Source organism: Candoia aspera, chromosome 3, assembly GCF_035149785.1.
Source record: "Candoia aspera isolate rCanAsp1 chromosome 3, rCanAsp1.hap2, whole genome shotgun sequence".
NCBI lineage: Eukaryota > Metazoa > Chordata > Lepidosauria > Squamata > Boidae > Candoia > Candoia aspera.
This window is the reverse complement of record NC_086155.1, coordinates 150,926,318-151,070,496: the sequence shown is the minus strand read 5'-3', so window position 1 is coordinate 151,070,496 and position 144,179 is coordinate 150,926,318. Positions and strand designations below refer to the sequence as shown.

At 38.1% G+C, this 144,179-nt stretch overlaps 1 protein-coding gene across 1 annotated transcript; it reads right to left on the bottom strand.

Annotated features, from left to right (window-relative positions):
• Positions 1-24,276: 24,276 nt before the first annotated feature.
• On the bottom strand, positions 24,277-123,650 carry NETO1 (neuropilin and tolloid like 1). Its single transcript, XM_063299044.1, has 11 exons — positions 123,050-123,650; positions 114,483-114,536; positions 109,645-109,782; positions 103,323-103,571; positions 61,254-61,295; positions 61,030-61,157; positions 49,295-49,523; positions 39,735-39,848; positions 29,729-30,287; positions 27,758-27,831; positions 24,277-25,059 (listed from the first exon to the last, which is right to left on the bottom strand). Exons 1-10 carry the CDS (start codon positions 123,075-123,077, stop codon positions 27,771-27,773), a joined length of 1,602 nt encoding a protein of 533 aa, XP_063155114.1. The 5' UTR covers positions 123,078-123,650; the 3' UTR covers positions 24,277-25,059; positions 27,758-27,770.
• Between the last annotated feature and the right edge of the window lie 20,529 nt (positions 123,651-144,179).

The window sequence follows — 144,179 nt, the reverse complement described above, 5'->3', positions numbered from 1 at the left end:
TTAATTCCTCCAATATTTTTCTTTTTGCAGGGCCACTTAATTTTAAAAAGGATTGTTTATACTTTCACTTTTTTCTGTTTTTCTTTTTTAAATATTGATTTTTAATTACCCCTTATGAGATTGATTGAACTGCCAGAAGGAAGGGTAGATGATTTCCTTAGACACATATCTCTGTGGTTCATAGCCAGGAGATGGCACTATTACAACTTTTATCATTTTAGCTTATTTTCTTGCCAGTAAAGGATTCATGTTATGGGGTTGCTATCTCTCTCAGATGCCAGGATTAAGGCATATCCCTGAAGGAAGTTAACTACCAAACAGCTACATTAAGGCAGGAAGAGTTGTATACCCAGGGTTCTGCAAGGGGAGACCCTTTGCCCTATGGGCTCAGTCCAGATGCTACAGTATTATTGACTGGTTCTTCCTTGGCTTCTAAAGATTCTTTGCAAAGCTCCTTATGTCTTCACATCACCACATTTTATACAATTTCACCGGGCTGTGCATAGCCTCAACACTTGAAAGGATGCTGTTGTGTATTTTCTATGGATCAAAGGAAATATTGTACAGTTAGGAAAGCTTTTTTTTTTCTTGCTGTCTACTTTACTGAAAACTCTAGAAGAATTAACTTCAATGAGTCTGCAAGAATTACAACATATACAAGCAGGCATGGTAGCTGACTAAGAATACAAGATATATACATTGGCTTAATCAACCAATAAAAGTGATATATTATAACTCTACCTGTCTGAAGACTGACACAGCTTATAGGCCACCCCAATCAACTGATTTTGATTGCAGACTTATAGCTGCAAGTCTGCAACTCTCTAGTATATAACTGGAATATTTAAATTAAAAAAAAACAAATAAATCAAAATAAAAACAACATAATACAATTACAATCCCATAGAACCATGAGTCATGACTTAAATACTAACAATAACAATAAAAACTGAACCATCAGCAAACCATCACCCCCTGGCTTGGTGAAACAACCACATTTGGAGGGAGATGGGCGGTGAGGAAATCTAATAAATAAATAAATGCTCACCAGTTTTCTAAAAATTAGGAGGGGAGAAGCCAATTGAACAACAGTAAGAATACTATATGGTGAGGAGGGATGGGGATGGGGTTGGGGCCAGTACTGAAAAGGCGAGCTTCCATGCCCCTGAAGGTGGCAACCTCTAACTGAGGGAACACTTAGAGAGCCTGCCCTACTGGAACTTAGTGGGTGGCAGATGTTACCGGGAGAGGTGATCCCGTAGAAATCCAGGCTTTGACCCATGAAGGATATAACAATCAACACCTTCAATTGCACTTTGAAAATTCCTCACAAACCCAATTTGGTGGTCCTCCTGTCTCTCCCTGCTCAGTAGGATCAGGCTCAGTTCAGAGTGGGCTGCTGGACAGCAATCTGTGGATACAATTGTATCTGTGGAAGCAATAAGAGCTGATAAATATTGATGCTTGGTGCTCTCACCCCCACAGTCTGAATATGGGTCAGATATACTACTCATTTTATGCCAGGGGTACTCCAGGCATCTCTTGTTTGTTTTAATCTTCCAGAGGTCCTCAGAAAACCAAGCTCCTTCTACACCTCCCCCACAATTGGTTGGCAAGCCAGGAGAGGCCATTCACCTACAGTTTTATCTAAGGCCTATGCCACCTCTCTATTCCAGCAAACTATATGACTACCTACTATCAAAGTCCCAATGCTCTCTGGAAACTGAGTGGCTCCATTAGTCAACTTTGGCAGATGAATTGAATAAACCCCTCTTCCCTGTGGAGGTTCATGACACCAGACAACTACACAGCAATCAGGGAGTGATCTGTCCATGAAAAGGGACAGATGTTAACATCTCTGAGCCTTACATACAACAATTCTTCTCTGACACAGAAAAACAGGTCTAGTATATGACCCCCAGCATGCATTGGTCCTGTAGGACTAGGGGCAAGTCTATGGCTGTCATGGTCACCATGCACTCCTGAGTCACCTCCAAGACTTCTCACAGGGAAGGCAAGCTGAAGTCCCTAAGGGCAATCAACCTTGGGAACTCCACTGCCCACTGCACAATGAGGTACACAGCAGCTCAGGCAGGGGAGTCATCCTGCAGCAGGAAGGATGGTAGAAAAGCAGCATTCCCACCTTGTCCCTAGAGCCCAGCTTTACCAATACAGCCAGGCCACACACCTGATTATCTGCAGAACAAAGCCCCTTGATGCCAACAAAGTCTCCCAGATCACAACTACTCCTTCCCTTCCCTTCTCCTGAATTTGTGGCTGGTGCAAAATTTAAAACCTAGGGAGGCACATTTCTGAGAGGGAGAGTCTCCCTTTGTCCCTAGCCAGGTTTTGGCAATACTAGCCAGGCTTGGTCTCTCACCTACAGTAAAGTCATGACTGAGGCAAGCTTTATTGCACGGAGACCTGGCATTCAGCAGCAACAGCCAGAAGCCAAAAGTTCCAAGAATTTGGTGACCTTGCAGCCACCCAACTCCAAATTACTCTGGGTGGCTCACACTTTAAAAAAGTAGGCACAATGAAAAATAATCAGATCATAAATATCCAGAAGGCAAACTGTCTATGACAAATAAATAAAACCTATATAGGTTCATTATGAGACATTCAATTTATTGGTGTATTCCCAGGTACCAAACAAAACTACAGGTTAGTCCCTTCATCTCTGGTATTTGGAGAAGCCCAACGTATAGCTGACTCTCAGTCCACAGGTAATACAACCACTGCTCAATCTAAGTTCATCACATGATGTATAACTTCTCCAGGCAAGTTCAGCACTTCCCTATTTGTGCATAATTTTTCCTGGCAGTTCTGAGTGGGCTTACTGCAAAAGCTACGTGCCATCTTTCAAGATGTGTAACATAACCACACCAAAGAGATCAGAAGCCAATTGTACTAGCGACTGAGCGTTATATAATGTGGGAGCACTATGTCTGATGTCATCATAAACTTTGCTTCTCTTCTTTTGTCCACTGCCATGTCTCACCCCTTATAGAAAAGTGTTCAAGAAATATAGCACGGTAGCTAAATTTGGCTGGAATCTGTTATAATAATTAATTAATCTTAGAAGAATGTATTTGTAACATACCTTGTGGTCTTAAGGTATTAAAAACTGCTTGAATTTTCTCTGTACATTCAGAGTGTACAGAGGGCATCAGTGATATGATAGTAATAATTACTACCAGGTTTAAAGAATTCACATTTTCATTGGAGTGGAGAAACTGTAGGCTGAAAGTGAATGGGACCAAAAACTTGAACTAAAATTAGATGGATCCCTTTTTGCTATACAGTTCTTCCTGAAACATCTTCTATTCTCCTCTCTTTCCCATTCAGTGAGTTGCCAAGGGCTGTTAAGAGAGCTCTAAACTAAATATTTATTGATGCCTTTTGAAATTAAGATGAGGATTATGTGCAGGCCAGAAAACTTAGATCTCTTTTCTCAAAGGTTTAAATCATTGTAAAAAAGATTTTCCTGCCTTGTATGATGCGGTCCTTGAATGAAGAAGAATAATTTATTACATATCTATTAGACTTTTATATACACACTTGTCCAACCTTCCCCACAACCCAGGAAATCTGAGCATGTCCACCCAAAGATAGATGAGAAGATGTAGATCTTGTTCTTATGTTAGCTACTTGTTCCCAGTTGTATCCATGCACTTGCAGAGGGTGACCTGGAATCATGTTCTTGATGGAACAATGTTATGGATGGTGACAGTGCTCATTGTGAAATCCTGTTAAATAGCATGATATAGCATTGGCAGCAAATACATAAGGTAGACTTTTTCTATTACTTTGAAATGTCAGGTGAACAACTTAAGTCAGCATAATAACCTCAATCACTTCTAAAATAATCTATGCTCCACTAGAGCAGTTTAAGATTTAGAAAATTTAAGTGAATATGGTACTACATAACAGAGATTATTGATCATGACTAGCAACACTAAAAAGTAACTGTCTTAAGGAAAGATTTTTGTATTCCATGTTTATATAGCCTTGTTCACTATTTGACTTTAATACAAATCAAGAACTTTATAAACCATCTAAGTTTCATAAAGGCTTATGCTTCCTTTATGTCTGCTTCATTAAAAGCAATCACTTGGACTGTGAAGGGAAATAGTTTTAATATGGGACTTAAAGCAGTTGTGCTATAAAATTCAACCATCTGGGTAAAAGAAAACCTGAATGTACATGAACTTTCTGCAGAATTTATCTGTCCAGAAGATGACAAATTATGATGTTTCTCAGAGCACTTCCACACAAGGACTCTGCACCAGCTTGAAAGCAGCTCAGAATTTCTGTGTTCCCACAGTTTTGGCTTTGGGCCTCATCTATTATGGCATCTGTCTAGAATAACCTTCTTCAGGAGACCAGGCTGGCGCCAGTGTTATCATGTTTTTGACACCAGGTAAAGTTCTGGCTTTTTCCTCCTGAGTGACTTGATCATAACTTGATCATACTTTCTTTCCCTTAAGGGCCTCTCTGTCTCTTGCCTATGTGTTCTAAAGTGTATGCTCTTACATACACAATTAGAACATTAGTTCACTGATAGCTTATTTTACTTGGTTTTATTATTGTATCTCATTTTTTATAGATTGTAACATGCCATAAGATTCTCTGGATAGCAGAGGCTATCAATGTCCTGTCCAACTAAGGCTAGAGGCAGGAAGCGATGACTGAAAGACTTCATTAGGCAAAAACATACAAAAGGGAGAGAGTTCCAAAATCAGTCTAGTTCTGGAGTGCACAGCACAGTGCAGCATGAGCAGTGCACAGCCGGGCTTGGTGAGAGTCCCCAGGCAGTCCAGCCCCTGGCAAGGTCTCCAAGTGGCGACAGGGCTTGGTATGAAAGATCAGCCCTTGCGGAGGCATGAGGCAGTCTGATGCAAGAGTCCGAGGTGGCAAAGGGGCTAGGCATGGGTGTGTCATCAACTCGGCCACAAGGCAAGGCTTGGAAGTGGGATCTGGCAAAGCAGTGGGATGAGTCGAGGGCAAGGTCGATCCAGGGGCAAGGCAAGGCTTGGAAGCAAGGCGAGGCTTGAGAGTAAGGTCTGGTACAACAGCAAGGTGGGGCTCAGAAGTGAGGTCCAGCATTGTGGCAAGATGAGGCTTGGGAGCGAGGTTCATGGAAGTGGCAAGGCGAGGCTCTGAAGGAAGGGCCAGATTGGTGGCAAGGCAAGGCTCAGGAGCGAGGTCTGGCTCAGCAGCAAGGCAAGGCTTGGAGTCCAGGTCTGGTGTGGCAGCAGGGCAGGGCTTGGAAACTCAATTCACTCCAGCAGGACGAGGTGTCTGCGGCAAGGTTTGTGAACGGTTGTCTCCAGCAACAAGCTCTCATATCTGGTGCCTTTTATCCTCTCTCTGTTCCCGCCATTTGGGAACAGCGGCCAATCGGGTCTCCCTCTGTTTGGCATGCTTCTCTGCCCTTCATTCGCACGCACTGATTGGCAGCAAAGAATCCGCCCCTGGCTAGCACCAATTGGCAGCTCAGGTTTTTGCCGCCCGAATTCAAATTTCGTGCCCTCAATATCTCGCACTCTTTCTACAGTCAGGTCCTCCTCCTCTTCCACCTCTGACCCAGAGTCAGGCTCCATCCTGACAATCAATATGCTAAATACATAAATCATACATATTTCTGGCCCAGATAAAGTATATTAGTAACCACAGTAAAACTATTTTACTGTGGTTTCCAGTAAAACTGCTTTGTGGAGCTTGTAGGTGGTTCATTATCCCATTTGCAGGAATTCTGAACTCACCATACCTCCTGGTTACCAGTCTTCAGATCTTGCAGAGGGAAAGATGGCTTGATGCATTTTTAGCTCCTTCTCATACGAATTTCTGGGATTTTTTTCTTACAGATGATAAAATAAATGTGCACAACTTCAAATAAGAAGATGGATTAGGAGATGATACATAGATTTATTTTTATTTCCCTTTATCAAGCAATGGGATTCTCTCTTATGAACATCTCCTGATCATTCAAGTGCTGAATTTCTTTGAGTTACACTATTTATTTTGTTTCATTTTCATTTTCATTTTCATCCCCTTTCTCCTTTTCTTCTTCTGGAGCCAATGCCACTAAGCCATTCTAGTGATGTTATGAAGAACTAGTTAGCCTCTTCTAACTATCCCATATCTTTATTTAATACCTTTCAGCTCTACCTCTCACCTTCTCAAAGGTACTTGCCTATATGCAGTTTGACATGGCTTTCTGCTGAAGGATTGTCACAAGTAGCTGATGTTCTTCATGAGAGACAGGATAGTTATAAGGCTGTCCCCTTACAACTGTGGAGCATATAGTGCAAACATGAGGAGAGAAAGGTAAAGTTACTCCCACTTTTGGATTTCAATCTTAATACAGTCATGCCTAGCAGGCTGTCTTGTTAAATTACAAGTGGGATTTGTATATAAGCAAACATGCATAAGATTGGAATCTAGGTCTGTCTTTTGTCAATTTTGTTCTTATTGTTGTTTTCTATTGTTATTGCATTATAATTATTATAAATATTATTAAATGTAAAAGACACATATTACAAGACAATTGCCTCTGAAAGTCATGTAGTGATGGTATCTCTCTCTTGACAATCTCCAGGCTAATGGATGCTAAATCTAAATCTTTGAAAAAGATTTAGAAGTTAATATTTCTTCTTGGAAGGGCAATTACTTTCTAATGTGTTTCTTCCCTTAGGCACATACAAAGGAAGCTAGTTGTATGGCAATAATTTGATAAAAATAGTTTGAGCTAGAAAGCAAATGTATACACACACACACACGCACACACCCCCAGACAGACAGACACTCCGATATATATGTACAGCCTTTGAATCGGTCTTAATTCCTGAAAAAGTTCCTACAGTTTTCTTGGCAACTTCCTAAGACTGAGATGATGACTGGCCCAAAGTCAGTGGGTTTTGTGTCTCTGGTAGGACTAGAATTCAGTCTCCCATTTTCAAGCCCATTGCCTTTAACCACTACACCTAACTGGCTCTCATTCCAGTAGACACAACCCTGTTATTTATTGGGTTCTGCTTCATAGAACAATAAGATTTAAAGTGGTCCATTCTGGTCCACCTAAGAACTCTTACTCCTAAAATACCCAATTTAGTATGCTTTCTTTCTACTTGGGGCATGTCACACTGCTCACCTTCCTTGTTCTAACTGAATATGTCCTTTTAAGGCGAGGATCTCTTCTTTTGGTACTGGTACTATGAGTGATCAAATTTCCTTGTGGCTTTGTTACCCCCAGAACGATTCATAAATTTCTATGCTCTTTCCCAGTATAATGAGAAGATCATCTTCCAGCCTGAAGGATCCCATGATCTGGCCAAGTTATCTAAGTGTTTCAGCCACACTCATATGTTTATCTTGACAACAATACATAAGTGGTTTGCCATTGCCTTTTGGCTTCCTTAATGCTTGCCGAGCTCCTTCCCCTTTCAAAGCCCTAGAAATGTATTCTGATTGGGAGGTATAAAGAAAATCAGATATTGGACAGCACTCTGCAGGGGGGTGGGGGGCGCAAGGCAAGCCTCAAGGCAAACTTCCAGGAGCTCCTTTATATTTTTACTGTAATAAAAACTCACTGATTTCTTGAAATAAAAAGTCAGTTCCTACCTGTAAAATAGACAAGGACCTAAGGCAAAATGAGTTTATGGATTGGTATTTTCTTTCCACCTAAGTTTCTGTAGAAGTATTCTTAAAGAGAAGGGACGTGGTGGCACTGTGGGTTAAACCGCTGAGCTGCTGAGCTTGCTGATTGGAAGGTCGGCGGTTCGAATCCATGTGATGGGGTGAGCTCCCATTGCTAGTCTCAGCTCCTGCCATCCTAGCAGTTCAAAAACATGCCAATGTGAGTAGATTAATAGGTACTGCTTCGTCGGGCAGGTAACGGCATCCCGTTTAGTCATGCCGGCCACATGACCACGGAGGAAGTGTCTACGGACAAACGCCGGCTCTTCAGCTTTGAAACGGAGATGAGCACCGCCCCCTAGAGTCGGACACGACTGGACTTAATGTCAAGGGAAACCTTTACCTTTACCTTTTATTCTTAAAGAGTCAATGAAGAAGAAAGTGAACGTTATTAGCCTGCATCACATTCATTCCAGCATTAAGTGATGCTTTTGTTGATTTAGATTGTCATGTGGGTCTTCCTGATTTTATTTTCTCAGTATTGAGAGTTTGAAACTTAGGGAGAACTTCTATCTCTAACTTAAATAAACCCCATCCAGAAACAACTTTAGCTCCTCAACTATTAGAATTAAAGAGTCCCCTTCACGTCAAGCTTGGCTCCTGGCAGCTTCATGCAATTTTCTTGTCAAAAATACAGACTTTGCCATAGCTTCTCTCCCCATTCCCCACCTCCCCCCCAAAAATGCTTTTTTGTTTCACTGATCCAGCCAAAGCTGCATTTTTATGAACATAGGCTAACCTGAATATTAATGTAGAAGGTCATGGTTTGCATCGTGTTCCAGTTGTGACCGGTAAACATTCCTGTTTGGTAAGCCCCAGCATATATTGCTAATGGATTTCGTTGCAGATACTGTTTGAGAAAGCTGTTACTGCCCTCTAGTGGAAGACTATGTGATTTATGAAAAAAAATCCTTCCTTCCTTCCTTCCTTCCTTCCTTCCTTCCTTCCTTCCTTCCTTCCTTCCTTCCTTCCTTCCTTCCTTCCTTCCTTCCTTCCTTCTCATTCTTTTGGCAGGATCAGTTTGCCTAGTTGGAGACAACTCACAAAAGAGGGAATCAAGGCAGGATGATCTGTAATGTAACCATTTATAGATTGCTGGAAAAAAAGAGGATGAAAAGCAGAGAGTGGTTTGCTTTAAATATGCATTCAATTTACATATGTATATTTATGAATTCTATAATATAATTATGTTTTTATCTTGTTATAGTAGTTTTATTAAAATTACAATAAAAACAAAATAAAAAAAATAAAAGAATAAAAAGAATGAAGGTTCAGAAAAGAAAGGAAAAAGGAAAAAAAGGAAAGAAAAATATAAAAGAAAAAAAGTAAGAATATAGTAAAGAAAAAGAAAAGAAATATATGAAGGAATGACTTCCCCCTTCATCACAACAGGTATAAACTATTTTAGTAACTTATCACCTCCTCATAAAATATCACAAATGATCTGATGATTTAGTAACTTTAGTAGCTTATATTTTAAATAAGTATCCAATGTAATGTCAATTAATATACTGTTAGTTTGGGACTGAAAAGTCTTCAAATACATTTGAAAAAAAAAATCAGAACATGTTAAAAGTATCCCAGAACAAATGAAAGACCAAACTTTTGAAAGCCAGGAAGAATAAAAAGCTTTCCCTGTCATTGTAAATAGTGAAGCTTCTAAAAAGCTAGGAAAGGGACCACTACAATGATCTTTGGATCCTGTCCAAGACAATCAAGTATCCAAAAACACTTTATTAGCATGGCTTCATTAGCATATCTTAAATTTGGAGAGAGGATCAAAATAGAGAAGGTGTTCCCAATAACCAAAACTTAGAATATTTGGAGCTGTAAAATGTCAAAGCAACATCTCTAATTAATTAACTGGAAAAACTAATTAGCATAAAATGACAGTCAGACAGCCACACTCAGAACCAGTTAGGAGTGTCAGGATGGTCATCAAGGACATTTCCATACCTAAAACCAGAACCAGACCTATGTCTTTCTATAGGAGACCCAGTTGGTAAATCATCCAGAATTCCTAAAAAAAACCACTCATTTTATTTGTGGAGGTAAGTAGAAAGAATAAAATACCAAGACATAGTATCTCATTCACTAAGACATGAAGAGAAAAATTAATCCTTCGGTTGCTGGCAAGTTAAGTTATGACAGAACTAGAGATAAACGAAGAGAAGAAAATGTAGCAAAATGCTATCACTTTTCTCAACAAAATAATGTACTGGAATTTTTTATTCTGAATGGATCATATGTATTCTCTTCTTTGCCTTTAGATGTCTCTGTTCTACTTCAGAAAGACAAGCATTCTCCCTCTCCCAAATCTATACTGAGAATTCTTAAATACAGCTTTGATTTAATTTTGGAATGCACTGACAAATAGCTTGTGCTGATGTATGTGTCTGTGTCTGTGTGTCTGTGTATACACACACACACACACACAGTTTGTTTTGTTTTTTCATTCAGTCACTTCCAACTCTTTGTGACTTCATGAACCAGCCCACGCCACAGCTTCCTGTCGGTCGACATCACCCTCAGCTCCCCCAAGGTTGAGTCTGTCACCTCTAGAATATCATCCATCCACCTTGCCCTTGGTCGGCCCCTCTTCCTTTTGCCCTCCACTCTCCCTAGCATCAGCATCTTCTCCAGGGTGTCCTGTCTTCTCATTATGTGGCCAAAGTATTTCAGTTTTGCCTTTAATATCACTCCCTCAGGTGAGCAGTCTGGCTTTATTTCCTAGAGTACGGACTGGTTTGATCTTCTTGCAGTCCAAGGCACTCTCAGAAGTTTCCTCCAAATATATATATTGTATATATACACAAAGGAAGTTTAATCTTTATTTTGGTCATTAGCTTCATTTTCATCTCAACACGACCAGATTAAAGAAACAGTAGGATCAAGGACATAGATTTTAGCTTCCAAATTGGAGCTAACTGAGTAGAATAAAAATGTACTGCCTACATAACTGTTGGGAAAATACATACAGTCCTTGGATAAACTGAGTGAACGATTTCATTTGTTCAAAGTTGCAATTATAATTATACAGGATTTATTTGAGATAATAACCATATCTCATGCCTTGTATATGAATGATCCCCAATTTTTGTTGTTGTTGTTTTTTCTCCCATTGCAACAGTCATGCAAGTTCCAGCCAACTTTGAAACTGCTCCTCATGACAACTCCCCAAGATTCCCTCCATTAATTATAATACCCAAAGCCAAACTGAAATAATTTAGCAATCCTGTGAAACAAAGCAAAACCATCATTTTCAGGAAGCATCTGAAGATTCCTCCATTAGTCATGCAGGCCTGTGAAGATATACACACTTAAGTTTTTAGGAGTCCACATGGTGAAATAATTATGGCTACTTGAGCTCTGTTCCATTTTTAACACATTATAGTTAGATCTGTGGATACTCTGACACATATTGTTTCTTAAAGTTATCTGACAGTCTTTGCAGGGTATGTTCTATTTGTTTTAAAATCTTTAATAGTTGATACTCAATTAAAACTGTTCATTTGAAAAATTGGTTAACTTTTTTCCCTTCGTTTGATGGTGTGAGGTTCATGTAAATACTAAGAACAGCTTCATTAGACACAGAAAATTAGGATTTTTATGAAGAGAATTATTCATGTGTGATGAAGGCCTCTGACCTTTGAAGCTGCTGATATTTCTAGTAATAGTTCCATTCTGTTTTTCACTGCTCAGACCCTTCAAGTATGATGTTCAATTACATTACCTACTAATTGGATTATTTGTATCATTTCGTATGTCATTCTCAATAACTAAAGATGTTCAGAAGAATATGCTGTTCCATGCCAGTAAGCAGGTTTTCTTGCATAAAATACTTGACAAAATCATATTTGCCCTCCAAGCACAGAATATTTAAAATCCTTCACTCTTTATTCACAAATTTTTAGCCAGTGTGTCTAAAATAATTAAGACAAGCTTCAAAAAACTGCTCTTACTATATGGACTTATCCACACTGCCAGAATGACCTAAGAAGCATTTTTGGAGAGCAGGAATCGATGATGTTGCTCTGTGCTTGAATCCCTCCCACTGCAAATATGATTCTTGTTGGAAGTTCTGGCAAATCCAGCATGCCTCATTTGCATGTGAATTTACATGTAAATTTTGTCCCACAATGCAACTCTGAGGAAGCTGTTTGTTGCCACTCCCACTTCCTTTCCCTCTCTTCCTTCTTCTCCACCAGAAGCAAGCATACGGATGTATGCTGCTCTCCTAAATTCTGGGCACCATGTGGTAGGCCTGGAATTCCCCTTTCTCCCACACAGCTCTTGGCAGCTGTAGGGCTGAGAGTTTAGGGCAAAACTAAGAATTTAGAAAGAAAAGAAGAACAAAGGAACTTCATCTTTTCGACCAAGATGGATGTAACAGAACAAGCAACAATAAAGTCAGTAAGACATTCTTTTACGTCTTAACCTAATATGTCTAAGTTGTGATTCTTTATGCTTGGGAGGGCTGAGTGTGTAAGATCCATAACCTGTATTTCTCTGGCATGCTCACTGAAGCTATTTTAAAGATAATCTTTTTCTGTGCCAGCTTCTCAGCTGTGTTACAAGCTCTGCTCCAATTCAGTTGGTCCTAGCAGGCCACTAAATTGGTTTCAATTCTGAGATATTTTCCTGGCGCAGTTTTCAAGCAGTCTTTCCCCCCTTATGTCACCTCAATCCCTCTTGGGGTTCCCATCTTCCCATCTTGGCTGGTGCACTTGACTTCATTACAAGCTAACCCCAGCAGTTTACTGGCAGCTTTGTAGAGGCAGGAACAGGGCCCCATTGCAGATTGGAACTAAGCTACTGGTTCTGAGCTGCAAGAATCCAGATCACTAGAGTTGTGGCTTGCTGCCATCTATGGGGATACCCTAGTCAGTACATACTGAGGCTGCCTGCCACATTCATCCAGAGTCCATTCACCTCTGTCGGCCATTCTACCCCAACCTTGTGCTTCCCTATGCAAACGCCTAGGTTCCTCAGTGGGTGCATACCAGCCATGCAACAAATCACAACTAGGTGCATTTTTGTTTGATGGTTGGTTGGTTGGTTGGTTGATTGGTTGGTTGAAAATTAAAGGCTCAACTGACCAAGACCCCAAAGTGGCCACCATCTCTGCCTTTATTCTATTTATACCATCACTCAAAGGTAAAGGTAAAGGGGAATTGTCCTGGATCAGTTTGATTTAATTTAGTTGTCATGGCAGATGATGATGATGATGATGATGATGACAATGATGATTATTTTATTCCACCTTGATGTACTGGGGATTCAATTTAGCTGAACTTCTCCATTAAGGTTGGATGGCTGTCTGATTATAAGGCATGGGATAGTAACAATCATGCCTGCACAATATATCAGTCCTTGAGACTGGAGATTCTGAACTGAATCCCTTGTTTTTGGACCTAATGGCTCTATCTCGGGCCAGTTCAATATGTCATACCTGTGTTACGTAGGTGAAAAACATATTTTTCGGAGACCTGTGTAATATCTTCTGAAGAAGCAGGTCCAAGTATAGGCCTCAGCCCATTTCCCTTACATTTCCATCCATACCACTGTGATCTTATTTTCCCATACCTTTTAAACTCTTAATGCTGTGAATGTTCCTTTTAATTCAGTGGCAAGCAAGTGGGAACACAATATATGTTAACTTTCTTTTTGAATTTTAAGCATTTCATAATTCTTAATTGTGAAGAGTAACTGAATTCTCAAAATACTTTTGACCTAAACCACATATTCCAATAAACTGGTTCAAACCCCAGAAATGGATGATTAGATTGAGGCACAATACCAAATCTGAAAAGGTACGGTGGCTCCATCCAGGATGGCCAAACATATTGCATTCATACTCCCATGGCATATTTTTCTCTTATTCTCCCCCACCCCTCCTCCAGTCAGGACAGATAGCCAGTTCTGTCTTCATTCATATTGATGGGTAGACTGCAGACTGACTGAAATTGGCAAGAAAGCTTGAAAACAGTCAAATCCCATTGATCATTAACTAAATCTTCATGAGTTAGTGAAGACTGTAAAGCTCCTGGCATGACCTTCATAGTTTGATTCCAAGTCCCCCCATTTTTTTATTAATCTATTAAAAGTCCTGGTCTTAATTGGTAAACATAATGCCAACTGGTATAGACATGTCTTCCCTAACATAGCATACTCAGAACCTACAGTACATATAGACAGTGCCAGTCTGGGCAAGACCAAACTAGAATAATCCAATTTATAACATTACCTTTTGTAGCCATAGTGCTCATCAGCTGCGGTTATTTCTTCTGACTGAAACAAAAGTGAGGATGTGTGTGTGTGTGCTGAGCCCAATCACCATCAGTTCTTGAAGGAAGAAACCACGTATTCATAAAGGATGCTATGAAACATACATGCATACATACATAAATACATACAGGCTGATCCTGGAATAAAGCAACCTAATATCTAGTCCTGGCTGGCATTGGGCAAGACTGGACAACCTGCACTCTATAGGCTAAAGCAATCTGCCTTTGTTTTTGTTGTTACAGTTCCAGGGATTGTAGAAATTGTATTACTGAAATTCAAGGGGAACTTGACACCTTTCCAAAAAAAAAGTTAAGCAAGTCTAACATACCTTTTAAAGTTTTGAAAATCAGCACCCTCCAAAAATAGATGAATAAAACACCTAAAGATCCCAGCTCTACCCATGTACATGATATGACTGCCTTGTGACTCTTGGCCACAGAATATGCCCCTATGCATATTTATATTCCTATAGAAACAGTGTGGCTTCCCTGGCCATCACAGATGACCATCTCCTACATTATGGAGTGATAAAGGAAAAAGTACAAGGAGAATTATTTGAGGTTTATTAAGACGACTTGTAGTATATCTTTTAGCTCCAGGTTCCTGATCTAGAAGTCCATATATTTTTTGTTGGTCATATAATTTTCACAGTAACATCCCTTCCAACCCTAAGTGCATCTGGTGAGCATACTTGTGCATGAAAAGCTCCAATAATTTTTTAGTTAAGTGAAGGAGGTGTATTATCTAGTTAGAAAGCAATCAAGCATTCACTTACCTGTTTTTTCTCTCTAAATTAGGATGACAGTAATTATTTGTTAGATTTATGCCCCACCTTTCCTCCATGTGCTCAAGGCAGCATACTGAGCACACCTCCTCCCTTTTTCCCACAACAGCCCTATGAGGTAGCCTGAAAAAGTTTAGTGAGCTCCCATGGTTGAGAATGAACTGGAGCCTTCTTGATCTTACTGCAACACCATAAGCACTAAGGCCGCACTGGTGTAAAAATAAACCTTAAAGAGAAGCTCTCCATTTCTCTTTCTCTCTCTCTGTTGATACATGTTGTAGACTATTAAGGCTAGCTGTGTATCTATTCTTGCTTATGTTCCAAAAATTTCATTGGTTAGAGTGACTGTGCCATTGGCTTGAAGTTTGCATAAAGTTAGTAGAGAAGTGGGGTTGCAGCACTGGCTGTCCACTGCTACTCTGTCATACTGGGCCACGACATGCATTTCGGCTTTTTTCTTTACCCATCAGCAGATGCATTTAGATAGAGTGAAGCCACTTAGCCATCCTCCTGTCCTGTAGGTTCTCCAGGAAGCATACCTGGCTTGTTTTGATAAAAACAGAACAAAAACTATATCCTGTCCCCACCCCAATTTTGGCACCGATATTTGACATACACGCTCATCGCAACCATCAGATAGCCATATTGGGTGATTTGCAGGGCCTCTCTCCCTGAATCTGCCCTTCCTACCAGATCAGAAAGAGCCATATGTTGCCTCCAAAGCCACTCCCTCAATTGCTTCCAATTCTATTCTTAATGTGGTAAAAAGGGAAATACCTGGAAACAAAGCCTGTGTCAATTTAATTAGATCCTATTTTAAGAATGTTTAAATGTAAAATGACTTAAATGCAGCTTCTGTTCTGCGGCTGCCCTTTTTTCTGATCTTTTAGAGATCAGTTCATAGCCTACCTCTCAAAACCCAAGTGGAGCTCTCAGTCTGAGAACATTTGTGCAGAGACTGGTTTAGAGAATGGAATCTAATTGAATTCATATGTGTGCATTTTTTTGCTAGCAATCTCTCCTTTGAAATGACAAAACAGGCATAACTGATGACAATAGGGTGTTTTTCTGATTTTACACAGCAAGATTTGTCAAAGAGCTTGGGGCACAAAGAGTAACTATTTAAAATGAAATTGTTTTGTTCATAGAGAAAATAGGCAGTACATAGCAGGAATCCATTTCATTTTCATGTACAGTGATGACTCATGCAGACTTTGTCTTTCAATTGTCTTTTCATTGGTGCGTAGAACCTATGAGATTTTGCTTTACATAAAGAACCCTTTGCCTTGAACTTGATTTCCTATGCCATCCTTTTGTATGCTTGATTATATGTTTGATTGGCTCCCAAGGAATCTTCAGTGATAACTCTCTCACTCCTATTCAGTCACCATGTCTTGGTGCTTTCTGGTCTCAGCTTACTCCAATACAGACAGGATTGAATTTTTAACATACAAAAGCTGTTATTATGAGCCTTACACTAGACCAGTTAATTAGATATTTAGATGGATTCATCAGGAGAATAGCCATTCCACACATTTCAGGCACCACATCGGCATTGCCACTCCCTCCAGCTGCAACACATAAAATGATTTGAATTTTAATGTTTCCCTCTGCTGTTCTAAACCTGAATTATCCCAAATGCTTTATTGCTATGTCTTCCAAAGGTAATCAGATTGTATGAGTGCCAAACTGTAGTACAACACAATAGTGGTAAAGTCACCTCAGATTACAAAACAATAGAAATATTGATGTGTCCTAAAATTGTTTGTAGGCAGATGTCATTGTCAGGAACGGCATCACTTTCTCCTTTGCACCTCATACCTTGTAAGGATATAATTTATATATTAATGTATGTAAAGCTGAAGTACCTTTCTTAGTGTGAAACCTACAGTAGCATGATGTGCTCCATGCTATAGGGCACAGATAAGCAGCACAGATCATATTTTGGAATTTTCCTGTGGATTATTTGCCTAGTTGATCAGCTGGGAAGAAATAGAGAATATGAGTCTGCAAGTGGGCACACATCCTGATCTTATTTACTAACCATTCCACTTAATAATTCCCCTTTAAATTTTTCCATGATCACCAGTGCAGAATAAGGAGTGTCTCTAATTCAAAAGTCTGTAACTTCTTGTTTTGGAATTTCTAAAGCCTAATTCATCATTCTCATCTGCATCTTTGAACAATATGTATTGAATGCCTTTCTTTTGACTTTCCCCCAACCTATTTACCTTATAAAGCTTGTGTGGTAGAGTTGTTGAAGCTTTGAACTATGACTGGGAAGATCCAAGTTCAAGTCTTCCTTAAACCATGAAAACTCATAATGCAATTTTGGGCAAGTCACTATCCCAATCACAGGGTTGTTGGATGAAAATGGATAAACATGCTACATATACTGCTATAAAGCATTTTATTTTAGATTGCCTTCTTTCACAGCATTATATTAGGTATAAATCTAACTAATGAAGAGTAATATTCTTAATCATCAATAAAAATAGATAACTTTCTAAGTGGTTAGCATGGTGATGGACCTCTTCAGTATGAAATACGGAACCATCAAGATTTTCAAAGCTGTCCTGAGACTCCTTGAAATTTTCTGTCTTACCCAAAATCTCTGAATTTTCATTTTTTGTGGAAATTTATCAATATTCTGGATTCTATCAAAGTACATATAGTGAAAATTATAAATTATATTCCAGAATTTAGCTTAGCTCATTAGAGGTTTTCCCTGGAACTGATCTCCTAAGAAATGTCAACAAGTTGGTTTTAATTGTATCCTTTATGCTGGGATCTAATCTTGGCATTCAATCTCCTTTCATTACGTCTTCTTAAAATACCATTTTGTCCAAGTCTTCCACTGATTTCCCTTCCTGATCATTTTTCATTTGAGAACACTGACAAGGATTCCTAGTTGGAAAAAAAAATCCCTGTTTGGAAACTATATCTATTATCTAGAAAAAAATGTATGAAGAAAAAGTTGCTTTCTTGTCAGAACCATTTTACAATTGGTTGGTAACTCTGTGTCTTCTTTCTTGCATAGAAGTCCTTTGACTCCTACTTTTCAGCACAGATCAAAGGATTTCACCTTTGAGAATTCATTAGCTCTATAGAAATTATCTGGTGGGAAGAGGAAAGGAAAAAGACCCATTAAGGAATCCAGGTGGCTCTACTAAGACACCTCCCTAATGCTATTGATCAATATTGATACTCAGCCTCCTCCTCGCTATTCATATTGCATGCATCCTTGAGCCTATTCTAGGCAGGTCTTAGGGTCACTCAGAAGGAAAGGAGAGACAAATAGACATCAAGTGTGGAAAAATTAGACTTGAAGTGAATGTAATTAATGTGCCATTTTTGCTACATCCTTGGGACTGGAAGAGGAAGTTGATCAACTTTCTTGCCCTCTGTCTCTCCTTCCCTAAAAAAATCCCAGCCAAAAAAAAAATCTTTTTGATGCTAGCATTTGCATTTCAAGGGAATTTCCTATTGATAAGAAAGCAGCTTTGTAAAAGGGAGCATGGAATCCAATTTCCCAGTTCAGCTTCCCAAGGCTTCTCATGGCATTAGTTTGTATAACAAACCAACATACGTTAATTGAGAGTATGCATACAACACTACTTCTAGTTTTGACCTAGGTTTATTTCTTTGCGATTTTCAAATATCAGAAGGCATGAATACATTTCATGTGAAACAGTATACACCCTGATATAATGTATCAGCTCTTTTTAAATTACATTCTGGCACCAAGAAAATAACAATACTCTGAACAATATAACTGAAATTAAAAAGAGGGAGCAACTTGATCCCTTTGTTCTTTATTTTTAAAAAATACAGCTTTCTTGCTTCTTTTAGATGCTATGACATTTAAAAAAGAAAACCTCTCTAATTGTGTTAGGTATATATAAGAGCTATTTAAATGGAAATAAGAATGAAGCTATTTGTCATTAGTTGAAAGCAACTATCTTCCTATTTAGAAACCATCTGGCTCCATGGGAGAATATTGCATTTCCCAGGTATCCAGAAGCAAAGGGAATGTCTTGTATCTGTTGAAATAAGACAGACACCTAGAACCATATGCTAGGGTATATGCAATTAATATGCTAAGTTAGTTGGATCTTGTCACATTTCAGCTAGGCTTTGCAAGGCAATGCAGTGTTAATTATGAAAAACACAGTAAATACTCAAAAGAAGCAGTAAAAGCCTTGTAAATATCAGAGTGTTATATCTTGTTTTCAAAGCCCTTGGTCCCATTAGGGATCTCTCATAAATGTGAATTTACACCTGCTTTCAAATGTTGAGTGCAGGGCCAGATTAAGGCCAATTTTGCCCTTCCACTGCTTAACTGACATTAAATTCTGAAAGTGAAATAAGAGATTAAAAATTCAGTTTTCTTCCAGGCCACCCCCAGGCCAGACCCCGATATTAAACTTTTATTTTTAAACAATATTTAAAATATCCATCAAGACAGAAGGGAAGATAGGGAAATATTTATCTCCCTTAATACTTACTTTTTCTTTTTATTCTAATTATCAGTAGGGATTATAGTGGCCAAGTGTCAGTGTCAGGATAGATAAAAATTCAAATCATCAGACCTTTGTTGTTGGGCCAGATACAAGGCACACTAAAAGAACAACTCATAAGGCATCTTGGTTTGATCAGCCAGAGCTGTCACTAGGGAGGAGAATGGGGTGAGGTGTATTGTTGATCCCTGGACCTTGCAGTGGATCTAATTTTTCCTCCAATTTCAAGATTTCCAAGCATGGAAAGAACTTGGACACGAAGTCACTCTCTCCATTCCTTTAAGGGTTTATGAGGTCAGGATTGTTCAATGGAATGTGGCAATAAGGTGGGAAGAACAAAATTGATGCCATATTCTGTTGTACAAATTTTGACCTCCCTTCCTGTGGAGGAAGGGGAATCAGGGCAGTCCTATCACCATTTAAATATTCACATCAATTTTTCTGTTTGGGTTTGTAATACTTCTGAAAGAAACTTTACACCATTACCATTTTGCAGTTTTATTTTGAAAGAGGGTAACACAATTCTATGCTATCCCCTATTTGGTTTTTGTGTTATCCTTGTTTTTTGTTTTGCTTTGATTGCTGCCTTGGTACCATTCTTAGAGAAGACTGAAAGCACATTAAAAAACACTCTAAGTTTCCATACTGTGCACTAATATGGATAAATGATTTTTAGAACAATAATAGAGTTAAAAGACTCTTAAATGCATTATTATGTGCTAATGGGTATGCTAATGTACATTTTTAAAAAATAAGTCTTTTCTGAAGTGCTATTGCTGAACATTGTTGTGCCTAATTGCTGTGTTAAAAAATAAAAAATAAAGCCAGAATTCTATTCCCAATCACTGCCCACCCCAAAAATACTTTTCCAAAAGGTGTGATTATATCCAGTTCAGCTCACCATTCAATAATACTTAAACTGAATTTAAGAACAAGAGTTTTTTTAAAAAAAAGGAGAATTAGATTATATTATCTACAATCAAGAAGAAAAAGACAATCACAACAAAGAAAGTTCTGTATAAATATATTTACTTCTTAAAATGAGAAATTAGGAAAATAAACAGGTTGTCTGAAGAATCAGAATTAGAAGGGAGAGGGGATACAAGAAAAGAGGGCACCATTTTAAAAACTGCTGAGTTTCAAGTTCAACAACTAATCAGAATTGAAAAATATATCAACATGAACAATAAAATGAACAATCAGTAATGAAAGATATACAGAAAAGGGCAATTTTCATGAACAAAACATATACATGGTGTTTCCATAGTATAAATGGTGGATCTGAGGTTAAGTCACTTGACAGAATGTCATTCTGTGGTGTCCCCTCTGAAGTTTATGGATCACCAAGAAAACTTACCTTGATAGCAGGTAATGACAAATATATTATTGCCCCAATTTCTGTTATCAACAAACCTTGAACAGTGACTATCCCAGAGTATTTAGAATATAACAGCAGTCATCATAAAAGCATATAGCAACCAGCTGGATGGTCTTATATATAAAGTTGAAAAATCAATCTACGAGGGACATGTCTATCCAGCCCATGAAAAATGTTTTACTTCCATACGAAGGCAAATTTGCAGTGTCACAGAACACAGGAGTAAAGGATTTTCTCATCTCTTTTGAATAACCCCTCTCCTGAAAAGACCCGTTCATAGCTATAAAGCTGTTCAGATTGTGTGGTGTTCAAATAGGGAGATTCATAGCCCAACAAGGAGGCACCTCAAGCCGACACCCATGGTGTAGTGGTGGGCAGATTTTCTACCATGTCACAGGACTTACGCAGACTGCTGCATTGCACTGGTGTCTGAGGGCTGATTTGTTCCTTTACTGTACTCTTTTCTGATCAATTTTAGTCTGTCTCCATTCCAAATGTGTAAGACCCTGCAGGAAGATTCCTTTCCTACCATCCAGTAATTTCAGGGGATTACAGTGCAGCAATCCATACCATCTTATTCCTGAAAAAGGAAATGCAATCATGGAAGGAGTAGGCCTTCCATATGACAACATACTTCCTTTGAATATTATTGAACAGAAACAGCAAGGAACTGTATTGCAGCAGTATCATACTGGTCACTCAGGACCATGATGTCTTCTCTTACTCAACAGTCAAGAACTATGACTTAATTGTTATGTTTACAGTTCATTTTTCTTCCAGGAGCTCAAGGTGGGATCTCCATTTTATGTCCACAAAGCCCTATAGAGTATGTTTGGCTTATAGTGTGTTAGATCCAAAATTAACCATAGAGAATTGAACAAACTTGTGGCATGGCACATTCTGTTCTCTGGCAGACACATAGCTCATCTGCTGATCACCAATATCTGATGCTGGAATATCATTTGAAAAGATTCAAGAACAATTATTCCTTGCTGAAGACATGAGATCAAGGAGCTACTGTTGTAATTTCATTTCAGGAGTACTTGTGATAATGCATGGGGTATAAAAAAGTAATGGATACATGAACCCAACACAGAATAGCCCTGAGTTTTGCTGGTGGCAAAAAAGTCTTCTGGAAAGCTTGTCATATTTATGGTTCATAGCCTTGATGTTCAATTCTTCCTTGCACTCTTCTGGTACTCTGTGAAAGTATGTGGACCCAGCCAATAAATGAGTTCATAATCAGTGAGAATTGGGGTATGTAGCACTAGCACTGAGGATAAAGCATTGTACTTAACAGGTTGTGGAAAGTTTGGCAATGTAGAGTATGCATCTAATTCTCTATGTCTTCATGGGTTGCAATGCCACATTTATGCCAGATTCTTTTGGGCTGCTATAACAACATACATTACAGGAGGTATAAGTAGGCTAATGCCAAGTGAAAATATGTTATCTTCTATTGTAAAATAAAAGCAACCAATTAAAAGTAATGGGCAAAATTTCTTTGGTTTTCATTTTAATATGACCAAACCTAACTGCACAAACTAATACACAACCTGGAATTTAATTATCCTTTACTTTCTACACTTTTTCAACTGCTGTGATGTACACCGAGGGAAACAGAATACAAGATGACCTTCTTCTATATAGAAGAATGTATTTATAAAAAGTGTAAATATTCAGAGAAATTATGTGCAGTAATATATACAATTTTTGTGTGGACTTTAAAAAATGCACACTGAGAAATGAGATAGAACATAACACACAAATATGGTGAGAAAGTCTAGTTTATCCTTCCCTTGAAACAGAGATGAATATGGAATGCATGAGAAAATAACCAAGAACCATTTCTGTGCAAGCCTAAAGGGGGATAAAGTTGTAACAGGAATATACTCACAGTCCTCCATTCCGGTCAGTATGGTCCTACTTCCAGCCAAGACTGGAAGCCAAGTGCCAAACCAGGGCAATTCTAATCAAACCAGAAGGTATGGTAACAGAATTTTCAGTTGCCTCCAGGAATCACAGAAAGTTCCATGGAAATGTGAAACAGAAAACTCAGGAAAAAGCTGGCCTACTTGAGGTACTATCCCACAGGATGACATGGCTGCTTTAATAGTATCCTGACTGTTAAGGTGGAAGATTATGCTGGAGGTCCTTCTTATATTTTACAGATAGCTCATCTATTTTATGCAGTTTAAGCAATGTCCAGTAGCTAGTTAATTATAGCAAGGCTTTTGTTTATACTTGGGTTTTTGAAATCTGACATTCTGTTGGCAATGTAAATGCATCATAATGAAAACATGTTTTCTCCAGACAGTTACATGAGATGATTTTTATGAAGATCCTCAAATGAAGTCAAAGTTTCTGTAAACAATTCAGGTACCATGGGGTTCAAGCATTCAATGTCAAGTTAGCACTCTCCACAAAAAGTGCAAAAAAATGCATGAGCATGGATGAAACTATTTACCATACTTAACCATCTTCACCTAAATTCTTTACTAGGCTATCCTGCAGTCCAGGAGATAAAGACTTTCTCTTTCTTTAATTAATTAAAGGATAACCCATCTGGCTTTTTTTCAAAATCTTCTTGTTGTTGTGCCTTTGCAATGTTTTGAATGAATGAAGAGTTTCTTTGGCTTTTGAGAAGCCAGAATGAATTAGAAGAGCATTGATGAAATGAGTCTGGTATTTGTTCTTGTTACATTGAGAGCTTGGCTTATAAAATCAAACTCAAGGAAACTTCTCTTCACATTGTAGCCATCTTTCATGACATGACATGACATCAAAAAGTTAGACACTGTAGTAAGTGTGGCTATACATTTTAAGCACTGAATAGATATCAACACTCCTATGACACAAGTCATCAGATATATAAAGGGTGCTTCAGTATTATTCCAAAATTTCTAGTAGCTCTGTAACTCCCCAGTTCATTGATCTATGCAAAATTCAGTCTAAATGCAGGTGAACTGACTATTTAAAACAGGGGTTTCTTTTCAATAGAAACTCCAAAACTTAATTCAATATTACTGCTAATAAAATGCACATAAATACACACAGATGTAAAACAATCAATTCTTCATCTAGCAGAACTCCTACTCCATACAGGAACTAGGATCGTATGTCATAGACTCTGAGACTAGTGCCAATGAATACCATGAGATTTGCTTCTGAATATGCATTTTTAGAGTGATGTTGAATGCCTTCCGTTCTTTGAGGCCAATGAGGGAAACACTTTTTATTCAGCTGCTTCGTTTATAAAAGTAGTTACTCCAAAGTACACATTAAAAGTATGCTGTTAGAGGCCATATAAATTTACTTTTAAAAAATTTACAAATATTAAGTAACTACAATTAATCTGTAATAACTTTCAACACTGGACTACATTTAGCAATTTACAATATTTGATAGCTTACCTTCAATGTTAATTAGAATCTTACATCTATCACCCATGAGTGTGCACCTTTCAAAACCACAATGATTCTGAGATTTCAACAACTTTAAACTTAAGTTATTGAGTTTTCAATATTTCAGATAAAAGGTCTCATTGATAAAGTGAATTACTGTAACTTATCAGACGGTACTGTGTGCATCATTCCTTAAAACAAACAAACAAACGTAGAAATCTCACCTTATTTGGTGTTTGGGAGAAATTAAAGATAAGTTCAGTATTTTACTCAAACTTGTTTCATTCCCTTCTAGATGACTGTCAGAATTTCAGCTACTAAAAATGATTCATTAATGTACACTTAGATGTGACCCCATGCATGTGCTGTAAATCCATTATGAATCCTTACTTAACTGCTAGAGTAAATAAAATACTACAAAACTCAGTGTAAGAAATTATTATACATTGTTTTATGTATCATTATATAAAAACTTACAATTAGCAAGCATATGACACAAAGAAATGGACTGTAATAGCAGTAAGTATGAAGGCATGCTTTTTACAATGAATCTCAAACATTTTTTTTGCCAGTTCAAATCTTCAGCAACATACATGCAGATCAATTTCTCAGTGTGAAATTCTGCCACATCCTTAGATATGTATTCAACTGATACTTTTGTTGAAGTGGTTATGAATTCATAAATACCTGATTTAATCATTTGTTCCTGAAAGTGGTAACTTTTCTTTGTAACAAAATAACAAAATAAATACAAGTAGAAAAGAAAAATTATGATTACAATAAGAAATGATAGTAATAAGGGTCTTATTGCCATTCATTAATTTTACTTATTATTGACTGATGTTTTTTTTTCTTTTTTAAAATGGAACTGGAGTAGTTCATCAGAGTCCAGAACATCTCTAGCTTGTAGTTCCAGAGCCGATACTTTCGTAAGTCACTGTTGTATATTCAAAATCACCCCGGAACACACTATTCTCAAGCAGTCTACATAATGAAAATGTACATATAACAAGTTCAATGGAAAGAATCTTGCTTGACACAACATGTAAAATATCATAACATAAGAAGGATATTATATAGATAGATGCCTTGAATTCAAACATGAAAAGAAATGTAGTTTATTTGGAAGCTAGTTCTCTGGAAAAGGATAGAAATTGCTCATATGGGCCTGCTTTTGTACCTCAGGCCCAAAAACTGAGGGGAAGCAGTTTAAAAGAATATCTGTCTATCATCCATCCATCCATCCATCTCTCTATCCCCCATCCATCCATCCATCCATCCACAGATAGGGACTTAGATACCTGGACAAGATGGAGCAAAAAGTTTTGTCCATTGGAAGGATTAGGATTTTTAAGGATTTCAAGAGCAAAACTGCTAGAGACTGGTGGCACAACTTCCTCCCAGGTGTTGGCAACTTGAGGGCAAAAAGAGATGTGTCCTTCCTTAGGCACATTTAGTCCCCCCTTAGGCCTGAAAGCCAGCTGGGTGACCTTGGGCCAGTCACTCTCTCTCAGCCCAACTCACCTCAAAGGGTTGCTGTTGTGAGGAAAATAGGAGGAGGAAGGAGTATTAGGTATGCTCACCACCTTGAGTTATTTATAAAAATAATAAAGGCAGGATAGAAAATAAATAAATAAATACAATACAATACAGTACCATTTCTGGTTATTGGAATTTGGACGCAAGAACACTTATAGACACAGTAATTTAGAGGAATGGATGAACAACAGAACATTGGACAGCCTCATTGGCCAAGGGCAAGAAGAATTTTTCAATGTGTGTGTGTGTCTGTGTATCTGTGTGTGGTTACACAAACACATACACATGGATGTTTAAAAATTAGAGCGTATACAGGCCCACAAACAAACATAAATATATAAAAGAAAGCTATAGCTTTAGCTACCATTATTAATCAGTTTCTAAGTAAAATATATTCAAATAAAAATAAATCACACACACACACACACACACACACACAAATTCATCTGAGCCAAGCTTTAAAAAAATAATGGAAATATGGAACTATCTTCTTCAGGAAAGATCTTTTCACTATGAACAGAAGCACTGAAATTAAATATTTTTCATTTTGGCATGTGTGAAACAATGGCTTTTTCCCGAAAATATACCCCCTGGTATATCTTACAGTGATAAGCATGTTAAACTTCACTTGATATACATAATTTGAAAATACCCACAAATTCTGTGACTTGGATGTTTACTCTGAAGTGTATGTTGATCTCCTATATTTATTTTCAGTAATAGGGAAAACTCAGTGTTGTTCAATAGGATAGAGTTCCCCTAAAAACGGAAAGTTATTGATTTTGTGGAGCTGGTTTTGAACAGAAAGTCAATATGCTAATTGAGGAAAGATTAAAGGAAAAAATGTACAGCTGTTTAAACCCTTCAGAAAAAATTGTGTTTCTTGCCAGCAAAATGAAAATGCAAGATTGTATAAATGGAACAAGCAAGTTGTATTTTCACCTGCCAACTGCTTCCTAAGCCATTTCCTGATATCCTAAGTATTAACTGAAAACACAGTAAGATGTCTTCATATCATAATTTGATAATACATTTAAATGGTATCAACTAAACAGCCTGATTCACACCTGTGTACAGCATAACGAGAAGTGGAATCAGTTCTGCTTTCGCAGCAGGAAGAAGACACTGGATGTTTTTCCTGCTGGGAATCAGAAATTAATTTTCTGTACTTCCTTTGTAGTTCATTACCCAAGTCAGACATTTGGTTACAGAACCTTGTTTCCTATATCTTTTCTGGGTCACTGGATCATGCGTATGGAACAAAGATGTGAAACCTGAGCCCCTGGGCAACCTGCACCCTCCAAAACCTTGGGTGTGGGCCAAAAAATGCCACCAACTTGTGATTTGCAATGTGACAAAGGGCAAAATTATTACATTTATAGGGACAAGGAATTTATTAACTCTATTCTATTAATTTATTTTAATTAGATTAAATGAAATAAACTTTGTTTTTGCCAAAGATCTTGGACTATGGCCAAATCTGGCTGGTTATTGTTGAGTGACTACATTCACTAGAGTGCATTAGCACTACTCATAACACTCAAAATAAATACCTAAAAAGGATAGTGTGGAGAATGGAAAAACGCGTAAGAGTTCTAGGATTTAAATGAGGGAGAAGTCCAAATCCTTACTTCATGATGGCGGCCAACTGGCCTTAAGTGAAACCAGCTTCAGCTAACTCACCGAATTGTGAGAATAAATGGGAAATCCTCTGCATATTAATTCAGCTTCCCTAAATTAAGTGTGGGGTCAAGCTCTAAAAGTTGGGTTCTCTATTTTCATATAGTGTGTATCAGGCTGGAAGTTATTACTTTCTGAAACACTTTACATACTGGATTTTAAAAGAATAAAAGTGAATGGTCATGCCAAGCATCTCCTTAAAAATCAAGCTTAAAATGAAGAATTGTATTTTGCAAGATGTTATAATGGAACTAAGGAAAGTGACTGAATAAGTTGTATGCATTATTGAAATTACAGCAAACCTTTTAAATTCTTTGTATGTTCAAAGCATAACAAAAATTTTCAAACAAACCAAAACACACAACCACACAAAACAAATTATAAAAAGATCTCAGACTTATTTCAAAGAAAATAAATGGAATGCAGGGATGGTGAATTGGGAACAATATATTAGTTCACTTACCTTCAGTTGTCTTTTACACCCTAGTTGTGTTGTACTCAGATTCATGTTTGTTTAGAGACCCAATGAGGCAGAACCTGGAATGTTATGGCTATTTCATTCAACATAATAATGTTTGCATAGGAAAAAAAAAGAAACATATGCATATACATTCTTTATTGAAGAATATCTAAAGAATCAGGTCAAACTGATTTAAGATACTTTAAACTGGCAGCCTGGTAGGCAAAAATAATGCCCTTATTGACATTATAATCCCTCTAAAATTAGTCCACCAACATGGCCTTGGTGTGACTAATTGAGAAAGTGCTTTGAGAGTCTGGGATAGGGCTGTCTGCAGTGGGGAGGGGGGATGTCAAGCAATGCATGTAAAAAAAGGATGGGGCTCCAATCACATGGTTGTATCCACCAATTTAACTTTTTTATCCCCCCTGCAGACATGCCAGGTTTGGGTAGCTTTTGTGTAGATTATGGAAAAGGTTGAACACATGAACACAGAGTAATAAAACACATGTGTGAAACCTGAACCTATCAAAATGTTTCTGGCAGTTTCCAAATATTTTGCTTGTAAATATTTTTCACTTCATGTTTACTTACAATCTTTTAAACATTCTTATTAACAAGCATACAGGATGCATTTCACAGCAAAAGATTCCCCATAATTTTCTTTGAAACAGAAATCCTGCCAGACTTGATTTAAAAAGGTTCTGCTCTGCTACATATTTTTCTTAAACAAATCTAAAAGAATTAAAGCATAAAATGTATTCCCTAGTCTAAATGGCAAATAAATAAGACAAGTAATGACAGATCAACCTCAGAAATCACCATATAATATTTCAAAATACTGTATTTTGCTGTATAGAAAATCATGATCAATGGGAAAAAGGGGAAGGGGTTTTCTCATTGATTTATCCCTCATAAAGCTCAGGTTTTCTACGATTTGGAAGGACAAATTATTACATTCAAGTTGTATTAGAACTATATGCGTGCTGATTTTTCAAAAAAAAAGCTGCCCTTAATTTAATCAAGTGTCTTTGGTAGGTAAAGTGTATCTGCCCTTTCTTACATTTTTCTATTTAATGAAATTAAAATAATAAGACACCACACCACCACCCCTGAAAATAGAATAAAGAGGCAACTTTTGATGATGGAACAGTGTCGGAAAGATTAAAAACAAAAAACAAGCCAGACAGGATGCAAGGTATTTGCAATTAGAATCTTCCACTAAATAAGTATATATACATATAAAACCCCACTTAATAATTCAACAATCTTCTTTAGTTGCTTTAAAAATTAGAGAAGCCTCTCTAGGAATCACTGTTGAACCCTTTCCTTCTTTGACTTTTCCCTGCTATAAATCTCTCAACAGTTAGCTCTGAATGTGTGCATGTGTGGGGAAAGGATGAGGACCCCATTCCAGAAGTAAAAATTACTTTAGAGTCTAGATTAGCAAACAGTCAAAAAAGGGAAAGTTTAAGCTTCACTATTTCTTGATCTTCAAAGCCAGAGAATAAGTCTGGGACCGTAATGGATCCCACAGATCCTGTCTAATTTATGCCAAATAGGAGGAGACTATAAATAGAAAGAACCTATTTTCATCTGGTTTTGACAGCTCTGCAAAAAAATTGCCAGGGAAATGTGTCATGGATTGGATGAGATAAGAATTTCCAGTAAATGCCCAGAAATATAAAAAAGGTTTTCCAGAACAATTTTGGATTCTTGGCAAGCAGTATCACTGCCTTGGCTATTTTCATGGGACGGTACCAAAAGGATCTTCTCCTCCACCCCCTTCCTCCCAAAAAACCCTTTAGAATGAGTATCGTGCATAAATGCATCCTGGAAAAAGAAGAAAGAGAGTTCATAAACAATAGTTGGGCTGTAAATGGATATGTGTATTAGAAAAAACAAATAAACAGGAAATAGAGTTGAACCCAGTCTTCATGCAAAAGTCTTCATCAAAAATCTATTGATACTGACCGCTGAACAGCTTTATCATGTCTGGACAGCCTGTGACTCGTGGTTGGTACCTCTTCAATTTCATCTATTTCACACACATCTGCAGCATCTTGTGAGTAGCTATGCTTCATGACAAGGATGTTTCTTCTGTTCATAGGCTGGATAAGGGGCTTTGCAGGCTGGGGTTGAATTTCTGTCAAGATAGGTGTATCTCTTGTGCTAAGATTACTATGGCTGCCCTTGGTGCTAGATAATTGTGATCCACAGTGGTGGTCGTGAATGCATTTTGAAGATGATCTACGCAGTTTATGGTAATTTTCAAAGTCATCTGCAAGATCTGCAAGGTCCACTGTAGCTCCTGTCCCTCTGAGAGTACATAACTCATAGTGAGGAGGGTCAAAGACCTCTTGGAATACTGTTTGATCAAAGTCTGCTTTCCTCTGGACAAATTTTTTACGAGGCTGTTTGATCTGTACTATAACAGAGATAATGATAAGGAGGATCACAATGCAAGAAGTCACCCCAATGATTGTCCCACTGGTATTTGTAAGCTGGTCCAGCAGGCTGGCTTTTCTCTTTTCTGTGAAATGGGGAAGGGGAATAAAAAATAAAACAAAAAAATTAATGTCCATCTTGTTTTAATGACCATTACTTTTGTTGATTGTCACCATGATGATTCTTTCTCAGTCTTCCCAAACCAGGTGCTGTCCCAGTGTGTTGGAACTGCAAGTTCCAATATGTCCAATGGCTATGTACCTGGAAACTTTGAGAGTTATGTCCCAATAGATCTGAATACTATAGAATTGATATAAAAAGAATAAGACAAACACGGAATTATATGGCAGAACAGTCATTTTGCTGATCAGAGACTGATTTCAATTCTCTGGAATTGCTCCAGCTTTATAAACCTCTGTAAACCAAATAGCTGGATATACAATCATTGCTATCTATCTTCTGACAATTATAATTTGCATTTTAATTTGCATTTCTGTAAAATACACATGGCGTATTTTAACAACAACAAAGCAACTAAATTGATGGTATAACCTCATTTTCTGCAACCTTGTCACAACTATTTTTTTTCTATTTGACCAAATCCTTGAAAGTGCAATGAGAGATTTTTCCAAACTTCTCCATTATGGTGACATCACTCTGAGGAGACGGCTAGCTTTTTATCACGAATTCCCTAAAATAATAACCTGGATGTCAGAGTGAAAGGTTAATTTGTTATCTCTCCCCTAGTCAGGCATTGGGATGTTCTTGGAGTACAACATGCCAAGCATGATTGATCTCTGCAATCATCTAAAGTTATTCTGAGCTCCTACAAATCAATCCATATTGGATCAAACCTCACCCATGTCTTGTACAATCAGATGTCTCAAATACATTGTTAAGAATGTTTTTATCTCTCTGATCATTTCACCTTGCAAGGCAAAGGAATGATCTCATAAAAGACAACAAAATCCTGATAAAATCAGCATATCTCACAATATACATATTGTGCTTATGATATTCCCTATAGTTCCTCTTTTGGGGGAGATGGGCGGTAGCTAAATTAGATAGATAGATAGATAGATAGATAGATAGATAGATAGATAGATAGATAGATAGATAGATGCATGCATGCATGCATGCATGCATGCATGCATGCATGCATGCATAAAGCTCCATGAAGAACGGAGCTGAGAAATAAATTACTGGCAATGGGGTAGCATCCTCCAACACACCAACTCAAGCAGGTTGTGGGGTACATGCCACTCTATTTCCCAAAAGAGGGAAACAGCCAATGGGCTCACAAGAAGTAGCAGGAGACTTCCCCTACTGAACCAGCACTAGGCTCCTGACGCATTCTTCTTAATGGAACAGCTGACCATGGCAGTCCAGTATATGTACTAATACTAAGGATGGGCAAAGCTTCAGAGGGCTGCTTTGAGCCAAGAAATCTTTAATGAAATCACCCCATCAAAGAAGATTGAATCAAGTGGTTGTAAAACACTTCAATGGCTTTCTCATAGCTTGTTACAAGAAATATACAATGCTGCAGCTTTAGTTCCATATAGACAACATGGTGCTGAATAGTCCCTGACATTAATATGAATACCTGGCCATTGAGGATTCTCTCCTTGTTAAACTGATAACATTATCAGAGCTGTAGCATGCCTAACATTGTTCTGGTGTGTCATTCACTTTGTCAACAATCAGATTCTTTAATTTTGCTCTTCCTTGAGGTAATGCTTTATGTCTAATTTTATCTATTAACGCAGCTGAGTGTTAATCCAAATAGGCACTTAGGGTTGAGCAAAATGCTACACACCTTTGGTCAAACAACTTAACACTCTTGATCCTAGCCTTAGTTTTAAATTCTTTATGGCTGGAATAGATTTAAGACTTGATAATCAATTATATGTTTGGGATATGTTTTAAAACTCATTATAACCTAGGTCCAGGTTAATAAAGATGCCATAATGCTTCTAGTAATAGGGATTGGCAAGGCTAGAAAAGTCTATTTCTCTATGCCAGTGCATTTCTCTGTGGCTAACATCTCCGTGGTCTTGGCTCTCGCTATACCAGCCTGCTTCTTCTGACTCTGCTACTACAGCTTATTGCCAGCAAGCCAAATCCTGACACAACTGAATTCTGCCCAGAAAAAAGCAAAGTGTGCTAGTAAGCCCTATCCAGCCTGGCACCCCACCAGGATGTGGACTAGTTATGCCAACCATCTTGACATCCCAGAAAGCCCAGTGACCAATGGAAGCAAGTACACCAACCCACAAGGGCATATTAACAGACACTGTTCAATGTAATACCAAGACTGGCACTTGAGAAACCGAAGTGGAAAAACAAAGTGTTTTGCAGGTTTCTATTTGTAAGCTGGAATAGGACACTTTTTGCATTGATTTAGTCCATACAATTTAGGCTGGATAATTTGCTGTCCTGCCGGTCCTGTCCTGCCCTGTTCCTGCAACCTCTACTTTAAAACAAGTTCAGGGGAGAATATTTCACATGAATATTGTATAGAAACTTTGATGGTATTGCACTGAAACTTGGCAGGTTAATGTCATCACAAGAATCTACCATCTTCATCCCATTCCACTCCAAAGTGAAGCAGCTGCAGGTGGGGGGAAGTTTCCTATTATATCTATGGACAAATCTTCTTTTTAAAACTGAACCTGGAATCTGAAAGTAGATCAAATTGGTTTGCACTGATATCTTAAAGTACAAATTTAAAATTGAATTATACCCTCTTTGAATCTTCAATCTGAACTGAATCAAGGTTAGCCTAACATTGATTTATGGATGATTTAACATAAATGCTTTCTTATCACTGATATTTATTGTTATCCAACTATGATTTATTTTAAAAGTGCTGCTGTTAGTTAACATTTATGTGTCTCGGGAAAAAAAGCAAAAAATTATTACAAATATTATTTTTAAGAAGAAATGTGTACTTCCTCATGTACATTATCTATCTCTTCTACCAAGATTCATTCTAAGGTTCATGAACATAAATCACTGCTCTAGATCCAAAAGATCATCTTCACAGCCTTCTTGTCACAGCCTATTCATTCTAGTAGCATAAATTTCACTTGCTGTGTTCCACTAGCCATATGAGTATGGTTGCTATGCAAAACCGACTCCTAATACTGCCAAGATTTATTCTAAGAGACATTTTGTCTACAAACTGGCATCAGCTAGGCCAAATTGAACAGTTACTTCATACTTTTTGTAAGGCTAGGTGTGAGAATTGAGGTGGGTGAGACAGGAAGCAGTGGTTCTCAGGCCAGAAGTGGTCCTTATGTAAATACTGTATATAACCACTTAATTTAAGGCTGCTGAGCACTGCACCAAGCAATTTGCAACAGCAGAAGGAAGAAATTACAGGTTGAAATCCTTGAGGATATAAAAATCATTTACATTTTTTCATTGGCAATGAACTGTTGTGAATGGCTTCATTCTTGTCTAATTTAGCTAAGCTATATTGAACGGTTTTCAGCAAAGCTAGCTGAGCTGAGAAAAGTCATCTCAGGTAGGTACCTCTCAAGAGGGAGGAAAAACAGGCTGTTTGGGCACTAGGAATAAAGTCCAAAAAGAGTGGTAGCCAAGAAAAGGCAGAGTGCAGAAACCTAAGAAACTATTAATTTATCAGTGAGGATTTTGGAGCATTGTCTCATTTAGGAAGGTGCTTCAGTCTAGCTACTGAAGAAGAGGCTACAGGATCAGATTTCATGGTGTTGGTATGTCCAGCCCCTGAAACACAAAACTAAAAAGGAACTCTTTTCCTACTTGAAGAAATCTGTCCCTCCCCTATTATGCAGCCTCTATAGACCCATGTAGGCATTATGAAACTGGAACGCTCACTATGAGTATCATGTATAACCTCCCACTATTTTAACTCTAATGACATCAGCTTCCCTTCAGGCATTTGTGCATTCAAAGTGAATGTCACCAGGGAAGAATGCTTCAGCTTCCAGCTGAGCCAGAACCCAGGATCCTAGCTTACATGAAAGTCAATGCATACACAGCTATCTGCTTATAAACCTTTCTCCTGCTGAAGTTTCTGCTAAATTCATCCTGCAGGGAAGCCACCATATTTTAAAAGATGATGCACCATCATCAAAAATGTTCTGGTTTAAATAATGCTATGCTAGAATCGTATGTGGTGCATATTAAACAGAGACACAGAAGGCATCTGTTATATGCATATACCACACACACAAGGTTGTATAGCAGTCTTCTACTGTCTCGCACAAAGACAGAGAAAAACATTTTTATAGGTGTGCGTGCTTTCAGCTCAATGGATAGTTAGCTCTTTAGACCAAAAACTTCCTGACAGAGCTAAAGCTGATTATTCACTTCCGGCTATAGACTTATTTGATTGTTTTATTGCTCATTGGATTAGATCAAGAGTCAATCTAGTTGAGGATCCAATTTACAGCTGTGGCCAGTCAGATGCTTCAATACATTTAACAATCAAGACACTCTCATATGTCTTCAGCCTACAGTATGAGATGGGTGCTTCTTTCTGAATTCAGTAGTTCTTTTAGTTATCATCGTAAGTAAGAATTCACTTCCCTACCTGATTCATTTTAGAGTAATTACCCAGAAAGTATAGGAAGTAATCAACTATTAGAAGCTGGACCTTCCAAAAGCTAGGATTAAAACTCCAGCTTAGAGTCACCCCTTCCCCAAATCTGGAATCTTTTTCTTTTTTATGATTTTATCCTTTAAAAAGAAACTAGTTCAGAATGTATTTTGACAAAAGTCAAAGACAACCACTATCTTGATTCCTAAGCAATTTTTGCTATTTAAATTAATACTTCTGAAGGGACAAGCCATTTACCGAACAAAAAATCAAGATTCATCAAGCAACTTGAATCTAGGATAAATAAGGAACAGTAAAACTTTATTTGTAATTCTACTTGGAAATTTAGAGAGAGGAAGGGTGTATATTATTGTTTTTGTTGTTGTATTTTTACATTACACTTCATCCTGAAGGAAGATTGTACACAAGTGTATATGCAGATTTGTTTTCATTAGATATTTCTTTTGTGGATCTGTAAATGTTGTAAAAGGTATACGTTGTTCTTAAATACCAAGAAAGAGTGTATGTAATCTGGATGAACTAACATGGATTATTTTTTAATATCTTTAATAAAACATCTAATAATAGGAAACCACTTTTGCCTACCCAACACATGAGAGAATCTTACAATGGTTACATTTTCAATTGATGGCTGCAATTACTGCATGAATAATGTGATGGGTGAAATGGTCTGAATCAATGCTTGTGTTTAGTCAGATGTGGATAAATATAATACAGTACACAATAAATTATCTTATACATGAACAAAGATATCCTTATCATTATAGTTTCAATGTTTTCTTAGCAAAGGAATGTACCTTTCAGTTGAGAATTGAAGGCTTTTCGCACTACTTAAGATCAAACCTTGTGCTGTAAATTGAAATGGTAAAGGTTTTCTATTCATTCAAGTTACCTTGTGACATGATAACATATACCATAAAAATGTTTTCAACTGAAGAAAAGTAGCAAGCCTTAAAATGCCAGGATATTTTATTTTCCTTTCAGGAGGGATGAAATCAATGTTTTGCCCATGGTGTAATTTATTTATTACTCAAAGGCCTGTGAGAGGGAGGAGAGATAATGCAGCTCAAAGTGGACTGAGATAAATCATGTCTGTCAATGTACTTAGCATATTTGAAACACGCCACAAAAAAAAGTATAAAGCATGTGTGAAAACTAAAGCACATCCTTGAGAAAGTTCAGGACACACGCTACAAGGAAATGAAGAAGAATGGGATAGCCTATCCCTCCTCCCCTGATCCCCATGGAATGCTTTTTCAATAATAGACAAAACAAACCAGCAAAAAGAGATGAATTCTTGCATTGGTATTAAAAAGTTAAAAGTTGACAAATTCTTGTACTGATTTTAAAGAATTAAAATAATCTTTGAGAGTATGATCATTCAAACACACCCCTAATCTACTTTTAGGGCAAAGTAACATTCCATCTCTCCCACTTTAGGTCAGCTGTTGTTATTTAAGGACTGTAGAAATTGTCAATCTAATCTTTTCAATACCAAAGTAGTGCAATGAAGAGAGACAGTTTGGTGTAGAGGTTAAGGCACCAGGCTAGAAACCAGCAGACCATGAGTTCTAGTCCTGCCTTAGGCAAAAAGCCAGCTGGGTAACCCTGGGCCAGTCACTTTCTCTCAGCCCTAGGAAGGAGACAATGGCAAACTACTTCTGAAAAACCTTGCCAAGAAAACTGCAGGGACTTGTTTGGGAGTCTTCGAGAACTGGACACGATTGAACGGATTAAAAAATAAGTGCAATGAAAAGATATTTATGAGTTTATGGAGTTAAATGATAGAGAGACTGGAGATTCTCTAAATTATTTTAGTAGTGATGTGTTCCTCATACTTTTCTTCAAATACAGTGTAAAAGATCAAGGCATTCTATGCAGCTTGTAAAGTGTTTGTCTTCATAAATCAAAGACCACACCTATTGGAGCCACTTGTGATGCCTGAATATTAAGTGACTTTGCCTAGTTTGGGATTATTTTCTCTTTCTGAAGAATGGACACTTTCATTAGTCATTTCTCTTTTCAGTTACTAAATGGGAAATCTCTTGAATAATATTCAGAAAATACAACTGGTGCAAAACTTGGCAGCTCTTGTACAATTAACTAATTGTATTATTCCTTTTCATATTAAATCAACTTTCTTCTGAATTATTTCTGGGTTAGGGTTCAAGTTCTTGCTTGTGCTAATGATTAGAAAAAAGAGGATAATCTATCAAACAGTGTAAGGGGATAATTTCCATCACCATAAAGGAAGTGCACCTTTTTAATACTCATAACTGGATAAGAGATATACTACAGTAGTTGCTGAAGTGGGGAGAAATAACCTCTGAGAAGAAACTGCTTGTTTCTATACCCTGTTTGTAGCTTTGTCAGAAGCATATCACTGGCCAACAATGGAAAATAAGTGCTGGGCAACAGGAGTCTGTCAGATCCAAGTGGGCTTGTCTTTCCTATTATTTCTAATTCAGAGCCTTAGTTCCTATTCCTAAATACTTTACAGCAATTAATAAAGACAAATTTCCTGCAATGTAAGGATAAGCAGGCAATGACATCCAGTAGTTAACATTTCCTACACTGTGTAGTCTTGGTGTTAATTGGGAAAAGCAAAATCCATTTAGAGTAACCAACTTTCTTCCATTATGGGCAATATGTCCATTTAAAATGTAATAGCTTCTTAAAACGATTTTGCCTGTGCTGCCCTGCGTTGTTCTCAGCACGGCTCAACCTTTCTGGAGAAGAATTCAGCCATTTGTTGAGATTTTAAGGAATTTTTATTTCCCAAAGAACTCTTCCAAAAAACTCTTCCAACTTGCCATAAAAGCCATCCCTCTAAAATCTTCTCTAAATTCAACTAGTTACAGAACTAATATATTTCAAAAAAAAAAAAAAATCCAGGGATCAGGATTCAGATCTCTTTAATGAGAAATTTATCCTCTCCTCTTTGGATTGCACTTCCTGATTAAAATTAGTAGTAAGCTGATGATTTGCCACTTTTCCTAGCATCTATGAATATGTTTTGAGGTTTTATTTGGCCTGATATCCCAGGAAGAGAGAGAGAGAAAGCTTTGAAATGAAATTAATTTTCAGAATAAATACTGATTGCCCCTGGCCTGCTAGCAGGGACTCTTACTTGTGATCAGTGGCATATTTGGAAATGCTCTCCATAACCCAGTAGCCTACAGCTCTAGGTGGTGAAAAATAATTTTTCTTATTTTATCTATTTCATAAGGACAGAAAAAGGATTGTCAGCACCACTTTAAAAAAGATGAAGCTAAAAAGCCAACCACTGACTGGGAACTCTTCACTCATTAATTGCCCAAAGGAAGCCAACATGTTGAAAAGGACAGTAAAGCCGCATAGTTGTTCCAACTTCTGAATCATATGATTGCCCAGTCCTCGTCCCTATCTATTCATTGAATCAAACATTTGAGTCAACTCACAATCATGCACAGACAGGTATTTTACAGAGAATTCTAAATGTGTAGGCCAGCCATACTCTCTGGGTAGATACTGGTGGAACAAAGCCAGCCAGCCACATGAGACATTGAGATGGACCTGTTTTCATAACATTAATATTGAACAGTTATAGTCTAGGTATGGAAGAAAGCTTTCTAACAGAACTGCCTCATCATAATCATTCAGGCACTTAAAGCTATCAAGTAATGGACAATTTATTTGCATTCACAACAAAGAAAACATAAAATTGTAACTGTTTTTCTGAAAGATTATTTGCCATTTTACAAACCCTCTGTGTTTATTTGAAATACACTTCAATTTCTTCTGCTTGGCTCGTGATAGCTTTGAGTTAAGGCTAAGCATTTTGCAAGCTTTTTCCATTCCTTCCTAAATGAATGATGTCCTGTATTCTTTACCCTTCTCCAAAATGCTTTCAAAGGCATAATGACCATGGAAGTTACTGCTTAAACAAATGATCCTTCTTATTCTTTATAATGAAGACAAATACAGACACAGAATATCTCCAAATCTAGAGAGCTATGACAAAATGATTGTAATCAAACCAGCTTGAACTCTGGTTTTCATTTCAATTCTTCACATTAGAAACCAATGGATTCTGGAAAATCCACTTCAACATGATATAATTAGTTAGTCATCATTGGAAGCTAGATTTTTACCTTAAGAAATATTTTGTCTCTATTCCCCATAGCAATGCAAAGAAATGAGTTGTTCTGCTATTTTTGAGTTATTTTCTCATGAAACACGGGCAGGCTTACACAAAATAAAAGGGCAAGGGTATATATTTTAGTATTCACATTCAAAAGACACACACATAGAAGGGATGTATGATTTTAGGTTTATACATATACACTCTTCCTTGTTGCTATTATGTTATATATTCTACTTTTATCATGCCAATGATCTGGTTTTGTCCTACATAGCCCTACATAGCTTGAACCATTGCAATTTCACAAATCAGCCCTTTACATGCATCTCATCATAATCATGAGTTTATATAACAAGTGCTTTTTTAATAATGGTATTCATATATTTTCACAAGCACTGAATATTAGCTACCACGAGGAAAATAAGGTACCTCAGCGATGGAATTTCTCTACTCAAATTTATTATTCACATTTCTATCACCGCCCATCTCCCCCTAAATACTGATTGAAGTCCAACAATTTATCTTTTCCAGAGAAAATATAGGGCTTTTTCACTCTGGGTAATCAATTGATTATAAGGCAAGCCTCTGATTATTTATTTTGTAATAACTTTTAAAACAAGTTCTAACAAAATTTTAGAGCTAGGTGATAAGCAGTCTTAAAAAGCATATCCTTATGCATTCATTGAAAAGCATGAAAATAACCATTCAGTGAGTTTCAAAAATTTAAGTAAAGCTAATTATGGCATTAATTAGATAATTTAGCATATTTTCAATTGGAAGTGCATGTGCTTAAGCATTACCTTTGCAGTGGTTTTCATCCCAGGGATATACACAGTTCTGGAGTCCATTGCAGACCAATGTGTTATTAATACACATATTACTATGGCAAAAAAATGTGTTGGCTTCACAGGGGGCTAAAAAGAGAAGGGAAAAAATATATATTAGCAGGACTGCATGGTGAATTCATTCTCCCACTCATTAGCAAAAGAGCTATTAGTGAATCTAATACGAAACCAAGCAAGGGGAGCTGGATTCCTGCAATATTGATCTATAAACTTTGTATTTTGCATGTATGCCAGATGGCTGTAAATCCAAGTAATCAGCATAATTGTTTCAGTTTATTGTATTTGTATAAAGTTATTACTGTATAAAATTCAGGACTTGGAACTGCCATTTTCACACATGCAGTCAAACACATTCATGTCTTCATTGCAATCTGGAATTATATCGTATTTGTGTCTAAGTGTAGGAGAGAGGTATAGAAAGATGGCATTATCTAACATAGTTAATATCGGCTTTTAAAAAAAAAAATGCCATTAACTTCATTACAATGTGATGCTCATAGATGCAACCTGAGGCCAGTAACGGAAAATAAGCTTTCAGTGGTATGTTCAAGAACATATACTCCTTTAAAGTAAGTAGGCAAGGAACTGCAGAAACACTTGCCTTTCTGATATTGAATTTTCAGAGTCCCTGAGGAGGAGGTAAAGCTTAATTGCCTAAGGCTCACAGGCTAGTAAAATCAAGTTGCTAATATTACTAAAGCCCTAGAATTAAAGTGTAACTGGAGACTATATATCCTCTATCAGTCTTCACAGGGAAATCCAAAGTTCTCAAGGAGTAGTTTACAATCCAGTGGAGATTATTCAGTCATTGAATGTTCCTAAATCCAGCTCAATAATGATATATTTTTATGTTAGTGCAACTAGATGGCTATCTGTATAATTATCCCAGCCTGTTCTTAGAATTTTTAAGTGGCACTAGGGAAAAAAATGACATGTTTTAAAGCTATATTAAGCTCTCTGAACACTTGAACATACATGTATGTATGTATGTTATATATATATATATGTATACACACACACAGACACACACACAAATAACCTTATATTGAATTAAAGGGCAGTGAAAATGTGGACTCCCTGTGATATTTTTCTGTTTTTGTTTAGTTATACAGTGTAGAGGCTGCCTGACTCCAGATGACTCTGGGAGGCTTACACCTTAAAAGCAACAACAATAAAATTGAAAAAGTATAAATCATATGCATCCAGAAGAAAAAACATACATAACAACAAGAAAAACCTGTAGGGGTCAACAACCACCCTATCTCAAGGCATGGGAAAATAGTTTTCTGAACATTATCTGAGAGGGGGGAGGAGGAGACATATGAATCTCTGGAAGAATGCCGTCCTAGTGGGCAGGTACCACCAGATATAGATAACATTAAAAAAAAGAGCAAATATAGTAATTGGGAAAGAGAAATGAAAAGAAATTAATATGTTATTAAAGATATTCAGTTCAACCACATTTTGAACTGCTTGTGCCAGTTCAAAAAGAGCATTAGCAAGCAGTTAAGAAGGAAAATCTGAGGTAGGACAAAAAGGAGATTTTGCTATCTAAAATAAATGGCATTTCCCTACGCTCTTCCGTAGATGACCTCTGTCATACATCCTGATATGCAAGGTTGTTATAAGAGTAACAAGCGTAACACAAATAACTGTTAGAGTAATAGTGTACGTTTTCTTTAGCTTTTGGAGAAGTCAGACTATGCGTGCAATGAAATAAAACCAAAAAACCCAAAACACTGATACATCTGCCGCAATGCTCATTCTTGATTCCCTGCTGGACATCCCGGAGGTTGAGGACTGGGAGGCTGAGTGAACTGGGTTGCAAACTTCTATCATTTCCAACAGCTTAGGCAGCAGAGAGTTTCAGTGAGAAAAGTAAATGAGTGGATGACTGAATTTATGGACAGGAAGGTGAAAATAAATGAGTAGATAAGCAAGAGGAGGGGAAGTGAATAGAATGAAAACAAGCAGATGTGTAGATCATGGGAAGGCAAGCAAATTATTAGGCAAGGAGAACTGGGATCTTCTGGGGCAGGAATACTTTATTTTGTAACTGTATTATTTGTATCTGTAAAAAAAATACAGGAAGAATAGCAAAGCCATTTCTCAAAGCAGTTTTGCTTCCTACATTTGAAAACACCCACACCCACACACCCCACCACACACACAACCAGCACACCATGAAAAGCCTCAAAAGCTAGGAAAAGGGAGTTGAGATTGTAACCCTATACACATTTTCCTGAGAATAAATCCTACTGAAATCCACGTGATTATTTCCAAATAGACATATTTAGAAGTGGTCTCTATATATGCCAGTAACAACCAGCATTCATTGTATCATGTTCAGTTTTATACAAAGAGACTATCTGCTATCTCCATGCTTCTTTATCCTGCTGCTCACTCATTTCCATACCTGTGCTTCCCCCTACCAATACAGGACCATCCATCAAAAGCTAGTGCCTTGCCAGCTTCACTTCAACCTCTCTTCTTTTGCAAATTGTCAGACAGGATAAACAATGGAGGTGTACCAACATCTAGTAAGAAAAACAGGATCTATCACTGATTTTTCTGGAGTAGGACATAGATAGGCAGGCAAGGAAAATGAGGTGTTGATAATAATTAGCAGCAAGCCTGCAAGGTTAGGGGGGAAAATCAGTAGACTTGTAGCAGGAAAGAGAAGAAAACATACTGTATCGGAGAAGTGGCAAAGACAGGAAATTATATATACTGATCCTTCTCATTTGAAACAAAGACCTCAATCTGTCCCAGGGATAGCCAGGCTAATGAGTTCACTTTAGTGGGGCACTGTGAATAGAGCAGCAGAGGGCACATTCAGAGGCAGCACTGTTATAATAAGTAGATGCTTAGGATAACCACAGGGGATACCCCTTTTGTAAGTCAGCCAGGAATGCAGAAGTTTCAAGTTTTCACAGTTCATGAGAAAAAGCTAATTTACATGGTAGTGTGTTCTCATCCAGCAATAAAATGTACGTGATTTTATGATGTTCTATTGCAAACACTGGTCACAAGGTGGCAACATAAGTCTAAACGAGCCACATATATGATTTAAACTCAAAGATATGAATTAATTCAACTAACAGGTTTCAAGAAAAACAGCAGCTGTTTTCTGTTTAAATCATGGTAAATGATTGAGAACAAGAATATAGAACCACCTCTCAAATGCACAGGTATGTGTAAAAATATATATAATGCTTAGAATGCCAAAATGTTGTTCCACACCAATAATTAAATTTATGTTTCAACATCACTCAGTGTAAAAATTCATGAAAAAAATATCTTCATTCATTTCCTTTGCCTCCTCAAAGCTTCTCTGGGATCACAAGTCCTTATTTTAGGACCCAAGTTCTTATGTCTTAAACTGCAAAAAGTAGTTAAATGTAACAATGGAGGAAGAGCAGAATCCCACATGTTTTGAAGGATGTTTTTCCATCTTTCATGCAGCCCACCTTGTGAATGACTTGAATGAAGGACTTGAAATGTGAATCCAACCCAGCTTTTACTGCTTTTGTGAATGTTGTGACATTATGCTGCAGACTCTGCCTCTTTCACGCACGTATGTGATATTGTGACACATATAGAAAAGGAGCAGGGCTTGCATTGCAACACAACTGTTTTTATTAGTCTGACTCATTTGTCCCGTCTGAAGACACCATTTATCCAATGTCACCCAATGATGATACTGCCGTTTTAACAGATCGTTAAAAACAATAAAATAATTAATTATAGTTGTGTTATTGCTATGTAGTTTCTGAGATACAACACAGTAATGTTAAGTTTAAAAATCATATACAAATGGGAAGCTTTTAAAATAATTAAAATTAACTTGATAGTAAATGTTTGTGCCATTGTAGAAGAATGCAGAGATAATTTGGATAAAGATATGCAGGAGCATTTAAAGGAAAAGAAAAGTGGGAAAGGGGAAGACATGAGAAAGAAACTAAAAGTAAGCCTGACTTGATTGGTTGGTATAAGATGGGCAGAGGGAAATTCTGGCACATTTTCAAGATTTTGTTACCCTACAACAATGAAGTAGAAGTCCTGTAATCTTTGCGATGTCCTGACCTGGCCTCCTTGATGCACTGACAGTTATACTACTATCATATATAATACACTCATGAGCATCTTAACATTGGTTTTAAGACATACTACCTTTATTTTCAAAATGTTCTAGATGGAAATTATGATAATTTAAAAAGTGATTAAAAAAGAGTGATTAGAAAGTTTGAATGGCTGTGATCCAAAGAATTACTGAGGTGATGTCACCTTCACTAGTTTGGATAGAATACAGCAGGAAGTATGAACGAATGAAGTGCAATACATCCATTTCCAGCTTATAGTGGAAGAATGATGATTGGATAGTACTAGAATCCAGTTTAAGAAGCAGTTGCAGACACAAGAATATTGTCCTAGATCAACCTTTTCTAATTTGTTACTATCCAAGCAGTCCAAAATATATGGAGGGAGATTTAGCTTCTCTAATAATGCAAAGTTGTATAAAAGGAAAACCTTTTTTTAAGTAAATGCTAGAATATAGATATTTACTTTTTATTATGTCACTGAATGATTTATGTGCCATCAAGTCAGTGTTGATTCTTAGTGATGAAGTAGATAGATTTTCTCTAGGAGCTCTATCCCCTGTCTGATTTTTCAGTTCTTCCAAGAGTATACCCCTTGCCACTGGAACTGAGTCCATCCACCTTGCTGCTGGTTGTCATCTTCTCTTTCCTTCCAGCTTTCCCAGCATTACATACTTCTCCAGGGAGGTAGGTCTTCACATAATGTGTCTGAAGTATGATAACTTGAGCCTGGTCATTTGTGCCCGTAGGTGAGAATTTTGAGTTCATTTGTTTGATGATCTATTTGTCTGTTTTCCTGGCTATTCATGGTATGTATCAACCAGAGCTACAGAGAATGTTACACAGATGTCTCTTCAGATAGGCAAATGCACTTGCGAGCATTCAACGTCATAAGAATGATTATACATATCACTATGTCAACGATTATACCTATCACTATGTCAACTATCAGGAATGGGAATGGGAAACAAATGGTCCAGGGACTATAGGTGCCCCTAAACTCTTTTCTGTGGCCTTGGAGTCCCCCATGATATCACTACCAACAAACCACTGAATTATGGTGTCACAATTTTTGGTGGGAGATATGCCACCAACAGATGTGTACTACTTCTTAGCGTTAAGCTTAACAGTTCAATACTATCTTCTTATATGAAAAAGCTGGGCCCAGGAGTCCAACCCTATCCCTTTGGTTTCATCATCAAGCTCCATAGTCTCAGCCAAGTAAAAATATTATTTAAAAAGTGCAGCCCATAGCTGAACAAATGTCCCACCTGCCCCACTCCTATATACTGCAGTTTTCTACACATGGACATTTCACATCGCTTCCATTTTGCTTCTTCTGGGCTCAAAAAACTGATCGATTTAAAGCCTTCTGTACACCCCAAGCATATTTTCCCTATGACATCTCCCAGTGCTTTCATATCCAATTTTTGGAATTCCAGTCTCTTCACTCTCAGTAATCAGTTCTTCAGATTGCTTACATTAATATTCTGCAGATTTCAGTCTCTGATAACAGTGTATTAAAATTACTAAGAGAAAGGCAGGTTGCCAACTATTTTAAAACAACAATAGCAACAGCTTTCCCTGCCATCCAGTCATAATACACTTCCCTCTGCTTCTCGCTAAATGAACTTGCTAAATGCAGTGATTTATGACGATGATGTACAGCACAGTGAAATGCCATCTGTCTCCATGGTTGTATTTTCATTTAATTTTGTGTTTGTTTAGACCATATATGTATGTCTCAAAATGCTGATATAATATTCTTCAGAATGGTATAGAGCATGGGAAGTAGAAAATCCCACTCTATCTTTAACCATTCTTATTATTACAACACTTCTCATAAGTAATTTGCAACCATGCGTTATATGTCATTATTATTTAATCTACCATGTCTAATCCAACGAATGTAAAATAGATAAGCAACTCATAGCATAGTTAAACCTGTCATAGAATTTTAACTATGCTCCAAGGTAGCTGAATAAATAAATATCTTAAGTGTGACAGTAGATGGGTTACTGGACAACTCCAAAATCTGGCCTTGTAAAACATCCACCAAAGTAATCATCTGCCACAGAAAGATCTCAGATTCTCTGAAAAGAGATAACAAAAATAAATCTGGGTAGCTCATGACAACTGTTAAGGTAAATAGAAAGCTTCCTGTCTTTGGTTGTTATACAGAATACAATATAGCTGAAAAATAAAACCAGTCGCTTGAACAATATTCCTGATTAGAAAAGATAAGAAGAATGCTGTCACTTTTTAGAAATATCAGTTCTAGAAAATACTGAATCCCCAATGCTTACACAGTTGTTTCTAAGGTAACAAGACATGATGCCTTTGATTTGAATAAATAAAACTGAATATTAAAGAGTGATTTGATCATTGGAAAAACAAGTAGGAACAGCATCAGAGCTATCCAGAGATTACCACTAAAGTCATCTTGATTTATGAGCATGAGAAGTGTAAATTATCATTTAAGCTGTATCATGCAAACTGACAATCTCTCCTCAGAATGCATCATAATTTTGTTAGCTCAACCCATACACAAAGGATTTTCTCCATACATTTTCAAAGTGCTACTCTGAATCAAATCTGCTGTATCAGAAGACAGTATGTTAAATAATCATGTTTTTTTTTTCAGAAACAAGCAGCTTTCATGGCAGATTCCTAACTGCTGATTTCTTCTCTTTGTTCTTATCAATCTCTCCCAGAAAAACATTTACTCCTTTCCACTCTGTAATAAAATACACTCAGTTGGATAGATAAATCTTTAAAATATGAATACAGATTTGCATTTGGAAATAAAAGAAAAGGGAACTTTAAAACACATATAGCCAATTTCAATTGATAAATCGTTTTCTGTTAAACAATGGTTTTCTTCCAGTCTTCGACAGTCAATACCAGAGAAGGAATTCTTCCTATTTGTCTTCTACAGATTATGTTTATTTGATTTATATACAATTACATTAATAAATCTTACCACTTGAATATTGGTTATTTGGAGTTATTTGGTACTTACATTTAAATATGTTTGATTGCACAGACTTAAGTGCATTTAATTAATTTGTAGCCATCATGTGCATGTAAAAGAAAACAAAACAGCTTTCTCAAGATTGCATGAGTAGGATCACAGAATCACTGTTGGAGGGGCCATTTAGACCACCGAGTCCTACCCACTGCTTGGTAAAGAAATCCAACTTAAATTATCCATGACAAATGGTCATCCTGCCTGAACATATCCACTGAAGGAGACTCCACATCCTCTTTAAATAACTGGTTCAAGTGTTGAAGTGCTACTGAGGCCTTTTTTTAAACAATAAAAGAGAATCTGTCTTCATAAAGCTTAAATCCATTAATCTGTGTCCTACAGACTAGAAAACAAATTTGACCTTCAATGAAGTACCCTTTCTATTATGTGAAGAGTACTATCATATTCCCTCTCCCCTTAGTCCTCTTTTTTCAAGACTAAACATTCCAAACCTCTTCCATTTCTTTTCATGGGTTAGCAGGAATATGCCTAACCCTATGTTCTGGCTTTTCTGGAGGTCTTCCAGAAGTTGGCTATTACAGGAATGGTCCTCAATTCTACCCTACAGTTTATAGTTTCTAGCCTGACATCCTTCCTTAAATCTGTTCCAGTTCCTCTGAATCCTTCTTACTGGATTATGTCTAAAATAGATACTGCATTCAAGGTAGGATATTCTGATACATGTAGAATAAAGTCAAACTATTATTCCCCATGACTTGGAAACTGCCTAAAACTACGTTTGTTTTTTTCTGCAGCCACATCACACTGCTGGCTCATCTTTATAATCAACTACTATTTTAAAGCAATTTGTGCAAGTACTATTATCAAGGCTGTGCATTTGTTACCTAACTGAAAGCTTTGCCCATGTCTTTGTTCTACTTCATTTTGCTATTTTTGATAATACTTCTCTAGATCACCACAATCATTTTGAATTTTATTTCTTCTAGGATATTAAACAACCTACTCTTTGTGACATCTGTACATTTGAAAAGCATTTTCTCATTATAAAGTGTTGAAGAGTAGAGTCAAGAACTGAACTTTGTATACCAAGTTTACACCTCACTCCAGTATGATGAACTCTTTGAATACAATCTTAAAATTAATTAATTGTCTTGCTATCCAAGCCATGCTTAACTAGCTTGCTAGTAAGTTTGTCAAATGTTTCATCAAACCCTTCAATGAATCTGAATTCATTGTATGTACATTTCCCCAAACTACTAAATAATTTACCCAGTTAAAAAGAGATGAGGTTGCCAATCCCATGTTAACTTCTGATAATTACCACAGTGATTCATAAACACTCTGAAAACAGTCTCAATTTGCTTTAATATATCACTAGTCTGTAGTTCTCTGGATCTACCTTTTTCCTCTTTTTGAAGAAGGAATTCATTTACTCACCTTGTCTGATATCTCACCAATTCTCCAATCCTTAAAGGTATTATATGAAGATTTGGCTCATCTGCACAAAGTTCATTCAGTACACTTAGATTCAATTCATCTGGCCCATTCAGAATAAGTACATATTCACGTTTCTACAAACTTTAATAATCTTGCCCTTTCGCCTGCTTTTCTAAATTACCTACTGGAAGACATAACCTCTTGCTGGGGAAGACAGCAGTTGAACAGATCTGCTTTTTCTTTGTTACCTGTTTGAATTTTGTTGTCTTCAGCAAGAAATTGGTAAACTGATTTTTCTCTCTTCCCTTCATTTTAAACATAATTAAACAGCATAAATTATATTTAGAATTACAGTTAAAAATGCTGTGATCCCATACTTCTCTTTAAATATATTATTATACCATGAAATCAATCCTGCTCACAGAAGACTCCCCAGAATCATGGGTGGACAGTGTATAGTTTTCCAGAAGTTTTTGGACTTCAACTCCCACTAAGCTTTACTCTTGGCTATGCTGGCTAGGTCTTAGGGAAACTGTAGTTCAACAGTATATGGATAGCCTCACGTTGTTCACTTTTACCACACCACATAAGAGTGCCTGCTTCCCCGCCATTTGAGTCATGTAAGATCATATTTGGGGAGAATAGCTAGATGGTGTCCTTTACTTATATCTACACTTAACCTGTGTCCCCTTCACCCTAGAAACCTCAAGAGTTCTCATTTGGTGACAGAATTTGGTAGAAAACTGAATGGTGACACATCCTAGATACATAGGTCTCTCACTCTTTGTAAGAGCTGATATTTTAATCCTCATGCATATTCCTGAGAAGGGAGGAAATCCAAGTTGCTATGTGCCACATGGGGTTCCCTTCATATATAGATAGTGCATCTGTAGAGACTTGATTACCTCATCTCTTCATATTTACTAGGTACGAAGGAAAACACCATTACATGTTAGATGACAAAGGAATTCTGATAAGTATCTTACGTTCTTGGAAAGATGTGAAGAGCATCTGGAATCGGCTGCTTCGACTGCCTTCATCTGCCCACATGCGAATTACTCCAAGACCTGTGCGCAGCATCACATCATTAGCAACAGTGCTGCAAAACTTTGCTTTTAAATTCTCCACTGAACTACTTCCATCATAGACAGCCACAAAATTCCTTTTGCATTCATTAGAATTCTGCATTTCATAGTCCAAGAATCGTAAATATATCTATAAAAAGAGAGAACAGTGAACATGACAGAACAGACCAACATTTGCATTTCCACAGCATTTTTTTGGTCCTTTCAAAGAATCCAATGCTCTACAGCAAAGCAATGAACAATTATCATATTTATGTTCCTGTATGGTAGCATAAAAAGGAAAATAGGATCATGAATGGAACTGAGTCTTTTTTCTAACGATTTATTTTTCCCTGAAAGACTCACAGATTCTCCTTATGCATGCTTATCACAAGCTCATTGTGATCAAGTCAATATATGCATGTGAATTAACAATAACAAATAGTCTTTATATTACTCAGAACAGAATAGGAAATGAGTATGCTTCTTAATATATTGTATCACATGTTATTTACAGAAAAGGGGGAAAATATAAGAAATGTTTTGTCCTTCCTTTTCTTCTGTTAATATATTTGTCCTCAAAACTAGTAGATCTGTTGTTTTAAAATCCAGGATTGTTTAAGGGAAAAAAGGCTTTGATATTCTTCTCTTGTTTCTTTAAGCAGTGAGAACATTACCTGATTATTTTTAAATAATAAAACAAAACTATCCAGGATTTAACTTTTCTGCAATTTAATTGTGAAACATCAAAGCTCCTCTACATATCTCCTTGCTGCCTGTACTTCAAACTTTAATGGTCCAGAGCAGGGTTTCTCAACCAGGGTTCTGTGGAACCCTAGGGTTCCATGAGAGGTCACCAGAGGTTCCCTGGGAGATCACAATTTATTTCAAAAAAAAATTCAAGTTAGGCAACTTCACATTAAAGAGATAAGTTTCATTCTTTATTTTTTGTTTAAGAAAACTGTTACTGCGTATGTAAAGGCTTAGACATGAAACAAATACAATAATTTTGTAACTTCTGGCCTATATTTGAGCCTGAATGTGCAGGGGTTCCCTAAGGCCTGAGAAATATTTCAAGAATTCCTCCAGGATCAAAAGGTTGAGAAAGACTGGCCCAGAGCAATGCATAGTAGAATCAATTACAAAGTGAATCAACACTTAATCAAACCTAAGGCGGGATCAGCAATTAAAAGAATCAGTCTAAAATAATTCAGTAAAACCCTTGTGTCCAAGACAGCAAATGGGCAACAGTTAAGCTTTTGGAGTTTGGGAAATGAGGCATTCTTCCACTGAAAAGAGTGTCTTTCACTGGCCACCCAACTTCTTTATAACAACCACAAATTGTTTCTAACTTTTAAAAATAGTTTTGATGTTTTTAATTGTGTATAATTATAGTGTTTATAATTGTGTATAATTATATGTATTATAGTGTTTTTAGATATTTATTGTTGTTTTAACTTGTTGTAAGCTGTGCAGAGTCACTTGTAAAAGTGAGATGGGCAGCTAAATAAATTAGGTAAACAAAGAAACAAACATTCTGGATAAAATACAATAAAGGACAAACAGCTATCCTGTTCTGCTTATCTTCTTGATTATACTCAGGAATTTTTAGGATGATAGGAAGACAAGGAAATACAGGATTTGATACGGCAAGAGCAAGGGAGGTATGGCCCAAAGGAAACAAGATGGAAGGAAACAGAACAAAGATGTTGCAAGAAAAATATTATTTTTCCTCTTACCCTTCATTGCAAGTATCAAACTTCATACACAAGGATCTAGTTCTTTTTAGAAAATCAGTGGTTATTCTTACTGCTACAGAAATAAATGTTTATTTGTTTAAATAACAAATTAAGCATATCAACCCAAATTCTTGCCTCAATCTTTAAGAGTCTAGGCTCAAGACTTCTAGTAGCATTTGGTATGCACTGAGAGAATTTGGAAAATAGATCTTAATGAAATAGATCTCTTGGACTGGACCATTTCTAGAAGAAATTTACAGTATAAACAAGTTGGGTTCCACAAAGCAACTGAGCAAGAATATACTGGAAGAATATCCTGGGCATTTCTAGTTCAAAAGGAACTCAGTACTGCAGCAACACTGTATTGGATGCTTTGGGTCACATACTCAGCCCTTTTTTTGGCTCCAAAGATGAAGAATGACCCACAGATAATAAAGTATTGAAATTTCCTTCAACTGGTCAAAACCATCATCTACTGGCTGAGTTAAATTATTTGCTAATAGATGAGCTTTCTTCCCCTCCCACGCCCCGCCAAAAGCAGAAAAGAGATGCAGCGAGGACCTGAATTACCATATTGAAACCTCTGACAGACACATGCGTGTAAAAAGGAGCATGGCTTTGATCATCCCATTGGGCTTACCCTAGATGCCCTGTAGATGTCCCTGCCTAAAGCATTACAGTAAGTGCAGGTATTTGTTGTGAAACTTGCATATGATTAATCAAGTTCAACTAAGTCAAGTATTGTGGCCATTTCTAATATTTTCATTCTTCTGAATCATTTCCTAATACATATACCACTTTAGAGAATAATCTAAATAACTTCTGACATTTCATAACTCTATTATACACCAACAACAAACTCATTATACTTACAGCAATTGGTTACCTGTCGTAATTACAACAGCCGCAACAACATTTAGCAATGTTCAAAAAATTAAAGACTGGAAATGGGAATAGAAATTATCTAAGCTAATTCCTTATCAAGGCCCTAATTAACTTCACTTTTAATGAAGTATGTCTCCTTTATGTTTTAAAGTAGTATGTACTGAAAACCTGCCATGGGAAAATCTGGTTTTCAAGAGTGGCATACGAATTTTAAAAATAAATTATAATAAGATCATATGATTAAAAAAAAAACCTACCTGATCTTGAAAGCTCTTTCTGTGAACTTAAGGAACTACTGTTCTTCACTTTTCAGTTGATCAGCTTAGAATTTGGCTAGTTTAGCACTTCTAATGAGAGGGCGATTAATTATCCAAATCAAAAGTACTAGTTTTGTAGAAAGAGACCTAAAGGAATAGTTGGTCTATAAATGGGATGGGGGTTAAATAATGGTTGATCTAGTAGTGCATGTGAAATAAAATGGCTTGCCAAAAGAGTTCAGTCGGAATGACTAGCTTCTTCCTCCTTTTCCTCCTCCTATTTTGGAGCCTGTAGAATAAAATCCTCAGTCTTGATTTTATTTTCTGATTCCTTGGATAGCAGACAGTTTATAGACTACAAATACAGAGCAGGGCTTTAGGGAGTTTTAAACCTGGTTTTACTCAGATGCTAAAGGCTATGTAGTGGCACTCTTTAACTTTCCAGTCAAATAAAATACTAGCTACTATTTCAAAGCAATCATTGATATACTAGATCCTATACAGCAGGGAAGGAAAAACTGAGTGTCTTCCTTTACTGTTACTGTTACTGTTACTGTTTCTCTTTTTTCTTTTATTAGGGAGAAAAGCAAGATTTAGGTTGCAATCCTTTGCATACTTATATTATGACCAAGTCCCAAAAACTTAAAAAATGGTAGAGAACATTTTTCCACTGGGCTATAAATGTGGAGAGTATGCGTTCCCTCGCTCATATGAGCAAGGGAAAAGACAGAGGTTAAGGCTGCATGTTTTTGCCACCAATGGAAGTGAAAACAATGGAGATCCCTGTGTTTGTGTGTGTGTGTGTGTGCACATGTGCAGGTCTGTGTGCAGCCATATTTTGTTTAGACAGGGTGGGGAAGGAGGAAGAAACTGGTAGCTGGTATTTCTCCCTTAGCCTCCATCACTGGAACAGCCATATCTCTCTGCAACTATTTGGAAATAGCACCAGCATCTCTTGAAAAATTCTTTTAAAATTGCAAAGATAGAAAAGAGTACATGGGGGGAAATCTGCTTTTAAATTAATTTTTTTAAAACATTTCCTACAGGTAGAAGAAATCAATTATTTTACAGATGAGGGTTAGAATACATCCATTTTGCTATGTGTGTGTGCAATAAATCTATTTGTTGCCATTATTTTTGTCTGAATGGCAATCTTATTTTTATAGGTGGAAGAAATGAATTTAATCATTTTAAGGCTCTATGTATTTCATTAATTTAACTATAAACTTGTACTTAAGCCTTTGCCTGCTAAATGGTAAAGTTTGAGTTGCCAAATGGTAAAGTCTGAGTTGAGCTTCCTTCTAAGTGACTTCATGGACCACAGCCATAGACTTTTCTTCGCCAACCCCTTCTTCTGGGATGCTGTCCAAATTCCAAGTGTAGTCTACAATCCTGGTGTTCCCCAGAAGTCTCCCATCCAAACTTGAACCAGACCTGGCCTATATAGCTACCAGGCCCAAACAAGTTAAGCCAGATGTTGTCATCCCCTGACCCCACCTTGTTTTGTGAATAACTATTTCTACATTGGAGCGATAAAGTGACCTTAGCATTTCAAATGCTCCCATTGGCCCCCAAAGAACACTTACCCTGACTTTGGCATAATATGATCCCCTTGTAAATAATAGCTCAACCATGCCTTCAGTTTCAAGGCTCAGCCTGGAAGACTGCTATGTGGTAAAGTATAGTTATAAATATGTAGTAATCACCTCCATTAGAATCCTTTGATTATAAACAAAAGTTTATCTGTCTTGAATACTAGAAGATGTTTCATTCTCTTGCAAGAATTTATCACTATTTATAATTCCTTAAAATATTTTCTTGCATTCTCGTAAGGAGAAACTATCCAAAGCATCTGTTATTATAGAATAATGAGTCACCTGGTCCTCTTGCATGTTAGTTCAAGATCGATACATAAATATAATATGTAATAATATTACTTAAGATTAATATTATAAGTATAATAATAGTAATTACCACGTTAAACTGTTGCAGATTTTGTGGCATCACAATAACAATTCTTTCCTTTCAACTTTGTATTTAAAAATGTTCCCATCGAAAATATACAGTTCTGAGGGGGAAATATACAATTCTAAAAGGGAAGATTTCTCCCTTTTAAATCACTAACAATTACTAGAGTTTTACAAAGGTAATTTTCTAATTTTTCACTGTAATATAATCTAGGTGCAAACCTCATATGCCAACTAGAAATAAATGGCTATTCCATTGGCAGTGGAGGAATTGAAAGAGATCTGATTAGACATATTAGTTAATATGCACAAACTGTATTGGTAAATATTTTATCCAATTATACACTACTATTTTCAAAGGAGGATATATTTGTTCTTGGAACGAAGGGTGAACAATTTAACTACTATCTCCCCATTACAAAAATGCAGTTGCTTTGCTTATTCCTATGTACTTACTCCACCCTGATGATGATCCAGAAATTCTTAAAAACCTGGCTCTTCTCCCAGGCCCTGGAGTTGGGTGGCTGCTAAGTCCCTATTGTGTGTTCTGTGTAGTAAACGGAGTATGTTTTGTCCTGACACACATGGTTTCTTTTTTTCTATTTTTTAAAACAATACTTTATAATGTAAGCCACCCAGAGTCACTTAAATCAAATAAATAAAGCAAGCAAGCATTTTGGTTTTATTTGCTATTGCTTCAAAAGAGCAAGATGGCATCTTCTTATTTTATAAATGCACACTTTTATGTTCTGTATTATAAGTGCTTTCTTATCAAACATTATGTGACTGTGAAAAAAATCCACACTGTTTCCACATTTTTGTTTGAAAATGTCAGAAAAATCTATGTTTTAAACCATTGTTCTCATGTAATTTTGACTAAAATAAAGGACAGAATTTCAGAGGTATGAATTTGGAATGTCACTGCAATGCTGTTAGCAGCAAGAACAAAAAAACCTCACTGGAGCCATGGCATATATAATTGATAGCTTCTGATTGCATTACAGTTTAAATTATTGTCTTGTCACTTTAAGGTTGGTATTTTTAAAATAATGATGAAAAAAGCAATGCAGATTGAACTGGAAGGTTTTTTTTTTTAAAAAAAATTAATTTGAACACAATAAGTGCTGACTGCATATATTAAGAGAAAATAAATTACTCCAAATTGTGGATAACATATAACTTCAGTAAAAGCCCTATCATAAGCTCTTTATAGTGAATCACTTTTGATAAATTCTGTTTCATCAGTCATTGAACGTTTGCTCTGACAAGATTGATTGGGCAAGTCAGAAAACCATCATAAGAACCTGTCTATATTTGAGCAAAGTTCATTGCAGTTTTGCACTTTCATTTGTAGCCAAAAAAATCACTTTGAAGCTAGCAAAAGTATATCTACTGGGATAGTAATAAATCTCTCTTCAAAGATACCAAAGTCTTTGAATTTTGAGAAAAACAAAACCCCATAACTAAGAGAGCAGTTTATTCATTCTAAGAGAAGATAGGCTTATATGGCCATAAAGACTGACTGACTGACTGACATAAATCAATCAATCAATCAATCAATCTTTATTTCCTAGGTATTTTGGTGCTGTTGTAATTGCCAGGCAAGAGCAATGGATTTTGCATAGCCCCAGTGGTGCTCTTGGCATGACATACTGTCAGAGAATGTAGCATTTATGTCAAGCTACTTCCCATAGTTCTGGCATTATTTGGAGGAACTCAAGTATGAGGCTTCATCTGACTAAGCTAGTGTATATTAGAGTAGATGAAAACAGAAATAGGGAAGGAGGAAGTGAACATTAGGAGAGTTATGATCCCTGAGAGGCCTTCTGCTGATGTAAGCTGTTATAGTAATCTATGTTGAGTGGAATGCTTGAAGGGTCAGGAGCCACAATTTAGCCTCCTGACCTTTTGGAGCCACAGAAAGTGATGCAGAAGGTAATAATATCACTAGAAAGGCAAGGTTTAATTTTTTTCTAACTTTTTAGTTTATTTTTTCTTCTCAACATTGGAGAGTGGGAATGGGAGAGAGAAGCCACTTATAGGCAAGCTGCTCCAATTCCCAAATTTTAACTCCATCCCCCCAAATCCTAAAAAGATGTCCAAAACTAACATTTTGGGAATGATTTAGGACCATTTTATTCAGGATTTTCAAGGAATGGGAGAGGAACAATTTGCTTTTTTTCCCCAGATACCTTCCTCCACCATTCCAGGTTTTGGGTACCAGCGTTAAAAGTAAAAGTGAGAAAGAAAACTTCTGGGTGACTTCCTTCTCCAATTCATAACTTTAATCTTGGGGGGAAAAAAGTGCTCCTGAGATTTATCTTTTTTGCTGTCTGAAGTTGTTTTTGTTAATTCAGGGTGCTAAAAGATTGCATGTAGCCTGCAAACCACTTTGCCTGCCCCAGTATTTCTTATCATATTAATATAGTTACATTTCAATTCCCCCTCTTACATAATTAGTATTCCCACTTCTTCACAACTATTTTCCCTTGGTCAACCCATAAAGAAGAAGAAATTAGTCTTCTGCAATGTAACTGAAGTCATAAAATTTAAACTCTAGTGTTCCTTGTTTCTTTCAGTTAAAAAATTTGGTTATCATGTTTTTATTCTGTTTTAATTATTAAATTATTTATTAAATTATTAAATTATTAATAATTATTGTTAGTCACCCAGAATCATGTATTTGAGATGGGCAGCCATATACATTTAATAAATAAATGTCAACAGAATAAAAACAATTGTTTGCCTGAAAGGAGCTTCTGGGAGATTTTCTCCCACATATACTCATGTTGAAGCTTATTCTCCATTGCCCTTACCTGTTTAATTGCTGATTAAAGCCTCTGCTACCATAATAATAGAGGTCTCAGAGTGCAGATGCATTAACTTCTGCCATCAGAGGTGGCAGATTATGATTATTGGGGCTTGTAGGGATAAGGTATTTCAGAAACTTAGCAGAGGAAGCATTAGGCAAGTGGAGAAGGAATGGGGTGGGGGGATAACTTTCCTTCTCCAGCAGTCCGCATTACATCAGGATTGGCTCTTCAATTTCCCTACCCAGTTATAACTGAGATAACTGCAAATGGAAAAGGACAGGCTTTATGCGTACATGTGTGATGCTGTGGGAATGACCTTGGGAGACAGGAGGAAGACCTGCAGCCAGGGCAATGGTCTGAAAAGAGGCAGCTCAGTCTGCAGGTGGGGGGAAAAGCATGGGAAGTGTTTCAGAAGGGACCCTCCCTAGTTTTCCAGAGACTAAAAAGAGAGGAGGGGAGAAACACTTTCAGTCTTGCAAGACTCTGTTTAATGTAACCTCACAACAAACATGCTCTTGGTTGTGCTTCCAGGACTACCTTGAAGGGCTGACAGTATGATACTGTGTATATGCACATTATAACCATATATATGGGTATGCCTGAATATATGCATCCATCTGTTTGCATGCCTGCCTGTAAGTCTTTAATCCATCAGCATTTTCTGAAGCCCACTCCAGCTCTGTGGACTTACTGAATGTAACTTGAATATATATGCATAGATTCTTAATTGGGGCTTTTTCTGGAGAGAGAGAGAGAAGTACAAGTCTAGGTACAGCCAACTTTATCTTCTTGTACGTTAATCTCCAAAATCCACTATCATTCTCAGGCAAATAATTGAGTGCAGAAAGAAATGGAAAAATAAACATAGGTAGAATTTCCAGGTAGCTACAAAAGGTGCCTAAGAAGGACTGGAAATCCTGTGAAAAGAGAGAGTGGAGACACAACTGCAAATAATTCCTACTAGAAGGGAAAATGGGAGATATCTGATGACAACAGAGTAGATACATACAGAGCCTCCTAAACTGCTGAAAAGAAAAGGGGTCATGAAAAGGAAATGGAAGGATAGTGTCATGAGTAAGGATGGCGAGCAGGGGGCTCCCATCCAGACTGTTAAGTGCATGCGTAGCACTGAGGAATTAGGTAGCCATTCAAAGAGACACAGATCGGGACCGCCTTAATCTTTGGGGTTTATATGGCTGGGTTTTTCCCACGCTTCTTCAGTTTGTTAGGATTCCTGTTATGTGCAAGCAATAAAACATTAGAGACCAGTTCCTTGTCTCAGCGCGTTTCCTGGCAGTTAGGACAGATAGAACTACAACCAAAGAAGGTGTCATGGGGGGCTCGGAGTCAGAGTCAGAGTCAGACGAGGACAGGCAGCCAGCCTCTGACGTAGAGTCGGAGGGCGAGCAGACAGCTCTAGATAAATGGCCGTATGAGCAGTCCGAGGACGCGGGGTCAGGTCAGTGAGCAGCAGGCGCAGGGGCTGCTGATGGGTGAGGACAAAGACTCAGAGCTGCCGCCCTCTCCCATGGCTCGAGAAAGGAGAGCGGAAAGGAAGGAGGAACAGCGGAGGTCAGCGAGGCTACGTGCGAGAAAGCAGCCCCACCCTCCTAAATAAGCTCCCCCGGGTTGGCCTCTATAGAAAGGGAACCGCAAGCCCAGATCAATCATTGGAGACAACCCTCTGCTTACCAGACTCCATGTGGCTGGACTCCTGATCGGGAACCTCGTGACCTGACTCTTGACTCTTGGACTCACTTGACTAATCTTGTTTTGATTATGAAACTCCCGTAAGGCAGGCTCGTGGGACTTTTGGGGCTTGTTTCTGTGGAGTGTGTGCATTTGCGCTCTCACTTCTTTGCCACCTGTTTGTTACCTCACCAGTTTACCTTACCAGTTTCTCAGTAAAGTTTTACAACTGCCTCCCTGGTTTATTGCAAGTGATTGGGCTGGGACAGGACAGAAGGATAGAAAGAAGGATCAGAAACTTTAAGGACTAGGTCAGAATGGCTGAAGGAGAGAATGAGCTGAGTTTGCAAGAAATGCCCCAAACAGTAAGAAAGGCTTTTTTAGGTATGTCTGAAACAAAAGGGAAGGCAAAAAGGCTGTAGGTCTGTTGCAAAAACAAAGCAAGGATACATTATGGATGATGGTGAGAAGGCAGAATGTCCTATTGTGTATTTTAAGTCTGTCTCCTCTCAGAAGAAAAATGAAGCCCTAGTTAGCCATGGTCATACTACTGGTGGAAGGTGGGAAATGCATCTCAAGCCATACAAGAACACTTAGCTAATTTAAATTACATGAAATTTCTCCAGAGCCAGATGAATTACATCCCAGATATGGAAGGAACTAGCAGAGGTGATTGCAGAACCATTAACTATAAACTTTGAGGACTCCTGGGGAACTGTTGAGTTGCAGAAGGTTGAAGGAGAGCAAATGTCTGTATCTTCAGAAAGGGGAAGAGAAAATCCTGCAAAATTACAGACCTGTCAGCTTGACATCTATGTTGGGCAAGGTCCTTTAGGAGTTGATTTAACAGCATATCTGTGAGCCTTTGCATAGGCATGCAACAGTTAACAAGAGCCATCATGGATCTGTCATAAACAAATCATGTAATACTATTCTCATCTCCTTTTTTGTCAGAGTGAGTAACTTAATATCTTGACCTCAACAAAACAGTCAACAAAGTTTCTTATGTCCTCATTAATAAAATCGTGCTAGATGCTACAACTGCAGACAGATTGGTAACTACCTATTAGATAATAGCCCTTAGTAGAGTGTCTCAAGGCACTATCCTGGGTTCTGTGCTGTTCAACATTTTTATTAATGTCCTGGATGATGGGATTGAAAGATGATGATTATATGATGAGACAAAATTAGGAGGATGTACCTATACTTTAGAAAAAATATAAGACTGAAAAAGGTCCACAGACAGGCTCGAAAAATGGACTGAAATGAACAGAATACATTTAACAGGAGAAATATAAAGTTCTGCCATCTGGGTAATAAATATGAAATAAATATGGGGAAAACCTCGCTGTATGTGTGAAAAGATTCTGGGTGTGGAAGTAGATCACAGGTTGAATGTTGACTCTAACCAACTGCATGATGCAGCTGCTAAAAAGGCATGCAATTTTACAATCTATTAAGAGGAACACAGAGCGCAGACCATGAGAAATAACTGTCCCACTGTACTCTGACTTCGTCAGGCCCCCATTGGAATACCATGTCCAGTTCAGGGCACCACAGTCTAAAACAGACATTGACAAATTGGAGTGTCTGCAGAAAACAATGAAAGTTGCATTTATAGCAAGCTGGGAGTGAGTAGAAGTTGATGGGGCAACTGGGCAGTATGGATATGCCCTTTCTGTTAAAACATTGTTCTTTAATTCTGGAAAAGTAGTATTTATATAACAGAATTACTAACTGAAAGCCCTGTATCTGGATTCCTTGAAAATATTAAACAGTAATATATTTACTGTAATATTGAAATGGTATGTGGGAAAGACCTTGGGAGATGGAGCAAAGAGATGCTGCCTAGGGAACAGTCAGATAAGAGAAAGCATAGCCCGCAGCTGGATAGTGGGCCGGGCAAGAGGCTCAGAAGGGACCCTCCCTAGTATTTCGGGCTGTGAAGGAGACAGTAGGAGAATTGTACTTTCAGACTTACAAGATTCTGTTGTGTAGCTTTACAATAAAGTAGAATTAACTTATCTGGTTGTGTTTCCTGTCTAGTCTATATAAATATAATATAAACTGCTACATAGGAAAGCCCCCAAAACTCCCTGTGCACCAAGTGACTTTAACCCTACCACGCTATCCAAAATATTTACACTGATGATTACTTTTCCCACATAGCAAAGAATGTAACAGTTCACAGGTTTCACAGACAATGCTTATTAAACAAAACCTGTTGGTACAAAATAATAAATCCTGTATCAATACAGTCACTTTCTTAAATTATGTTCCCAAATCAAAGAATGGAACAGAACTGACCTTGGATCGTGGTGGTGCTCGGATAAACCATTTACAATCAACGGCCTCAGTGTCAGAAGCTTTCCCTTCTTTCCCAATCTGCACCGATTCCACAATTCCTTCAGATCCTCCCATTTCAAACTCACAAACTGAGTAACAACAAAACACAAAGATCAAGCAAGAAGAAAGAAAATCAGATAAAATACAAAGGCTTTGAAGTGCTATGGAACACTGAACATACCGACCTGGCAATGGTTTCAAAACCCCAAGGTCCTTAAAGTCGGGATCTGAAAGTGAAACCGAGGAAGAGACAAATTAGTCTGTTTCCCCAAACATCCTTAGAAACATTATAATCTAGCTTAATCTTAATTACAGTGATCTGAAGAGAACTACTAAGGTGAATTTTTAAAATGTGATTTCTTCTTTTAAAAAGCAAGGTTACCCTCAAATGGATAATTTGCTTATTCACTGAATTTCTACTCTGCTTTTCCAAAGTGTAATGATTAAGAAAAACAAATACATTTAAGCATAGAAGAAAAACTCAATTAAAAAGATGTCCATAAAACAGACTAAACCCAACATAATTAGTTGTCCCACTCTACTCTGTAGAGCAGCTAACCCTGCTGCTGCAGCTACAGTCTGCCCAACTATATAATATTTACCTGCTGGAACAAGAAAGTAACAAAGAAACTAGCCTCATGTCCCTTCACTAAACATGCATATTATCTGCACTGCTTAAAAAATGGAAAGGACTAATATAAAAGCTAAATGAGATTTAACTCCAACATACATTTTATTAAATGAAAATTACTTTAAATATAGTTTGTGTGATTGCATTCCATGCATTTAATGATTTTGCCCTTCTGTCATGTTAAAACACTGCAGTTCAGATGCCAGAGCCCTGGAGGCTCCATCCAAATTTTAAGGGAGCCACAGTTTACCCACCACTGGTATGAAGTATATTAAGTCAGATTCCCTTTGCTTGTTCTGTCAACATCGCTCTAGCTGTCATCCCATTCATTTTATTGTTGCAATTTCCTTGAAAAATAGGGTGCTTGTTTGACTCTAGCTATGGAGAGATAATATATAAGAGTCTTCTCCATTTCCCTATTCCAGAAGCTTTTGTAGAACTATCTGCCTTGATGCCCTTCAAATCCCCAAGAGCCATCAAGAAACTATTCAAATCTATCAGCTTGAACCTGTAACAAACAGAGTTGTCAAAACAAATAGAATTATATAATATTTGTTCACTGTTCACTGAAAGTTTAAGGGGTTAATACACCAAATGCGGGATCCTTCTACCTTCAAGACAACTGAATAATCCAGACATAAAATAATACCACAACCATCACTTCACTAGCAAATCTGCAAACCTTGAGCATTTTGCAAAATGCTACTCTTCCTGTTTCAAATATATTTGGTACCTAGGATTAAGGCAAGAGCCAGTTTGGTGTAGTGGTTACCTTGAATTTTAGTCCCTCCTTAGGCATGAATCCAGCTGCTTGACCCTGGGCCAGTCACTTTCTCTCAGCCCTACGAGTGTGGCAATGGCAAACCACTTATGAAAAACCCAGCCAAGAAAACTGCAGGGACTAGTCCAAACAGTTGCCAGGAGTCAAAAACTGACTCGAGCCCCACCCACCCCCAACCAAAAAAACAAGGATTAAGGCAGCTGCATGAAATTCAGAGGATCTAAACTAAGAGTTTAACCAACTGTGTTATTATGAATATTAGTTCAGGTATCTAATACGCATAAAGGCAAAACTGAAATACTTTGGCCACATCATGAGAAGACAGGACACCCTGGAGAAGATGCTGATGCTAGGGAGAGTGGAGGGCAAAAGGAAGAGGGGCCGACCAAGGGCAAGGTGGATGGATGATATTCTAGAGGTGACGGACTCGTCCCTGGGGGAGCCGGGGGTGTTGATGACTGACAGGAAGCTCTGGCGTGGGCTGGTCCATGAAGTCACGAAGAGTCGGAAGCAACTGAACGAATAAACAACAACAAAATCTAATACGCAATGCTGATTTTATTCTTGAATATTTGAAACTGGTACAATTAAAAAAAAAGGAGGAAATGGAGGGTGATTACTGAAACATTTACAAATAACACACACAAGCTTTATCTTTGTATTTTATAAATCTGCTAAACTGTATTTTAAACATATGAATGAGATGACAATGAAACTTTTCCATAGGCTGTTGCTTTGGGCATTTTGCTTGGGAGAGGAAAGAGATGGTTTAATATGTACTGTGCTTTAAAAAATGTACTGCAGCTTATGGAAACCTACTAATCCTTTTAGAGAGCATGAACCGCTAGCCCTGAGTAAACAAGACACGCAGGGAAAAATACCCTATGAGCTCAATTGTTTAGTATTGCTTTAAAAAAAATATTGTATCTTTGTGATTCTTTTTTTATTTCTGGATGTTACTGCTTTTCTAATGCAAGTAGTAAAGTTTTACTTTATGTAAAACTGTCTATCTGTATGTATGTCTTATATACCAGTGCATTTCAGAAACAACTCCTCGTACTTAACAGCACAGCAATTACAGATACAGTAACCTTTCTGTGGTAACTCCAAAATTCAGTAAAATTAAATGTCTATGGTAAAGTAGCAGTAACAATTAAAATCACAATTAACACTAGAACATCGTAACAACCAGATAGTGTCACCACCACCACCGCTGCCACCCCCCGCAAAAAAGCTTTCCAGAAGTTCCCTCTTAATTTGCTTCTTTAAAGCAGTTAACAATGGGACCAATCTAATTTCCAGAAAGAGACTGTTCTGCAGTACCAGGGCCATGAAGGAGAAACTATACATCCTGGCCTGGTTCCAGTAAAGCTGTCTGTTCATAAGCAGAGGCTGGATATTATTCCATTGGATGGCCCAGGAGGGTGGAGGGCAATAACTCCTTTTAGCCCCGCCCCCACTCCTGGTTGGACATCTGGCAATAGGCCTTGTTTAAAACAGGGTTCCCCAAAGTGGTCAATATCAACCCCCAAGGGTTAATGGGAGTATCCATTATTGTTGTTATTATTTGTAGTACTATTAAATTAGTATTTATTAAATTATTTTCATATGATAAATGTTTGGGGGTTGATGAACAACCTGAAACTTCATGAAGAGGTCGATGAGTTGAAGAGTTTGGGGACCCCTGGTTTAAAATTGAACTAAACAGAGGAGCAATAACTACTTTTATAAAAGACTGGAAACCCGTTATGTACTTTTTGCTGAAAATGGATAAAAATGAACTGGTGATCTCTGGATTTACTGATTAAAAAGGGCTGTGTATGAGAAGAAGGGAACTATGTTATGTAATTTGGGAAGGTGGAAACAGTATTAAGTATGTTTGTGACTGCTGTATAAAAGATCAGACATCACTTCTTTAAATATTTCTTTTTTCTTTTTTTCCTTCTCTTTTCTTAGTCTATGCTGTTGTTCACTTTTCTTCTATCTTTCTTTCTTTCCTATTTTTCTTTTTATATCTTTTTCTCTTTTCTAAATTCTTTTTTTTTCTGGGCCTTTTAACTTTGTAAAAAAAAAACTTCAAATATATAGTGTATATTAAAAAAAAAAAAAGAGCCAAAGGGATCCTGCTTGCAGGATCCTGTACTGAATAGCTGGGACTACAGTTTTAGCTTTTTTCACATAATGACTGATTCCCATTCCTATCTTTCAGCATCAACTGTCTGGGACTGCTACTGACAATTACATATCGAGGTTAGCCAACTGAAGGAGAATCACTAGGTACGCCAACAAGGTCAAGCATCTTTTCTGAAAAGAAACAAGAACACCCACTGAAATGGTGGCAAAACTTCCTTTAGTAAGGGGGGAGGGGAAACTTAACCTATTACTTTAAAAAAAATAATAGGAACACCTACTTTCTCTAAAATGTAGTTGACATTATCCACTCCCAACTAACTATATGCAAAACTTACATTAACTTAGCAAAGGCTCTTCCTACAATGACAACAACATAACTCTAATTAACTCTTTATGAATTCTAATATTACCTTATACTATTCTATCTGTTCCTATTGGGACCTTGGATATTTACCCTTATTTTGCTTAGTAAGTAATCAGGGGCTACAGATGGAGAGGAAAACAATCAAGGAAAGGCTTGATACACAGTTCTTTAATTAAAAAAAAAAAGATTGGAGTGAGAAGAGGGAAGAACATCATTTTCTGTTTCATGTCCCTAGGTCTGGATTTCAGTACTGCCCCATGAAGCTGGCTCACTAATTTATTTATAATATTTATATTACACCCTATACCAGATAGCTAAAAATGTACAGTAATGGATCATTAACATCCATTCAAAGGGATCATTAACATCCATTAAAAGAATAATAGTAACAATACAAATAGAGATATAAAATACTAAAGATAAAACAGTAGCATTAAACATAAGAAAAATAAACATATTTTGAACTCTGGTGAAACTGAAATTGAGGGGGCTTGTTCCAGATCCAATGGCAATTTATTCTAAAATACAGCCCTTCCAAGAAAAAAAGCTAAATTAGTTTACGTTAATTGTATTTGTGTCAGGACCCACAGAGGTTGGTCCACTGATGTCACAAAAGCACAGGATAAATCATACAGGAGCATACAGTCCTGTAATTATTTGACGTCTACACCACGTAAGGCTTTATGCACTATCATGAGCACCTTGGATGTGCATCAGAAGGCAACTGGCAACCAGTGAAGTTATTTCAACACAGGGGTAATGTGGGACTCAAAGGAGGTCCCCTTACCACTAACGGTATTGCTTTTTGAGTCAGCTACAGGCCATCTTCAAGGGCTGGCTGACAAAAAGCACAGCACAATAATCCAATCTTGAATCACTGAAGTCAAATCTCTTCCCTCCCAGAAGGGACACACTACTGTATCAACTGAAGCTAATAAATGACTATCTTCTTCACTGAAATTGTATGGCTGTTGAGTTGGAGAATCCACAGAATGCAGAGATATTCCTCAGGGATAGAGTCTCATCCAGAACAATTACATCTCCCAGATCCTGACATTCAGCCCTGGAGTCAACAAGAGCTTAGTCTTCACCTTATTTTGCCACAGACAGTCCTTTATAAACTGGGGATTCATGGAAGCTCAAGTAACGTCTACAGCAGCTGTTCTTAGGAAAGAATCATTATAGCTAAGTATCATTAGCATATTAATGGGAACTAGTCCCAGCCTGGAAATTATCCTTTCCAGCACCTTCATATAAATATAAATATTGAGGGAAACAAAACAGAACCTTGTGGGACACTTCACTTCCCCAAGGAATCAAGCAGAAGTCTCTCAATATCACTTTGTAACTCAGAGAGATAGGGATGGAAACACCACATTTCTAATACTATAATTGTGTTCATCTCTCTCTTCCCCACCTTATTTCAAATGCAAATTATGGCATATACCACATTGGAAGTTGTACATATGAATGAAGGAGTTGTGGATAAAAACATTAGGCCATGAAATATATGCCAGATAAGATATGAACACAGACTTGGCATTTGGGTCTGTCACATTCTTGTTGTGAGTCTGTATCTGTTTCAGAGACCATTTCATACTAGCAAATAGCAATTTTAATTTAGAAGTTGATAAACAAGTACTAGCCTATATCCAAGGTCTATGGACCTTATGGCCCAAAATGGGCCACAGGTACTCAATTGTATGTTTTAATAATGCTTTTACTACATTTCCAATGCACTGCATTTTCTGTTTCAGTTCTCTCGTTCCTGGGTCTCAGACTGGGCTTGATTATCTTCTTCTGTATGTGCTGTAGGCTGATAAATATCCTTCAGCTGTGACTCTCTGTCTGATAAGTGAGAGCAGATACACAGAGCTTGGTTTCAGAGAACGCAAGTAGTCTCCTGGAACTATGCAGTGGCCACTGGTAGCAGGAAGTGATGGTGACAGAGAAGGCTTTTCGTACCTTGCATCCCTCAAATGCAGTAGGGGGTGCTTCCCTGTGCCACTTTTGGAGAAAGATTTAACCATGAGTCCAGTCAGCTTCTCTCCAGACCAGCGGTTCTTAAACTGTTTGACCCAATTACTCATTTTCCTAGTCTCAAATAAAGTCATTACCCCACCTCCACTCCCAATCAGACTCTGTTGTTTTACACAAGCATCTCAACAGAGGCAGTCCAAAACTGGCTCAACTCACAAACAAGCAATTGTCCCATTACCCCAGGCTTTGCCCAAAATAACCCCTTGGGGGAGATTGGTAAAGGTAAAGGTTTCCCTTGACATTAAGTCCAGTCGTGTCCGACTCTAGGGGGTGGTGCTCATCTCCGTTTCAAAGCCGAAGAGCCGGCGTCTGTCCGTAGACACTTTCTCCGTGGTCATGTGGCTGGCATGACTAAACGGAATGCCGTTACCTGCCCGCCGAAGCGGTACCTATTAATCTACTCACATTGGCATGTTTTCGAACTGCTAGGTCGGCAGGAGCTGGGACTAGCAACGGGAGCTCACCCTGTCACGCGGATTTGAACCACCGACCTTCCGATCGGCAAGCCCAGCAGCTCAGCGGTTTAACCCGCAGCGCCACCGCGTCCCTTGGGGGAGATTACCTCCAAGTTAAAAACACTATTCCAACTTTTCTGAAAGACTTGAAACCAAATATGGACTCTTTGCTAAAAGAAGAAAGAAATGAAATGATTTACGGATTTGAAGACTAAGAAAGACGTGGATTAAATGAGGGGGTGAAGGGACTTGTATAACATCTAAGAGAGAGGAGGGACAATAAGATTTTAATTATCTGCAGAAAATAACGCCAGAAGTCATTCACATATTTAGGGTTTTTTTCTCTCTTTTTTTGTTTCTTGCACTTTCTTATTTCTTATTTCTTTTTCTTTCTTTCTTTCTTTCTTTCTTCTGATATCTTTTATTCTGTGAAATATATATTATAAATATAAGTACATTAAAAAAAAGAACCGCTACTCCAGACAGAATGTTAGAAGGAGGTCATAGAATTCTGTTCTTCTTAGGCCAGCCCTGGATTATACAGTAGCATTTCATGATCTCACATAACAGTAGGGCTTAAAGTTGCATAATAAGCCCTATACAGCAGTGTCTTTCTGTTTAGAGTGGTGATGGTGGTGGTGGAGGGGAGTTCCAACCCATCAGTTTGATGAAAGCAATGCAGGTTATCTCTTTTCTATATGTGACATGACACCATAATTGCATCCAAAAAGGCTATTTTGACAAAAGCATCCAAAGCTGTGGATGCTTGTGGCCCTGTGTCCTTTCAGAGCTAAAGATTGTCAGTCTCTCAAAGCTTTGGATTAATCCAACACTTCGTAAAAACATCTTTCTATAGCTTATATATCAGGAATTGCTATGAACCATCTATGCTCCTCTTCACTGCTCAGTGGGATCTGCCTTGTCACTATCGGTATCAATTATTCTACAGTGATACAATTTGTAATATTTTTAGTTGCCTCCACCTGCCTAGCTTTATCTTTATCTATTTGACTGAATCTGATCTATTCCAACTGCTTCTGCTTGATTCAGCTTCCTTCTCCCCTTGTGGGCCTTAGAAAAAGGACTGAAGTGAGGTCAAGAAAGAAATGAAGGGGAAAGTAGAGAACAAAACCTGAGGCAAAATAATTAAATAACACAAGACTCAGGAGAGCTAAAGTCCATCTGCAGTACCACAAGATTCCAGGTAAATATTTGAGCAGATACAAGAATAGACAAAAAGAAAGTCTCAAGAACCTTTTAGCATGCAGCTGAGGCTAGAAACTGATGCCATGCCAGCTGTGATATGCAGTTAAATTAGAACACTGTTTCTCAATCTTGGCAACTTTAAGATGTGTGGACTTCAACTCACGTAATTTTTTTGGTATTGGAATGTAGATTGACTTCTTCCAATTGGCTGGCCACTGTGTCATTCTCCAGATTTGCTGCCATAGCTTGGTTAGAATCTTGACTGACTTTTCTTCTGTTGCTTGCCGTATTTCAGTGGGTATTTCATCAGTTCCTTTAGCTTTCTGAATTGGTAATGAATGGAGTACTGATCTAACTTCAACTTCTAGTACTCATGGTTCTTGTAAGTGACGAATATCTTCTAAGGTATCTTGGATGTTGACATCTCCACTGTATAGTGTTTCAGTATACTCCTTCCATCTTCCTTTGATCTCCTTTGAATCGCTTACTATCTGTCCACTGGCGTCCTTTAACATACCAATTTGAAGTTGGAACCTCTTTCTGAGTTCAGAGATCTTTTTAAAGACTTTCCTTGTTTTTCCATTTTTGTTTCCATCTTCAAAGTCTTTACAGATGTTATTGTAATACTGCTTCTTGTCTCTTCTATCAGCTATCTGAAACTCTTTGTTAAGTTCCTTTCTGAGACTTTTGTCTTTCTTGGCTTTGGCTTCTTTTCTTGGTAAATTATATGGTTTGTTCTGACATCCAGTTTGCTTTCTTCCCTTTCTTCATTCTCTTTTCACATTCCTCCTTAACAACTTCTTTAATTTCATTCCATAATTCCTCTGGTTTTCTATCAACAAGATCCAGGACTTCAAACCACATGATCTGTTCTACAGTCAGCACCTGGCCATGTCTTTGATGCTATAATTACAGAAACCTTCTGTCTCCAGCATCTTCCTATATTGTTGCTGCCCAATATAGATGCCTGCTTGCTTTAAATGGGCAGCTGGAATGACCTTCACACCTTGGGTGACCCTACTGGGAACGTATACTCTTGGCATATGCTCCTAACGTTCTTCACTCAACCCTCCCAGAAACACCACCCTGCAGCACAGCAGGGCATTGGGGAGGGGGGTTCTAGAGAGGCACAAAAACAATGTACAAATTTTATATCTAGACTTTCCAGTATGTTCAAGAAAAGGAAAGGGATACAGCAGTTGCTATAAATGGCAAGAGCTATAGAAAAGGAGATAATGAAGCTTTTGAGTTTTGAATCATCTAACTATACATATATCTCTCTTGCCAAGAACAAGCTACAACACACCAAAAAATGTTTCTTCATAATTTGTTCTTTAACAAGTTTGTCTTTTCAGCAACGCAATTTCCCACTTACAGTAGTTAACAATCTCTAATAAATATATAACTGAAAGCATGCTCTTTGCATTGATTAGAAGAGACAATTAAGAAAAGATAGTGTTTTCTCAACAGGCAACTAAACTTGCACCCTCTACTAATTTCTAAAAAGTCATGATTGAGCATCTCTTTAAGATTTATTAGGCTGGAATCTATTAGTTCCATATAATTCAAGCAGCAACAAGTGGAAGCTGCGAAGTCTCTGTTCAGCAGCCTCCACCACATGTAACTAGACTTCATGAGGTGTTTGGACACCAATAATCAATCGCTGCATATAATAGATAAGTAGCCACTTTCCACCAAGAGTCTCCTTGCTATGCCAGCCTTTAGCATCCTAAAAAGCATGAGTGCTGATAGTACAGAGGATACTAAAGTGGAGTTAATCAGATGTGCTACATCTAAATTGCATCAGCTGAAATGCATATTCTTCAGCCACATCCTATTTCATTCTGTAAAATAATGTACACAGCTGGTGCCGGTAGCATAGGTCAAGCAAGATTAAGTAACAAGGAAAGCAAAATTATTTTCTATTTCAAATGTCTAAAAGCACAGAGCAAGAAATCAAAAGGATGAAACCATTTACAACAAAGGAAGAAGGTTTTGAGATCGCAAAAAAACATTTGTACCTAACATGTTTTAGAAGCAAAGTTCTCTTTTGTGGTTTAATTGAAAAATTAAAGTGCTTGAAAGAAGCATGAAACATCTGAAAATATTTATGAAATAACCAAACCAACTTTGTAAGAGCTACTAACTTAAAATGTTATTACAGATAAAAGTAGATTTATTCACTTACCAACTCATGGACATTTTTTCAATCAAATTAAAAAAAAACTCTTTGTTATACACAAAACCAATCTCCTAAGAATTAATTTGAATTCAGTCTTAACTACAAATTATTAGTAATAATTACTATTGTTTAGCCCATTTCTGTCCCCATCTGTACACTAAAAAAATCTCCCATTGCAGTGAAGCTATATAATCATTGTTTCTGGTGCTGCTCTCCTCCTGCTGCTCAATTCTGATATAAGATACTACTAAGTTTACCAGTGACAGCCATCACCTGCTTCTAGATTTTGCAGTCCTCATATGAGCTAATCTAATCTTCTTGCCTGCCCTGTTCCTTTCATCATTGTTTCACAGCTTTCTGACAACAAAAATATCTGATGGAATGGGAGAGAAATCAATCACTGCCAATGTTTCGCTACTTCAGATGAATACTCTCAGCTTATTTTTGACCACACAGTGGACTCCAAAACAAGACTTATGGGTAAAAATGCAAAATATGTATTTGACTAGCAACATGGGACACAAAATACACCTCAGCTTGGACATTCTGTTTTGGTTTGTTTTTGTTTTGTTTCAACTGATGGAAGCATTTCAGAAGCGGTGAAATGTTCAAGGCCCCAAAAATCAAAAGGAGTGTACGTAAGGGTTTGGACAGTTGTGTTATAAGCCTTAAACTGATAGATTATCATCACACCAGCTGTCAGAACATTCTAGCTATTATAAGTCTTCTTGAGTAAGGAATAATGCACCTTTTTCCTGAAGCCTGAGAAAATCTGAAGACAGGTACTTATCAATAGTCTGCATGCCTGTCACAGATAACACTGAGAAGTTAAAGAAAAAGAAGGCATGACAAGAAAGCACTGTTGGCAGAGTGCTGGAAAGCATTTGGCCCAGGAGAGATCAGAAAAGTCACACACCAGGCATTTCTATACAAATAATTTTATTTACAGAAACCCAAGATAATGGTGGCTCTAGCCCGCTCATCCTGTCTCAGCCATTCAGCACTGGGATTTTGGGGGGGTTGCCCACCAATTGGCAGCCAAAGATTCTCTCTGCGAAGATACATCTCCATCTTCAGGGCCCAATTCAAATAGTTGGTCTCTGATAGGCGCTCCAGAGGCATCACTGAGGGCTGGGAGGTAGCCATGGCTTCTTCCTTCTTTTGCAAGTCACCTCAGCTGGCTTCTTTGTCCTGTAGACCGGCAGTTGCTGGAAAATCTCCAGGTGGCTCCAAAGAAAATCTTCACAGGTCTTTGCTACCTGCCTTTAAATTCTGCATGAGGTGTGGAGCTGATCTCTCTATTCTCTCTGGGTTTTACTGGGCTTACTGGGCCCATAACCTGTTGGCAGATTGCTGGGAAAGCATTTGGCCCAGGAGAGATCAGAAAAGTCACACAACAGGCATTTCTATACAAATAATTTTATTTACAGAAAACAAACATATTTAAAGGCTGTTTGCTGAGAGGAGAGATTTCTCTCAGCTGCATATTCTCTGCAAGCCTACAGAGAAGGGAAACTGAAACTAAAAGAAGTTCAGGCAAGTTTTTCCCTTAGGCAATGCAACCATTAACACGTGAAAAGGGGACAATTAAATTCAACCTCTTCACCCGGCCAAAATGATTAGTTACCATAGTAACCTTAATCTGTAGTAGAAAACATATTAACAAGCACCCTGTTCCCTTGAAGTCACAAAACACACATCTCTCCTTACATGCTTTGCAAGCAAATCAAACATTCACAAATAATTCAGACAAATCACTACAAACTAAACTGTTCGGTGTAATGGCTGCTTTCAACCATTCATAAATCATTCCTTATTTCAGCTAGAAAGGGAGTCTCCTATCACAAAATTCTACCCAGTGTTGAAAATTGAATATTGTAGTACTTGGTATCAACATTTTTGAACACTGATTTTGTTAATTGAACATTACTGAATGCTGTTTTATTTACATCTACTTTATTTATACATACCTGAATCCACTGTCAGGGCAGCTAATGGCAGGCAAAGGTACATAGAGAACTTTATACTCTACCAGATATGATATAGCTACTCAGGTACCTTACGAATTAAAGCAGTTGTCAAAACAATTTTCAAAGAGGAAACTCTGCACATAATGACCAGCTGCCCATTACAAAACCAGAAATCTTTTTTAAGACTGTGTAAGGTTTATATTCTCATTATTCTGTACATAAAGAACGTATAAACTGCGTAAATAGTAGTCCTGCCCATGAAGAAAGGTAGGTAGGTTTATCCCATAAAAACTGCAGATTAGAATGTCTCCTCCAAGTCAGACAAGGTCACTGCAAAGATGTCAAGCATGTAACATCACACTTACCATATATACTCACAGATAAGCCAAGAATTTTAGGTGCCAAAATATACTCCCAAAATTGGGTTCAGCTTATCTGTGGATGGGTTTATCCTCAAGTGTATGCAGTAATTTTTTTCCCTCAGCTTTTTAGAAGTACCAGTATATTCCATATATACTCATGGCTATGTCCATCCACGGATAAGCAGACCCTTGAATTTTTAACTAAAATACCATGAAAAAAGTGCCACCTGCAGATAAGCCAATTGTAAAAATTAAAACATACAAAAATTTTGAGGGTTGGCTTATTCACAGATGAGTTTAAACATGAATATATACTGTAGATTATTTACTCCAAGGCAGATCTTTCTGTGTCTTATTAATTATTAAAATTAGATATATCCTGCCTTCCAGGATAAAATACTTGCTAAAGCCATCTGTAATCTAAACAATCGCATACAATAAATATCTGTGAAAAAGAAACAACAATCCTTCCCACAGGGCAGTTGATAGTTATGAGCCCTGGCATGTGCAGGAAAAAGTCCCAGCTGAACAGGCTTCCGTCTCCCATTATGAGTTCTGGTTATTCCCCTCTATGTGCAGAAATGGTGGAACTGAAGCAAGGCACCCAGCCTGGGCAACCTGGGTCCGCCAGTTCTGGGAACGTGCTGCTGCTAACCCAGCACTACAGCAATGCTGCAGCCCCGTCTGACTTGCCTTAACTTCATCTTGCTCCTCCCCTCATGGTGAGCAGAGAAGGTATGGCCATCCTGTCTGCCTTCAGACAGAAATGTATGAGTTCAGTTCATGTTGGAGGTGTGGTGCTCAAAATGCAAAATGGATGAATTGATGTGATCTTGTACTATAATGACTCTCTTTTGAATGTACGTTATTCCGTATAATAATTTTGTCTTTGGAGATATCCATGTTCCTTTGAAATCTCAGTCTCTCCCCCGCCCCCTCAAAGATTTGGAAACTAACAGAGGAAAAAACAGAAAGGCTATTGCACAAATTCTAGGTCACAAAACACACACACACACAAGCATACAAGGTTTGTTTATTTATTTGTAATACTTAAATGGCACCCATCTTAAAAAAGGTAACTCTGGATGGCTCATGGTGGCAATAAAAACCAAAGCACATTAAAAACAATAAAAGCAAAATGCAAAAATCTCCTGTCAAAGCCATTCTCCACCAATGCAGCCAACACCACCATCTTCAGGCTCCAACCTGGCCCTATCCTAGCCCTTGGGAGAAGAACCAGCTCTTTACCTTACCTATTCACCATCAACTGCAGTATAATTATCTGTATTTTTATATTTCAACAAGTGTTCTTTCACTGGCATACCCATTTAGCAAACTATTTAGAAATCTGAGTTACATATTCTACTTTATATGTTTAATTTCCTATTTTTTCCTGTAATTCATTAAATTGATTTAACTTTTACTAATTTAATTATATAAGACATTTTGAATGTGTATATAATATTCAAATTATTAATTGGTTTTTATTAGTATATGAGATGTATATTTTTGTGGGATTTTTCACTTCATTCATTTTGCATAAAACTAAAAACATGGAAAATGCAATAAAAATAAAAACGAAAATTCATTAAGCCCTTAAGAAGAGGACTATATATTCAAAATATTGATACTGATTAATTAAAATCTCCTAAGATTAACAAGAAATTATTCCACTTGTTTTATTTGGAACTTGCCATATGTATCTTAAATGTGGAAAAACAGAAAGTTAATGACATTTTTAAAAAGACAGGTAGATAGATAGAGATGCTGCCAACATAAAAACTCAGGGAAATTTAGGCATGCATTGACATTTGTTCCAATTATACCTTTGACACAGTAGATTCTCTATGCCAGTTATCTGTATCGATAGGGCAATTCATTCTGATTCGATAATAAACTGAATGTTCTTTCACTCAGCAGCAAAACAAAAAAGACATAACTATATAAGCAATTATAAGAGTATGCAGTTGTATGTTACAATTTGTCTCTTGAACCTAAGCTCCTAGCAACAATTTGTCATATGTTGTCTATAATTCCTGCTCTGTACTAACTTTGGCCTCTCGTTTGCTGTACAGAGGACTGATATTTAAGAAGAGTAAGATACTCTGCTATAGTTTGCTTCCTGGAATTTTATAATACCAAGATGACCATGCAGCCATTTTTTCTAACTTCTGTTCTCTTCAAATTACCTTGTATGATTATCATTATCATTATAAACATGAAATACTACATTCCAATTAGGTGCTGTTGCTTGGGAGTTCTACAAAGCCTAATAATAGTTATTTCCAAGTAACCAAGAATTAGACTGTTTATCATTATACATTTGTGTCATCAGTGACTATAAATCATTAAATTAACCTAAGTCTACAATTGTATAGACATTTATCTGAGAATATGTATTACTGAATTTACTGGCTAGGTTCATGCATTGTGCTAAGGCATATAGACCTGGTCTGTGCAAAGGCTAAATCATTCAATGGTTGAGCCAAACCATGTTGAAGCTTAGTCAAACGTGTGAAGCAACCCAATAGTGCCTCCATTAGAGTACAAATGTATAGGACCCTTCTATAAAGTGACAGCAGTTATATACCATGGATTTAGTTTTCTTTACTTAGCTGTTAGATTTGTATCCCACTTTTACTCCAAGATCTCAACAGGGATTATCCAGGGATCTCCATTTCATCCCACACAACAGCAGACCTGGATACTGATTCAACATTTTCCAGTGAGTTTCCAAAAATAAAAAATGGACCTGAACATGAGACTCCCCAGTTCTACTCCAGCAACTTAATCTCTGCTGCCTCTCAGGGTTTTGGTTTGTTGGTTTGATTGTTCCACTAATGTGCTTAAATTTCTTTATCAGCATGATTTATAATTAATTCTGAGTTTTGAGAATGAGGCATATCTAAAGAAATGTGTCTAAATTTATTGTCATTACATTCTGAAAGTTCCCAACAATGATAGTCTACTTTTGTAGCAAAACCAAAAGTATAACAGCACCTTAAAGTTTAATGTAATTATTTGGATATGAAGGTTATAGTCTACTTCCGTGGGCTGCATGAGATGTCATGCTGAACTGCAGGTTGGGCTGAAATGCAGGCAGTGATAATTAATGGTGGTCCTTTCCAAAATAGTTTTGGGTTCTAACTCAGAATTCCTGACCCTGGTATGCTAATTAACATGCGTAGTGTGATAAAACAAAAACATTATCTCTATTCAAGCCCCAAGTGATGAACTGTGATCCTTTTCTGATCTTACAGGATATACTGTATACAAACTAAACTATAAATTACAGACTATGTAAATTACTGATAAACTGATGGAACGCAAAGCGACATTCTTCTCCTCTAGCTCAATTACGTAGCAGTCCACCAACACCTAGATAAAACAGAGCCATCTCATTTTCAATCTAGCAAAAAAGCCAATTACAACGCAACAACTGCAAGAAAAGCATACCCATTAAGCCATCCCCACTACATAGCTATCAACACTACCAATCACAGAAAAGCCACCAACACAGCCATCACACCAACCAAGTAAATACTGTAATCTACTAACAAGGCATCAATAACTTGCAAAACAACATCTGCTCAGACCACCATTTCTTTCAAGCATTCATAAAGCAGGCAAGTCAAAAGGATACATAACCTGTCAACCAAAGGAACTCACTTCTCCAAAACTCCTGCAATGGTGTGTTGGATAATGAAATGTCTGCAACCTAAAACCAAGAATGGAGAGCTCCAGCAATGCAACATTGAGGGAACATGAAAACATAGACCATACTGGAAGATGAGCAATGCAATGAACCTCTGTTGTGAATGATAGCATTCTTTTGTATCTGCAAAATTCTGGAATAGACAGGGAGCCTTGGCATCTGCGTCTGCTTAAGGGTATTGTACATATGCTAAATGCTCCTTTGTTGCTAGTAAATAGCTGTGATCTATAAGCAGGTACTTACCTACCACCTGAAATATTGTCCAAACTCAGCTGTAGATTAATGACTTGTTTTGTGTGGTTTTAGCTGGACGTTATGGGTACCATCAAAAGATGTTCTGCTGTTCACTCTTCTAATCTGTATTGTGGTAGATTATTCTTAAATACCCATGTGACCTTGCTCTCTTTTTAAAAACTTAATTCAATGTATTTGAAGTAATGCCTAGTGTAAATCCTTACACTATAACTGATAAATCTGGGCAGTTATAGGTATAATGGCAGCATAGAATGGTGAAAGACAATAGCTTTTGTGTGAATTTCAAGGTGAACTTGGAAGAAGATAAATATGAACAGACTTTCAATACAAAGTTATGTTAATATGTTCCTAGCTACATCTAGTGTTGAAAAAGTAAAGCTGTTGCTTGGACTACATTATGGATAAACTAATGGTGAAATAAAATACCAGGACCAGTGAAGATAGGAGCTAAGAAAATTTTCTTCAGTAACAGCCACGAAGTTGGTGGCATACTGCTGAGTTTTGCAAATATCCAAATACCACTGATCTGAAGATACATGTTCTCTCCCAAAATTGAAATAATTATATCTGAGAACAAATTGATAGCTAGATGTAGCTGTAGCCTCATTAAGCTCTAGCATTAAGACAACATCGATGATTTTTAGAGATACTGTCAATAAATCTGAGAATGTAGCCCCCTAAAGCAAAAAACTTTTTATGATAGTATCAATGTTTAAGTTTGTGGAATATTTAGGATTGCCACACTGGCTTATTTATTTTGGGGCCTTCAAGTATGTTCCTGTTGGGGATTGTTTTGTTTTTTTTTAATAATAAAGATGCAGACAAAACATGTGTAAATGAAATATTTATCATCCCTTTGAGAAAAAGTGGGATACACATCTGCTAATCGTAAGTAAAAATTATTGATAGTCACTGACCAGCCATATATAGAATTGCAAAATACAGTAAAACATCATAATATATTAGAAGTAAAATTAAAATAATACAACATATAGTTGGCAAAAGCGAAATAGCATTGGCCTACCCTTATGATGTAGTGTTGTTCTAGTTGGACATTTTTTTTTTTTATTTCTGGGCTCTGAGTCTTGAATTCAGACCTTTTACTAATCAAATAGACCAGATCAGGTCCAAATTCTATCAAGATCAGGAGCCAAATTTCAGTATCACTCACCCTTGGCCATGGTACCAAGAGCTATTAGGTGCTGTGGTTCAAAAACATCAGGACAACAGAATTGTACATACTGAATAGTGCACTATATGCATCTTTTTTTTTTCAGCTTGTCAAGCTTCACCCTTGAGTCAAAATGGATGAAAGAAATAATGAGCAATATAACCATCTTGTCATCATGAAAACAATTTAAATTTTGATATAAATAAGCTCAGTCTTCAGAATCTGGATAACTCTGAAATGGGCAGAACTATAAAAAAGAGCAAGTATTTGTTGGATAGATATCGACAAACATGTTAATATCATAGCAAAAATCTGTTGCCTCTGCTTTACAAGATCTGTTTGTATGCACCTCAAATACTTTTGAATGAAGCCATATGGATGGCATTGTGCATTACAGACTGCCAACCAGCATAGAAATATTTCTGACAGGCAAGAATAGATGAGCATTTAACACATGAATGGGCTTGCAGATAAAATGAAAGCACCCACACCACACGGAAGGGTCTTTTTCATTCATTCTTCTCTTCTTTGTATGCTTTCCCCCCTACCTCTCTAAAAATAACAATGCACTCAAGCCAAATTCATTACTGGAAACACTACTGCAGTGATACATTGCCCACTGGAATTGAACCCATTTGTGCTACCAGACAATTTGCTTATATTTGACTCATGTTTTGTGTCATGATGATTCATGATATAGCTCTAAAATTAAAGGCCTACCTTATTACTTCGTAACAGCCCGGTTATTCAAGCACTTCTAAAGGTAGGCTAAGAAGCTAAGTAATCATGTATTCATAAGAATGCTAGGAGTTACAGAAATGGGAATGATAATCGTAAGCACTGAAGGGAAGTTTTAATAAAGCCTAATTCATGGTTTCTGTTGGCATTAGAACTTGTGGTTGGACAATTCTCCAAAAGAAGGATAAATTCTTCAGTAATGGTTTCCTTTGCTAAAACCACAGAACTACTAACGTGAACAGAACATCCACATGCATGAAGAAAGTTGGGGAAGTCAGTTTCTCTTCTTTACAAGAACAGCACAGAAACTTCACATAATTCAAACCTTTTAATGCACAATGATCTTCCTTCTCACTCGAAGGAGAAATCTGTTTAAATATTACCCACTGAATCTAGGGTTCTTAAAGACTTTGCTTTGGCTGTGGCATACCAATATATCAGAGTAATAAAATATTTGTTCTGTACAATTATCACATTTAATGATCTTTTTATCTTATCATGCACATATTATGACACTTTGATTTATTTCCCTGGAACAGCAAAGTTGCTACTCTGTTCAGGAGATTACTAGTATTGGAAGCAGAACAGTAACAATGTTATTAACTTTTCTTACCCACATCCATGCAGTAAAAGAAGCAGGAAAAAGACTGCATTTTCTAGCTGACAGAAGGCAGCAGTTATCTTTCAGCACACAGTGGAGGATGGGATGGTTCCTATTCTATCAAGATATGACCTATAATTTCCAATACTATTTTCATGCCATGTTCTTACCAAGCACCAGAAATATGTACAATTTAATCTAACTTATTTTTTGATAAGGTGGACCATCAGGAGATCCCAGTGATATAGGCTAGACTGGGGAGTTGGGGAAAAAAAAAGATGAAGGCAATGGTAAATCGCTTCCATATGTTGCCAGAAAAACAAGATGAACATATGTTGTCATTCCATGTGATGCTCAACTTGACGGAGATGTTAGAAGCTAAGTAAGTATAAGCCCCCAGTAAGCATTTAGGGCAATAGGGAGGTATAGGGCAGCCCCGCTCACTTTACCTGCAACTTGTACTTACCCAGAGGGTAAACATAATTAGAGAGCTCTGTATGATTAAATTACTGTAATCGAACAAAGTTCTGTCACCAAAACTTGTTTCCAGTTCAGGCCTGGATTCCTTGCTAAAACTAATGATTGCTTATTAGACAGCCGATAGCACAGAAAATTGCCTGTGTAAGTTTTTAAAGAATTCTCCACTAAAGTAAATCAGATGAGAGAAGGTGATAGAAGCACAGGTAGATAAGATTTGGCTATTAGGAACTAAGTCAGTATAAGGCAAGAAAGGAGCCTGGGAAATTCCCAACACATGATGGTAGGGAGATGAGTAAATAGCATTATGTTCAGATGCCAATATCTGAGTGCTAATGCACACAATAGGGGGTTGTGAGTACTAATGCAACAAATAGGGGGAACTAGAAATCCTAATACTGGAAGTCATATATGATCTAATGAGTATCATAGAAACCTGGTTGAATGAGTCAGGACTGGAATATGGAAACGAAGATACAGACAGGATAAAAAAGGGGGTAATGTCACACTGAATAGCAAGAGACTATATACCTATGAAGAAATCTATATAGTAGCCGTCTTGAAAGCATCTGGATGATAAAAAAAAAGCAATACTATTGTCGAGTTTACTATATGCCACTGAGCCAGCCACTGGATACCCACCCATGTATACTTTCCTAAATCAATTCACCAAATTCTAAAAACAGCAAGCTATACTAAAAGCTATACTTCAACTGCCTTGATACTTATTTTTTTTTCCCAGATAGGAGGAGGAGATCCAGCAGATTTCTGATCACTCTTACTGCCAATTTCATTTTTCAAAACATGCAACAGAAAACAAGGAGGAAGTTATCCTGGAGATGTCAAGCAGCATGTCTGTGAGGACTTAGACCATAATGCTACTGTTACCAGGAACCAGCAATGTTTTATCAAGAACAAGTCTTTTCAGACCAACTTTATTTATTTTTATGCTAAATGAATATTTGGTAGATTAAGGAATACAATAAAGGATGTGACAAAATTTCTTATGATATTTTTGTGGACAGTACAGATAAATGTGGGTGAAAGGACAATTTGATCCCGTTGATTCACAACTGGTTGAACTGTACCCAAATGATTGCTGAATTAGTTCTGTGTTGTCCTAGAGGGAAGAATAAAGTACATCTTGTGATATTCAACATCTCTGCATGAAGAGATACTTATCAAATGCACAGATGACAGCAAACTTTTCAAAATCTTTTCAAAATGATCTGGACAGTATTGATTATTAGACCAACTCCAAGGTGTTGATGTTCAGTATGCAAGAGTCTGCATCTAGTAAGAAAAATAAAATGCATAGGTTCAGGACTGGAGAAACCTTCTTTGGCAATGGTTCACATGAACAGGATCTAGAGATCCTAGTAGGCAAACAACCAAACATGAACAGCAGCTAAAAATGTCAATAAAATCTTGAATTTAATTTACATATGCATTGCATCCAGATCACTGAAGGTACTATTTCTATTGCGCTTCATGCTACTCAGACTGTATAGTGTGAGTACACTGTATTGTTCTAAGCACTGCATTTTAAAAGGGGCAAGGAGAAGCTGGAGCCAGTTCAGAGGAGAATCACTAGGATGAAAAGGAACCCAGTAGCCAAACCCTATGCCAAATGGTTAAAAGATCTGGGCATGTCCAGCTTGCAAAAGGAAGACTGAGGGGAGTTATCATAGCAGTTTACAAATATCTAAACTGCTACCACATGCAAGAGCAAAGCTAGGGCAGGACAATGTCCAAAGGGGTAAAATAAAAGAAATTAGATTTGGGTTCAATATTAGGATGAATTCCCTAATATTAAACAATGAAACAGTCTTCCTAGAATCTATAATTTAGATCTTTTCAAAGGGAGCCAGATGGCCATCTATCAAGGACGCTTCAGTAGATTCCTGCACTGAGCAGAGGACTGGAGTAAATGACCTGCAGTTTCCTTCCAGCTCATACATTTGGTGATTCTATCATTCTAATCAGTCCAGGATTGAATTCAAGGTGGGAGTCACTAACAGTGGAGGTGTCATAGATATAAATGATGTCTCTTTCTTAAAAGGAATCAGTGTCAGACCTTAACAATTATAGCCTGCAAAATACACGGCAGATATGGCATAATCCAGTAATATAATGGCTGAGAATGTATTTCTCCAGGAAGATTTAAAAATATTTTATTATTCTGTAACCTCCAGCATTCCATTTTATAAATATGATGGGCAAAGAAAGGTTGCCTGCTTGTATGACTAAATGGAGAAAGAAAGACTGAAATATCTTCATAGCATCTTTTGAGGCATAAAGTGTACTGAAAAATAGCATGCACACACATACATACACCCACATGCACAGAAGGAGGGTCACAGGGAGTAAAGACGATGGGGTGGAGGAGGTCATTCAAGGTCAACCAAGTTAATGGTTCCGGCCAAGGTAAATGAGGTGTCTATTAAGGGTTTGGTGGACACTGGAAGCAGAAGAACCCTAGTATGGCCTCATTTAGTACAAAAGGTGGTTTGCATTGGTAAAGAACCTCTCACGGGTGTTTTCCGACAAACTGAGATGGTGGAGTTAGTGAATACTAGAATTCAGGCAAAGGGAATAGAGAGGAAAATGGTAGTTGGTGTTGTCCCTAAATTGCCCTATGATTTGGTCATTAGAACAGACTTTGCAATCATGGAGGGATGGTTTACCTTGAAGAGATGTAGAAAAGAGGCTACACTGACGGGGTAACCACTAGGGCTCAGGCAAAGGAGGAAAAGAAAGAGGAGGAGGATCAAAAGAGTGAACCAAAAATTCTTCCTAGCCATTCTGACTTCTTAGGAAAGTAGGCTATGCAAGAAAAGATAAAGCATTAAGAAATGGCAGATAAAGCCAGGGGGGAACCCATAGGGTTACAAACACCTAAATGGGACATTGATTTAGGATTTTTACAGAGAAAAGATCCAACTTTGTATCAATGTTTGCAGATGGCAAAGGAGGAGGGTGAAGGAGAAAGTACTCCTAGGTTTCAGGAAAAAGGAGGGTTACTGTGTAGAATCAGACTTCATCCCGTGACCAGAGATATAACTGAGCAGGTTGTAGTTCCCCACGAATAACGTAGACCAAGCATGGAATTAGCCCATGAGACCCCGTGGTCAGGACGGGGATAGGTCTGATTTAGAATCCTGGATAGACACTATTGGCCAGGGATCAGCAGGGATGTAGCACAGTTTTGTAGATTGTGCTCTACATGTCACCTGGTAAAACCAAAGAGAGAGCAAGATAAAGTACCATTACAGACAGTTCTACTCATCCCTATGCCCTTTACCAAGGTTACTATGGATACTGTAGGACCATTGCCTAAGTCAAGTAAGGGAAATGAGTACATTCTGGTTGTGTGTGATTACGCCACCAGAGGCAGTGCCATTAAAAAGTGTGACTGCCAAACCAATAGCCGAAGAGCTAGTCAAGATTTTCAGTAGAGTGAGTATACCTAGAGAGATCCTTATGGATCAAGGAACCAACTGCCAATCAGCATTACTTAGATACCTATATGCTGAGTTGCGTATTAAAGGGATTCGTACTAGCCCATACCATCTACAGGAAGATAATCAAATGCTAAAAGGTATGTTGAAAAAATACACAGGTCAGGAACCCAGGTACTGGGACATGTGGTTGCCGTTTCTTTTGTTTGCATATAGAAAACTATCACAAACTTCCACAGGTTTTAGTCCATTTGAATTATTGTATGGACGGCAGCCTAGAAGAATTTTGGATGTGATCAGGGAAGGATGGAGTGAAAGGACTGAAGGACCTAAGAATATAATAGAATGCATCCTAGTGCAGAGGGATAAATTGAAAACATTAGGAAAGATAGCTCAGGAACAAATGGTGAGGGCCAAAGAGAAACAGAAAAGACTCTATGATAGGGGTTTAAAGGGCAAGGGGTTTAGAAAAGGGGATCAAGTACTTCTATTATTACCAAGTAGGGAAAGTAAATTATTAGCAAAATGGCAGGGTCCCTATACTGTGACAAGATGAACAGGACCAATAAACTATAAAATCACCATGGAAAATGGAACAAAAAAAGATATGCCATGCCAACCTGTTGCACAAGTGGCATGAGAGAACAGACTCTTTGGCATTGCTGGTTTTAAAGGAAAGATGTCCTGAATTAGTGGATCAAGCCTGGGATGTCCTCTTACAGCCATCTTCTGGGAAGATGGATATAAATGTGGACCTAACAAAAAGTCAACAGAAAGAGTTGTACAAAGTATTGTTGGACCACGAGATGTTCACTACGCAACCAGGGTTGACAGATAAAGTAAAACATCAAATAGATACGGGAATATATATTCTATATATCGCCGATACCACCACATCCGGGTTGCAGACGTTCTATCAAGATATGGACAAGATACCAAACTTGCCCTTACCTCCTAAGCAACGGAAAAGAGAAGAGAAAAAAAAACAAGTTTGGTGTTTTCTTCCATAAAGGAGGGAGGTATGTGGAAGGACAGACTGGACTAAAATTGTAGGCACCCTTTAAGTGCTTTCCTTCCCCTTTAAGCCTAACACACCTCAGTGTAAGGAGGGCAGGGAGATGGTTAAAAGCCATGGATTTCAAACAGCTGGGTGTGGTGGTGTTGGTGTGTAGGAGAAGGAGAAGCAGAAGCCAGAAGGAAGTGAGGGTCAACGGTAAAAGCAGCAGTCAAGGCTTGTAGCAAAGGTAGAGAAGGAGTGAGACTTTGTCCACTTATAGGAGAACTGGGTTCTAAAGGTAGTAGTAGAATTGGCAGTAGTGTTTCATAGTTATAGTAATAGAAATAGTATAGTGATAGAATAGCTTAGTGACCTACATGTATTAGTTAGAACAGACTAATAGTAGTTTAGTAGTAATAGTGATAGAAATATAGGTTAGTTGGAAAGAATTGTATTAATTAGTCACCTACGTAAGAAAAAAACACTTTTATACTGTAACTAGTGGTTTTATAAGTAAAAGAACCCCCCAACATAACAGGGGTGAACAAAAGGTCTTCGTGTGCAGTGTCTCATTTGGTAACATCTTGGTGAATCTGAGTAAACAACCCTTGGGTATCAAACGAACCTGTGACAGAGGCATAAAGTGTACTGAAAAACAGCATGCACACACACATACACCCACATGCACAGAAGGAGAGTCACAGGGTGACAAGAATTGTTCTGAAACAACAGTACATGAATTAATACAGAATTCAGGTGCTAGTGACATCCTTTAAACTTCATTGTATTTGTATTTGAGAAACTTTAGTGATACAAATTGATTAAAATAGTTCAATAAAGCCATCATGGAAATTAACAGATGAACATTTCTGAAGATGTAATCACATTTATACCTTCAGCAAGCATATTTCTTGGAGCTTGACCCAATTCAAGAGCCAGTCTCATTAGATGAATGAGGCTTAATTCCCAATAATTATGCTTAGGTTGGAAGCTTTAGCTACACAGTGATTTAAAATAGATTTATCTGTAGAAAATCAAGCTCATATTTAAATGCTTTCTGGTACCAAATCCCATGTTGCATTTGCTGTACCTTTTATATTATCTACAGTATACAAGAAGAGCTGTATTACAGGAGGATTCTCAGCTGCAGATGTTTGCACTGCAAACACAAAGGTCTAAAAAAAGGACCTGGCTGGAGTAAAATGATAAGAGAAAGAGGCTTATGGATCTCTACAGAGTTACTGATTCTATTGAACTATTATTGCATGTCCTGGGAAAATTAAAACCTCTTCAAAAAATCATCCTGAACTTTCAATTTGTTTTTTTTCCCCCTTATAGAATATCATTCCCCAAACTGCAGAAATAAAACAAACCATGTTCTGATATTATTAATCTGCCAGAGATCTAATAGCTATTGTTGTTGTTTTGTGTGCCTTCAAGTCAGTGTTGACTCCTGGCAACTGCCTAGACAAGTCCCTGCAGTTTTCTTGGCATGATTTCAGAAGTAGTCATTGCCTTCTTTCTAGGGCTGAAAGAGTGTGACTGGCCCAAGGTAACCCAGCTGGCTTCATGCATAAGGCGGGACTAGAACTCATGGTTGGCTGGTTTCTAGCCTGGTGCCTTAACCACTACACCAAACTGGCTCTTAATAGCTGATTGGTTGTACATATATGTTAGGGCTGTGCAAATCTTTGAAGAATGGTAGTCTTCTTTGGAGGGTCAAGCAAAGTCCTCCTTCAAAGCTTTTGTGAAGTGTCATGGCCACCTAGGGTTACCAGATATCTCAACAGGCAAAGGAAAACAATTGGACAGGAGAGGAGACAATTGGAAAGAAGGACAAAGGAGGGGTAAAGGAGGACACGCTAACTATTTAAAGTCCTTGGCATCCACAACAAAAATTACAGTGAAAAACTGCAAAAAAATGTACTTAGGCCTACACATATATCAAATTACCTTTTCCAGCATAGGAAAGACTGGTTTTTCAATTGCAATATTTTTCCAATCTTTATTTTCAAGAACATATGCTAGCTATAATATAGACTGGATGATGATGTGCCATAGAAACATATGTGAGTCATGTGATCTCAGATTACAATGATCATAGATTTGAAGAGGTGAACTGAAGCCAATTGCTGGAATCAGTTAATAAATAAACTAAATCTAGGCTGTCATGTCTGTCAACAGATGAGGGAAAGAAAGAAGCAAACAATTTACAAGGTCACAAAGTTTGAATGACTATTGTTGTGAAAACAGTCCAAAAAAAAAATAATCCTCCAAGATACTCAAAAAGCCAGATAATACTTGATTTTAAGGCTATTGCTGCTGGGCAGAGGACATGAGAACAAAAAGAAGAATATGGCCTCCTTTTGCCAGACATCAGGCAACTCTATGGCCTCCTCACTTCTAAGAGCAATGTTGCTCCAGAGACCACCACAGTTTCTCTGGAAATACCAGCCACGTATGGGACAGTGGTGTCTGAAAAGGTATTGCTCCACTTCCTCTAGATCAGTGTTTCTCAATCTCAGCAACTTTAAGATGTGCGGGCTTCAACTCCTACAGTTCCCCACCCAGTGCACACATCTTAAAGTTGAGAAACACTGAACCAGATCACTCCAAAAAATTGGCAACTGATGCAAAATATGTGCCACACCTCCAGCATCTTTGGCAAGCAGCCCAAAGAATCTGCTGCTGGCCTCCTCTGGACCACTTGGCAAAAGATTTGGTGAGTGCTGTGGAAAAAGAGCTGCTTGTCTCCTCTGGCATGGCTCACCCGGCTTTGGTGAGCCATGCCAGAAAATATGTCCCTCTGCTTTCTCCAGGATGTGTTTGCCAAAGCCCTAAGAAGTTTCCACCCATGCATGCAGTGCCCACAAAGAAGTTTATTTGGGTTTTGACAGGGGATGGAAGGTAGAGACAACACCAGGTGCTTTATTAACACAACCTTGTTGCCTCTCACATCATCTTGCCGTGCAAATCTACTCACTGAGGTGAATCCAAGTCACTTTGCACAAGCCTGATTCATCCATATATACTAAAAGGTAGTGAGTCTCGCATGTTCATACCAGAAGATCCAGCTAAGTTTACCCCAGTTCTGATCAGTTCTGCCTCTCACTGACGTCTCTGAAATTACATCAGCTCCTTCAGGACATTAATGTGTATAGCTTCTTTCTGAGAGAAAACCTTTATTTTGAATACCTAAATATAATTTATGTAACTTAAAAATAAGTTCATTATTCCTTTTTCATTACTTTCATCCCTGTCTTTTTTTTTTTTTTTGGTATCATGTCTATTACAATGTTAGTCTTCAAAGATTATCTCATTTCTGCATTTCTGAACAGTTTTTTAGAAATATTCAGCCATTTTATATATTCATGTTATGTAGTTTGATTTTCAATTAATTTCTGTCCTTTTTTACTAGTTCTGTGAAAAATAGAGCTGTTTGTTTGCTCGGTGGTTTCCTACACATATGTGTCATATGATTCATATGTTTTTTTAAGAAAAAATATTTAAATACAATTTTAAAAAATAAAAATAAGTGAACATAGTAGTCTATGTCAACATATCAGTATCTTCATTCAGTATTAAGCCTGTTGGATTATTCCTTTTTTTTTTAATCCATTCAATCGTGCCCAATTATCTGAGATGGCCTGGACAAGTCCTTGCAGTTTTCTTGGCAAGTTATTCTGAAGTGGTTTGCCACTGCCTTCTTCCGAGGGCTGAAAGTGACTGGCCTAGCTGGCTTTGTGCCTAAAGTCGGACTAGAATTCATAGTCTCCCGGTTTCTAGCCTGATGCCTTAACCACTACACCAAACTGGCTCTCCCTGAATTTTTAGGTAACACTAAATAACTATTGTTCATAGCAGTGTTGATTATGTGCCATCAAATCATTTTCAACTCCTAGCAACTACATATGTACAGTAGACAGATTTTCTCCATGACAATCTATCCCTGACCAAGTCCTTCATGTCTTCTAATAGTGCACCCATCACCACTGTAATTTAGCCCACCTTCTTCTTCTCTTTCCTTCCACCGTTCCCAGCATTAGAGCCTTTTCCAATGTGTCCAAAATAGAATAATTTGAGTGTGGTCACTTGTGTCTCTAGTGAGAATTCTGGGTTGATTTGTTCAATGATTCACTGGTTTGTTTTCTTGGCTGTACATGGTATTCTCCACAGAACTGTTAAGTTCCAAATACAGTAGTATCTATCCTTCTGAACGTATTAACATATTTCTCTAGAATTTATGATTTGTCATTAGGAAAATAATGGTTTTATAAGCTTTATAATTTTGTATGTGCTATTACCAACCCTATTTTTATATTTAATATACCAGTTACTATAATAAAAGTCAATCTGTATATTGTATGTTGTATATTCCACATTGACATTTTTGGGGGGTGGGGAGGATAGAGGAATATTCTTAGAATTGTATGAATGTTGGCAAACTGGTGGACAGTGGACTATCAGTGTTCGTTATATGTAACGACTGCCTATTCAAAATCACCATCAGACTCACACAGGGCTTTCATGGAGATCTGATTTAATAATGAATAGTATGCAGGATCACAAGCAAAGCTGAGAATAGTAAAAGCGCGGGATGCCTCCCAATAAATCCCCAAGCAACTCCCAATCCCTCCCCCCAAAGTCAGTACAATTCCATGCCCCAGATGACCCTAACGGTTCCTGCCGGTCTGCGGGAAACATCCCTGACAAGGCGAGATAACCCAAACATGCATTCCCCATTCTTCACTCCTCGCATCACAGCCTGGTACAAGGAACAGGAGCAGCCCCCTCCCATACAGCAACTCGTGTCAGCCCCATGGCATGGGAACCCGTTACGATGTTTTTCAGGAACATTGGAACAGTAACCATGACATTATAGTTCTCTTTTACTCCCTTGAATAATGCTGGAAGTGTGTGTGACTCTTTACACGGCAAGTGTCTTTTTTAACATGAAAATAGAAAATGTTCTGTGTCCCTTATGCATCTTTACATTTAATGACAAATTGACTGCTGCAGATTTTCTCATACAGTACTGTTGCCATAAGCAGTAAGGATTTTTCTCCAAACTTGCTTGGGAAGCAGCCTAGAACAAAAGACCATGGATATCACTTCTGCATCATCAGCACCCTCCCAAATATGAAACAGAACAGAAATATACCCTTGGGACATCTGCAGAGATGCAAAATGAGTGTCACACAAGCAATCAGAAATCTACAGAAACATTTTCTCTTATTATACCAATATGTTACCATTAATTAAGATTATGTAATTAAGGACAAATAACCTTTTTATCATTTTTTCTTTTGTTATATTTCTAATACGTCCAACATCCAAAGTTGTATCAGCAATTACAAAACTGTTTTAAAGAGCAAAAATAATAATTTAATGCATCTTTTTTATTTTTCTCAATAGATTTCATAAGTAAGAGAACCACCATTTTTTGTAAAGGTCTATACTCCTTGGTGTGGCATTTGATATTTTCTAAATCCTATAAAAATAAAACCACATCCACTTACCAAATACTAAGGGATTATGCACATCAATTACTATGATAGAAATATGTCAATAGGAGAATCCCAAGACAGATGTGAATAAAAATGAATGAGTTTATATCCCACAAGCATTTAATCCAGTAATCGTAAATAAAAAATAGCAGTTTTGGAAATGCAAATCAAATCAAAACAAACCACCCATCTTGCAAGCGATTTTGACTTCTACAAGTTCTTTTATGTTTGCTTTCAGCATTGCAATTAGTAAATTAGTATTATCATCATCATTATTATTTCTAAGTGCTATACAATAAGAGCCTGATCACAGATTCACCATAGATATTTTCACATCATTTTTTGCCTTACTCTAAATGTTCACATTTTGGTTTTCCATGCCAATACTGCCAAATAGGTGGAATATTTGGAAATTAACCAATGAGAATGAAGAAATGCAAAGCAGACCCTAGTCAGCCTGAGAGTACTGCATCCACAAGTCATTTTGATGGTACTAAAACATTCAGCAAAGTCTTTTCTAGGTGTAAATTAATACTTTCTTACTTAAATGTCTTATTTAAGGACTGTAATAAAGTACACAGTATCGGTTGAATGATAAGGCAGTATTCTAGGCTCCCAAAATAGCACATGCTCCCTCTAGCCCACCAGACCTAATTTTTTTTTGGAGGGAAGGGAGGAATGAGGAAAACCTTTGGGTAACTTCTTTTGCTAAAAAGGGGTTTATTTAAAGGAATAAGGAGAAAGAGCCAAAAGAATATTAATTTTCATATATTAGATTTCTACTTCACATTTCCATTCTGAAAAAACATTCAAGGCAGCTTATATGAGACAAAAATAAACAAAACTGTAAAAAATAGGTAAAAGAAAAGTCTCATTTGCATGAAAGCGATCTCCTGGTGACTTCATGGCACATTTTCTTGATACGGAATGGAACTGGTTTGCCACTGCCTACCTTCCAGGATATTGTTTGACTTCCCAAATATTTTGCACCAATTGCAGTTTATGACATTTCTCAACAGTAGTCTTGTATGTTGGAAATAATCAAGACTGACTGTGGCCAAAGTATGGTAAAAAGTCTCCATGTCACCCTTTCAAGATCAACAACGTCAAAAAACAAGCAGCAGAGTTTCAGAATATTTTTTATTGTTTTAACATAGAACAACAGAATCTTGAAAGTCCATCAAAGTTTCTCTGTCCATCTTATACCAAAAAAAAAAAAAAATCAAGGCAGGGACATTTTGAGTTTTTCTCTTGCTTTCCACTTTCCAAGACTGCATTACCTTTTCTCTTCCCTTATTACTTCTTCCCCCTGTCCATCTGTACTTTTCTGAGGTTGTCTCCCAGTAATTTCATGGTCACATCCATATCATTTTCTTGCCAGAAATATGGAAGTGGTACGTCATTGCCTTCTTTCAGATTTGTTTGTTTGTTTTGCTATTCCTTAATCCAGCCTACAACTTATTTTCTTGTGGTCTCCCATCCAGTATTAACAAGGCTTAACCCTATTTAGTTTCAAAGTCCAAAAGAAATTGCCCAGAACCTACCATCTCCTGAGCCAAAGCATTTGTAAATGTTCCACCTGTTCAAATACACTCCCTGGCATAGCTAAGAATAAAGGAGCATTCCCAGGATGCATAGCTGCTTTTCAGAGGTAATGCAACTCCATCTAGGGTTAGCTACGCTCCAATTCCTGTGACTGGTTTCCTACTGACAACCAGCTTGTTCTTTCCTACAGCTCATTTTCAAGTATAGGCAATGTTCAAGAATGCTAATTTCATCCTTAAAACTGGATGGAAAGAAATGGCAAACTCCAAAGCTCCAAATAACCTCCCTTTCCAGAGTTTCATGTACCTGTAGATATTGAATAGTCTAAGGGACAAGATGGAACCCAGTGAATACTATATGTCAATGGCATAGCTGTCAAAAAGTAGTCCCCCTGACTTACTTTCTGAACACTAGCAAAATAATGTCCAGTCTTGCCAGGCCATCCAGAAGGATACCATATAGCTGGTACTGAAGTTGAACAACAGGGCACAGTATTTTACATTCTAATTAATTAATGCCAACACCACAGGTAATATACAACCTACAATGTAGGAAAGTGCAGTAAGAACTTCAGAATGGAGGAATTAAACCAAACCACACACTAAGGGTATACATATCATTTAAAAATTAAAAGATCCTAAACTTATTCCCAGATATTCTTTTCATCTAGGCATCTGGAAATGAGCACAGGGATTTAAGCAAAACATTACCATTTGTGGTATATTGCTATACTAGAATTCAATTAGGCTCAGTAGCTAAGCATTAAATCTCAGGTCTTCTGGAACAGGAACAGTTCTTAGTTGTCCCTGATACAATATATGGCCATCCTATGGTTGTTTCAGTAAGCGCTAGGATAGGAATTGGGATGTGACCTGGCAGGAAAGAAGATTGCTGCATTGTAGCTAATTAATGATATTTTGAAGTTTACAAATACGTTTTTGTCCAAATGCAGAGATGCTATAGTAATACAATTCTCTGAGACTAGAAAGATAGGTATTGGTAATCTGCTCTCCTGAGAAATATGTATTATATAAATTCCATTTAACAGGCAGCTTAATTTATACCATTCCAGTATTTTCTTATAGACCCAAATCAGTTTACTGTTTTATATCAAGGACAAATGACAGGGTGATAAGCTTATGTATAATAGAAATGCAAACGAAGATCAGCTCAAAATAAATGCTGTTGTGGAGATCAATGAGGAATGATGAAATAATAGATACATTGTAAGGAAAGAGAACTGCTCTAACATCCTGATGATGCCTGGTGATCACATCTTCTAATGAAGATTCCCAGGATGTCTTGTCTCTCCAATCCTGGGATCTCTCTAGATCAAGCTGAACCCGGGCTTAGTTAAGAGCAAAATATTTTAGGATTTCAGTGGCTGTGAAGTAAATGGCTAGAGTTATTAAGTGTACTGCTCTCCCCCAACAGCTGGTATGAAGTTTGGAGATCCTTTCACTCATGGCTCCTGCTTGAAGAGCAATGACAGCCATGGCTCGGAGGACCTTTGCACAGGTTCATTTTGTATGCCACCTGTGCCCATTTCTGGATCAGAAAATTCTACTCAAAGTAACTTAGTGACCTCCCTCTTAGGTTACTGTAATGTGATCTATATGGGGCTGCACTAAAAAATATTCAGAAGCTGCGACTTGTCCAAAATGTGGCAGTGTGGGGCATTTTAGGTGTTCTATAATACACTCATATAATACTACTGCTCTGCAAGCTACACTGGTTTCCAGTGAGCTACCAGATGCAATTCATGTTGCTAGTTTTCATCTGTAAAACCCTACATGGCACAGGGCCAGGTAATTTGCAGGACTGCCTGTCTCCAATTGTTTCTGCTCACCCAACCAAAACTGACAGGATAGACAAGTTCCAGGCCCCTTCCATTAATCAATGCCAATTTCTGGGACCCAAGAGTCCTGCCTTCTCTGTTGTGATGTCAGCCTTGGAAATCTGGATGGTCCCAACCCTGTTGGCCTTTTGTAAGGTACTAAAGACCAGGTTGTTCCCTCAAGCATTTGGACCAGGATATTAGGCAAGACTTGCTGCTTGGTTTATGGTTGTTGTTTTTTACTGATTGTAAAATGGAATAATTTTTTGGACACGTTATATTGATTAGGTTGAAATGTTTTAATTAATTGAGTCGTTCTGTTATTTTCTGGCTTTAATTACTCGTTCACTCTCCAGAGACATTCTAGTAGCAATGGGTGGCTACAGTTGTTGTTTATTCGTTTAGTCGCTTCCGACTCTTCGTGACTTCATGGACCAGAGCTTCCTGTCGGTCGTCAACACCCCCAGCTCCCCCAGGGACAAGTCCGTCACCTCTAGAATATCATCCATCCACCTTGCCCTTGGCCGGCCCCTCTTCCTTTTGCCTTCCACTCTCCCTAGCATCAGCATCTTCTCCAGGGTGTCCTGTCTTCTCATTATGTGGCCAAAGTATTTCAGTTTGGCCTTTAATATCATTCCCTCAAGTGAGCAGTCTGACTTTATTTCCTGGAGGATGGACTGGTTGGATCTTCTTGCAGTCCAAGGCACTCTCAGAATTTTCCTCCAACACCACAGTTCAAAAGCATCGATCTTCCTTCTCTCAGCCTTTCTTATGGTCCAGCTCTCGCAGCCATATGTTACTAGGGGGAACACCATTGCTTTAACTATGCGGACCTTTGTTGTCAGTGTGATGTCTCTGCTCTTAACTATTTTATCGAGATTGGTCATTGCTCTTCTCCCAAGGATTAAGCGTCTTCTGATTTCCTGACTGCAGTCAGCATCGGCAGTAATCTTCACACCTAGAAATACAAAGTCTTTCACTGCTTCTACATTTTCTCCCTCTATTTGCCAGTTATCAATCAAGCTGGTTGCCATAATCTTGGTTTTTTTGAGGTTTAGCTGCAAGCCAGCTTTTGCACTTTCTTCTTTCACCTTCATCATAAGGCTCCTCAGTTCCTCTTCGCTTTCAGTCATCAAAGTGGTATCATCTGCATATCTGAGATTGTTAATGTTTCTTCCAGCAATTTTAACTCCAGCCTTGGATTCCTCAAGCCCAGCATGTTGCATGATGTGTTCTGCGTACAAGTTGAATAGGTAGGGTGAGAGTATACAGCCCTGCCATACTCCTTTCCCAATCTTAAACCAGTCCGTTGTTCCGTGGTCTGTTCTTACTGTTGCTACTTGGTCGTTATACAGATTCTTCAGGAGGCATACAAGATGGCTATAGAACATACAAGATGACTATAGAACATAATACAAATAGGGTGATCAGTGCTAGGCAAGGGAGCAGAGATTTAAAAAGCTGGAGTGACATGAAGAACAACTGGTGCACAATGCCAATAAAGAATTGTTACTTATTATTACTCAGAGGAACATGATATGAACCAAAGTGATTCACTAGAAAAAGTTTTGGATAAAATGCTAAATGAATCTTTAATACTCCTCCAAAATTCTGCAGGGGATTCCAAAATGCAAAACAGATTCCATAATATACTCATTGCATGAACAAAGAGGAAAACAACACTACTATTATCTTGGTTTCTTAGAAGCCATAGCGTGGGATCTGAGGTGGCACAGAATAGTGGTCCTTGGCAGAGTCCATCTGAACTCATGGCTAATAGAGAAGAATGAGTAATCCTGCCTCCTCTGTCTTCCAATGTTTAGCTAAAACTGTGCTAAATTGAATAAAAAATGTATAAAATGCAGAACAAGATGGGAATATAGAGATACACATTTTCTTTTTTAAAAAATGTTGCAAACTACTTTTGTTCTAGCTCAATATCTTTTTTGCACATATAGAATGCACGCACAGACACACACACACACACAGAATATTTATTCATTTATGTTCATACAACTTCCTAGAAATTATGCCTCCCACCTTCCTGCTCTTTATGTGCTACACACTTTTTTTTTGTTTTCAAAGACAGACAGTACAATACAACACTGTTGACATTCATATCAATGAAGCCAAATGCAAACACAGATGGTTTCCACCAACGAATAGAACTGAAAATACTAGTGTGCCATCTGAGGCCACAGACTTACAGATTCCAAGAGGGGAAAACCAAGATAAAAAGAAATCTGATTATTCCAGATGAATCAAAGCGATCAGCTTAAAGCACAGCTTACTCTGTCTGGCGCTCTGTCTGCTGCACTACAAAATTGATTCACTGTAGAAAACAGCTCTGAGCAACAGATGCCCTCAAACCATTTGTTTATGTAGTCAGGAGAAAACAACATTCCACACCATTAAGTAGAAACATACTGAAGAATATTTTAAACACTCTCACCAATGGGCCATTTCTCCAATAAATGTGGGAAAACTGAATCAGCTGCATCATTTCTCCAATATTTCAAGTGAATGACATAATACCTATTTTAGAAAATTACAAAAGTGAAAGGTATGCAATATGTAACATTTCATGAAATTCTGCTCAAACTTAATCCAACATAACTATTATTATCAAAGTAATAATGAGTTTCTGTTAATATTTTTACAAATGGACAGGAGACTGTTCAGAAATGACCAGGGTCAGTACTTCAGTACTCCTACTTCCATTCTTTCACACACTTAATGAAAGACATGATTTTCTTAGGCAGAGACCCATATGCTTAACAATAGAAAAATATGTGCTTATAAGATAACCAGTGAAAACTCCACAATTCAGACTGTTTGTGCAACTTAAATGTGGACAACCTGATTCATATGATGGCTGCTATGCTATCAAAATGGAATAGTTGCCCATTGTAAGCTGGTGCACGAACCAGACCAAATTCCTATTGTAATTTTGGCTGCAGAAACTGAAAAACCATCATATGAACTATCAACCTATCAAATGGGCCTGTGTGAAGTGCGGTTGCTTACTCCAACAAAGCAATACAGGTCATGGAGACACAATGGTTTGCTTTACCAAAGCGAAGAAGCCACCTGAATTAGAACACCCAAAACAGCTGATGGCACATACCACAGTCTTCAGCATGTGCCCAGGGGACTCCATGCTTCTTTCGGCCTTGTTCCATATTGTGAATTCTGAAGAGAAGGCTGAGAGCAGCTCCAAAGCAGAGTGAGGAGAAGAAATATTATCATTTCAGTTTCCTCTTAGAAATAAAAGGACCATGTTGTTTAATGAAATTCAAAAGGGTTCACAGTTTGAATCTTCACTGAAATGAAGCATTCTTTCAAAGTTACACTCAGCCCTACTGTCAGATATCACCCCTTGGAACAGTAACTCCAAGTTGTGACTGCTCACAGGAGCTACAGTGAAAAAAATGGAGGAAACAACATGCTCAGAGGAATACCAGTGTTTCCATTTTGTGTTTTTAACCATAAATAGGAAAATGAAAAGAAAACAAACAAACAAAAATATTGGTGCTAATTAGGAAACCTGCCAAACAGTTGAAGGTCATCAAATTAAAGGCGCTGTTGGAAAATCATAAACACATGAACAGACTTTTAAAAGCTGGAACACAGAATTGCAATGTATGAGAAAATATTAGAGTATAATAAAATAATATTAAGTAAAATCAGAGCAACCAATAAGAGGATGGGGCAGAAATATGAATATTACACATGTGTAACATTTTGTAAGGAGGTGTTCTGCTCTGAATTTCACAACTCTGTACTTTCATCATAATAAACAAAATATCTTAAAGGATGTTAATTGTCAGGGAAATCAGCGAAGACAACCACGCTGAGCCAGATGCAGACTCTAGTTTCTTTATTGTTCTCTACCATACACAGAATCTTGCCATACTAAAGGTCCCTTAACTGAGCTGAAGGGGAAAATCCTCTTTTAAATCTAGGGTGGGGCGAGTTTAACTTTCTTCCTCGGTCCCTCCCCTGTCTCCAAGGAAAGCAAACTGTGAGAACACTTATCAGCCTGGAATACACTCTCTTCTCCACCACCAACCCTGCTCCAATCTCCATCTCATCACCCCCCTCCTCAGGGAGACATTCCACCACATCAATAGATAATTAATTTATTATTAAATTAGTTATAAATTCTTAAATAAATAAAAATAAATCATTCTACACATATGGCTGAGTTTTGCAATCATCCTCATGTTCTAAGATGAAGCTGCTACATAGTGATAGGCAATTTCCCACTAGTAAAGCACAAAACTGCACACCCCAGCAAATCAAAACAAATTATTTTCCCCATAGAACCATTTCCCCAAAATTAATAAAATATTTCTTTCAAGCCAGACTTCAGATTCCATTATGCTTCTGTGATGTTTGTGGAACACAACAGGATCCAATGCCTGCTCCAAGACCTGAGCAAAAGCCAACATCCCATTCACCCACCTGCCCCCTTCTTCAAATAAACCTCTTCCCACTTCCATTTATCTTTGTTTGGCTTCAGTAGCAATAGCAGGAGAAAGGAGAAAAGTTCCTCTGGCTCTTTCATTCCTAACGCATCATAGGTTGCTGTGGCTGTGTACCAGATGCATGAAATGCTAGGTAATATAACACTACTTCCATAGGTCATCACCATTATATGGTAATTCTCCACAATATGTACATCTGGCATACAGCCATAAAAATTTGACAGACATAGGAAAGGAGAAAGATCTTTTCCTGGGAAGCCAAAAAAAAAGAAAGAATGGGAAGGAACTTGGGGATAACTGTCTATAGATAGGAACTAGAAGGAACAACTATTCAATAAAAAGCTTTGTATGTCCTTCCAGTCAAGGCTGAATACTTGGGACACACCCATGCAGTTTTCTTAGGAGTTTTATGGAATGGGATTTGCCATTCCTCTGGAGGCTTTAAGGTCACTTGCTTCGTTGAAAGTGGCTACTGTCATGGAAGGCCTTATGCCTTGTAAGGCTGGCAATCACACAACCCTTTAAAACAGAAGCCACAGCTTATAATCCTTGGCCCTTTCAGAATTATATTCTTAGAAGAAATTGATGGCTGAAAGTTTGTTGGAACAGGTAGGACTATAAAAGCAAGCTGACATGTCACCTCCAGTTCTTTTTCAGCATTTAGATGGCTGAAGCTTTCAAGATTTAAGAGCATTTCATCTCCTGTATTTTTCTTAGAAGTAAAGATACCTTTGGTACCAAAGCATTCTATTCCAATCTACCTCTGCAGTAACCACTAGTTATAAGTGTATCCATGGGCAAAATATGGACTCAATTAAGCTTTTCACCTACACACATGCTGAGTTGCCTTAGATGTATGGGAACTAAAGTCCAACATACTTGGGACCGATCATGGTGATGATGACTTACTGCATTATATCAAATGCAGTTGGTCAGGATCACCCCATAGTGTACTGAAGCTAAGTTTGCAGCCTTAATTCCTAATATTGAATTTACTTACAAGTACATAAAATTGGGAGCCATTTCCAGAACATTTTATATTTTGAGGGTTAATGCCAGACCCATAAATTATCTCAACTAAAGTTAATCTGAGCACAGGAATATCTGGCATTCAGAAAGTTAGTTGATATTACCTATTCATATTTCACATGAGAGAGAGGGACAGGGAGACAGAGAGTGACTGGTGTAGTGGTTAAGACACCACCAGGAGACTATGAGTCGTAGTTCTAATTTAGGCACAAAGCCAGATGGGTGGCCTTGGGCCAGTTACTCCCTCTCAGACTTAGAAAGAAGGCAATGGCAAACCACTTCTAAAAATCCTGCCAAGAAAAGTGTGACATATAATCTTTACTTCATAGTGGTAAATGAAAAAAAAACAAATGATTATCAAAGTTATAGCTTAAATAACCCTAATGATAAAATATGGTTCTTCTATGGAACAGCAATGAATCAAATTTTTATGAAAATAGCACATAGTGTTGAAAGTATCTCTCCACAGAACAAACAAGAATAGGTATTATTCATATAAGCATACTGTATGTACATATCCATATAACCACTCTATTTCAGGGTAAGCAACACTGTGCAAAGACATAATAAACACTAAGCAAAATAAATTAAAGAAAAGGAAATACAACCAAATCTAGTTACACCATTACTATTCATTTTACTTCTCCATACCTTTCTATCCTAGCAAACCATCCTTGCTTCTACCATACTATACACTGCTTCATACTTTGCTTTTTCTTCTTTAAACTTCTCAACTCTCACTTTTCAGGATGTTATCAACTCCAACCAGCCATGGTTTTCTGTGTCTTCTATTTCTCTCAATCCATTCACTTTTCCATCATATGATTGTTTGGAAGTTCTGCCCTCATTCTTTCTCTGCATATGACCAAGCCATCTCAACATACTTGTTTCACACTGGTCACTTGCTTTGCATTCAGCACCTACTCGTTTTTGACCCAGCTTTTTCTTATTTTGCCACACACACTTAAGTACACTATTCCTCTTCAGTTTATGTTTTTCCTGACATAAATGATTTATTCAGTTTCTCAAAGAACAATAAGGCCTCATCTATATATAAAATTAAATATACATTCAAGTCTCCAACCATCAAATCTCTGATCACCACAAGTATTTCTTATGCACTTAACTATAAATACATTAAATAACCAGGGTAATATCACACATCTTTGGATTACTCCTTGTTCAACGTTGAACCATTAACTAAGCATTCCACAGATTAAGCTATTAAGTAGCACAACTACTCCAGAAGCAAACATATTTTAATGTTTCTTAAACTGCATCTGCAGCCTTATCATTTTTCAATATTCTCACAGCATTTATAGCTTCATTTATTTTTTCTTAGAATAAAACATTTGTTTGTGATTTGTTTCCATTGCACCCAGAAATCGTTCCCATACAAATCTCTAAAATACTCCTTCCAGATTTATTTCATTTCAGTTTCATCTGAAATAATTTCACCATTCTTGATTCCATTCATTCTACCCGAGACTTCTTATTTAGCCCTTTTCACCCAGTTCCAAAGCAATTTTCCTTCCATCAATATTGCTCTGCATTTTCTCTGCTGCTTTAAATCTTGGTTTCTGGTTCTCTTTGACTACATTCTTTGAAGGTACATTTTTATTTCTGTACACATTATGCAATATATTTCATTGTTTTTGCATCAATCATTCTTTTATGTATGTTTTTTCTCACCCACAGCCTTGTCCACTTCATTCTAGCAGGTATCCTTTTTCATACTTCCCATGCACTATTGTGGCAGTCTGTAACTTTTTTTTGTTCTTTTCCAAGCAACTTATACATCCTCTCTTCTTATGTCTACTTCCACTTATTGTACTGGGATATTAATCTATATTCTTTTTTTTCCACGCAGACTTACACTTTCTCTTCTCGCAGTCTTTCTACTTTCATTCTAGATTCTTTAACATCTTCTCTTAGATGTAGAATTTGTACAAAAATTATTCTGTTAGAACCTCTCATCCTTGTATCCTTTATCAAGTCTCTCAATCTTTCATCATAAACTATTGAATCTCTCATGCTTTTCAAAGCACTCTTTTTTCATGTGTAGGTATCAACAGGCTTAAGCTTTAACCATGTATTCCAAAGACACTTTTTTCTAAGCCGATATTCACCAAATCATCAGTCATTCATTTTTGGGTGTCCAAATACCAGTCACTTTTTCTATAATTTCTTAACTCAATCAGTTCAGCTAGCAAAAAGCCTTTTTCCCTTGGTTCACAATCATTCAGAATATTGTAAATTTCTCCCCCCACCCCTAATTCACCTGTTTCTTCCATTATAACAATTCACTGGAACGTAACATGAAACTATTGCCAACCTGTGGATTCAGAAAACTCTGAAAGCTTCTGCAAGTTACTGCAAAGTTTCATTGTAAACCTGACTGCAGGTACTCATTTTGCCTTCATAAATAAAATCAGACAATTTGATCAAAGGCAGAATTGGAAAATAGCAATTAAGATTATTTCACAGAACTGCTTAATGGAATGTATCCTATGCTTTGGATCTTGGATTCCTCTGACAAAACAATTTGCAGTTTAAGAAACATGGGAAAAATCACTACAGTATAGCAGTTTCTGTTTTTAAATAAAAGGCAATGTTCAAAAGAAAGAGCAGCAGGAGCTGAAATCTATTTTTTTCTTAGTAGAATGTACAATATTTTCTTCAGATGATGTGAAAACAAACATATTTCCACTTTATTTTATATGAGGGAACATCAGTTCATTTTCTGATAACACATTCATATAATTAATTACATTTATAACTTCCTAGTTGACTATGATGCTGACAAGTTCTACTTAATACAAAATGAGTATGCTGTTATGGAGAGCATAGGGAACATTTCAATGATTTTGCTTCTGCCTGATAATAATTCTCCCAGCATAAAAATGTATATGTAACCCAACTTATCGATTACTATCCAGATAAAATCATACTACAGTTAAACTTGCTTTAATGGACCTTAGTGTAACAGGTGTAGGATACTATGGTCATGTTCTTCATTTGGATCCCAGTCCCACTAAGAGACGTTAAATTGACAGTCTGCCTGTTAAATTGAGGTTTTACTGCAAATGATGCTTTTACACCAATTATGTAATTATGTAAAATACTTAAATTTGGATTTAATGGGCATCTGGAATTAATGGATATCCCCTCCTTCTCAATGGCCAATTAAATCAAAATGTTACTGTAGGTTTTGTTTTGTTTTTTTTAAATCCCAGTGCCTGGGTCATCTCTCACTTAGATTACTGCAACATTCTAATAACTATCTCATCCTATACGACTTGCCCAGAATTTGCAACTGTCATTGGACATTTCTACTGTCATGCTTCAGCATAGCACAACTCCAAAACTAGGTTCTCCCTTTATTCTAGAATTGGCACCACTTAGCTAGTGTAGATACTTTATTGCAGAGAAGATGAAGCCAGCTACAACAGAACATCTACTTACTGCAGTACAGTATAGGTCAATCAGAGTCTATGTACAGTAAAAAGGTTTTTCCTATAATGAAAAACACACACACACATATATATATGATACCATAAAACAGCTAAAATACAGTAAAATTAACTAAAATATACTATGGTGAGATAAAATACGATAAAATGCATACATACACACACGCCTATGCTGCAGGGATAGCTTTTTCCTCCTGCCTTTCCAAGTTAATGGCTCTTTGACTGTTGTCTTCAAGGTCATAAAAGAAACTAGGATTTGTTGACATAATGATCATCACCAACCTGAGAAGTTCTGGACCCATCATGCCAGCTTCATTTCTAACATACATGCATCCAGTATTTTAAAGTTATTACTTAGGAACACTGCAATTATAAAATCACTTTCTAAATTGTGGTCACATTAATACTTCCTTTATTATGCTTTATCGGGCATCATAACTGAGGGTTTTTAAAAAGGTTTTTCCTATAATGAAAGCTTTGGCTTCTATTTTTATCTTATATTTTTTTGTAGTTTTATTTTGCTTTATTGCATTTTTTGTCTCTTACTGTATATCACCTTGAGTGCCTAGTGGATGGTAGTGTGATTAATAAATATATCTGTTAACTAAATAAATAAAAGCATTTAATATAAATAGAAAGCCCAGATTAAATTCTGAGAAAGAGGCATCTCTTTTCTGGCGGGGAAAAAAACATTTTCTTTCTATTTCCATTAACGATATGTTAAAGTTTTGATATTTTAATTTAACTAGATTATTACATATCTTTATATTTCTAAAATCCATCATTATAAATACTAAAACACTTTCCTCTAAAATGATTAGAATTTATACTTACCAGGTGTGAAGTTGTACTGTGCAGAAAATCCTACAGATTCAAGTTCACCATCGGCAAAAAATTTAATCCACAAGAATCTGCCACTGGATTTTATTTTAGGTGGATTTTGTTGTCCACAGAAACGACCAATAATTGGAGAAAATCCAAAAGGTCCATCCCGCACTTCAATATGATCAAATTTACACTCCCAAGAAGGCTCTATGGAATATTTCTCATCAAAGTGCAACTCAATGCATTGTCTTGGGGCAGCTGAAAAAAAAAACTCTTCATAATTTTATGCACTGAAATGTATTTGCTTCTAAATGCACTGTTTCTAAACTTTCATACCACAGTATTTTATGGGGCTTTAAGTTTTGTTTAGGCAAAGTAACTTACTCTACTCAGAGCTATTATTTCTAAGGATAAACAGAATGCATTTCAACAATAATATCAGTTGGTTTTCCTACTAAATGTATTTCTTATTTTTGAAAGTCTTGGACTTTGTATTGTAGGACAAATAAAATTGATAACAGTATGGCATGGATGCTTAAAAAATGCACATATGCACCTAAATCTTCTTTTCCTGCAGCTTTTCTTGCATCTATTTTTCCCTAAAACGGGATTTATAAAGCAAAGAAAATGCTAGCACAAGTACCTTCATCTTTGTATATTTGTTTACTTGTATACTGCATTCAGCAACATCTACGTGATAAGCTATGTGTATTTCTGTTGTAGCAGTGGAGTCCTACAGTGATAAAACCGTTTGTGAACCCTTTAGTCTTGCTGTACTGTGACCTTCAGTGTGATCTTGAGCTTCATCTAAACCTTATTCATGCATAAGAGACTGGTTAAACAAACAAGACACAAAACTGTGCATTATGGTGTCATGTCTTCACTAAATTTCAGATAGTTCTAAAAGGTTCATAAACTCTTCTCCTTCCAGTGTATATATACATTCCAATCATATAGGTAGGCGCCATCATATAGCATTGTTTTGTTGAGCTCTGCTGAAATTTCCCAACCTACAAAATTTTCAGCATAATTTCTGACCCATAGGAATTGAAATCCTATTCTATAAAGGTAAAATAGAAGTAATATTGAAAGAAAACTCAAATGCTGGCTCTTCCGCTGTTTTTTTTTAAATTTTGTAACCCGAATGATAGCTGCCTAATGAGCTTGCCGTCACAAATTTGCAAGCTTTTAAATTCAACAAAATGGAAACATTAAAGGTGATTAAAGAGATGTTAACTTGGTAACTGTGGATCAGGCTTATGCATTATTTCTGCTGCAGACTATCTTCCCCTTATCTAAAGCTTAATGTGAAAAGCAACATATTTTGAACTGGCTGCATCCTATAACTACATACATGTTACATCTGTCATTTGTCAAGTAGAGAATCCAAAACCAGATTACATTCTTGAAGTTCTGGCTTTTGCAATCTAACTGATAATGAAAAACATAGCAAATGCATTGACAGTTTGAGTCATTAATGAATCACACAAATGTTCTTGCTATCAATGGAAGAATGTTCATACTATGGAGGATGTCTATATATGGAAATTCCATCTGTTCTCCCCCATCTCCTGCTTCCCTTTGTGGCCCTGACAATTTGCTTTTCAGAACTACAGAACCCTCTAGAACAGCAAGGTGGCTCATTGGGAGCCACAGCAAGATACCAGTACTGTGTCAGCTGAAGCATCCTGGTTTGTTCAGGAAGAACTTCTGCCAATGGAAACAAGCTTTGCATTTAATACTTCAAGTTAAAAATGCATTTTAATTCTCATGATTGTATCTCTGACTGCTACACTAAAGCAGCACTACAATGTACATGCTAGTGTACACTGAATAGGCAATATTTCAACCTTCATGTGTTGTATGTTTATCTTGTAGAAATGCTTAAGCTACAGAATCTATTCGATTCATAACTGGATTTCTGGATAAACAAAACAGATTGAATTACTGTGAAACTAAGAACTTTTCAAGCTCGTAGTCAATGAATAAGGAATAAATTCACACACCAAATTAAAAGCATGGAACAGATAACATTAGATTTCTTGTTTTAGAAAACTTTATCAGAAAAGGATGTCTGTTTTAATAAGAATGTTCATTTTCCCTCCAAGTAAGTTTCTGCACAAAATAATACTAGGCTCAAATTAATGTGAGAATTAATACAATTCTTCAACAATTACTTAACTGCAGCAAAGTTGGAGTTCAATGTTGTTTAATGGTTATACTAATTTTGCAGCTCAGATATACTAGCCTATCCCATGAAACTTTACTAGGTTTCATTCCGTGACCTTTCCTAACCCACTAAGTGCCTCACTCAACCCATCAAAAGCTATATATTTTTATTTATCTCTAGTCCTGCTAGAGCTATTATACTTCCTGAAGGTGAATCACTGCAGAGATTTTATGAAGATATACATCTTCATGACATCTGCAGTATGGCCCAGTGGAATGAATTAATACATACATACATACATAGACACACCGACACACATTGATCCATTCATATTCATTCCTCTGGCCTATATTGCAAGTGTCATCTTAGAAAAAAATATATTTTATTTATTTTATTTATTTTCTATCCCACCTTTATTATTTTTATAAATAACTCAAGGTGGCGAGCATACCTAATACTCCTTCCTTGTCTTATTTTCCCCATAACAACAACCCTGTGAGCTGAGTTGGGCTGAGAAAGAGTGACTGGCCCAAGGTCACCCAGCCGGCTTTCATGCCTAAGGCGGGACTAGAACTCTCAGTCTCCTGGTTTCTAGCCCGCTGCCTTAACCATTAGACCAAACTGGCTCTTTTAAATATCTTTAGACTACCATACCCCTAAGCTCCCTATCCTGCCTCAGTGTGGTGGCAGAGAGTTATTCTTGGGAGGGATGAGGGAAGCATCCTGTATACTTTCATGGTGAAGAAGCTGTAAAGATCATACCAGTTGCCTCGCTGAAGTTTCTTTCTTCTCTCTGTCTCTAGCAATAGTGAAAGCAAATATGCAAGAAAATGTTGCAAACTACAGTGGTTGTGTAGTACAGCTGTTCTGCAATGAGCTTTTACTACTTGAAATCTTAGCAATCTTTTTAATTTAGGTTCTAATTACCTTTCTTCAAAGAGTCCTAATAACATGGAATAATTGCTTAATGCCTGCATGTCTTGTCATCTTTTTCATCTAATTATCTTATAGAAGTGCTGCCTTGAGGTTTTACATCTGCTTAAAAAGTCTCGGGGTTCTAACTAGAAGCAGAGGAATAGATGCAGTGAAATAGGCCCATACAATTAAGGCTTTAATTCTTACTAGCCTGTAATTTCATGTAGCTGACAGCTGAAGCTAAGCAAAAAAAAAAAATTCTGTTTCACTTTAACAGAACGCCTTGAAATGAAAGATTGATCTAAACATCTCTCCTGTTTTATTGGGAGCCGGTATCACACAAATGGATTGGAATAATCCTTGATATCTCCCATTAGTCAGCAGTGAACGGGCTAATAAAAGGAATTTGGAATTTAAAAGACTTCAATGCCAAATCAATCTCAAAATCTAAAACAGCAATAAAACCCCATTTGGATACAATTTAGCTTAGCTACAATGGGTATAATTAAATTCCTTTTTGCAACAGCCTGAAGTTGGAACCTGAGCTCTTTGATTTTTAATGCATTCTGAGCAAATACTAAATTCTTATTTAGCATGACATGTGAGTATTACAGCAAATACTACCGCTACTAAACTTTGAAGCACACAATAAGGAAGGGTTAAAGGTAATATGGGAAATAGAATTAGGGACTAAATTTGAGGAAAAGATGAATTTTTCACTCTTTGAGGGAACATCCTCATATTCTTTATCCCCCAAAATACAACAAAAGCATCTTAGACCAAATTATTTCTTCATATGACACATAGTTATTCTGAATCAGAAAATAGGAACTTTTCTTTAGAATTTATTGTGATCTTGTAACATAGTACTGTCTTTATATAGATAAGACTGAGGATAAACAATATATCAAGCACCACCAATACTGCAACCAGGACTTTTAAATACATTTAGAGTCACGAATAAACATTCCAAAAGCAAAGGATTAATGTATTTGCTATAAATGGCTGAAGTTATTTGACTGAAGGTGTTAAATGGGGTTGGCTCATGCCTTAAGCCCCTCCCACCTGATTAGAATGTTTAACCTCTTGGATTTTATACTTATTTATATTGTGTTTTATATTTGTAAATTATTTTTAAAGCATCTTAATTGTTTATTATTATAGTTTTAATTTTATTGTAAACTGCCCAGGGTCCCTCTTTTGGGGGAGATGGGTGGTAGCAAAATTTGAATAAATAAATAAATAAATCTGGACCATAGAAATATAGGAGACTTCTTTCATCAAAGATCTCATACAATAAGAGTGTAGACCCAGGTCTTTGTGGAAAATGTAACTTATGAATTACAACCATTAGAGAAACATAGCGGAAAGTACTTTGAAACAAGTTCATGTCTTCTTCAAATAGTCACAATATCCACTACCTAAAGAAATTCAAAAGCTCTGGTAATAAAAAAGAAAAACAAGTACACCTTCTGAAATTACTGTATGGATAATATAACTAACTATAGACTAGCAGGTTTGACATATGCTGTATATATTTTTTAAAAAGTAATTGAACAGCAGAAGCCAGAATAATTTTTTCTTTCAAAGGAGGTTTCTTTTTCCCTTTATATGTGAGAGGAATTAAGGAGTATTATCACTTAAGCAGATAATTTTATATATGTGCATTTGGATTAGCAAATCGCCATCATGATTCAGCAAACACCATACAGCAGAAGTAAAAGAATAAGGATTGTAAAAATATGAAGGTCTTCAGGAAACAATTTCTGTTAATTCTATATAGCTTCCAATCTATCTGGAGCATCTATTTTGTAATGAAATCTCGTACAAGGAATTTAAAGCACTCCATGTTAGGAAAAAATAGTGCTACATATCACGTTCTAAAAAAATAGTTTAAATGTTTTAGCAACTCTGGAACTATCAAGCATGAGTATTATACAGGCACATTTCTTACGAAGAATGATTTGGCTGCAACTTCCTGTTGATACCCTTTGTGATTGATCTGGATTTCCTGCCAACAATTCTGAAATATTGCCAAAAGTCTAACTGTATTATGAACCATCCCTTTTCTTACAACATAAAAGCAATCCCAAAAATCAGATGATGTGTAACAGCGCTAATCTTATGGTCAGATTACTGTGTCTAAAAATGGAAGAGAATGCTTTCTATTTCATTATCAGCTTGCAAGCTTCTGTGGACTTTTCAGAAATGTATGCACTTTCTATGAATGCAAAGTTTTCCTTCATTTCCATTTTCTTCACAACTCAAGCACTAGCAAATAAGTCTAGCAATTCCATCCACAGCAGCAAGGAGAGTAAAGAAAAACAATGTATGGGATGGTAGCCTAACCTTCTGAACAGCTACTCTCAAAATGTAATCTTATTCGATGCCTAAAAGCAGGGGTAGGAACTGAGACTTCTGCACTGAGGGTCACTGGCTTTGATATGGCACACATGACTGGGAGATCAAAGCCAGCCCACCTTTTGCATGTGTGCAAAGTGGACAATGCCCCTAAATAGAAAAAGATTCTAACCTGAAGATACTGCAGTATCTCTGATTGTATCAATACAGTTTTCTGACCTGAAGTTTCTAGTGCTCCTAGCAGAGGAAGCTAAGCTGAAAAAAGGGCCAGAAGCTTTCTTATGTAGCTCTTTCCTTATGTTGTGGTTTATTTATTAGATGTTTATTCTGCCTTTATTTTTGATCAAGGTGGCTTGCTTAATAGAGTTCTTGGTGCTCTCTGAGTTTGGTTGTTTGCTTCATTATCCAACAAGATAACATCATCAGTGCAAGTAAGCTGGGTAACGTCTGCCAGCCAACAACCAAACTCAAAGAGCAGTAAGAACTCCACTGAGCTACATATATTCTCTTCTATTGGAATTACTTACTTAATGCCCCTGTCCCTTATTGTCCCCACAACAGTAACCCTGTGGGGTGGGTTGGACTGAGAGACAGTGACTGGCCCAAAGTCACCTAGCTGGCTTTCATGCCTAAGCGAGGACTAGAACTCACAGACTCCCAGTCTATAGTTCAGCACCTAAGCCACTGCATCAAACTGGCTCTTGGTTCAAACATGAGGGTGCTACAGGAGCACTGGAAAATCAAGAGAAGCAGCCATAGAATATAGTGATGTCCCTCTCCAAAATGAACATCTATACATTTTTACTTGACAGTTTCAGCTCCTGTTTTAATGGTCATTGCCAAAGGTACAACAAAAAATTAAGAAAAAGGAATGATTTAGATTACCTTCTATAATGTAGACACATTCTCTGTCAGGAGGATATTTGTTGGGGTAATTCGGGGAAGTGAAAATACCTCCTTCTGGGTATTTTGTCCACACTCCACACTGAACTGTCTTTTGTCCTTCTGAATTGCTTTGCTTTTCTGGAAAAGAAGGGGGGAAAGGACGATGAGGTAACAGAGATGTGTAGCAAAAATGTGGCATACATTTTAATGCTTTTGCTTAATTACATGATGTTATGTGAACATTTGTTTCCATCTGTAGCCTGCTATGATTTCCTACTTATAGTACAGAGCCAGGGGTCTGTGTTTGTTAATCCAACCCTCAAAGATGAGATCTTCTTTTACCACAGTTACACAAGAAAGAGGAAATTCCAGAACCTAAACTTTTAGAAACTTTACACATCCATGGTAGATTGGGATATTAAATAGGAGTTTGTCAGTAGAGCTTCATAGGGCATATCAAGGTTACAGTGAGTTCCAAAGGACTTCAAGCTGCTAAAGGAATACAAGACGACAAACACAGGTCTAAGAGAAGAAGAACGGCAAAAACTTCAAGAACAGAGCACAGCAGGATAGGATGCTATATAGTGGTGGCCTACAATTTATGTTTTTCTGCCTGACAATAACATAGCGTGAGTGTATAACAAGTGCAAAGTTATGGTACTTCTAGAAAAAATAAAAGAGGTCTGATGCAGTGATTACCGACACTCTCACATATAAGAAAATACCAAGAGTTCTTCACGCTGCAGAAAGTGAAGCCGCTGCATTGTATGTTAAAGAAGAAATTGCATTATATATTAAAAATGTAAACGTGAAAGGTCCCCTGTGCAAGCACCAAGTCATGTCTGACCCTTTGTGGGGATGCCGCTTTTGCGATGTTTTCTTGGCAGACTACAGTATATCAGGATGGTTTGCCATTGCCTTCCCCAGTCGTCACCTTCCCCAGCAAACTGGGTACTCATTTCACTGACCTCGGAAGGATGGAAGGCTGAGCTGACCTGAGCCAGCTACCCAAGAAACCAGCTTCCGCTGGGATCGAACTCGGGTCGCAGGGAGAGTTTCGGTTGCAATACTCTGTGCCACATGAGGCTCTATATTAAAAATACCTCTACCTATAAAGAATCCAAACACTGGCATGGTAACCCTACTGAAAGGGCCTGAGCTGAAATAACTGGATGAAATAATAAAAGTAATATGGCTGGAGTGCATTACCAACTATCCAATCAGAAAAAGCTATGGATGACATTTTCCAAAATCAAATTACAGAATGATATAGTGGTAATGGGGGGACTTAATCACTCTGATATCTGGTGAGATGCAATTGCTACACATGGGTTTCCAGGAAATTCCTATTTGGCTTTGGTAACAAGATATAAAAGAAGAGGAAAGCAATTGGATTTCTTTGATTTGATTTGATTTGACCAATAGGAAAAGAACAGTTGTAAGATGAAAGTAGCAGGAATTGCTGGGGGAGGCAACCATATGATAGAGTATTTGACTTAAGAAACATAAGGTCAAGTGAAAAAATTGTGCCTCCGGCTGCAGGACAGGTGATTTGAATAAACTCCAGCAATGATAACAGAATGTCCTGGCATGAAAAATTAATGGAAGGAAAGTTTAATATTAATGGAAGTTTCTAAAAAAGGAAATATTAAATATGCAATCATAAAAAATTCCAATTAAAGGGGAAATAAAAGAAGTCCATGCAGCTGAACAAAAAGCTCAAAAGCAATCAAAAAATCAGAAAGAATTCATATAGAAGGGAAAGGAAAGACAAATTATGAAAGAAGCATAGAAACAACCAACTCAGAATTGCAAAGATTAAAAGTGACGTTCAGAAAAAGTTGTCTTTACATATATACAATTATAAAAGGAGCAGAAAACTGATTGCTTAAGAAAATGACAAACTGTTGAGAAGTGGTATGAAAAACGCCCTTCAGTATTTTCTCAGAAAAGGATCTATTTCTATTAAGCAAGCATGAGGAGTAGACTGAAGGGGCAGGACAAAGCCTTCAAGATGACAGAGAAAATCTTAGGGAATACCGAAGAACCTTGAGTAAGATCACTTATTTTGTTCCAAATGAATTACGTCCTAGGTGCTGAAGGAATCTGCTGATGGATTTTCAGATTATATATTGTATTTGGGAAAACCTACAAAACATGAAATGCCAGAAGCCACACACACACCAAAAAAACCTATCCCTGACTTCAAAAAAAGTGAAACAGAAGATCGAGAAAATGGTAAATCTGTAAAACTGATGTCAGTACGTCAAAATTCCAGGGCACATAAAAAAATGCAATTATTACTAGAAATCCTGTGGGAAACATGGGTTGTCAAAAATTAACTCCCTACCAGCTTGATTGTAGTAGATCATGGGAATGCTGTGGACAAATATAGCTTGAATTCAGTAAAACATTTTGTGAAGTACTTAACTATATTCTGACTAATAAGCTGGTTAACTGTGGAATGTGTGACAATAGTACTAGGTAAATACACGTAGCCTAAAAAACTACCCAAAATGTGCTCAGGCAACATGTATTGAAGATAACCCTCCTAGTTTCTTGGCGTAGTCCATATCTGTGAATTGGGAAAGAAGATGAGTTTACTTACCTTCAAGTTTTATACAGGTGGTATTTAAGTTATGACCACTCATTCAGAGACCATTCAAACCTGTGATGGCACTGAACAAGGGGGACTTATAATGGGTCCTTGGAGTTCTGGCTGTCGCAGCGTCCCTGTGGTCTCATGATGATGATCTGAGCGCTCAGCGCCCAGCTCACAATTATGTCTCAGTGAGCCGCAGTTACGTGATTGCGATTTCCAACATTCCCTGCTGGTTTCCCACAAGCAAAATCAATGGGGAAGCCAAAAGTCACAGTCACATGGGGTCTTTGCTTAATGACCCACACAGGCCTCGCTTAACAATGGCAACCGGGACTGCTGGGACTGCCGTCGCTAAGTGAAGCAGTCATGTGACGTCACATTTTACTAATACATCACTTAGCAACAGCAGCTCCAGTCCCAATTGCTGTAGTAACCCGATGACTACCTGTAGCTATTTACTTATTAAGAAGTCTCTGTTTTTCTAGGGCTGAGGCAGAAATTTGACTAGCCATATCCCATCAAGGGGAAATAACGGACAAGATTGACCAGAGCTGTTGTCCAAATCCCTGCTGTTCTAGAACCTAGATTTCCAAATCACACACATCAAATTTATTTGAGACGAGTTTTAATGGAATGTGCAAGTGTCACATTTTTCACAGACTCACTATATCACTGCATTTTTTTTCCTTTTATATGAGCCAGAAAACCTACTTTAAAACAAAAAACAAAAAATGCCTACTTTCACTGTTTTGCAGCACAACCATTCCTTGCTACCAAGAGTTTTTTGATACACAAGAATACTTCTGTATTGTATCAGCACTGTGGTATATCCTGCTTGTGGTATTATGTGCCCTGAGCTTGTTTTATTTATTTATCTGAACAATATATATGGCTGCCCATGTCACTACTGTGATTCTGAATGGGCAACTAAAAATTAAAACCAGAAACAACAGAACTCAATAATTAAAAGGAAATTTCAACCAAAATAATTATATACCTAGTTTTATTTAGTGACAGGTGAGCTTCCCTCAACGAAATTCAGATCTGGGCCATCAAGTGAAAATATTTCTAGAAAACTCAATTCCTATGTTTTTCCAGTGAGAGGTCTAAATCAGGAATAGGCATAAGGTAGATCAGAACTTCTTGATAGATACATCTGCAAGTGATCTTCATTAGAAATACATTAGATATTTAGGACTCCAAATGTTCTAAAAATAGTGTCAACAAAATCTTAAGTTACTTTTTTCTTCTATATTAATCAAGAAAACTTCCTATTTGTGTGTAAAAATGTTTGTGATTTCAAATCATGTCAAAATCATTTTCCAGCAATTCTGTATCTATCTTTATGACTCCGTCTTTTACATTTTGCACTGCTACGCAATATTGGTTGTACTGTATTACACATTTAAGGTTGCCTGAGTTCACGTATCACATTAAGTCAGAATGTGGTGGGTTTGGTTTTAACTGTGATTTGTAAACTAGGGTTTATGGCTGAATATGTGTTCTGAACCAGTCAGTGGTTCCCTCCACAAGCTTTGGCGAAAAAAGGTCTGGTCTGAGTGGAATTTGTGAATCAGATCAGAAAATTATTGTTACTATTACTTTATATTCCAGCAGACTACAAATAGCATTTTTAAAAAAAAGTTATCTGTGGGTTATGAATTCCATTTGTATTCTCAGTCAGAAAGAAACTGTTGGAGATGTATTGCTTGCTTTGCATTTGAAAGCAGCAGCAGCAACTGTTCATTCATATTTCCAGGCCAAGAAGCATAAATGTTTGCAATGTCACCAATCCATCTTTTTTCTGGGAACTGTACTAGATTCCTTTATATTTCTTATGAGCTTGTAATTCACTGATTCCATAAGTGTAACCATCCAATTCTAAGTTTGCCAAGTTTTATATAATCATTGGCCGGGATATGATTGATAGGATGCTGTTATTTCACCTCTTCTGGTCTCCTGATTCAAACAGAAACATGCTAGACTCTGCAGCTACACTGGAATTCAGGAAATTTATTCACTAATTTTTGGTTAATGTGTTTCAGTACTGTTCTACATTTGGAAAGTAAGATAGGTGTTTTCAACATCAAATTTCATAGCCTCCTTTGACTATATTAAACATGTTTAGTGTTAAACACTGCAAAAAAAACTTTTTTAGAAAAATGTAAATCATTTTAAGCCTTAAATATTTTTGAAAGAAACCAGCTCATAGGAATATTTTCTTCTAAAAACATACCTGCTCCTTTTTTTGTTGCCCCAGCCCAGTGTAGGATGATAAAACTTGCTACAACTGCAAAATAAAAAATATATGCATTGAAATGACAAATTACTTACAACAATAACAACAGCTTAATCATTCCACCCCAAAAGAGGAAATGCTAAACAAAGAACAAACAGTATACAGTATAGGTTGTGTGGCTGCACTTATTTTTATAAAAACATAGTAGTCCTAAACAAAGAGGCTACATATTCATAATAAAAGCCACATATCAATAGGAACAAATGGACACATCATTTCAAGCGTGAAAACATTTTGACTCATGAATACTCAGAATTCTGTGAGAGATACTCTGAGGTGAGTATATATAGCCAGAGCTACAATCCTATGCTACTTTCATAGGATAAGCCTCAGGAAAATCGATGGAACTTACTTCTGCATAAGCTACACTGTAGATTTGAAAACAAAACAAAAAACAAAACAAAACTGGATGCTACTTTATGAGCTTTTGGTATTAACTATGTCACTTAGTTATATGCACACCAGATAGTTACCATACTTATTATTTAAATCTGACATTTAATTTGCCATAGGAATATTTAATAATAGTGTTGATTGATTTATCCAGGGAATCTGTCCTCCCTCCAGATGTTCTTGATCTACAATTCTCAGCATCTCATACTACTGACAATGTTGACCAGGCTGTTGGGAGCATAGGCATCTGCAGCAAACTGAAACTGCATCATAATGACAACTCACATACACAGTGATGTCATGACGCAAACTCCATTTCTACAAATTTGCATTCTGACATCTGACACAAGTACATTAGTTTCATTTTTGCCACCATACCACCACCACACATCATGACCAAGTAGCCCAACATGTTTTGGATAATATCACCCAATTCGGCTCAGGGTTAGAAACTGGATGGCCAAGGTCTAAGGTGTCGAGGTGACATTTTGCAATGTTACCCAGGCGGTTTTTGAGGCTGTGGATCTAGAAGCAGAGAGGACTTCCTGTGAGACTGTGTCCACCATCTGTAGACTTGATCCCTAGGTCTCCTGGCTGGCTATATCTGCCAGGGAGGAGATGGGGACCTGGGTCTAGGAACTAATCAACACCTCACTGTAGGGATGGGAGATGCCAGCTGCTTTAAAAGCGACAGTGGTTTGCCCCCTTCTCAAGAAGCTTGCCCTAGACTCAACGAATTCAGACAACCAGCACCCTTTCTCCAATTTCCCTTTTGGGGGAAGGTTGTAAAAAATTACAAAGAACTCTGGGAGAAGTGGACTATCTGGACCCGATGCAATCTGAATTCAAGCCAGTTATGGGACATGATTCACATTGGCAAGTCTTGAATGAAGGGAATATCACAGTATTTGTCCTGCTGAAATCTGAGTGGCCAACCATGATAGCCTTCTAGGCCACCAGCAATAGTTAGCAGTAGGAAGACACCATTTTATTTAAGAGTAGTTCCAACCCAGTTGAGCTACGAGAAAGAAGTGATTGTCCCATGAGGCATTCCAGTATAGCATATTTTGTCCTCTCTTCCATTTTATTCAACATCTACATGAAGCTGCTGGATGAAGCCATCCAACCATTTGGGATGAACTTTCACCAATATGCTGATGATGCCCAGCTACAGTATATATCTCCGCCCAAGCTGAATGGGTACTGCATCCTGACATGGTGTCTGGAGACTGTGAGCAACTGGATGTGGAGTTAAAGGATCAAACTCAACCCAAGCAAAATGAAGTGGCTGTTAGTTCAAACATCCCGATTCTGGGGCTGTTCCATCTTTGACTGTTCACAAGGTTGCACTGCCTTAATATAGCAAGCATACAAACTAGGGGGTCTTCCTTGACTAATAGTTCCTGTTGGAAGAGCAAGTAGAAGCTTTAGCTATTTGTTGCCTTTCCTTGAACAGTGTGTGCTGGCTACTTTCACTCATGCCCTTATCGTCTCTCAACAAAACTACTGAAATCTGCTTTACATGAGACTGTCCTTGAAGACTATCTGGAAGCTTCAGCTGGTACAAAATGCAGCTTTCCACTTGATAACAAGCCACTATTGCCTCCTGAAAATGCCTACGACTGGAAGTTGCAATCTAGTAATAACTGGAGTCCTGCCACTGAGTTTTCCAAACCAGCCCATTATCAGTTCAATGCATGGTCTAAAATCTTAATGCGTATTTCAAGAAATCACATTCTCCAGTGTATCTATCTTTAATATTAATAAACGCAACTATTGTTTAGCTAGTGTGGTCAAACATAACCACTCATAACAGGGAAAGTCCATCCTGAATATCTTGGAGGACACTTCAAGTCCTTCAAAATCCATTACTTGGAGCAAACTAGATGGCTGGGTATCTTGAAGACTCAGTGTGACTTGGTCTGCTGAGCATGCATGTTGTCTGCGTACATACACAAATCACTGTTTGTAAGTGAAGTCTTTCTTTGACCGTTTTGCATCCTCTGTTGCCAAAGGGTACCTCTTAACCTCTGCTGAAACTATTTTGGCAACTCAGCTTGTACATTAATAACCAAATCAGAGATTGCCTAATTTTCTACTAAAATAAATCAATAGTGTTAGCAACAATAATTCCATATATCTGACCCTTCACTTATTAGGTTATTTCACATTAACTATTAAGCATCAGTAGTACCTTTATTTTCTTCTATGTGGTCAGATGAATGGATAAGGGTAATTTGTTTTGCACCCAGCCTTCTAAATTAGGCATACCAGTCTGCAAAAATCTGGGTTACCTACCAAATGGGAGCAAATAGTTCATGTTATCTGTTTCTTTGCTCTCACCTTTTGGTATCCAGAGTTTTGCAGCTTGGGTCTGGTAGCCCTATAATGAGCGTACACTAAGAAGAAACCCCATTTTCCAGACGTTATGTTGGTAGAGCATCTGAGGTAGGAAGCTGACTCAGCAAAGACAATACTTTGAGAACTGGAGAACAGAGTAGAAGTGATTGCATAAGCACCATTTCTGTACACTGCCATGTCTTTTGATATTACATCCAAATAGTTATTTGCATCTAAAATCTGCTGAGTATCATTTGCATAAGGAATGTACAAATGATGCTTGCTTGCTTGCTTTGCTATTTAGAAGTACTGTATATACTTTTTCTTCCTCAAAGATGTATTGTTGCGGTGAATGGGAGTTACTAAGCCACCAGAGCTATTACAACTTGAAATGAAAGCACGGTGAAGTTGCCCATTTACTAAGGTGTATTTTATGTGAAAAGAAATGTTAGACTTTTGTGCTTATTGAAGACACTATAGCGTGCATTTCCATTTTAAAATACAGGTTCGATCTTTGTGAACCAGTGGCAGCTCCAATTTGAGAGCTTTAAAAAGTATCTAGTATCAGTATCTAAGACCGCACATTAGACAAATGACCTATTGGGATCCCAAGGTTAAAAGAACGTATTTCAAGCACTGTCAGAACTCAAAAATTACATATAATATGGCCCTTTATTTGAACAAAATAGTACAGTTGAGATCTGATATGATATGTGAGTCTGATTGGGGCAAATTGTAGGGGTGATACAGAAATATGATTTGCATTTTTATTCCTTTTCTTATTTAGTTTCTTTTATTCTATTTTTATATGTGGTCTTATTAATGCTCTGTTTCATATTCTGTACTTTGATATGGCCTAATGGCTAACCAATAGCAAACTAATCTAAAGTAGTAATCTAAAGCTTTAAAAAAGTGGTCATTCATACAAAGCTTTTATTACATAAAGTTTCCTACAATCAAAAGTTGTAATAATCCTATGAATCGATTAACTGTTTTTCTGGTTTACATTTGGGTGTTTAAATATTGCTTCAAGGTCATGCAATGAATGAGCAGCCACTTGAATTCTGTTTCATCCGACTAGCCAACTTTTGAATACATAGGAGAAGAAATAGCTGTCTTAAAAATTTATGTAGCTTGGGCATTCCTTCCTGTTTTGCAGGCATCAAGAAACATCATTTGATATACTTACAATAGAATCAAGCTGGGCATTTAGGCAATTTATGTGAATAACAACAACACACCTACTTTTCTAAAACCTAGAGTCCACTGACATGTTACACCAACTCTGTTAAGCTTTCATGCGGCATCTTTTTTCCCCTTTCCCCATTTATACAGCTATGCCAATCAAGAATTATGTGTACACAAAGTATATGCTGCTAAAGTACAAAACTTATCCCTTATGTTCTGTACATTTTAGGATCAAAGCACCTTTTATTCTTGTCACATGGAAGCTACTTAAAAGTATGAATTTAAGAAAGTCCACTGGGGAAAAAAATCCGCAGAATTTCTTCCCTTATGTAATCATTGGTGGCCCCTGTAAATCATAGAATTAGCCGTCTATAACTGCTGGGAACTGAAATGTACCGTTTATGCATTTCCTTCGGTTCGAATCTTAGAATCCCATTAACACGTTTCCTTAGACCTTCCTCTCAGAGTGCATTGCAACAGTTCAGTAGGTGTTATTTAAAATCCCTAGCAATTGCTGAGAAAAAGGAGGGTAAGAAATGTATTTTCTTTTCAGTTCTTATAGTAACTGATCTTATATGGCCATAGTAGGTTCTCCACTCATTTCATTACCATTTACAAATATTTATCACTGGAAACCTGTTACGTTGGGAGATTCAGTTTCCACTAGTACTTGTTATAAACATGGCTGAGTTGTAACTTGTACAAATTCTTCCATCTGGTTTATTAAAAGATAAATAACTCAACACTGAGATATCATCTGATAACAATGTTATGTTGCTTTGGTTCCGAACAGGTCCTGAGGCCTGCCAGGTTATTGTCCCTCAACTATCTATTCTTTACATTTTTCCAAAGCCATTGTCTATACCCTTAGGATTCTTAGCAACTTCTGCCTTGATACCTTACAATCTAAAGCTTTCCATCTTCTTGTCTTCCAGCAGTACCATACCACCTAGGAAAGTTTTCTACTTAAAAACAGACTTAGTTAATGCATAGTCAATTCTGGCCCACATATGGTCCTCAACAGCCTCTGATGTTACTTGTTATCTCTTGTTATTATATTTCTTATTCTCCCCTTAAAATGCTAGAATCAGAGCATTTTATCATGTACAGTTGTTATGCTTTTGATTCTGTTTGATAACCCTGCTTTGGTACTGTAGTGGTTATAACATGCGGACAATAAACTGTATGGATAAAAAATACCTGCACGCAGGTACAGTCTCCAGCCTATTGCCGAAACTGGTCTTTGGGAACAAAAGGATTTTCTACTGTGTTCTAGGATTGAGACAAAGTATTGAGGAAGCTAGACAACTAATCAGTGTTGTGACTAGCCTTGGCCTGGAACACCAGAGTTCTAAACCCTGTTTCCCCACAGAGATCACTTGTTGACCTTGGGCCTGACCTTGTCAATTTTGTACTCTACAGCCCAGCCAACTTCAAACTATCTCTTGAGCTTTTAGCCTCAGATTGTGGAATTGCTCATGTGTGCACAAGGCAAATGCTCAATACACATAGTTATGCTAGCTGCTGAAGGACCTTTAGTTCAGAGGACATGATATTTTAAGTTAAATACTGTTTATTTTATATCTGATGATACCAACATAAGTCACTTTTGCTTTGAAAGAAAAGTTTTGTTTTGGAAGTCAGCAATATATTCCGAAACAAATACCACTGTATAATAAATTGACAGAATGAAAACGATGCTGTCCTGTCCAAAAAAATATGTTTCATAAGAAATAAGGAAAACTCTGCTATTAACTAATATGCAGTTCTAAATATATTTTTCATTTTGGATTTCCAAAACGCTCTAAAGAAATTTCAGGGTTTTAAATTGTATCACTGCATTTAAGAAATAGAGGAAACAGAAAATTTGTGTAATCAGACAGAGGCCATGGTGGGGAGGAAGAGGGAATATACTCCAAGCCTACTGTTGTCATCTTATTTTCTTGCTCCTAAACAACAGCTGCCATCATGGAATATACTATTTACATTTTATTTTAAATATGTAGTCTGAGCCAGTGATATTTCAACAATTCCAAATCAAGAAAGAGGAAATTATGATTTATATGTTGTTCTTTCACGGATGGATTTTGACATTTACACTATGAATTGGGAGGCTTCAAACAGAGAACTTTTTTGTACTACCAATCAAAAGCCACTGAACTTCCCCACTCACTTCTGCTCCTCTCTCTTTAATGAATGTCTTGTAGCAAGAAAAGGAAGGAAGATCTAGTGAGAAAACAAAGAAAGTCACAAACAAAAATTCTATAAATATCAGCAACCGTGTCTGGAAACATTCTTGGTGACAATCAAGCTACCTTCTGAAAAAATTGTATAATGCTATCCAATACTAAAATATGTATTCCTCTTTACTAAAATAGAAAACCCGTGGTCAGTTACTCATGCCTAACTTCATTCATTACATTCTTAGTGTTTTGAACTCCGTCAATAAGCATCATGGATTTGTAGTTTGAAACATCGAGAGAATACCTGTTTGCTTCCATTAGAAGATATTCAGAAAAAGTTTTATTTAAGAGAGTGCAAAAGATGATTCAGTATGTATAAATGACACAACATTTATTTAGGTGTTTATAAGAAAAACTGGTTAGTAGTTTGCTATTGAATCATGTCTACTTGCAATCATACTATGCTATTCTTCGCAGGTTTACTTTGCAGTATGTTCTACCATGATAAAATTTGCTCCAAAATAAGTAAATGTTAACAGAATTTAACCCAAATTCCATGAATTAGAATTACTGAAATGGCTACAATAATTCAAAGCTGAGAAGTTATCCCTCAGCTCCATATACTTCTGAAAAATGGGCACAGTAATAACCAATATATTTTAGATGACTATTGATATGATGTAAATTAAAGAATACAGATACATCCCATTAAATTTAATACCAGAAGTCTTTAATGTTAATCAAATGGGCTTGATATTGTGTAATATATAAATCTATTTGCACATTAAAAACCACTGGATATATTATGAATCCTATTAGCTGCTGAGCACTTGAGTATTAACCAGATGGTTCTAACTACAGATAACTTTAAAATTAATTTTATTCACTTGACTAGAAGTGAATTAATGTTAAATCCATTTTCCTTTCATCTGATTACTTTCTATGGCCTCCATCAAATAAAGTTGTATAGAAAAGGAGAAAATGAACATCTTATCTACCATCCTGACTCAAACAAAAAAATCCATTCACTATGCTTTAAAAGAAAGCAGTTTTCTTTTAAAGCCAACATTAAGAATAGTACTGTATGAGTTACCTTTGTCTCCATTTTTGTGTCCCATTTCCATTAAGCTTTTTGTATCACATACACTCCCTCAGTATACAACTAATCCTTTATACATAAAATGAAAACAGGAAGAGTAAGGTGAAGACAAATCTAAATTTCTCTAGGGGGCCATCACTGACACTTCAAAATATTTTGATATTTTTTAGCACAAAAAAAAAAGCATTGGAGGCAATTTTGTACAATGTTTGCTGAGATGCCTATATATGTTTGAACAGATTTAAATTTGTTATTTAACCTGAATTATAAATAGAGATGTTGCTGTTGTTATTTCTTAATTTGTTTAGTGAACTATTATGGAATTGGATATATAAATAAACTGAAAAATTTCGCCCATTTCCACTAGTTCGTATGAAAGCGTGTAGACTAGCAAAGGATTATACCATATGAAAGAATGACTTAAGAATTTTAAATATTGAAAGATACCTAAGGAAAATTGTAACTTCAAAGTTAGGTATAAACATGAACCAATTACTTAAATGTAATAACAGGGCTTCATGGAGAAGAACTACTGAAATCTAGCAGCATTTGTTTCAATCCTTATAATATCAGTAATTAATGAGTTTAGATTCTGGACAGCTGGTTCCAGGAATGGATGTGTGCCATTCATTTGATTAAAATCTTATCTTCATGCCTACCTGGGAGTCAGTCTAGGCAGAGACCTGGAACTGAAGATGAGGGAAGAACAGAGGCAAAGCTATTCTGATTTTGAACCTGGTTACACAGAAGTAAGTTCCACTGAATTTCAGAGAATGTATTCCCAACGCTGCCAAGTGGTAGGCTGGAGCCCCTGCCCCTACCCAAATTGGCCAAATTCCAGAATGCACCGACTTCTGCGCGGCTTAACATCTCTACAGCTTAACTGTAAAGAGGGGTAAAGAAGTGAAGAGTTTTAGTGGGTAATGTGTCTCGGCCCCAGCCGCCCTCCTCCTTACACATGGGTTTCGGGGACATTTACCTCGAACCGGAGTCTTCCATCTCGCACCCTGGCGCAAAAGGCAAGAGTTCCGTCCCGGTTAGTTCAAGGTTCCAGCGTCCAGCCCCTAGATTTGTGACTCCGTGAGGAACGGGGGACGTGGGGGCGGGAGCCAGGGTCGGAGGCGGAGGAAGGGGAAGATTTACACCTACGCCATTAAGCTTTTCCGCAACTGATTCCTCTCCTAGTTTGTAACAACCCTTTGCCGAAGTGGAGGGAGGAGGGGAGAGGGGTTGGCCAACGCGAGTGCCGGCAGAGCGCGCGCGGTCGCAGTCCAAAAAGGGAGCGGGGAAGACATACTCACTGTGAAACAAGCTGCGTCCATGGATCATGTCTGTTCCTTACACAAGGGGCTTCGATCTCCACTAATTCCATTTAGGGACGGGAGGGCTTCCAGGACGGAGAGCCGAGCAGTCGGGAGCCCACGCGCGCGGCACACGCTCAACCCAGAGGCTCGACGCCCCCCTCTGCACTTGCTCGCGCTCTCGCCCCGCCGTTTGGCAAGGAGCGACCATTTCCACTGCTCGGCTCCAGAGCAGCCAGCCTCGGGTCCTAGTAGCGGCAGCCGCACCCGCTGGGAGTCTGCATAACTGGCGGAGAAGGGCAGAGGAGGAAGAGACGCACAAGCTCGACCCCGGGCGACAGCAGCCGGCCGCCAACACGGAGCTCCCAGGCTCCGGTGCAGAAGGGAGGCGGGCTTGTCTCCTCCTGCTTTAATCGCCAGTTTCACACAGTAGCCAGTGTTTTGGAGAGAATTTCGAGGCCAAGCTCGTCCGGCCTTTGGGGTTATTACGGTGCATGGAAGGGAAGAAGACGAAAGGGCCTGTCCTCAGTTCCCTGGGCTGAGGTGGCACGAGGTGGGAGAGACCCCAAAGTGGGAAGAAGGGCTTGAGAGGGGGGGCGGAAGGGGGGAGAACAAGGGAAGGGGAGAGGGCAAAAGCGGCTCACCCAGTAGGGGTTTTAGTCATCTTTGGGCGCCTACCGCGCAATCCTTATTAAAGGTGAAATCCTTTGAAGTCAGCTAAGCCCATGTCGCCCACCTCGTGGCAGCACATCAAGCCGAAGTAAGGTGCGTATCCCCCGGAGGGGGTAGGACCAGGAATGGAAAGAGAAAAGAAAAATAAAATCACACCCGAGCCCAGAAGCGCGATTTAACGCGGAGAAGCTCTCAAGGAGAGATCGGGAGGGCCGCGCAGTCTGAGGCGCCGCCGCCGCCGCCTTCCACGCGCCCTTCAGTGCCTGCCCCAAGCGAGAGATGGCGTCTCTTCCACCCTCGCCTTCTGCTTGGCCAACCCGCGAAGGATCTTCGCTCTGCGCGCTGCAGTCTTTCTGAGTCCAAGAGCATAAGAAGCTGAAGGGCGGGCTGGAGAGAGCTGCAATAAAAGTTTAGCTCTCAGGCCTGTGGCCGCGAATAATCCCTTTCCCTCTTTCCCTCAGTCCGGAGGTAGCAGGGGAATAGACCGTCGTCCTCCCGGCCCTTCTTCTCGACGTAGATCCCTCTCTCCTCCACCCTCAAGCACCATCCAAGAAAGGGCTCTGAAGCCAGGGAGAGATCGAAGGGGAGAAAGGAGGCGGAGCCGGGCTGGTGATCCAGAGCGCAGCGGGAAGAGCCAGGTTCCCCAAACGGATTAAACTCTCCTTTTTACTCTGCTGCCTCTGCGCGCAGTCCCCACCGCAGCCGCGCCAAGGACAAAGTCCGCAATACCAGCTGCTTTCACGCACAGGGATTTCCCCGCCTGCAGCCGCTTCTTTCTCCTGCTGCCAGTGACATCCACGCAAAAAGAAGACGAGTCGCGTGGGGAGGGGAGAGAATCAGAGGAGGTGTGCGGGGCGGGGTGAGCGAGAAAACAGCTGCTGAATAGGGCAGGGACCGGAGGGGGGTCTAATCGTAGCGTCTGAGGATAATGGTGATCCTCAACACCTGCTGCTTCCGAAGGTGATGCCGGAAGGAAAAGAGTAAGGTATACAGGCTGAAAGAGGAAAAGAAAGTCCAGTAACGCGACCCCAGTAAAGCCTAATCTATAGGTTAAAAAAAATCGGTTGGAAGAAGTACCAAACCTTTTGCAGCCTTCCCCACGAAGCAACCGGGCAGATCTATTTGCTTTTGATTGGAAAGCTCGGCAGCGTCAGACTCGGTTAGTATTTAGATGGGAGATCATCAGGACACCCCAAGGCGGCTGGGAAATGGAAAATAAAAATATCCTGGAAGAAGAAATAGTAAATGACTTCCGTATTGTTGCCAAGAAAATGCTGTCGAGACTATATCACCAGGAGTCGAGCTCGACAGAAAGAAGAGGAGGCGGCGACTGCCGTTTCTTTAGCCCCACCAGCTCCGGCGGAGATTCCCAGGTAAGCCAAAAGTGAGCTGCTTTGGCAGTAATGTGCGGAGCCCCATCCAAAGGATCCTTTTCGGCGTGGTCCAAGGATGATTGCTTAATGTCTCGTTGGATCCCATGCAACGCCTTGCAGGAGCGTTTTCTAAAGGGAGGAGTCTTTGAGAAACAGGAAGTCACAAACAGCAAAAGCTACTTCTCCAAACCAGCGGTCCGACAGCTGCGATCCGAGGAGAGGAGAGACGGAGCTGATTTCTCGGAACAGGGATAAGCGGAACACGACACGCTGCGATATATAGATCTCACTTCTTGCCCAGCCTTCGTGAACCGCTGCAAAAGGGTCCAGCCCCAGACATAGCCAACCCGACGACGTGGAATTCGTGGATCTTAGGACCGGTAGCCCATTAACTTGGAATTCCTGGTCGTAGACCCGTTTGTTTGCAATTTTCCGGCAACTCCCAGTGTTAGGTTTGCAGCCCGTGCAGAAAGCCTACCCGGCGCAGATGGACTGGAGTTGTAAGCTCCCGCTGGGCTCCAAATCCTTTTCTTCTAAGGAAAGTGAACCGCCTAATCTGCTTTCATTTCAGCTGAGACTCGGGGCTTGTGGCTACTTCTAAACACAAATAAAGGCGAGAAGCCTCAACAGATGATGTTCTTATTGGGAGCTGGACTAATTCACGCCTCTGGTGGAATTAACCGGTGAGTTAAGGGAGCCTAGTCATAGCGATTGTAGGATCCACGCTCTCCGCAATGATGTTAGGCAGGGACAAAAAGAGAACAGCAATTTCTGTTTGGCAGATGGAATCTTTTTTTTAAAAACTTATATTTGCCTGAGTTCTCTGCAGCCAAAGGCTCTTTTCTCAAGACCCGCCTTTTCAAGGGAGGGGGCGTGCTTTCATTCTGGGTCTGCAGGTTGCCCTTGGAGGGGAGATTTTTCCCAAATTCGGCCCCAGTTGTCACCCAACCTTTTTCTCCATACAAACGTGCAACTCAATATTTTTCTCCCCACTACTCCCTTCATCAGTAGGGTTAGAACTGGAGCAAAAGATAGGAGTTGCCTAAAAATCACCTGCAAGACAGTGCAGGCAATCCTAGTGTTTGATAGTTTCCTTGCAAAGGACTACAATTTTCTTTTAAGTGTAGTAGAACAAAAAGAACTGAAGGGGCTGTTCCAAGAAGAAATGTGTTGGTTCTCTTTTTCATCTGGACATGAAGAGCTGAAAATAAAGACAGCTGGTTGGGAAATGGTCCAGAAGCTGAAGGGGATCTGGAAAAAATCCCCATTCCTTGACAAGAGAGCCTTCAGTGAGTCACTTTTCCTCTCCTTGTCTATATTTCCAGTCTATTGAAGTCACAACTTTGCTTTCATACATTTACATTTACAGATATTCACTATACCCTTGACTTGATGAAATACCCGCAGGATCACATTCACTGAGCATAAACTCAACAGAATTACCTGGTTGGTACTTGGATGAGCAATCACCAGGATACACCAGGGCTATAGGCTAGGCTGTGAGGCTGAAAAACCATTCTGAAAGGAAGCAGTTGCAAATCCAATATAGATTGTGTCAAGAATATCACATATCTGTATCAATGAAGTCAGAGCTGGATTTAGACATAAGCTAAGCAAGCTAGTTTCAGGACTCACAGTCTGACAGGACCTCTCAAAATTTCAGATTTGTTTTTCATTTGTTACAGTTTTATTAAAATTCTCCATAAATTAAGCCCTTCTTATTCGTCACATGACTCTCATTAATTGATGAAGATACACTCCAAAGAGGGCCCTTCCCCATCCCATTATTAGTTTGTTTATTACATCTTGGCAAATTCAATTGTTACACAGCCATATTCTCAGTTTATAGTTGCCAAACAGAACCTCTAGAGCAGGTTTCTCAACCAGGGTTCCATGGCACCCTAGGGTTCGGCGAGAGGTCACTGGGGGTTCCCTGGGAGATCACAATTTATTTAAAAAATTATTTCAAATTCAGGCAACTTCATATTAAAGAGGTAAGTTTCATTACTTTTAGTTTAAGAACATTGTTAATGCATATATACAGGCCTATATGTGAAACAAATATAATAATTGTGTAGCTACTGGCCTATATTTGAGCCTGAATGTACAGGGGTTCCCCGAGGCCTGAAAAATATTTCAAGCGTTCCTCCAGGGTCAAAAGGTTGAGAAAGGCTGCTCTAGAGCCTTCACATAGTTTGGGACCTCACCATGTCTAAATCTGGTCCTGCATGAAGTCACCAGGATTAGAGTTCAGCTTGATGAAGACTTTGCCTTAGTTTTAGATGCAGTTACCATCATGACGCACTGAGAAGCTTCTTACATTTCGAGCCAGGTGGAGAACAACTTTAATAGAGGAACTACATCTGCTTTCACCCTGGCACATTAATTAGTATACTTGTAGCAGGTCTTCTCTCTATTCATGGAGAAAGATTCATGCAGGAGCCAAATTGTCATAAATGCAATGCATTCTATTCTTATAGTCAGGGTTCTTTTAGACTATATAAATATTTTGCCTAATTTCTTTAAACACCAAGGCCATCCAACTTAAATAATAAACCTCCTAAAGAATACCTAAATAAATAATAGAATAAAATAGCAGGAGGACATAGTATAAAAAGTGCTTTTAAAGGAAGGGAAATGAGATAATGGTAACTGTAAGGAAAAGAGCTTCCTGTAAGAAAAAGTTATGGGTTGGGAAGAAGGTAAATCTGCCTGTTTCCTGAGATAAATAGCTGTGAAATAAATGGTCAGGATAGTTCTGTAACCAGATTGTTATAAGAACTGGTTATAGACAACATAACTGCAATGTGGTCTATCAGGATGTTATATTTAATATTTTACATATGTGTACAGGTGTGGCTAACCTGTTGCATCCTATCATTTTCAAAGCACTTGTGATTGATAGTCTTACCATGTTTACCTTCATAGCTATAAGGTAAACTTGGAGTTTTCTTAAGTGGGTTCACTATGCCTCTATGATAATTTTTGCTGGGGTATATGGAGCATGTAACTGCAACATGGTCTAAAGCAATGGCAGATTTAATATACCTGAAGGAGGAACTAGAAAGGAGGAGAGGATGTGGAAAGTAAAGGCCGAAGTGGTCTCAGTTGTGGTAGGACCAATCAGGCCTGTGACCCCCAAGCTGGGAGAGTGACTCCAACAGATCCCAGGAGCAACATCAGAACTCTCTGTCCAGAAGAGTGCAGTGCTAGGAACAGCTGAGATACCGTGCAGAACCTTCAGACTCCCAGGCCTCTGGTAGAGGACCCGAGGTTGAGGAAGACACAGACCGCCCTTAGAGGTGAGAAGGCTTTTTTTTTTTTTAATATGAGAGGCTGGATAGCATAGTGTTTAGAGAGCCACCCTTTGACATGGGAGACTGGGGTTTGAATCCTGGCTGATACCTTGGGCAAAGACCTCCTAACACTTCACCTGCCTACCTCGAATATGAGAGTGACACAAACTAAGAGAGTCATACCAGCTCAGGCATTGCCCAGATTAACAAGGTCTGCACCAGATGTTGGAGAACCAGGACAATCTGACAGTAAGTGGGCTACTGGAACAAAACGTACATGGATGAGATAAGAGAATCTGGAATTGATGAAATGCTACTACAACAGTAGACCTAATGAGAGGAGATATAGGAAACGTATGAAGGGACTATGGATGGACAGAAGACCTGCATCCACACTGAGAAACAGCTAAAAATGACTCCATGAGGTTTTTCATACCAATGATAATGAGATAAATATCAGCAGATCAAGGTGATATAAAACACAGCACTGGAGTAAATTAGAAAGATCTGGAGACTTAATAATTGATCTTTCTGGAAGTATCCTTCTCCTGTCTCAGGTACATTGAGTGAGAAAGATTCTGCCTTTTTACACAGTGGGGCCCTAGAAAAAAAGCAACAAATAAACTCAATAGTCCAAAGCTTGTTTAAATCATAATGTTTAACCTGATCCTGAAAGATAAACTAGAGAAAAAAATAAACACTTCCTAGGAAAGTGGTTCAAGAACTGCATAGCATGGCCACTAAAATATCTTCTTCCACATTTAGACGTGGCTGAGAAAGAAATAAAAAGAAATTTAAAAATTTAAAAACCCCCGGCATGTTGTATAGATTGAGCTCCCATTTTTTCCTTGTGTTCTTTTGCTTTTATAATGATTTTGTTTTTTTTATTCAATCAACCTTTGGCTGACCAATTGTTTCTATGGTTATGACTTAAAACATTAAGTCAGCATGAATTCTTTCTGATAGACTTAATATTCAAAGTATTCATAAATGATGCTTATCATGTTCATAAACTTAATGTTAACACTAATATTAATGCTATTAATTCATAAACTTATTTAATGTTATCATTATTAAAGAGGACAGGAGAAGTAAAGACTCTAACTACAGTCCCACAGAGTAGACTCAAAACCCATTTAAATTATATTGTCCATTTAATGCAGTGTTGGCTTTATTATTTTTTGATACAGTTTAGAGGCTGTATCTAGATGGATCTGGGCAGCTTACATTAAAAAATATAAGTACAATTAAAGAAGAAGAAAGAAAAAGATCGTAAGTATCCAGAAAGCAAAGTCTATATAAGAACAAACACCCTTTAGGAGCTCAATCACCACTCTGCCCTGAAGCCTGGGAGAACAGCCAAGTTTTCAATGACTTTTTGAATATCACCAGGGTGGGACCTGTATAAATTTTGTGGGGGATGCTATTCCAGAGGGCAGATACTGAGATAGAGAATACACACTTCCTGGGTCCCAATATATGGCACTGTTTTATCAGAGGGACCCAAAACGTACTCAGCCTGACTGATTTCACCGGATGGGCATACATAATTGGAGACATAGGTGGTCCCTCAAATAGCCAGGCCCTATGTCACAGTTGTGGCTTTAGCCTTACTTGTACATAATGCACAAACACGACAACATGTGGACTTACTTGGAAGGAAACCAATTCTATCCTATTTGGGCTGCAACTTTCTGGACAACCACTAGACAGCAACAGTTTTCTGTCCATCTTTGTTACCCTGGAGTCCTTCTGCAAATTGTTGCAGCCTAGATCTGGTAACCCTAATATTTTCAGCAAAATCCAACTAGGATTAGTATTTGGGAAAGCAGTCATTCAAGTGTTGTTCAAAACAAAGATAAAAAAATAATGAGAAGATTTATAGAAGGAAGTGAAGCAAAAAAAAAAAAAAGGACAAACTATGTTAAGTGGTAACAAAACCAGATAGTATAGCTTGGGGGGGAAAGGGCCATAAAATAAATCCTAGCTTAGTCTTAAGGGACTGTTGCTGCTCACCTTGGTTCTGATCTGTAATAAAATAAAGAGTCTTCCAAAGAGGTACTGAGCTACAGAACTGAAAAAAAGAAGCAATTAAACTATCATGGGGCTGATTAGAGTGAACTCGTATTTTATTGAGTTGTTGTTTCTCATTAGCTACAAAGACACAGATGGCAAGAATGACAGGATTCTCAAATAAGGTTAGAAAAGGAATTGGAGTGCTGATACAAAATCCTGCTATATGTTGCCACCCTACATGTCTTCAGGTGGGCATTGTATATACACACTGAAAGCTGGTGCTCAAGACAATCAGGCTAAGTTGCTGCTCAGAGTCTTAGAAGAAGTAAAGGGAATTGTCATAAGGGCAGAAAAAGAAGAGTATTGGATTTCAGAAATGGTCCATTAACCTGTTGCTGGAAACAAACAAAACTAAACTGTCTTTACATGCTAATAGATTTATTGTGCTTAAGTTTATGGCGTGATAAGTGTTTTTTGTTTTTTTTTCAAGTGCCAAAACAGTCACTTAAAAAACAGAAAGAGTAGTTTGTTTCCTTTGGATCTCTACACCCTTCTAGGATTAATGCCCACTTTAATGCCGAGAAAGGCAGGACTTCCTTTAATTAACATTTTAACAGCTTGAACAATTCCTCCACAAAGTCAATGAATCATCATCATCATCATCATCATTTCTGAGAAGAGTAATTTTCATATACTGTAGACTTTTCAGAACCAACTGTTAAATCAGGTTGCTCTGCTCCCTTTAGGATTTACTGGATTAGTTTTTTCTGCACAACTCTCCTGAGCCGCATGTGGCCCCTTGGCTGTTTTTTAAAGTCAGTGGTTTAGTTTCCTTCTAAATGCCTGTCCTAAAATAGATATAGTATGGTTATGATCATTGTTGTTACCGTTACTAACCTCCCAGAAAATCAAGAGTACTAAATAGACACACACACACACAAAAAACCCTGCATTAAATGTCTAAAAGCAGAGGGAAGGGGGCTAAACCATAGAGGCTGAAAAGAGCAAAGATGGCTGCCATAACTGTACAATTAAAGCCCCTCCCCTTTTTACTGTTCTGTGTGTCACACATGTAAAAAAGGGGAGCCTTTGGTTATACAGTCAACTTTAATATTCTACCTCCCCAAAGATACCCATCTAATAGTAAAGCAAAGGACAATTTAAAGACTTTACAACAATTAAAACTAATATTCAAAACGGAACTATATAAACATTAATATAAGAATGAATATGAAGGCCGGTTGCTCCAGGACAATTATTATCTTGCAAATGCCTGAATGGACCTACCAAAAAATCAGTCTAGTCCTTTTTGCACCATTGTTCTATTCCCAGCAATAAAGCTCCAGCCAAGCTCTGGTTCCTGAGCTTGTTACCACTCCACAGCTTCCTCAACCTTTATCTGCAATGTACTGCTTTTCCCCAGTCCAGGAAGCAAAGGGAGAATCCAGGGCTGCCATTAGACACGCCTCTCTCCCACTTTAGAGATGGATACCAATCTTTTAGTTCTCCCTGCCAGAACATGTGGGAGGTGCAGTGGTTCTTCGTCTTCCCTGAGATGTTAAGTATGACATTAGGTTACCAAAAAACTGGCTTGTCTTGCTATACTTCATCCTAAAACCTGTGAAAGACTTCCAAATGATGTCTGCCCTTCTCTGACATATTTTAGATTACCCAGTGAAATATCCCTAGAGAAAACAAAACTGATGCAGTTGCTAGTCGGTGTGCTTTCAGCAAAGATAGCTACCCTCAGTGCTCTTTGTGAATGAAGGCTTATCCTTTGGTCAAGGAGTACGTCTTCTACACATACGGTAATTACTGTGGCTTAGAATTACGGAGGTTAAAGGTGTCATTGGGGTCATGTGAAAATGATGCTAAGGCATTTGCAGTGCAGTTTGCTTCTAAGGTTTAAAAATGTGGCCACTGACTAACATTTTTTGTTCACAAACATTTTCCTAATGTTGTTGGAAAAAGTTATACACTTTAACTGTGTAAGTGAGCTGCTGTGTTGTTTGTGTGTGTTATCCATACACAAGCTGCAGTCTGTGCAGTAAAGGTGTATTCCTTGGCATTACAAGCTGCTGTTTGAGGCATACTTAAATTACAGTTTGCATTAACTTTTCATGACAGTTCCACAACTAGCTTTGTTTTCTTCCTTTTGTTCAATACCCATATATGCATATTTCCATTATGGATTTCATGTTTAAGTGAACAGCATGGAGGTTGATTAAAAGAGAGATCATCCCACTCAGAATCCGCTAGCAAAATAGGAGCAGCTGCCAGTCGAACTGTTTGGCAATTTGAGATGCACCAAGTGGGTGATAGTAAAACATGCAATCCACTCAAAGAATATTTAACAGTATGATTCAGAGAAAGTTGCAAATTAAATGGAAAGAACCGTTAAAAAAGAGAAAATGCAGACACTTCTAATATACAGCTAAGTTGTATCAACCTGATGGATTCTGAAGAGAAGCCTCACAGTTTATAGGTGGGAAAAGTTCAAAGATATAATGTGTTCTCTCATAAAGATATTATATATGCCTAAGTAGCTTACATAGAGAGTTAGGGATGGAATACACATGTACACACAACTACTAGTATAAGGAGATGGAAAAAGTTCCATGCACAGAACAGCCAGATTAAGTGTACAAGTTCTGAGGAATTGATCCTTTCTCAAAAAGGTTTAATAAAATATTAAAAAATTCTAAAAAACTGTGGGCTTCTCTGCTGTCAATTAAAGCATGTGGAAGACTGCATCTTGAATGTAAAAGGAGTATATGGTAAAACAAATGAACTGAAATAAAAAATAGGCTGCACATTTGAAAACTGAATGTCTGCATTTATTTTTCACCAGGATGGTGGAAACAAGTTGATAAAGTGATTGGGTCATTAAGAGACCCAAGAATGAATGACAGTGGTGGTTCTTTGGTGAGCATCTGCTTAGGAAAAGGTCTGTTTCTTTTAAATACATAGTTTAATAGAATGAATGTAAAAGTATGAATATTTTTGCTGGTTTTGGTGAAAGACTGAAAGAATTAGTGAAGGATATAAGAGTGATGAGAGGTTTGGCAAGCAGGACATATTTTTTTTGGCAGTGTCAGAATGGAGTTTTTTAAAAAAATGGACAGGGAAGAAAAATGAAAGAAGTGAAAGAAACTAGAATGAAAGTAGAATGACTGCAGGATGAGTAACCATGAATCCTGCATGAAAAAGTACAGAAGATAGATTAAAAGATCTTCCAGCAGAATAAATGGAAAGTGGTTATAATGAAAGATCCTGTGGAAACTGCTTAAAAGAGAATGAAAAGAATGTTACAAAGTGCCACTGAAATGTGTGGAGTTACACTAATGAAAAAGGGTGCTTGATGGAAGGATGAAATGAATGAAGTGATGGATGAGGGGAAAAAGTGCTCATAAGAAATTGGTTCAAAAAGGACAATGAGAGAAGATTATTATTTAATGTGTATAGAGAGTAAATTATAATTGCAAAGAATGTGGTCAATGAAAGCAACAAGTGGTTCAGTTATAAAGAGGCAGAGAAAATGCAGAGTGGTTTTGATGGAAAAAAAAACTGTTTCTGAAGTGGGTAAAAAGAGCTAAATAAGGTACCTCCAGCAGAGGGAATGGAATTAAGAACAGAAGCAGTAGAAATGTTAAAATAAAACTGAACTGAGGAAAAGCTATAAGGAGTATTGCAGTGATTTCTATGGGAATGAATGTAGTATGTTGAAGAATAGAATTTAAATGAATGCTATTAATATTACTGTTGAAGAAAAATGGTGAAAAGGAAGTCATCTAGGAAAGTGTAAATGGTATAATTGGAGAAATGCTAAAGTATGCATATGGTTTGTCTATTGAGTGGCTATATGATTTGTTTAACAGTATTGTTTCCTTATACAAAGGGAAAAATAAGAATGCCATGTTTGTGAAGAAAACAAACCAATTATAGAACAAATAAATCCAAAGTTCTCACTCAAGACACAAATGACCAGGCTCAAATTATCATATTTTGGACATTATGTGAAGTCCCAGGTCCTTTGAGAATCCCATAATTCTGGGAAAAGTGGAAAAAAAGAGAATAAGAAGATGACCAGCAGCAAAGTGAATAGACTCAGTTCCTCTCAAAGGAATGCATCTTTGAGAAACCTAAAAGAGCAGATTGGGGACAGATCATATTGGAAAAAAATCTATCTAGGGGATCAGTAAGAGTCAACCTGACTTAATCAGCATTTAATCAGCATTTAAATAAACCTATTTATTTAGAAGATTTATATGGCTACCCATCTTATGGAACACAACTATGAGTGCCTAACAACAATTATATAGCTATTCTATATTCTGTGTAATTATTGAATGGTTGAATGATTGTATCTAAGACATGTGAAAAGGAATTTTTTTCCACCACCCTAAAAACAGATTTAATTGTACCCTTATTTTTCTATGCTTTAGGATTTTTAGAACCAGTAGTTTGGTCCTAACCCTCAGGTTCAGGTTCTCTTGACAGACTGCCAAATCTCACAGAAAAATGCCATAATCTAGCAATCTCTTGATTGACATTTGGGCATTTTCACAGAAGTCACAAGTTTTTAAGATTCTCATGTGAGATCTCAGCCAATTATATTTATTTGCATTATTTAAGTTATTTAATTTGGACATTAGCAAGCACTATTTCGAAGGCAACAAGTGTCCTAGCATCTATAGGTCCTATGTCACTAATGCATCATAATTTGAAATAACCATTGTTTATCTTGGTCATGACACAAAACAATCTGTGGTTGGTTTAAAATATCAAATAGATACTTCCATATTCCTTCTTATAGCTGCACGGGAGAAGGGCATGAAATAACATAACTGAAGTTTACACATAATTTTCATATAAAATCATTAGTGTATTATACAAGGAAGGAGTTGTCAACCAGTTCAAAAAGACTGCCATGTGAAGTGGTGAGTTCTCCCTTGCTAGACGTCTTCAGAGACTGGAAGATCATTCTGATGCTATAGTAAATCCTGAAGTGAGTTTTGGGACTAGATGACCTCTAAGGTCCCTTCCAACACTATGATTCCATATGTAATATCCAAATAGTATATCTCAATAGAAAAAAAAAAGTACCTAGTTTCATGCTGGATTGCTCATTCATATAAAATAAGGTGAAACTACTGGACCATGATCAAACTCCATGAATTAGAACAGAGTTATTGTTCAAACGTATCTCAAAATTTGTTGTTCGCTTCTGGATATGTAATAATGATTTATAGAAAATACCTTTCAGCATATGGTGTCATTTAAGAAATAAGGAAATTGTCATAAAGCTACTAATAAAACTTGACATGTTCCTACAAGGTTAAAGAATGTTATATTGCTGATGGGAACTTCTATGCAGGTAAATCTATTAATTTTTTGCTGAATATTAGAAGCTCTTTTAGCAAGGATGGTTCAGACATTGACCTATGTTCTTACAAGTCACTAAAGTATTCAAAGACTGTTTAAATAAATTTTAAATAGTTTTCAAAAATGTATGCTTGTGCTTGAAATCAGACCAGACTGCTGGCAATTTTGTGCAGGATTCCAATTATCTTATACATTAATTTTAAACTTATTGTTATGAGTCTGTCAATTAAATATTAAATTGTTTTGACCCAGAAAAGAAAACCTGGGAAAAATTTGGATATAAGGTCAAAGAGGTCTCTTTAATCAATAGAGAATGGTTGGGTGATATATTAGAGAAGTTTCATGCAATGACATTAGAACTCTGTAAACATACTACTAGCCACACACATAAATCAATATGTAGCTTCCATTACCTTTCTGGACAAATAGTGCTCTGTATATGCAGTTTTCATGAAAATACTGTATGTAGTATATCTTGGTAACTTTGCACAGAATAGTATGAAGTCTCAGAAGTAAGTTCCATTGAACTCAATAGCTCTTAATACCAACTAGATGTGATTATATTCCAGTTCCCTTTTGTATTTTAACCATATTTGAAAGGATATTTTTCATCTCAAAGCAGGCAGATTATTCCATCAGAAAATACATTGTAACTGTTAATTTACTGGACATTGAAATCATTTGATTAAGGGTTTTTTATAATTTTTTTCTATTAATACATCTAGCCATTTTGCTTTGTATTTCTGTGGACTGAAATAAAGTTTTAAAAATCCTATTACTTGAGAACAAAAATAGCAAGACAGTGAAAAATCTCTCTGAAATTGTAATTGCTTCTGAATTTATTGTTTCAGTCACACAAAAAAAACCCACACCCTTATTTTGCTACGCAACAGCTTTTGCAGAAATTATAGGATTTGGGTGTGATGACAAGTTAATAAGTGTTAGGATTGAGTTTCAAATGAAAATTGACAAATATACACATACCCACACGTACCCAAATAAACCAGTGAATCAACTGAAGGGCAGATTATGTTTATTACATTGCCTGAAAATCTTCAGTTTAATAATATAGGGTGATTCAGTTCTACGCAGTCATTCACAATGGAAGTAGCCTTAGAGAATTCACTGATTTTTAAAATAAGCTTTTAATATGATTTCTATTTATAATATAAATAGATGGGCAAATTGAGTTTATTAACAGTGGCTTGAAAATCTTTAGTTTAATAATATAGAGCATTTTCAATGCCCTTTCTTTTGTCAGGTGGACCTCCCATACAGTGCCTTCTCTTATGACAGGATTATTTCAAAATCTTCTACCAGTTTTTGGTCCTAATCCAACAAAGAACAGATTTCATATCTGGATGCACCCACACAGATAAAGATTCTGGTCCAAAAACTTTAATAGAAATAATAGGGCCATTATTGTGGATGTGTCAATACACTATATATTCCCTCAACTTGGTAAGATATGGTCAACAGTATGTTGGTATGCAAGGTAACTTCTGGACTACAGATCCTACTTAGCATATAGCATGCTTGGGGTAAAACAAAGCTTATAACATATAGGCCAAAATGTACCCAATCTGAGCAGGTAGCATGGGTACTATTAAGAATGTAGCATGGGTACAATTAAGAATGATAATCTACTTTAACATTTTCTATCATCCTAGAAAAATGTTATTTAGAAGGATCAATTGACAAAAAACATGGTGGATGGTGAAACGGAGAAACCTGCAACTGGCTGTTTACCGAACAGTCTCCAGAACCTTTATCAAACTGAGAACCAACTCTTACCTAATATGTTTTCATGAAGTTTTTGTTTTTTAGATTTTTATCCTGCTTTTTTTTTAAATAACTCAAGACGGTGAACATATACTATATAATACTTCTTCCTCCTCCTATTTTCCCCACAACAACAACCCTGTGAGGTGGGTTGGGCTGAGAGAGAATGACTGGCCCAAAGTCACCTAGCCAGCTTTCAGGCCTAAGGTGGGACTAGAACTCAGAGTCTTCTGGTTTCTAGGCCAGCACCTTAACCACTACACCAGGAAATCAGGTGGAATTAATAACCAATTACTTAATAACCAATAACTTCGCTTAATGTTTTATTCTTATTTACTCTTAATTTACTATTTTAAGTACTACTTTATTTTCATCACTTGTAAAATGATAAGAATGGTGATTCTGTTTGTGTGTTCATTGTATGTGTGTCTCCTATTAGGAAGACAGAATATTGTGATTACCATCATGGTTTAACATTATCAGAGACTTATAGTAAATCTTTCATCAATGGATTACATGAAACTGCTACACTTTGAGTAAAGATGCCTCATAGCCTCATCTGCAATTACAAAGAATGAGTAATTATCTTTTAAACCATTTTACAGCCACATTAAACATAAACCTTCAGGGAAAATATTCAGTGAAATGCCTGAGTAGAAATAATAGGAGGATCTTGTAAATTCAGTGCTCCATAGCCATAAAATACTATTCAAAATTGTTCTCTCATTTATAGCACTGTATTACTTTCTATAAAACTGAAGAATTGAGCTTTCCTCCAAAATTAGGTAAGAACACAGAATTTGATGACCTTTGTAATCCTTAAGCTCAGACCTGAAATAATTATGAAAAATAGGAGGTTTTGTTTGTTTGTTTTGTTTCAACAAGACATTTTATGTAGCTAATATGTGACGAACCTGACTCCATTACTGCACAGCTAGATTGTACGTCTCTCACGTAGCCTCAGAATGCTGTATATTCCCTTATAAGGGCATGAGTTGTATTTCCCTATTCTCTTTGTACTCACTCCCCCGCCCTGATAGAACTGCTGAATAAAAGGAGGTGGGGGCGTGGCCCAGGAGGCAGTACCAGCAACCTCCTGAGATGTAGCGTCACTCGCCACAAAAGAATCCTGTGCCTACCGTTGTTTTTTCGACCTCACCCTTGCGAGGGAATCGTTGGCTCATTCCCCCCCAGGGAATCCCATAGACCGAAGGGCGAAGGACTGGTCGCGTGACGCGACAACTGGGGGCTCGTCCGGGATCCCTTCGGTCTCACGGTGTGATCTCTGTCTAGAGGTGCACTGCCTTCACTCTCGTTACTACGCACCTGGAAAAGGCTCTGCAATCGTAAGTAATGGGCTCCCCACTCTCCAAAGTTTCGTCAGTTCATAGGGACGAACTTTGATTTAGTGAAGAAGGCTAACTCTTGTCAAAAGGCTAACGGTACGACCATCTTTCCCATTTCAAAAAAATCGGTGACTCAACTCCTACTGTACATGGACAGACACTGCCCTGTCTATCCTTCAGAGGGGTCGCTCAAAGCATCCACTTGGGAAAGGATAGGAAAATATTTTCATGATACCCCACGAGCACCCGTGCCTATTCTGACTGCCTGGAAGGCTGTTATGGCGGCCATCAACACTCTTTCCCCTCCCCCGTCTTCCCCGGAAACTTGCCCTTCTCCTCCCGGCCCAAAAACCCCACCCCCTCTTGCCGCCCATCTCGATGCTGCCTCACCACCACCCCCTCCATACCCAGCCGTTCCTCCTCCCCCTTCAGCTCCAACCCCCGGATCCCCTCAACACCACCCCCTAGGAGGCGCCATCACTGAACTCCTCTCCTCCCCCCTCTCATTGGAAATGGAGAGTCCCTCTGCCTTTCCCATGACCATCGGCCTAGGGGCGGCGGGAGGAAATTTGTATAACAATATTGAACTTAAGGTTTTGAAACAAATCAAAGATGCTGTAACCACCTACGGCTTGCACTCTCCTTTTACTAGGGGAGTTTTAGACTCTTTAGTTACTGCTAACACTGTTATGTTATTGTATGATTGGAAAATGCTTTTTTCTATGCTTATGACCCCGGCGCAATACGTTGTGTGGCAATCTGAATACGACAAAGGGGTGGAAGTAGAAATTAGAAGAGGTCTTCCCGCAGGGGTGACCGCAAATCAATTATTAGGAAAGGGACAATTCGCAACCTTAGTCCAGCAACAGAACTCCCCCCGTCGTTGTTTTGCTATTATTCACATGTGCGCCATGAATGCTCTCAAAAGAGTGGATGATTCCGACTCTCAATCCACCCAAACGTTTTTGAAAATAATGCAAGAACCAAATGAACCATATGCTTCCTTCATAAGTCGCCTTCAGATTGCTTTAGACCGACAAATTGATAATGCCACGGCTAAACATGAGCTGCTAATGAAACTTGCTTTCTCTAACGCTAATCATGACTGCCAGACCATTCTGCAACCCGCAGTCAATCAACCGGGTGTAAAGCTTGCAGACTTCCTGCAACTCTGCAGAATCGTTGGTACCACCTCTCACAAAGTGAGCGCTCTCGCTGCCGCCATTACCACCTCGCTGCCTTCTACTAACCCCTCCCCTCAGCTCCATTCCCCGGAAGCCCTCGCAATCACTCGTCATGGAAATTGCTTCAATTGTGGGAAGCCGGGCCACTTTAAGAATCAATGCCGTGCACCCGGGGGAGGTGGGGCGCCCCCTTCCACTCAAAGGGGGCCGCCCCCCCCCTCCAAACCTAAAACTCCTTGTCCCAGGTGCCGCAAAGGCTATCATTGGGCCTCGCAATGTCGCAATAACTCCTCCCCTCACCAGCCTTCGGAAAACTAGATCGGGGGTTGTCAGCTAACCCCGCCCCAAAGGCTGAATTACCCATCACCAGCTTCCCTGTGGAGTTGGCAGAGGATCTTTTGTATGACGATCCGGGGGCTGTCCTTTCCCTTCCTCTTGTTGTCACGCTGCATAAACCCCTCCCTCCTCTTACCCCTGCTTTGCTTATTCCCAACTCCTCGCTTACGCTTGAGGGAATGGTTGCTGCTCCCTATTTGTATGATTCATCAGATTTGACACAAATTGCTCTGGCAGGAGTGGGAGATAGGTGCTTTTCCTTAAATAAAGGAACAATTGTCGCCACGCTCATACTTCTCCCTTCTCCTGATATGCCATCATTGTTTGCCTTGCAGCAACCAGTCCAAACCTCTAAACCCACCCTCCTTGTCACACTAAATGGTCGCTCTTTCGAAGGCTTGATTGACACCGGCGCCGACGTCTCTGTCATTCGTTCCGCTGAATGGCCCTCCTCCTGGCCTATCGCTGAAGCCTCCTCGGTGCAAGGAGTAGGCGGAGCACAGGCCGCTAAGGTCAGCTCTCATTGGCTTTCTGCTGTGACTGCTCATTCTCATATTACAGCGTATCTAAAGCCTTATATCTTGCCTTTGCACTGTAACCTATGGGGCCGTGACTTGCTTTCACAGTTCCACGCTTTTATTCAACTTCCCTAATGGCTTTACAGGACCCTTCAGGGTCTCTCTCTCTCTCTCTCAAAACCTCTGTGCCGGTATGGGTTGATCAATGGCCTCTCACCAAAGAGAAACTGGACGCCTTACATATCTTGGTCCAACAGCAGTTAATTGAAGGCCATATCGAAACCTCCACCAGCCCATACAATACTCCGGTATTTGTCATCAAAAAGAAGTCTGGCAAATGGCGCCTCCTACAGGATCTTAGGGCTATCAACACCATCCTTCAGCCCATGGGACCTTTGCAGTGTGGACTTCCCAACCCCAACTTGATTCCGGAAGGACACGACCTTATTGTAATAGACCTCAAGGATTGTTTTTTTTCCATACCTTTGGCACAAAAGGACAGAATTATTTTCGCATTTACGGTACCGGAACTTAACAATTCAAAGCCTACTGCTCGGTACCAGTGGAAGGTCCTCCCACAAGGCATGTTGAACTCACCCACAATGTGCCAATTTTTTGTCGATAAAGCATTGCAACCCTATAGATCCCAATTTCCGCATTTTCTTGTGTATCATTATATGGATGACATTTTAGTCGCTGCTGAGGGCCCGAAAGGGACAGTTCAAAAAACTTTTCCTATTCTTTTAGCCACCCTAGCAACGGCAGGGTTGCACGTTGCACCAGAAAAGGTCCAGTCTCGTTATCCAATGCAATATCTAGGCCACAAAGTTTTAGCCTCCACTGCTGCCCCACTTCTACCTATGCTCACGCTTCCCCAGCCGACCACCTTGGTCCAATTACAACAATGTCTGGGGGTCATTAACTGGGCCCGCGCATACCTTGCTTTAACTACACCCATGTTATCACCTTTATTCCAAGCGTTAGTGGGTTTGACAAACCCAGCTGACAAGGTATACCTTACAGAACAACAATTGCACGCCCTACAACAGGTCAATGCCGTCCTTACGACCCAATGGGTGGACCGTGCGCTCACTGACAAACTACCCTCTCTTGCCATTCTTTCGACACATCAATTATTAACTGCCATCATTGTCCAAACGTCTGATAACAAACATCTACATATTTTAGAATGGCTACACTTGCCGCACACACCTAAGACATCCATCATCACCAGAGCAGCACAAATGGCCTCTCTTGTTGAGAAAGGCCGGAAGAGGATTAGAGCCCTAATGGGACTGGATGTTTCCACCCTGTACATTCCCCTTAAGGTTACTCAATGGGAACCCCTCCTACAAAACTCCACTGCACTGCAGGATGCCTTGGAGGACTGGTGTGGCCAGGTGTCATGCCATCTTCCCCCTGATCCTCGATTGCAACTGTTGCGAACAGTACCCTTTACACTAACCTCGCCGTTCGTTCAGCAGCCACTCAAGGAAGCCCTCACTGTTTTTACAGACGGCTCCAAAACCATAGGGGCTTGTACATGGCAAAATAATTGCAAATGGCATAAACGCCTAACAGGCCCACAAGCATCTGCCCAACAGGCTGAGTTAGCCGCCTTTTTGCTAGCCTTGTCTCTTTTCCCTGAACAGCCTTTGAATGTTATATTAGATAGTATGTATGTCACTCAAATGGCTGTGGCCATGTTTGATGCATATATTTCCCCTGTTACCCCCCCCTCTCTCATGACGCTTTTTTTGCAGCTTCAAACTCTCCTGAAGGACAGAACATCCCCTTTGTTTGTAGCGCATATTAGAAGCCACCAACAGCTACCCGGTTTCCTGTCCGAAGGCAACCACATGGCAGATGAGGCTTGCAAAATTATGGCCTCTTCCCCTCTTCCTCCGCCGCTTTCAGCAGGGGACAGCCATGCTTATTTCCATCAAAATAAAAAAGCCTTGGTGCGCCAATTTGGCATTACATATCAAGAAGCTACCGCCATTCTTCAACAATGTCCAACCTGCAGTTTGCAGGCAAAGTGCATCCCTGAGGGAGTTAATCCCAGGGGTGTCCATGCTTGTGACACATGGCAGATGGATGTCACTCATTATCCCTCTTTTGCACCTTGGAAGTATATCCATGTATCTGTGGATACCTATTCGGGATTCATCCTGGCAACTTTGCAAAGAGGAGAAGCCACGAAAAACGTAATCAATCATTGTATTCGCACTTTCGTCACATCGGGATGTCCCAAAACTTTGAAAACTGACAATGGCCCCGCTTACGTCAGCACTCCCTTTGCTGAGTTTTGCCGTAAGTGGTCCATTACTCACAGATTCGGTATACCATTCAACAGCCAAGGTCAGGCTATTGTGGAAAGGGCTAACCAGACCCTAAAGAATGCCCTTGATCGGCAAACGGGGAAAAAGGCCTTAGGCCCCCCAAGCCTCCCGATGTTACAAAATATCCTTAATCTCACCTTGTTTACCTTGAATTTCCTTAATCTTACCGGTACCCCCCCTGCTACGGCTGCATCTCGACACTTTTCCAAGCCAGTAGTTCCCTCTTCCCGTCCCCTTGTTTATTTTAGGCAACTGCCCAGCCCTGAGTGGAAAGGCCCTGCGCAACTCGTCACCTGGGGAAAAGGCTACGCTGCTGTGCAACTACCTGATCGAGTGCTCTGGGTTCCTGCTCGCTGCATCCGGCCATATCATGGGCAGCCTCCTGACAAGCACCTTCTTGACCCTCCTTCTCTGTTATCTCTCTTCCATCTCTGCTCCCCTCACAACGAACCCTAAAACAACCTCTCTCATTCGAACCCATCGTTTACGCTACCCTGCCACCATTGGCCGCAGCTCAGCATCCAACGCCATGGAATGTCTTCAACGCTCTCCCATCAAAAGAAAAGGCACCTTCTGGCGCTGGTTCCGCAACAACACCCTTCTCCAAGATGGCGATTCCTACTCCATCACTTATCACTTTCGCCAAACTACCCTTGCTATCACCAACGTACAGTTGACCGATCTAGGACAATATCACTGTGAAATAACAAAATTAATTAAGGGGTTCGCCACCTCATCTCGCCTTACGCTCACCTTATTTTTACTCTCCCTTCCTGAGCCCGCCCGTTGGCAGGGACGACGCCTACTGGCATTTGACGCCCAGGGATCGCATCGCCCTTACAATATCACCTGGACAATCCGCGATGCCTTGGGACAGATC

What these genes read in the sequence shown, in the direction of transcription:
- NETO1 (XM_063299044.1), bottom strand. Translation starts at nt 123,077, where the DNA reads ATGATCCATGGACGCAGCTTGTTTCACA. An exon ending in ACAGTACAACTTCACACCTG is followed by an intron (nt 61,296 to 103,322) that starts GTAAGTATAAAT and finishes TTTCACTTTCAG; the next exon opens with ATCCCGACTTTAAGGACCTT. An exon ending in GGTTTTGAAACCATTGCCAG is followed by an intron (nt 61,158 to 61,253) that starts GTCGGTATGTTC and finishes GTTGTTACTCAG; the next exon opens with TTTGTGAGTTTGAAATGGGA.